At 37.1% G+C, this 144,179-nt stretch overlaps 2 protein-coding genes across 2 annotated transcripts; both read left to right on the top strand.

Annotated features, from left to right (window-relative positions):
- Positions 1–36,238: 36,238 nt before the first annotated feature.
- On the top strand, positions 36,239–37,662 carry LOC122747868. The gene is made up of 3 exons (XM_043993674.1): positions 36,239–36,406; positions 36,885–37,219; positions 37,407–37,662. Exons 1-3 carry the CDS (start codon positions 36,371–36,373, stop codon positions 37,660–37,662), a joined length of 627 nt encoding a protein of 208 aa, XP_043849609.1. The 5' UTR covers positions 36,239–36,370.
- SESN3 (sestrin 3) lies at positions 37,364–126,075 on the top strand. Its single transcript, XM_043997508.1, has 10 exons — positions 37,364–37,836; positions 83,353–83,418; positions 92,924–93,121; positions 94,718–94,900; positions 101,105–101,338; positions 102,054–102,201; positions 110,412–110,530; positions 111,303–111,493; positions 113,346–113,490; positions 118,061–126,075. The coding sequence occupies exons 1-10, from the start codon at positions 37,750–37,752 to the stop codon at positions 118,145–118,147; spliced, it is 1,458 nt and encodes a 485-aa protein (XP_043853443.1). The 5' UTR covers positions 37,364–37,749; the 3' UTR covers positions 118,148–126,075.
- The last annotated feature ends 18,104 nt before the right edge of the window (positions 126,076–144,179 follow it).

Here is a 144,179-nt window from a genome sequence, read left to right as displayed (position 1 = left end):
AGTGTCTCAGGTCACATTTGAACTCAGGTCCTCTGGAATCCAGGGCCGGTGCTTTATCCACTGCTCCACCTAGCTGCCCCACCCCAAGTAGTTTTTTAAAGACACAGAACTGGTCCTAACTGGATTCCAGTCCCCTTTTCTCAGGCCTGGTGCAGCTTTACACTGGCCCCTTGTCCCAGATTCCTCCCTACTTTTGTTCTCCAGCTGGACTCGGTCCATATCTGCTGATTTTTGCAGGCTTTGGGGAGGGTGGAGTGGGTATTTTGAAAAGGGTTTCTACAGCTTTGGGGTTCCTTAACCTTCCCAAAGATAAAATGAAAATATGATCTCCACCTCCCCCCACACCCCAACACTTTTCCCTTCCTAACATGTGGTTGAGCAGAACTGAGGTCTGCTACTTGTTGTAACAGGATGCTGGGGGAAGGGAAGGGCTTGTGTGTACTGGCAGAGACTGCAGAAGGAGGGAAATCCCTGAATAACTCCCAAAACACAAGCCAGTGCATGGGTTTGTGCACCTGTGGAAGTGTAGAAACTTGTGGGGGTGGCTATTGAGTGAGTACAGTGCGGATTAGCTCTCCCACTGTTAATTCTTAAGGTTGTTAACTTCGTTGGCTTTTCTTATCCAAAGGATATCACCCTAAATTCTTTACCTCTGGCCTCTAATTTGTCTTTGGATTTTTAAACTTTTTTTTTTTTTTAGGTATAACAGGTACTATACAAAAGTCTAGTCCTCCACTCTGTTGGTTACATGTCCCAAAGTTCCCCTAATTTCTTTCAAAGTTTAGCTTAAGTATATCTTCTACTGGAAGCATTTCCTACAAGCTGCCAGTACCTCAATTCATTACCTTGTATTTATTTCACATATATTTAGCTGCATAGTGGCTAAAGAGCCAATCTCAAGAGTCAGTAAGACCTAGGACCAAGTTCTGCTGCAGACATCTATGGGCTTTCTACCTCTGGGGCAAGTCGCTTAACCTCTCAGTGTCCCCAGACAATTCTCTAAGTGTCAGAGCAAATGTTAATTGGCATTGATGGGAGTTTTTTTCATTGTGAGTTTCCATATACAATGAAATCAAAGATCAGGTGTATGTGCATTTGTATATATGTTTGTGTGTATATATACACAGATACACACACACACATATATATGTATATGCATACAGATGTGTATATGTGTGCATATACTCATATGCATATAAAATGTTCATATATATAGATATACATAAACACACATATTTAGGTATATGTTTGTATATCTTTATATATGTATATAAATACATACATGTGTATATGCATGCATCTTGTATCCCCAGTAGAATGTAATCTTCTGGAAAGGGATGATTTCATTTTTGTCTTTGTATTTCTAGCACCTGGCACAATGTCATACATTTGGCATTTAATAAATGCTTGTTAATTGATTAATGGTATCACAGGGTTTACTCCAAGTACCTAAAGTCCTTCTGTAATGTTTCATTTTTGTGTGGAACTGAAGAGCTCCAGTAGGTTATACCCAGCTAGAAAAGCTTCAACTATAGGCCTAGCTACACATTTTTTTTTGTTTTATTTGGTTTTTTGTGAGGCAATGAGGGTTAAATGACTTGCCCAAGGTCACACAGCTATAAATGTCAAGTGTCTGAGGCCAGATTTGAACTCAGGTCCTCCTGAATCCAGGGCAGGTGCTTTATCCACTGTGCCACCTAGCTTCTCCCCTAGCTACACATTTTTAATGGAGGACCATCTTAGCTCAATTTGGAAAGGTATGTCATTGAAAGGTTGGTCTGAGGTGATGAATCCCTCAGTACTTAAAATATTTGTTATAATGCGATATTTCATGAGTGAAGGAAACTTGTTGAATATCAGTGATAGTCAGGGGTTTGTAGCTCTGGAGAATGAATCATTACATTTTCAGTGTGAACATTCGCACCTCAAAAATCTGTAAAGACTACAAATCAGCAAATGATTTATTATCTTGTTAATTGTCTAGACTTATGAAAGTGATGAAGAAAATGCTAATGATACAGATTACACTTAAAAGTGTCCTGTGTTTTGGAGAACTGGTTATTAAACATTTCCTGGAATCCCCCTAGATGAAATAATTGTTTGCTTTCTGATTGCTCTATCAGGCAAAAAGAACATTAGGTTTATAGCTGGCCTTTGGAAATATAAGACTGCATAGAGAGAATGACCATAAAATAAAGTCTCTTTCTTATTTCTATCTCCAAGTGCCTCTTGTTCAGTCATTTTTCAGTTGTGTCTGACTCTTCATGATGCCATTTGGGGTTTTCATGGCAAAGATTCTGGAGTGGTTTGCCATTTCCTTCTCCAGCTCATTTTACAGACGAGGAACTGAGGCAAACAGGGTTAACTGACTTGCCCAGAGTCACACAGCTAGGAAGTGTCTGAATCCAGATTTGAACTCAGGTCTTCCTGACTCCAGGTCCAGCACTCTATCCACTGTATCAATCAAGTGCCTTAAGAGGCTACTAATGTAGCTTCAGTGTTGGCTAAGTCTGAGGATGGAGATGCTAAGTATTTCAGTCACTTCACTAAAACTTTGACTGAAATGGAGCCATATGCTTCATTATCCTCTGTACTCCTGTACTCCTGACTCTCTTCCCAGTCTATAAAGCCTACAAACCTCTCTGCCCTGGAAAATCACTCTAGCCCTAGACTTCACATGTTGGAAATGCCCTCTGCTCTCCTTTGGCCCCTCCCTCCAATGACCGGACTCCTCTTACAACCTCTGTTTTAAGGAGGATGCCTAGGCTACCCATGCCTTCATTCCTCTTCCGGCTGCAATTCCTGACTCTCCTCCTAGATTATCTTTATAATGCCCCAGTATCTGGTTCCTTTTTTCCCACTACCACCTCCTACCCCCATTTCAAGTATTTTTTGTTTGTTTGTTTGTTTTTTAATGTATCATTTTCCCTAATAAAATCGAAGCTGCTTGAGGACAGGTACTTTCTGCTTACATTTGTTAGCACCATGCTTAACACAGTGCCTGGAAATAAAATAAGCAACTAATAAATGCTTATTGACTTGATTCTTAATATGAAATTGAATAGACATAAATCACATGATCATAATTTAGCACTAAAAATAAAACCTTAGAGGTTATCTAACACAACTTCCTCATTTTATAGACTCAGAAGCCCAGGCTCAAACAGGTTAGAAGGTTTGTCAAAAATTCTAATGCAAAATGTAGAATACTACCGTTGGGTTTTTAAAAAACAGTTTCACCTTGTATAAATTGATACATATTGAAAAAAGGCAGAACTGGGACAATGGTGCACATAGTGGCTACAATTACATAAGGAAAGACAATGTGGAAAAAGGACCTGAATTTTGGGTCACTGCGATGACCAATTTTGGTCAGGGAGAACTGATGAAGGAGCATATTTCCTTCCTTTCACTAGAAAGGTGGGGGAATATATGGGAGGGCCATCTTCTGTCATCCTGATGTATATCTTGCTACTGGACCCAGATGGCTGGAGAGGAGAAAGTGAGGCTGGTGACCTTGCACAGCCCTGCTTCACTTAAATCCAGTTCACTGCAAGTCATGACATTACCTTCCTGATATTATGGTCCTCTTTGAGAACAAAGGACAAAGAACAAATGGGGGGGAGTGGAAAGAAAAAAAAAGAACAAATGGAGGAATATGGGTGCAGGATGATGTAAAGCATTGTCAGACATGGTTGTTTTGTTGTAGGTTTTGCCCAGTTGTTTTTCTTTGTTATCAGGGAGGGTGTTATATGTGATATGATTACTTCATTGTCTCCTTCATTTCTTTAAGGAGCTTAAAATTTGGGGGGGGGGGGTCGGGGTAATGAGGGTTAAGTGACTTGCCCAGGGTCACACAGCTAGTAAGTGTAAAGTGTCTGAGGACAGATTTGAACTCAGGCCCTCCTAAATCCAGGGCTGGTGCTTTATCCACTGTGCCACCTAGCTGCCCCCCTCCTTCATTTCTTTACCAAAAAGTTCTAAATATTTCAAACCTCCACAAACTCCTGTTTGACTTTTTAAGCTCTTCAGAATCTGTCACCAGCTCCCATTTCAGACTTATTAAACATTAATAACCTTGAGACACTCTATGCTCAAGTCAAGGCAACAGATCAACCAGCATTTATTAAGCACTTGCTCTGTGTCAGGAAGGGCATTTACGTGGCTCAGCAGATAGAGTGCTAAGTTTTCAATCACGGAGACTCATGTTCATGAGTTCAAATCCAGACTCAGATACTTACTAGTTGTGGGACCCTAAGCAAGTCATTTAACCCTGTTTACCTGTTCCCTGTGTATAAAATGAGCTGTGAAAGGAAGTGGCAAACCACTCCAGTATCTTTACCAAAAAAAGCCCAAATGAGGTCACAGAGAGTCAGACATGACTGAAATGACCCAACAACAATGTGTCAGGTTTATTATGTTAAGCTCTAGGAATATAAAGAAGGCAAAACCAACCCTAATTCTCAAGGATCTCATTGTCTCATAGAGGACTCAACTGGAGAACAACTAAATAAATCAAAATATATGTCTGTGTGTAGGTATGTGTGTATATACATTGTGTGTATACATATACTTATACACATTTGCATACATACATATATATGTGTATATATATATATATATATACATATGAAGATTATCTCATATAAAAAGTACTTGCAAAGAAGTCAAATTAGTTTGCTTGCCATTCTTCATATAAATTCTTTGTATCTTCTATCTCTTATTTCTATGATTTTTCCTAGGCTTTCCATCAGGAGAAAACCTATCCTAATCCTTCAGTTGCCACTGACCTATCCCTGAAAATTACTTTGTATATATTTCATATTTATTTATATATGATACTATAGAATTAAATATGAAATATATGCAAAGTAATTTCCATCTAACACAAAGTTTGGAACATGGGAGTTATGAACTGATCCAAATATTTAGGAGAGCAATTTGGAATTATGTTCAAAGGGCTATGAAACTGCATATCCTCTGATAGAGCAATACCACTACTAGACCTGTATCCCAAAGAGATCCAAAAAAGAGAAAAGGACCTATTTGTACAAAAATATTTATAGTAGCTCTTTTTGTGGTGGCTAAGAATTGGAAATTGAGGGGATGTCCATCAATTAGGGTATGTTAGAATAAATTATGATATATGGTTGTAATGGAATTCTGTCATGCAATAAAAAATGATGAACAGGATGGTTTCAGAAAACCCTGGAAAGACTTATATGAACTGATACAAAGTGAAGTGAACAGAACCAGGGTAACATTATACATAGTAACAGCAATATTGTACAATGATCAACTGTGAATAACTTAACTATTTGCAGCAACACAATGATCCAAAACAATTCTGAATAATGAAAAATGTAATCTGCCTCCAGAGAAAGAACTGGTATCATCTGAATACAGACTAAAGCATACTTTTTTTTCCTTCCTTCCTTCCTTCCTTCCTTCCTTCCTTCCTTCCTTTTTTCTTTCTTTCTTCCTTCCTTCCTTGCTTCCTTCCTTCCTGCCTTCCTGCCTTCCTTCTTTCCTTCCTTCCTTTCTTCCTTTCGGTTTTCTTGCACAGAATGACTAAAATGGAAATAATTTACATGATTGCACATATATAACCTAAATTTGATTGCTTACTGTCTTGGGATGGGGGGAAAAGGAAAGGAAGGGAAGAAAGGATAGAATTCAGAACTTAAAACAAAACCCAATAAATGTTAAAAATTGGTTTTATATATAATTGGGGGAGAAATAAAATATTATTTTTAAAAGGCACATAGTAGGTGATTAATAAATGTTTGTTGAATGAATAACAAATGGGAATTCAATAGCGAAAATATATACATACATATATGCATATATGCACATATATGTATATGTATACATATGTATTAGGGAATTTCTGTGATATAGAAACAAAGCATCAGTTAAAGGTAAAGTCAGAATCACAAATCTATGATGAGATCAGTTTAAATCCTACTTCAGACACTTACTAGCTGTGTGATCCTGGCAAGTCACTTACCTGCTCTCTTACCCTCAATTTCCTCATGTATAAAATTGCAATAATAATACCTCACGCCATTATTTTGAGGATATAATGTAAAGTTCTTTGCAAATCTTAAAGCACTATGTAAATGCTGGTGATGATTATGATGATGGTAACGACCTGTTCATATGAGGAAGATCCATGTGTTTTCCTAGTCTGAGTTCAATAGGAATAAACAAAATTGGTGGCTACAGCAGTCATTTCAACCCTTAATTGAAGCAACAATATTCTCACTGCACTCTATCCTGATTGACCCATGGCTAAAATATTGCATTAAGTTGTGGGTGTCACATTTTAGGAAGAATTTGGACAAGATGGAATGTTTTAAGAGGCAAACAAAATATTGACAGCACTGAAGACCACACCACAAGATAATGGTCAGTAGCAAGAACAGGGAATGTTTAGATTGGAGAAGAGAAGACTTACTAAGAGAGAGGATAGCAGTCCTGTGAAAGAGGATTAGTCTGCTTGACTCCAGAGGGTAGTACTTTTCAAGGATGCAAGTTACAGAGAGGCCAATTTAGGTTCAGTTTAAAGGAAAAAGAAATCCTAATCAGTAGAGCATCCCAACATGAAATGTACTGCCTTGGGAGGTAGTGAGATCCCACTCACTTAGAGGTCTTTAGGTTAAAGGGGGATGACGCCTTATTGAAATGTTATAAGGGGATTTTGGGGGGGGTATGGATTGTATAAGAGAGCCTCTGTAGTCTCTTAAAATGTGACATTCTATGATTCTACTTCTGCTTCTTCTTCCCTGAATTCACTCTTTCTGCCTAAGACTTTACTGATTTACACCTCAGGATTATCTTTGAAACTTGTCTCTCTTTCACATTCAATTATTTATCCTGATAATCCTACCTCTGAAATCACTTTAGTGACCACATTCTTCCTTTTCCTGCTGCTACCACTATAGGACAGACCTTCAATGACATCTGCTTGGACTATTAATAAGATCTCCCTGCAGGTTTTCCCACCTCAATCAACTCTCTTCTCTCTACAACCATTCTTAATTCTGCTACCAGAATATACAGCTCATATCAATTCCATGCCCCCAAATCCTCATTGTCTCCTGAATCAAATTCAGACACCTTTATCTGGCATTGAAGGCCTTCCACCACTGACATCATCCTACTTTTTTAGCTTTTTCTCACAACATTGTCTCCCATGCATTTAGTGCTCCAGCCAAACCTGATGACTCTCAGTCCTTTGAATTCACCATGTGCTTTAAAACCCCTGTATCTCAACTGTGCCTGGAAAGCCCTCATTCCCCACCTTTAAATTCTGAAATCTGTGATAAAATAATGGGATTTGGCAGATGCCCAGGGGCCCCACCTGAAGACTGATTTAGAATTGATTGAATTGGGTGAGACTGAGAAACTGACTGAGAACCTACTTAAGAATGAATAAATTGAGACCACACCTGGCTGGCCCTGAGTAGAGTGTTGTTCTCAGAAGTTGTACCTACTTAAGGCTGATTAAATCGAGACCATGTGTGGCCCAACCTGAGCAGGGTGCTGTTCTCAGAGGCTGTGGACTACTATGTCAACAAGAGACCACCTTCAACCAATCAGCTTGAAGGACCTCCCCTTTGGGGAGGGAGAGAGGAAGTAGGAAGCAGAGGCTGGCTTGCTGGATCTTCCTCTTTTTGTCTGGAACTGGCTTGGTGGCAGCAGACAGAGAAAAGGAGGGTCCCCCTTTTTGTCCAGGACTTTGACATGGTGGGGAACTTCATGTGGACTGCTAGGAAAAGCAAGGGTAAACTAGGGTTTTCCATTCTCTCTCTTTACTAACTTCTAACACACTTTAATATATCCTTAAAATCCTAAACTCTTGCTGAATTTGTCAGTAAATCTTAGCCAGTTTCCCCCAAAAAACTGGGGGGTCAGATTAGGACCCACATTATATTTTAGACACCACAAATCCTACCTATCCTTTAAAACCTAGCTCAAATACCACTCTACCTAAGGAGACTTCTTCACTCTCCCTATTTGATAATGACCTTCCTGCTCAGGCTTTGTAGAATATTTTGTTTTCAAACTCTCTGATGTACCCATTATGTGCTCTTGTGCATTATGGTTCTCTATACGCAGGTAGGTTGTGGATCAAGCTAGGAAGATCTGAGTTCAAAAACATCCCTGGGAGGTAGGTGCTATTATCATCCCTATTTTAAGTTCAGGGAAACTGAAGGAAAAAAAGATGTTAAGTGACTTGCCCAGGGTCACACAGCTAGTAAGTGTCTGAGACCATATTTAAACTCAGATTTTCCTAACCTGACCCACTATGCAAATCAAATGAGATACTATTTATAAAGTGTTTAACTCAGTGCCTGGCACCTAGTACTTTAATAAATGCTTGTTTCTTTCCTTCCTTCTATTTTGGTTTTATTTCTCTACCAGATTTTTTTAGTCTAATAAATTACTATTCCTTGAGGAAAGATGCTGTGTCTTATTTAAACTCTGTATTTCATCCAGGGCCTAATATAGTACTTTGCCCTAATATAGAACAGTAGGCCCTTAATAAGTGGTTGTTGTTGAACCTGATGGAAGAGGTGCATAGCATCAGAAGCCATGGTCAGCAGAAACTGTTTTCACAGTGAATGGGGAAGGAAAACTAGACCTAAATGAGGTGACTTATCAGCTCAAAACAACAGTATCTTCAAGTCCTGAAATGGTCTTTTTTTGCATGTGCTGACGATACTCAATATTTTTGGCAGATGAATTGCTTGTCTCATCTCTCAGGGAGGGCTTTGCCTGTAGAAAATATAAATATCCTGCAGTAGGGCAACCTGGCTTTCATAAACCCACTGGGAAATAAACATGCAGTTTTGCTTGATGACCAACATGGACACAAATAAGCTTCTATAAACAGAAAAGGGAGGAAGGAAAGCACCAGACTTATAAGTTCATTTTAGACTTTCTCCTCCTGGAATTTAGAATCTGTATACACAAAAAGCATTATTCAGTTATAGCCAAGATTAGTCTTAACAGAGGAAGAAAAGGGCAAGTGCTTTCTTCCCTGTGCTCCAGCAAAATTTGAGAAGCATTTAAAAAATGTCTATTGTAAATGCCTCTAACCAGATATTATGCTAGCATGAAGGACTCATCAGACAAGACCCAGTGCTTACCCTCAAGGAGCATACAGTCTTCTAGAAGATTATGGCAGGTAAACAGATGAGAACAGATGTGACTATAGGAGGAAAAAGAGAGCATTAACAATTGGGGAAGAGAAGGAATGTCAGGAAAGGTTTCCTGTGTGAGTGATGGTACGTGAGGCGACACTTAAAGGAAGCTGAGGCTTTCAGGAGGTAGAGTTGAGGAAGTTGTACCTTCCAGACATAGGAAACATCCCCATTCGAAGGCACGAAAGTGGGAGATAGAATATAAAGTTCAGGGAAGTCCAAATAAGCCATTTTGGCTAGAATTTAGAAGATGCAAAATTGGGTAATGTGAAATCAGCCTGAATATAGGTAACCCAGAGTCAGATTGTCAAGGTTCTTCCTCCTTAACAGAGGAGTTTCTATTTTATCTTAGAAGCCACTGAAGAACCTTAGTGAGGAGGGTAGGGAAAGGATCTCTGTATTTTAAGATTATTTTGGCAACTCTGTGAAGGATGTATTAAAGAACAGAAACTCAGGGCCTAGAATCCAATTAGAAGATCTTTTCCATGGTCTAGGTCAAAGATGGTAAGGGTCTGAACAAGGTTGGTGGCCATGATAATGCAAAAAAAGGGAATGGATGTAAAATCTTATGGAGGTAGACTTGTCAGCCGAGGGAATATGTGGGAAAAGAGAGAAGAAAAAGAGGATGACTCTGGGGTTTCAAACTTGTGTAACTATGTAACAGATAGTAAAGTTTGACAGTGGGATGGTTGGTTGGGGTGGTAGTGGAGTTAATGAGTTCCATCTTGGAAATGTTGAGTTTTAGTGTCTATAAGATATTTAGTTGGATATATCTAAAAGGCAAATGATGATGTGAGATATTGAACTCAAGGAAAGATTGGTACTGTATATAGAGATTTGGGAGTCATTTGTATAGAGGTAATCATTGAACCCATGGACATTGATGAGTTTCAATATTCATTCATTCATCCAACAAGCTTTTATTTAGTGCCTATTATTTGCACTGAAGATAGAAAGAAGGAGAGGAAAGGAGGAATAGGAAGAGAGGAAAGACACAGAGGAAAAGGGAGGACAGAGAGAAAACCAGGACAGAGCATTAGGGGACTCTCCTCTTCAGGAGTCAGTACATAGATGATGATTCTGTAAAGTGAACTGAGAAGTGGTACCTACAACAATATGGAGCCCTTTATAAACCCATATTTGTTTCCTTTTCATAGTCGAGTAACCCCGCTATGACAAGGGATTGGCAGGAACAAAGGAAGTGAGTGCCCCAGCCGTGTATCCATGTTCAATAGAGCTATGCCAAGGTTATAGCCATATTGGGCACAGTCACCAGGGATTGCCTAAAAGGTAGATATCTGGGAAGAAAAGAAATTTATAACAACACCCCTGAACTAAATCCTAAAATAAAGGGATTTTTAATGTCTCTAGTGCCTCAGGTGGGAATTGCACAGAAACATAGAATCTCAGATTTGGAAAGGGTCTCTCAGTGGACATCTAGTTCATCCTGTACTTGAACAATGGTCTCCTCTATAGCAAACTTCCTTCTGGAATCAAACCAAAAAAATACAACATAGAAATGATGGAGGCAAGATAGGATGAAAAGACTGTTAAAGGTTGGGGGTGGGGGATAAGTTCAGAAAGTCCTTCTGTGTTCTCAGGAACAACTAAGCATGATTCTATTTGTCAAACACAATTTACACCTTTGTTAGGTAGAAATCTGGGACCTAATGGAAGAGTTTATGCTTGGAAATACCTAGAATAGTAAGTAGAATCATTGTATTCTTTCATCCCATCACTCCCATTCTCTGATACCACTTAAGTGAGTAACACTTAGTCTATTAGGGGAGAGAGTTATAGGGATCACCTATTCCCCTTATAATTTGGCAGCATAATTCATAGAAGACAATCAAGATGTCATTAGAGATTTTCATACTAGTTACAAATTTGAACAGTTGGGGCAAATAGAGACTCATATTATTTGGAGACCCCTTATCAGCCCCCTGCTTCTCTTAAGGCTACTTAGTAGTTACTTGCCATTTCCCATAGACTAAGGAGGTAGAGTAGCACATCTATACTGGAGGTTCTTGGTACTAGAAGGGCCTCTTTTTCATATCTGTGAGACTACTTCTCAGCCCATTACTTACCACCATCTTCCTTGAAACTTCCAGAAGGCCCTTGAAGTACCCTTTCTTGGAATGGGGTAAAGTGAGATCCAGAGAATTACACATGCTTCCTGAAGAAGCATACATGAAAGGCCCTTGCATGGAAAAGTATCCAAGGAATTGTACCTTTGCCCACCCTTTATTCCTGAGCTACCTAGGAGTTTCACTGTCCATCTAAGAACAGTAGTTTTCCAGCACTCTTCCTCCCTTCTGCTTATCCTGGGATTAACCCACCAGGAAATTAGAGTCTCCCTCCCTTCTTTATCCTAAGTCAGAAGATCACTGCAGAAAGGAAGCACAGGCACAACCATCATCTGCCTCTTCCCCTACCATCAACCCCTCACCCCATCAGCATCAACACTATGTTGTCACCCTGGGACAAAGCCCTGAGGGCCCTGCTATATTCTTTCAGTACTTTACAAAATAAATGTTAAAATGTCGCTTAATAAGAAACTTTGCATGCTAACAGGCTTTAGGACCCTTTTAAAATCAAAGAGTAGCATGTTTGTAAATAATTCCATGAAGATAAATAGCATTAAAATGCAGATGAATTTTTACCATCAGTTGAAGAAAAGTTATCATTTTTTGTGATTTATATGTACCTTATCTAAAAGAAAGCCAAGTGTCAAGAGTTACTCACCTCTAGCCAGAATGAAGCCACAATATGATTTATCAAATTATGCCTTGCCAGGGTAGAAAAAAATAGCAAAATTCTTCAGATGTGAGCTGACTCTTGGAATGCCAGGGTATTATATAATACGTTTCAGGTCACAGATATCATTACAGTGGAATGATGTAAGAGAATTGCCATTCACTTCTCTCCCCATATATTCTGTGTCCCCAAAGTCGCATGAATCTTCAGGCTTTCAAATCTTAGCTGAGTGATAAGAAATGCAAAATGACAGCCAGGTCATTTATGGGCAGAAATAGCAGCAACTTCACCTCATCTAGAACCAGTCTGGGATAATCACAACCTAGCTATTATCTCTATTCAGGGAGAAGAAGTAGAGTCTTTTCCAAAGCAGAATTTCTCCCCTTTTCCAGCAAAGAAGATTTCTAAAGGTGAGCCAAGTCAAACCTGACAGCCCCATTTGGCAAGGTCACTTTGTTTTCCAAGGGGTTAGGTAATGCTGAAGGGGAATTCCCCAAGGAGCAGATCCATGGGGAAACTGACATCAGGCCTACTAGAAGGTTTTAGGATTAAAAACTTAATGTGGAGCCATATGTTTAAGTGAACATACATCCACACACACAGAAGAGGAGCTGGCTGTTGTGGGTCCTTAGAAGGAAGAGGAAGGAGCTATTGTGGCAGCAGCTTTTTTTTATTCTATTAAAGTACCAGATGGCCTTTCCTCCATCCTCTTTTCTTTATTTTGTATACCAGGGTAGGCAGTGCCTGACTCCACAAAAGAGGAACATGGAGTGATGGAAATGTGAGTATAATACTGGCTCTGGGGAAGACAGAGCAGTTGTTTACACACTGTCCATTTCTGGCAAGATTAGCCAATTTGAAGTACACATAAACACACATACATCCACATGAGAAACAGTGAGACATAGAGGATAGAGGGCTGGCCTTGAAATCAATATCTGATTTCAAGTCTCTAAACAAACTGGATGTGTGATCAGAGGCAAGCCATAACCTCACGGATAATTCACTAAAACTCCAAATTATAGATGAGTTACTACTGATCTGCTTTGATGGAAAAAGTTTCCTTAAAAAGTTTTCTCTACACTGATCAAGTTATAGGTTTAAGCCATATACATGCAAATATCTGCATGTATGTATACATATATGTGTGCACATGTATGGTTGTATGGATATACACTTACATATATACATACCTATTGTGTGGTCCAGACACATAAACATGTGCATACATATGGATAAATAATAAATGCATACATACATACAAAGAGAGATCTATTAGGTACTATATATAGAAAGTTCTAAACATTACTGTCACTAAGAGTCTGACTGACCTCCTAATATAAACCCAATAAAGATAGCCAGGACTGATCTTTAACCTGTATCCTGACATGATGCTCCCCTTAAGTTATCTTCTCTCTATCTCAGTTCTTGAGACTTTGGGGGAAATTTAACCCTAGTCTCTGGATGGCTTTTGTTTTTACCCTGCTGGTTGATAAACTTTGGGAAATCATTAAGCTGTTCCAATAACTGTTAGGTACAAATGGAACCCAAAAGGTATAGTGGGAACAAGCCTCTCTATTCTGGAGTTGTCACCTCACAAAGATTACGGGTCTGTTCATGCTATAATAATTTTGTGATTCAATCTGATGGAGAAAAGTAACTCAGGTGATATTTCTGAGGGAAAACTTCAATAAAGTTTGATCCTATGAAGAACTCATAGAAGGGGATTGAACAAAGAAGAACATTAGTTCCTGAAGCAGCCTGGTGTGGTAAAAACAAACACTGGGACACAAATCAGGAAACCTGGGCTCGAGTTGCAGTTCTCCTATTACCTATCTGTGAGTGTTTGGGTATATCTTTTCATCTTACTAGGCCTCAGTTTCTTCATTTGTAAAATGAATGTGTTAAACCAGATGGTTTCTCTGATTCCAGTTCCAAAATGCATGACTCCATACATAAAAAAAAAACAACAAAAATTAAATGAGACTTCCCATTCCAGTTATGATAGGAACAACTATTCCACGTAGGAGAGACTTATTTTTCCCTGAAAGGAAATAGACTTTCCCCCCGTCTTTGAGAGTTAGTTGGTTCAGGGAACTTAAGCCCTAACCATTGATGGTTTCTGGTTCCTTAAGTATAAAAGCCCCGAAGATTGGCAGTTCCTCAGGCAGGACACATCCCACTAACTGAGCACACCACTGTGGTGAATATGAGGCAGAAGTACTGCTCCCCCAAAAATCAATACTCTTCCCTATTGAATGGCCTTCTCATGCTGTGGTCAAGTAACCCTGCTTTTGTTAAAAATTAGGTGGTCTATAAGTATCCCATTTCATTCTAATCCTGAACCCAAACACTAGACCAGCCTAAGTCAAGCTCAGTCTATAGCATCAGTGAATTCAGTTCCCTAGGATGTTAAGTCTGGAAGGGTCTTTAAAGACCTATTCCAGCCAGCTCTGTTACTTTACAGATGAAGAAACTGAGGCACAGAGGTTCTCAGTGAGATTCACTTTCCAATGGATTCACCAATAGTAACTGAGAATCTTGCTCCCTGATTGTAACTAGACATTAAGGAGGTGCCTTATTCTCCAAGAGGAAAAGAGTTTATACAGAGAGAGTTTAGTTTACAGGTTACATGAAAATCCTGCTGCTCCCTTTCCTCTCAGCAGCTGCATTTAGTCACAGCAAGTACTTTCCTTTGTGGTACATCCTGGGGGAGTATTAAGAGCACTCTCTCTTGCATTCAGTGCTTAGACTTAGACTGCAAAATTTCTTGAAATTTAACTTATCCCAAAAATGTCCGCCTGGATGGATACTGATTAGTTAACATTCGGATGGAAAATAATATTGAAAGACTTTTTATTCTCCAAAAGCAGCCATTGTTTTTTTCTTTTTAAAAAAATTTATCCAGTCAGATTTAGTTTATTCAATACTAATAGAGTTGTTGTTGCTGCTGCTGTTGTTGTTGATTTATTTTGTGGTTTTCTTTCAATGTTATTTTCTAGAATAGCACAATTATTGGTAGATAATAAAACACTACAGACTACAGATTCAGCTGGAATGTAATGATTATCATAGTTAAAAGACCAGAGTGGCATAGTGGAATGGGCCTAGACCAGAAATCAGAAGACCTGAATTAGCGTCCTACAAAGGCCACTTACCAGCCCTGTGACTGTAAGTAAATCATTTCACCCTTTAGTGCCTTAGGTTTCTCCTCAGCTTACCTCCTGTAGGGTTGGTGAAAATATGAAATTTAAAAAAAAATAGGTGAGATTTGTCAGCTGTAAAGTGTCATACAATATTTTTGTTGTCATATTATTACTATTATTATTATTGTTGAGTTTGGAACTGTGAGTTCATTATTACAGGAACTCCTTGGTGAGATAAACCTACCCATGTAGGCTGTCAGCTTCTCTACAGCTTTTAGCCTTAAAGGGTTGACTACAGCTGAGGTTCTCAAAGTAAGGTCACTTAATCCCTGAGAGTCCCCAACACCCTTTTGGGAGGTTCTTGAGGGTAAAACTTTTCATAATAATATTAATATGTTATTTTCTTATTAAAATGCTCTTCCCATTTCCCACTACATATTTATATAGGACCAGATTTCTTCATAAGCTTCAAACAAAACAATAGATTACGATAGATTAAATGTAGAAGTGGATAGAAGAATTGGTCTTCCGTTAAGCTAGATATTAAAGAGGTTTGCAAAAATATGTAAAACAATAGCATTCTTTTCAATAAATGTTTTTGTTTGGGAAAATAGAATTATTTTCATAAAATATTAATTTATGTTAACATGTAATCATTGCATTATTTCTATTTAAAATGAATGAATAAATATTTTAAAATTTTATCAGTTTTCATTTCTAATATGGTAAATATTGATAGATATAATCCACAGGGCAATTGTAGGTATACCTTCAATATTCTGTTTCATTCTTTAATGATATCCTCTGGACCAGATGGAGGAATGTTGCCTGGGTGTTAGCACAGTTCAGAAACTTTCTAGTTTATTTAACAATAAAACCAAAAGGATATTGATTAATGAATCAGTGTCAATTTGAAGGGAGGCCTCTAGTGGTGTGTCAGGGCTTGGACAAGGTTCAGGTGAATCCTGATATACTAAGCCATTGAAGTCCTTGACCTTGTCCTTTTCAACATTTTTATCAATAAGATGAATGAAGACAGGGAAGCCCACCTATCAGATCTGGGGATAACACAGAGTTTTGATGGATAGCTAACTTGTTGCAAAAGAACATTAGAGGGGGAGCAGCTAGGTGGGGCAGTGGATAAAGCACTGGTCCTGGATTCAGGAGGGCCTGAGTTCAAATTCGACTTCAGACACTCAACATTTACTAGCTGTGCGAAACTGGACATTAGTATCCCGAATGATGAGCCAAATAAAAGATAAAATTTAAGGGGAATAAATACATAAAGTTCTGAACTTAGAGTTCTCTTAAAAATCAATACATGCTTGCCTATTTTCCATTTTGTAGTAAAGTTTATTAAACCCCATTTAAAAAATATTAACAGCACAAGTATAGGTTTGGAGAAATGTGGTTAGACAGCAATTCACAGTAAAAAACAAAAAACACAAAACCTTAGGGGTTTTAGTTGACTACAAACTCAGTATGAGTCAGCATTGTATGATGTGGCTGCCACAAAAGCTTATTTGGAGCTTAGGTTGCATTAAAGAGAGTGTAGTGTCCACAAAATGGAAGGATTCCCCTATACTCATTGCGGTTCAGGCCACATGTGAACTGTTTTGTTCATTTCTGGGTCACATTTTTTTCTTTCTTTTTTCATTCTTCCTTTTGTTTTTTATCACACTAATTTATGAATATATCCTCACCTCTACTCACTGAGCCTTCCTTTGAGATTAAGGGGAGAAAAAACCTATTTAGCAAAACCAATCAAAAAAGCTATCGTGTTTAAACATTTATTTTCCCCTCTCACTCCTCCCTAACGATTTACAATTAAAGGGGAAAAATTTTAAATCTTCAGGGCAGCTAGGTAGATAAAGCATAGGCCTTGGAGTAAGGAGGACCTGAGTTCAAATCCAACCTCAGACACTTGATACTTACTAGCTGAATGGCCCTGGGCAAGTCACTTAACCCCAATTGCCCTGCAGAAAAGAAAAAAGAGAAAAATTTAAAATTTCAAAACATATATATGTATGTGTGTATATGTATATGTGTATATATCTATATCTATATCTATATCTATATCTATATCTATATCTATATCTATATCTATATCTATATCTATATCTATATCTATATCTATATCTATCTATCAAAGCAAAACAAATTCTCACATTGGCTTTGTCCAAAAATATATGTCTTATTTCACATTTTAAGCCCATCACCTCTCAAACTCTTCTGTGGTGTGCTTCATCTTTGGTCCTTTGAATTCATAGTTTGTCACTGTATTGATCAGAGTTCTAAACTCTTTTTTTTTTTTTTTTTTGCGGGGCAATTGGGGTTAAATGATTTGCCCAGGGTCACACAGCTAGTAAGTGTTAAGTGTCTGAGGTCGGATTTGAACTCAGGTCCTCCTGAATCCAGGGCTGGTGCTCTATCCACTACACCACCTAGCTGCACCAGAGGTCTAAAGTCTTTCAAAAATAGTTTTAATAATATTTTATTATATATATTGTTCTCACTTTACCCTGCTTCACCTTATAGAGGTATTCCCAGTTTCTTCTGAAATTGTATATTTCATCATTTTTTATGGTGAGATGATAATTCCATTCCATTAATATGCCATCATTTTTAGCTTTTCCCTAACAGGTAGGCACTCCTTTAGTTTTCAAAATTTTGTTTTGTTTTGTTTTTTGCTACTACTAAAATATTTTTTAACATATGGCTCCTTTTCTCTTTCTTACATCTCTTTAGGGTACAACCTGAGGAATGGTATTGATGGGTCAAAGTGTAAGCACTGTTGGGTGAGATTGGAGGTATAATTCCAACTTGCTTTTTGCTATACTTATTCACAGCTTCATCAATAGAAATTTAGTTGTGTCTATTTTCCCTAAACTCCTTCCAACATTTTTTATTTTCCTCTTTTGCCAACATTGACAATCCAAAGAGTGTGAGGTGGGACTTTGGAGTTGTTTTAATTTGTTGTGTTATTACTTATATGAAATATTTTTATGTGATTGTTGATAACTTGGATTTCTTCCTTTATAAATTGCCTGTTAATAACCTTTAACTCATTAATCTATGTCTTATAAATTTGAATCAGTTCCTTATATGTCTTGGATATGAGACTTTAATCAATAAATTTTAGATCTTTCCCTCATTCCTTAATTTCAAGGGTATTCATTTTATTTGTTCAAAAATGTTTAAATTTCATATAATCAAAATTATTTGCTTCCTTTCTATGATCTTCTTTATCCCTTATTTAACCACGAACTCTTCTTCTATATCCTCTAATTTGCTTATGCACATAAATTACTTTTGATAATATATATATATATAATTAATATTCCACATCCACAGTCCTCCACCTCTATAGTGAAGGGTAGAAGTTACATTTTCTCAGTTCTTTTCCAGAATCAAGTTTAGTCATTACAATTTATGTAGTGTTCAGTTTAGTTTTATTATCTTTTCCATTTATATCACTGTACTCATTGTATATGTATATATTTTCTTCCTTTCACTAATTACTTCATTCTATATCATAGAATGTACTCTTTATTTATAGCATACTGCTCAATACAGTCATCCCATAGACCTTCCCATATTTCTTCATATTCTTCATATTTGTCATTTCTTACATCGCAGCAATCTTCCTTTATATTTGTATACCACAATTTGTTTAGTTATTCCACAACCAATAGGCAACTTAGATGCCGAATTTTAAGAGGGATGTAGATAATGTACTATGAATACAGGGGAGGGAATCAAGGATGATGAAAGACCTAGAGAGCACAAAAGTGAGGTATAGTTGAAGGATCTGCCAGAGATGACTTAGACCAGATGTGATAATTGTCCTCAAATATTTGAAGTGCCATCTACTCTCTGTGGCTCTAGAAAGCAGAACTACAGCAGGAACTTTCTAATACTTAATGAGAAAAGAGTGAATTCTGTCATAGACTTGAGGAGAACTCAAGAATTTTAGATCATTTAGTTATATCTCTTCATTTTTTTTATGGCAGGGCAATGAGGGTTAAGTGACACACAGCTAGTAAGTGTTGTGTCTGAGGCCGGATTTGAACTCAGGTCCTCCTGAATCCAGGGCCGGAGCTCTATCCACTGTGCCACCTAGCTGCCCCCCATATCTCTTCATTTTACAGGTGGGAGAAACTGAGATCCAGAAAGATTAGGTAATTTGTCCAAAGTCACATGGCTAGTTACTAGTAAAGCTAGGATAAGAATCTACATTCATTCTTCTGTTCTTCCTTAAGTTTTCATCCCACCACCCAATGGCTCTCTCTGAGGCTCTCTGTCATTAAAGTAGGCAAGCAGAAAGTAGATGACAATACAAGAGTTACTATAAAAGGGATTCCAGCATCTTGAAGGGGCTTGAGTTAGATGGGTGATTATGCGTAATTTGAACGTAACCTTTGAAGTGAAAGTAGTTTTGGGTTGGAATCTAGAGTCTGTCCCTAACTCTCCGTGGGGCCGTGGGTAAGCTACCTCTCTGTAACTCATTTTTCTAATTTATGACATGAAAGTGTTGGACTAGATATTTCTCATCTTGAGATAGCGGGGTAGAATGGAATGAAGGATGGATTTGGGTCAGAGAATCTGGACTCAAAACCCAGTTCTGCCTCTTACTCCCTGTATGACCTTTGGCAAATCACTTAACTTCTCTGGGCTTGAGTCCTTATCTGTAAAATGAGGGGATTAGACTAGATGGTCCTTAAAGTTCCTTCCAGTTTTGAACCTATGATCCTATGATTCTTCAATGCTATGATTCTAAGATCCCACACTTAGGGCACTCATCCATTATAAGTATAGTATTATCAGCCAAGTGGAAGAGAATGATACAAGGGGATTTTTGTTAGGAAATGGAGGTAAGGCTTTGATACAATAGATTGAATTGGGGGGGGGGGGTCATCTGACTCCACTGACAGAGTTCACCTTGTGACAGGAATAGAACAACCAAAAATGAATAACTGGAGAATTAAAGCAGTAAGCTGAGTGTTCAGAATGGAAAATGTCAGAGAATTGAAGCCATAGAAATTGAAGACATAGAAGCCATTGCCAGTCTATAGCTTTCATATTGTATCAGATTTCCTTCAGAGGGAATGCTTATGTATCACAGGATTTGGGGACAATCCTTTCAATGGGAAGTCAAGTTCTCAGAGGGCAAATACAACTTCTACCTTCTGTGTTCTGGGGGTCCCTGAGGGGCTGAGAACATTATGGTTTTTCTAATCCTATAGATCATGAGCCCCAGGCCAATATACTTCCTCCCCATGATTATCAATTGATATCAATTAGTTGGATTTAAGAAAAGAATATTTACTATGATTATGTAATAAGAATGATTAGTTCAAAATATCCCCCTCTCCCTGTGACATGAGTCTGAGGGAAAGTGGATTCAATATGAGAGAGCATATGTGGCAAATGGGCAACTCGAGGTGCTAGAAGTCATTTTATCTTCTTTGTGGCTACTCATGGAGTTCCCCATAGCCACGGGATAGCATTATGTTGTGATCCTTGTAGAGGCCTAAAGCTGTCTTTCCTTATTTTGTCTAGCCTATTTGGGGTTCCTAATGTGGCTACTGATGTGACTTACTGCTATCTTGAGGAAACTGCTTGGATGCAAAGACTAAGTCCTTTGTCCTTTCAATATTCACAAGTTCCAGAAAGACATCTTCTCCCCCTCTTCCCTACATCTTTCCAGTGATTCTCTTTCACTGCTTAGTTGGAACTATTGGCCTGCTGATCCTAACTCATCACTGGATAGCAATTTTGGGTTCCAAACTGGCTTGTTATTTAACAAAAAAGCCACAGGATAGGACAAGAGTACATTGTTTTAATGCCCCCAAATGATCGATCGATAGTGATTTAAAAATCGAGGCTTTGTTTATACCTAATTCATACCTTTAATTAAGTCCATCATGAATTCTTGGTGATAGTAAACCCATACACTTAGAACTCTTACAGTATATACCCACAGTTTAATTTTTAATTCTGAGTTTCTAATTTTTCATGTCCAAGTTTTTTCTTTCCATTGTAAGCCTCCTAAGTGGGTAAAGTCCATATCATTGTTTATTTGGTACTCACTGAAAAGGTAAAATCACAAAGCAAAATTGGGCACATGATAGGAACTTGCCCCAAAGTGCTACTTTGGATTTTGATCTTATTCTTTATTCTTGTATTGTTTGATTCTTTTTTTTAGGAAAATGAACCCTGGAAGCATCTGTTTGGGGAACCCATACAAATGAAGGGATGAGTTACAAAGAGAATGTTTTTCTTAACTTGCCAAAATCCATCATCTCACAGGTTGACATGGTATTTCCACCTTTTCCGTCATTGTGGAATACATGTAAGAATTCAACATTTAGATAAAATCTTATTTCTGAAATTGCTGTTACATTAAATTTCAAAGTTCCTATTTGCCTACTCATTTAAAGTCCCTCTGAAACCAGTTGTTTTATCATTACCTCAGGAGGCTCTAGTTGGGGAAAATGATTTTGTGGCTTTCCTTCCTACTTTTACAGTCAGCTGGCAGAATAGTGTACACTGATACTCCTTTCCTGGGGTTCCCTTTAGATTCACCCCCATTCCAGATATTTCTTCCTTTTAAGCACCCCAGAAATAATTATACTCCTAACCTCATTCCCTTTTTGATAAGGTTATTAAGGGGAATACTATAGATATAGTTTTCTTCGATTTTAGAAAAGTTCTTTTTTTTTTGTTTTTGTTTTTGTTTTTGTTTTTGTTTTTGCAGGGCAATGAGGGTTAAGTGACTTGCCCAGGGTCACACAGCTAGTAAGTGTCAAGTGTCTGAGGCCGGATCTGAACTCAGATACTTCTGAATCCAGGGCCAGTGCTTTACCACTGTGCCATCTAGCTGCCCCTAGAAAAGTTCTTAATAAGCTATCTCAAGATATTCTTATGGAAATGATGGAACAATGTGGACCAGTTCATAGTATAATTTGATGAAAGACTAATTGATAATGGTTCACTGAAAAGTTGGAAGTTTCTACTGGGGCACCCCAGAGATTCTGTTTGGATTAGTGCTATTTAATATTTTAAGGAATGATTTGGCTAAAGACATAGTGGTTGTCCTTATCCAACTTACAGATAACACAAAGATCATAGTGATAGGGGACACACTTGATGATAGTTCAGAATCCAAAATAAGATCTTGACAAGCTTGAATGCCAAATCTATTAGAAATGAAATGTAGAGGGTATAAAGATAAAGTTTTATGCTTAGGTTAAAAAAAATCATCTTTACAAGTACATGATAGAGGAAATATGGCTAGACAGCAATTTTAAAAAGATCAGAGGGTTTCAGTGGACTGTAAGCTAAATGAGTCAAATGTTGGCAGCCAAAAACACTAATACCATCTTAGAATACATTAGGGAGGCATAGCTTACAAGAACAAGGAGGTGATAGTGCCATTGTACTTACTGTCCTGGTACCCAGAACATATGTAAAATATTCTGTTCAGTTCTGTGTACCACATTTAAGAAAGACATGGATAAAATAGCAAAAATCCAGAGGAGAGCAATCAGATTGGTGAAGGACCTAGAGTTCATTCTGTATGGGGACCAGTTGAAGGAAGTGGAGGTGTTTAGTCAAAGGAAGAGAAGACTTAGGGCAACATGACAGCTGTGTTCAAGTATTTGAAGAGCTATCATATGGAAGAAGGATTAGAATTTTTTTTTTCTATTTGATCTCAGATAGCAGAACCAGGAACAATGAGGAGAAATTTCAATTTCCCAGTAATTAAAATCTTCAATAATAGAATGAACTTCATTCATAAATGGGAATTTCCTCTCATTGAAAGTCTTCCAGCAAAAACTACATGAGCAGGGGCAGCTAGGTGGCGCAGTGGATAGAGCACCGGCCCTGGATTCAGGAGTACCTGAGTTCGGGTCTGGCCTCAGACACTTGACACTTACTAGCTGTGTGACCCTGGGCAAGTCACTTAACCCCCATTGCCCCACCAAAAACAAAACAAAACCAAAAAACCCTACATAACCACTTGGTAGATATAAAATAGTAAAGATTCTTTAGTTCAGTCATGGTCTGAAGTATAATGATTTCGCACTGACTTCTCATCATAAAATAAGGTGACCCTGGATTCACAAAGGTTACACCAATGTATTGAAAGCTTTGGCAGGTCCCACTAAGTGAGAAAGTCTTTAATTACAGGTCTAGGAATGGACTATATATCTTTCCCTTGAGAGACTGCCTAGGTAAATTCTGGGGGCTCTTCACTAAGTTGGCTGAAGTTAGGAGAATGAGGTTGAAGTTCTTCCTTTGAAATTTATTAATGGTGGGAAAGTTACTCAAAAACTTCAAATACTCTGTTTCTTTATCTATAAAAGAGTAATAATAATAATAATTAATAATAATAATACTCCACCTAATTCATAGGAAGAACTTTTCTAAATGTGGGAGAGAAATTATGTAGATTTGTTCTATTTGGCCCCAAGGGGCAGTTAGGAGCAGTGGGTGGAAGTTTCAAAGATTCAGATTTAAGTTTGATGTTAGGAAAAACTGCTGGACAATCAGAGCTACCCCAAAATATAATAAATTTCCTTAAAAGGTGGTGGGGGAAGATTTGTTAGGTATGTGATAGTGGAAATTTCTTTTTGGTACTGGTTGGATGAGATGGTTTCTGAGATCTCCTCTTAGAAGAGTTAGAGTTAGTCTGAAATTCTATGATTCTAAGATATAGTTATTAAGCAGATGAAGGATATGATTTTATTTTCTGGGGGGCAGGGGGAAAGAAAAGTCACTTAACTATAACATTGCTCTCAGATCCAACTCCTATTCCCTTAGACAGGAAGGACTCCTACCTGTAAGAGCAACACAATTGCTTTCATAATTAGATGCTATTTTGGTTATAATTTCCTTGGATTGATTTTCTTTTTAAATTCATGGGTCTGTCAGTGTCTCATTTGGTTGATTTTTAAATTCAAATCAAAGTCCAAAACAAGTTACAGGATATCAAACTAAGCCCAGGAAGAAAACAGACAAAAAGCTACATGATCATGTAACTAAACAATTCCACTTTAAACCAACTCACAATGACAGCTTTATTTTGGACCCTTTTTTTCCCCCTCCATGCCATTAGAATAAAATACCTCCCTCACCCCTCTCCTCCCAAAAGGTGGTGAAAAAATATTTGGAAAATACTATATTTTACAGGTTCATTTTATATCTATGGATTGAAGGCTGTCCCAAAATTATACTGGAAGCACTCCTCAACATGTGTTTAAGTCCTGGACAGTTTGACAGTTTATCATCATATCTCACTTTTCATTCTAAAATACCTACCTGAAGATTTCATAACCTTCAGATCAACAGTCCTAGGAAACAGAAACAAAATCACCCATCTCTGGCTGTGGCCACTTTAAATTTTAAAGAGAAGTATCCTGGAACTGAACCCAGATTTTTCCGACTCCCAGGCACAAATCCTTCCTCAGATATAAACTAGCTGTCATTTAACCCAGGCAAATTATTTAACCTCTTGAGTGTCCTAGGCAACTCCCAGTACGAAAAAGCTAGAGATATGTACTGGTCTGAATGAATAAATGAATGAATGAGGATTTATTATCAATTACTATATTCAAAGCACTCTGCTGAAGGATACAAGTATAAATGTAAGCTAGTCCCTGATCTCAAGGAGTTCACATCCTACCATGAGAGACAACATATATGGAAGGTTTCAGCTACGTGTTAGATGGAAAAGTCCCATGGTCCTTAGGGTTCAGCAGCGAAGCAAATGGTAATGCCTCTTCCTTAATTGTGTTTCCACTTATGAAATCATATCTATTGCTGATGTTGAACTAATTGATAGTGCTGAAGACTTTCGTGATGAGAACTTTCTTTTCCCTGCCTTTCATAGCTGTGGCCATAACCACCAGCTTTCCTCAGGGATTGCCTCTCTAGATGATGCCTGGAGGTGAATGTGGATGTGGAGGTGGAGGTGAGGAGGGGCTGGGCAGGGTAGGCAGCAAACACTGCTATCCCAAAGGCTCTTGGGTTCAGAATACTAGGTTCTCTTTTCTCACTAAGAGTTTCTTGCAGCAAGGATATCACGTCAGGGCAAAACAGAACAAAACAAAAAACAGGACTGTTAGACATAATTATAAGCTTAGAAAAAATATCTACTCAACTACATGCCCTTCTCCTTAAATATGATTGCATATAATTTGGGGAAATGTGTTTGTTTGTCCTTCATTTTCAAAGAGGACCATGACATCGAGAGGTGATGTCATGACTTGCAGTGAATTGGATTTAGGTGAAGGAGGGCTGTAGAAGGTCACCAGCCTTACTCTCTCCTCCAGAGCCATTTCGGTCCAGTAGCAAGATATACATCAGGATAACTGGAAATGACCCCAGATGTTTAAGGCAATTGGGGTTAAGTGACTTGTCCAGGGTAACACAGCTAGTAAGTGTCTGAGGTGAGATTTGAACTCAGGTCCTCTCAATTTGAGGGCCACTGTACCACCTAGCTGCCTCCTAATTTGGAGAAATAGACCTTAGAAGCAAGTAAGTGTGAACCCAAAGGAGATGAAGTGTGAAAATCATCAGTTCTCAGGTATTCAAGATTCCTTAGAAAAGGGGAAATCCCCAAAGTACCATTGACTTTTTTTTTTTGGTGAGGCAATTGGGGTTAAGTGTCTGAGGTAGGGTTTGAACTCAGGTCCTCCTGAATCCAAGGCCAGTGCTCTATCCACTGTGCCACCTAGTGCCCCACCACTGACTTTTATAGAACTGGAACAACACAGGTGAGGGACAGGTAGGTGACACGGTGGTTAGAGTGCTGCCCCCGCAGTCAAGGTCACCCAAATTTAAATCCAGCCTCAGGACACTTACTAACTGTGTCACTCTGAGGAAGTCATTTAACCCTGACTACCTCCAGAAAATAGAAAAAAAGATCCACAGGTGGCCTTTCTTCTGTGTACCCAGAGTATTTTCATGAAAGGGAAAGGGAGAATGTACTCTAATATTTACCTCGGAAAAATCTGGTGAAAAAACATGATAAAATATATGCTTTTTAGAAATGGAAGTTAGGGAGCATAAATACTTTCCCATAATTTTCTGCCCATAACAACCCAGTGAAAGTGGAAAATAATCCATTATTTTGAGGAAATTAAGGTAGACCGAATTTCCTTTTTTGAGCAAATGGCATCTCTCAGGGAGTAACAGTCTTATCTACAGACATTTATGAAAATTACCAGTAGGGGAGTTTTAGCTCGAATGTGTGTTTTGCACCAATAAGATAAAATTGGAGCTTGTGGGTCTACAGCAGCAATGGTGGGCAAAATTTTAAAAAATAGATATTACTTTTAGGTCAGGAAAACAATCATATTACCCTGAGAATAAAACAATATTGCAATAAAACAAATTAAAAACCCAACATGAAAATTTTAAGCTATCCATCCTGAATGGGGTTATAAGGTTCCAGAGAAGATTTCTGTTGTTTAAAAGGCCTGGAAAAATGCATATGTGACATCATTTCATTATCATATATAACCAGTATTGGGTAGTCGAAGGATTTGGGGTTTCAGGAGTGGGATAAAAAAAAAAGCAAAACGCAACCCAACTTTCTCAATGTATCCATTCCTCCTTTTTTTCTTTCTCAGAGTCTCCTTTGTTCTATCACTTCTAGGTCTCCCCCCTATTCCTCATTAATGTTCTTCTCTACTCCCCCAACATAAAGTATTAGATGATCCAGGAACTACTAGAAAAACAGGGCATTCCTAAAATCATAGCAATTTGATGTTACAGGGTAGAGGTCTAGTCAGTCCCTCTTTTTCTGCTCTTCAGATTTTGTTAACAGGGACAGGGAAGATAATTCTTCCACTCGCCCCATTCTACATAGAGTATTTGTATTTGTCCAAGTTTTAATAAAAAGGCCTACCTAGTAGTGGACTCTTGCTTTTGGCCTCCCTTCCCAGAAGATAAAAAGTTAGTTTCTAAACCATTGTGCTCTACCCAAATTGAGCCCAATGTCCCCCAATGAATGAACCAGTAGCTTCAGTGTTGGAGTGAGTTTCACAAGGACAAGATAGAAAGGCACTGCAGAAGTCTGAAGCTCTAAGTAAGCATCTTCCTCCTGGAAGAGTACAGTAACCTTAAGGGGTTACTGTATCACACATTATGTATTGGCCAATGTGAATTTATTTCTTTTGTGGTGAAGGAAATATGTTATTCTATTCCTGAAAGGGGGAAAAAGATATCTCTGGTGTTGTAGATAGGACTTAGAAGCTTGTCAAGGATATAGCAAAGTGTAGTCAGTGAGAATGGTATCAAAATAATAACAGTGGCTCACATTTCTATAGCCCTTTTTATTAGCTTTGTATTTATGCTCTCTATATTCACATGCATTTGTTGTCTTGCCCATTAAAATGTAAACTCCTTGCAAAGAGGGATCATTTCATTCTTTGTATTTGTATCCTGGAACATAGCTGGAATTTAATAAATACTTGACCGATTGCTTTTACAGATGAAGAAAGTGGAACTATTTAGAGGTTAAGTGGGTTACCCACACTTCCATGGGTAGTGAGTCTTAGAAACTGGACTGGAATTCAGGGCCTTCTCACTTGAATTCCAGGGCTCTCAGACCCTAATATCATGCTGCCTATTCAGTAAATTCACTTTCCTTCAAGCTTCAGCCTTCAATAGGTCATGTGGATATCCTGCTCAAGGAGCCAGCCACAACTTTACAACTCATTCATGCCTTCTCTCCCCTTGGGACTGTCACTTGTGTTTTCCTCAGATCCTTCATGGGGCATATTGGAAGCTTTCTTCTAGATCATGGGTTCTTAACCTTTTTTTGTGTCAAGGATCCCTTGGACATTCTGGTGACTCTTCAGAATAATGTTTCTAAATGCATAAAATAAAATACGTAGGATTATAAAGGAAACCAGTTATATCAATATGAAGATGTCATTTGTTTTTCTCATCCAAGGTCACAGATCTACTGATTTGTATCCAACTGTAATCCCTCACTCTCACTTCCACTGCCATGAACTAAAAAATGAGAACTTTATAGAATATATATATATATATATGTATGTGTGTGTGTGTATGTATGTACATATATACATATATATAGGGAAAAGATATGAATCATAACAATGATTAGAATTCATAATCTTTTGACAGTATTTTAAAAAATACAACTAGAACATTGGTTCTTTCCTGATTATATACTCTCTCTCTTTTCCAGTGAGATGTGTATAAGGATGGAGAAAGCAGTGGCTAGGGAAAAAATACCAAGAACCCAATTAGCAGCTCAAAGGGAGTAATCAATTTGCAACTGTGTGAAGTGGAAATTCCTTTGTGTAAGAGACAAATTACTGCATTTGCAAACTGGTAAATAATACAGCAATTTCTTTAGGATCCAAGTGGGGGGGGGGAGGTGGGAGAGGTGAAGTTCTGCTAAAGAGACTGAAAAATGATGTATCTTCCTGGAGAAAAGGAGTTTTTAAAAAAGTCTTTATATTGTTTAATGGAATGCACATTTAGTAATACACAAGAGGACCTAGGTTCTTGGGTCAATATCCAGAGCACCAAGCATGAGGCCTTGCAGAGAGTAGGTAGATCCTGAATAAATGTTTGTTAAATTATTGTTGACAAGAATGCAGGTGTTCTAGTTAGAGAAACTAAGAATCACCAGTTTTGAAGTTAAAACATGCCTTATTTACATAGCTCTATCTTTCAAAAGTGCTATGTGTAACTTTATCCCTATTAATTCTCTCCCCATCCTTGCTTTGTGGCAAGTATAAACAAAAGTAGTAAATAAACTACTAGAGGCAAAGTATTTTGTTGAAGGGGGGGAAGAGCCAGAGCCAGAGAGATAGAGAGACAGAGATAGGGAAAGACAGGAGTAGAAAGAGACACAGAGAGACAGAAAGGGAGAGAGAGGAAGAGATAACACAGAGACAGAGACAGAGAGAGACAGAGACAAACATAAAGATACATACAGAGGGAGAAATCAAGAGACAGAGAGAGAGAGGTAGACAAGAATGAAGCCATGTCTTCTGACTCCCAGCTGATTGCTTATTTAAGAAATCATTTTTCAGTCAACAAATATTCATTAAGTCTACCACAGGCAAAGGGCTTTTCTAGACTCTATATTCATGGGACTACCAGGACATATCACACAGGATATATAGAACTTTAAGCTTTAAGATAAGTAATTTATTTATCCATGTCTCTGCATCTGTTGTATCTCCCTACTACTATGTAAGCTTCTATAGTGTTGAATATTCTTTTCCTCTGGTCCTTGAAGGGGAATCAGAATCTTGTGTTACACTGTCACTTCCAGATTCTCCCTTTCTCAAATCAGTCAGCAAACCTTCATCCCACTCAATCAAAATCAAAAGTTTACTTAATCCAAATTTTCTACCCCATCCAAATTAGGGGTGGCTATACCATACTGACTTTTCCAAGTGATTCTCTCTTCTTTCTTAAGAAATTGAGTAGGGGGCAGCTAGGTGGCACAGTGGATAAAGCACTGGCCCTGGATTCAGGAGGACCTGAGTTCAAATCCAGCTTCAGACACTTGATACTTACTAGCTGTGTGACCTTGGGCAAGTCATTTAACCCTAATTGCCTCACTAAAAAAAAAAGAAAAAGAAAAAAAAGAAAGAAAGAAATGAGCCCCTTGAATGGGAATAGAAAGGAATATACCTTCTTCTCAACAGTACATGGCACCTACACAAAAATTGACCATGTATTAGGACATAAAAACCTCACAACCAAATGCAGAAAAACAAAAGTAAACAGATCCTTTTCAGATCATAATACAATACAATTATATTAGATAATGGACAATTTAAAGAGATATTTATTGGAAATTAAATAACCTGATCATAAAAAAAAAACAAGCGAGTCAAAGAAATTGAGGACCTGCTTCACCATTTTTCCTCTCTTTCCCAACTTCTGACCTTCCTAAGTCCTTACCAATATCCACTTAAATTCTTCCTCAAACACTTTAACTCTGACATTATCCTATCTTGCTTTATAACCTTTCCCTATGCCACATCTTTCCTAAATCCATTTTTCGCCCTCATTCAGAACTCCATTCCCTCAACCCTGGGTATTTTCTTAATATTAATCCCAACTCTGACTTCACTTTACAATTTTAACCCAATAGTTAGGCATTTCAACTCTACATTGTCCTTTCTTGTTGCTGAAGCCCTTGTTGTTTTGTCTTATGCTTGCCCTTCTCTTGCTAAACTTTACCTCTGGATTACTCCTACCACCTACCAACTCTGTTCCTACTCTTTTACTGTTAAACAAAGCTGGAGGAAGTCTCACAACTATACTGACTGGATATATTACACATTTATGTTATCCAATCTGAACTGGGCCCACTGCAACAAGGCATTACTTTTATGCCTCACTAAATGATTCCCTATCTCACTCCCATAGAAGTTTCTCCAAACCTCAAGCTTCTCACATACTTCTCTCCCTCTCTTGGTAGTTTCTTACTTTACTAAGAAAATTGAGATATGATGAAAGTTCTCTCTTCTTCCATTCTCTTAATCTCAAAACCCCTTGACATCATTCAACAAGCATTTATCAAGTACTTACATGTATCAGGCACTGTGCTAGGGAATGGGATATGAAGATCCCTCAAGAAGCTTACACTCTATCAGTGAGACAAGATGTAGAGATAGAAGTATATATTAAATAGATACAGGGTGATTTGAGGGGAGAGGGCACTAACAGTTGGGGGTAGGATCAGGAAAGGCTTCTTGTAGAAGGTGGCAGTTGAACTGTCTTGAAGGAAATAAGATTCTTGGTGCTTTAAAATGTTTATTAAAATAAAATGGCTAAATCCTAGAGATCATTTAATATACCTCTGCCCCTCCCCCCAGGTAACAGGTGAGGAAATTGAGGCCCAAAGAGATCAAACAGGACTCAAGATCACACAAATAGAAAGGCTGAGAGCTGGGACTAGAATACCAGTATGTTGCTCTTGTCACTACACCCAGCATCCTTGCCTTCAAGGAACTTATAATTGAGGAGATAAAACATAAATAATGTGAAAAGTTAAAGAATAAGAGTTCAACATGATATAAGAAAAGTCACAAAGAGGTCTATTGTTAGGTCCCATATGGCTCATATTTAAGTTCCGAGGAAGAAGGGATCATTATAGGCGCTCGTGGTCTGGGAAGTATTTGTGAGGAGTTGGCTTTAAAAAATGGGTAAGATTTTGATAGAGAAGAGACGGTGGGGCATTCCAGGTAGGGGGAAAATTAATGATTTTTCTTTTAAATGGCCTTTTCTATTCAATAATGCTTCTAAGACACATCTATATTCTCCTTCAGCTGACTCCTATTTTTTAAAAACAGCCTGCAGTCCATGCTAGTAAAGGTAAAAGCCAGTAGATTTTCTATATGGCACTACTTTTAAGCACTATATACTTTTTGCTTTGCACTTGACAAGATAACGTAAACATAATTTCAGAAGTATTTCTTACTTGGTTACTATGTAAGACTGACAGATATTTAGACTCAATTCAATTCTCCAAGCATTTTTTAAATGTTTGCTATATGCCAGACATTGCACTGAGGCCAGGAAGACAAAAATGAAAGCAGACTATCTCTTATGGAGCTCGGATTCTACTAAACAAACCCATGAACTCACAGCCACTACTAGTTTAGAACACAACCTTTCTAATCGTTTACCATTGTTGGTCATGCCTTTCTATAATTCCCACAAGGGATATCCACCAATGTACCAGGACTCTCTCTCTCTGCTTCTTTTAATATTGTTTGGATATAACAATATATAACCAAATCAATTGATTATTCCTAGCCCTAAATATAAGACAGAGCTATCCCTTTCCCTATTATACTTAGGGTCATGACTGGGAATCAGATCCAAATCCTCTACATTCAAACCCATCATACTTAGCACTGTACAATGGCTGTGTCTCATGTTCCTAATGATGTTTTGGAAACCATTTTTCCATTGCAAGTCATTCTTTGGCATATGCTGCAACCCTTTAGGCATCTTCCATTGACCTTGGGCTTATATATATTTATGATTCTTCTGAGATCTTAGTGTTCCATTATGTTTAGTCATGTAGCATCAGCAGACAGAATATCAGTTTTAAAGCGATAGGCTTTTGCAATAGCTAGCAGTTTAAGGTAATTTTAAGCACTACATGATTTCCCCAAATACATTCAACCCAATATCTCCCTGCTCAATTCTGAGCCCATCTCAGTGTCTACCTAAAGCAATTAGCATGTGCATATGCACAAATACAGATTTAACTATAGTTATAACTGGACTAACTCAATGTGCTGCCCATTCATTTTCATGCTACAATCTGCATGTACTTCCAGCATGACTGGCTATATATCTCTTGGATTTAACTAAGGAGGCTTTTCTAGGGCTTAACAATTTAGTAGAATGTTAACTGTAAGTAGGAACATTTAGAGAACTTTTGCATTATATGTCATGCATAACTGAAATCCACAAATAATATGAAACTTCTTTTTATACAAGAACTTCAACTCTATTCTTCCACCAAAGTCTTTTATCAGAATGACTACTGGGATCCAAGGCCCCAGGTCAGAATGCCAGCTCTGGTACATATTCCTTTTGTTATCTTGGGCAAGTCATATAACTTCTCCAGACTTCAGTTTCCTTGTCTATAAAATAAAGAGGTTGGACGAGATAACCTCTAAGGTCCCATCTACTTCTAAATCCCTTCTTCTCCCCTTCTAAATCTATGATCCTAAATATTTAAATTGATTGCTTGGTTTCAATGCTTTTAATTTCCTTAGGAAGAAGTAAAAGATCTTGAATTCATTCGTTCATTCAACAAACACTTGTGAAGTACCTTCTGTATGTACAACTTTTAAATTATTTCTATCTAAACTGGATAAAAGTAGACAGAAAGTTGTCTAAATTTCGCCCTTTTTGAAGTCTAAAAGCAGGTAGGGTGGGAAGGTGACCCCAGGAACGAAAGGGAAAGAACAGCATTTGGAATGGTTTCCAAAGCCAATAGCTAAAACCTTGAATTAAAGTCACACACCAGGAGACTGCAGATGAAGTGGAGTTTGGCTGCTCCCTGAAATTAGACACTTTTCTTCATCAGCAGCATGATGGAATTGTTGGGACCAGCCAACGTTGACCTTGGACTTTTAAACTAGTATATTTTAAAAATACAGATAGCTGGAGAAATTTCAAACTTTACTAATATTGACAATCATCATCATTAATGAAGACCCTTATCTGTTTTACCAATCTGACCAGGTGTCTAAGAATGTGGAAGCTCTGTACATTGAAATTCTCATATATATATATATATATATATATATATATATATATATATATATATATATATATATATATATATTTAGTGAGGCAATTGGGGTTAAGTGACTTGCCCAGGGTCACACAGCTAGTAAGTGTTAAGTGTCTGAGGCCGGATTTGAACTCAGGTACTCCTGACTCCAGGGTCGGTGCTCTATCCACTGCGCCACCTAGCTGCCCCTCATATATATATTCTTGCATGAACATTCACATTGCCTTAAAGGGTAGAAATGTGGTGCAATGTTAAGGGCATTGGACTAGGAAGTCAGAAGATCTGAGTTCTAGTACTCTGCCATTAACTAAGCATATGCTCTTGGGCAAATCACTTAATACTTCTGGTTCTCTTTTTTATTTCTAAAATGTTGCTGCTAGACCAGAACTAGATTATCTTCAAATAAGTCTAAACTTGAAAATTCCATGATTTGAAATATGGGCACATTGCTGCGCCTCAATAATATGAAGGCCCTAGCAGTAAAAGACACATTGATTCCATGGGTAGGAACATTGTTGGGTTTTCTTTTTGTTTTTTTTTTATTAAAGCATATGTTGGCTTGCCAGGCATGGAGTATGGCTTAATCTAAGTAAGCCATGGGTATGGTGACCATATGTCCCAGAGTTAGGATTGGGGGGAAGGGGAGGAAGGTCAGTTCCAATTTCAAGAAAATAAAGTTTACTTTTAACTAGGCTTTGCAATAGGCATATTCTTTGCCAGATCAAGTATTCTCATTTGGAATCCAGAAAAAGTGGGCATATAACCTATTGGTGAACTATGGGATACAGTTAAAGTGATGTAGTGGAAGGAACACTAAATTGGAAGTCAGGAGACCTGGCTTTTAGTCCAAACTATGGCATTCGTTGTATAACTTTGGCCAAGTCATTTAAAAACTTCTCTGAACCTTCTCCTATAAAAAAAAAAAAAAAGGGAGATTAGACTATGGTCACAAATTTAGAGATAGAAGGGATATCTGAAGTCACACAGTTCTTCCAACCTCTTCATCTTACAAGTCCTAGAGAGGGCAAATGTCTTCACCAAGGTCACACACCAATGCAGTAAGCGATAGGATTAGGATTCAAACCTAGGCCTCTGGCTCTATAGCCAGTACTCTTTCTATTAAACCACACAGATGGTCTCTAAGATTCTTTTCGCTTCCACCATTCATAGTTCTAAATTAAAAGATAAGACTGGACTTCAGTTCCTTTGCCTTCCCCCCAAAAGAAGCTATGGACCCTGGGGGTAGTCTGATTTTGTCCTGGGTTTATAGAAGAATGATTCCATGGGTTCTTAGAACTTCTGAATCTCAGGCCTTAGCCAACTGTATGTGGATGGTAGAAGGTTGCAGGAAGGCTGGATTTCTCACTAAAATACTACACAGTACTGCTACAACAGTATTTGCTACAGAGAAATTCAGTGAAAGGCTAGATAATCTTGGACTCCATCCAGGGGAATTTAGTTACTGAACTACCTAAAGGACCTCATTAAGAAAATGGTTTCACCTATAAAGCCAAAAACAGCAACATAAGGAGGCTCCAATGTAATAGTAAACACAACTGAAAAGTTAAAATACCATTTGAGGATATTCAATGCTATGTACCAAATTCATTTAATCTTCATAGCTCTTCTCTTTTAAAACACTAATTCACACAAAAACTGAATTACAAGAAGGAGCCAGCCAGGATATAGCCCAAGAAATTTAGAACTAAAGGAGGAAACATATGTGCTCCAGTTCCTAGGAAAACTGCCTTTCTGACTTTCTCACCATGTCCCCTATTTCTCTGCACTGAAGGACATATGTTATATTTCTTCCTTTATGGAATTTCCTTGCTTTTACACTTTGATCTAGTTGAATGTATATATATATATATATATATATATATTTTTTTTCCTTTTCCAAATCCTATTACTGGTTATGTCTACACAGTACCAAGTGAAGTGGCATTTAGTAGTTATCCAGGTAATCTCATTAAGCCAGTGAGCCAAGCCAGATAAAACAAACCTTTGGGTTTGCCTTATCCATTTGATGAAATTAATTTTTTTTTTAATCGCCACATTTCCATTCCCTTTGTCCGGCGTATAGAGCTGCCTATGTATGTATAGCTTTCACAAAGGGTCACAGTGGAGGCAGAAGCTAGGAAAAGGAGAAAGAGATGGTTATACCCATAAATTTTTGTATAACAGCTTTGATATGCAAACTTGCTAGCTCTTCCAAGTGTACCTTTCTGATTTTGCATCACAACAAAACACTACACTGGGGAAACCAACCTGTGTGGCTCTATTAAAAATGCAGGCAAACTGAAACAGTAGATTTAAATCATCCCTACGGATTCCGTCAACTGCAGTATCTCACCAATTCTGGATATGCTAGAGACCTTTAAAGCGGAAGAAGCTGAGAATACTGTTCCTGTCCTAGAGGCAGAAAATAGGTGATGTCATAAGGTACTGCCATATGTGCTCACAGCCCAGAAGAGCACCTAGCAATGATTCGAATGAAGGCTGCTCTCTCCAGAATCCCGAGCCATAGGTTTCGAAGTCATCATCTGCAGACCTCCTTATATTCGTGTGGAGGAGTTCATTTGCGTTAGTTCATAACAACTGTCTTTGTTCTCACTGGATTTCAATTTTCTCAGGTCACGGACTGTAGGAGTATTATATCCACCCAGTCGAACCGGGGCGTGGGGGGTTGCTGGCAACACTAGAGAGACCCGGTTCCACCCATCCTGAGCTTAGAACACTTTCCACTGGACTCCTTGTCCTAATTATATATTGTCTCTTCTTTGCATTAGCATGGACGCGAAAAATCCTGACTCACCATTTGTTAAAAGCCCTGGGGAAGAAGGCATTAACAGCCCAACTACTCTCAAAGGCTCTGCAGACAATTTAGAACGCGTCTTCCTAGACAGTGTTCTGGTCTCGGCATGTGTGCGATCAACTTGTCTCTAAGAAGAGTTCTGGTAAGAAGACAGATGTGTCTCTTGTGGCCCCTTCCAGTCCCCAAATAAATGCACTCTCTTCTTTTTTCTCATTAGTGAGAATGGAAGAATGAATGATCTAAGAACGAGGAGGAAGCCGCTAAACTAAGTGCTGGCTCTTGCTTTGACTGGTCACCGTTCACTTAAAATGTTACCCCTCTACCCCATGCCTCATTTGGTCCTTCGTAGAACAAGGTTAATGATAAATGATGCATAAAGTTCTTTGGGATCCTCAGATGCAAGGTGTGATGGGGCTGCAAAGTCTTTATAAGGCTTTGCTTTTTCTTGGCTCAGCTAAGATAAACCCTAACCACTGAACCGTGGGCAGCTAAGGTTTAACCCCGCCCCCCTTACCCCCCGCCCTCCAAACACAGAAAACATTTAGCTCAATCTCAGACCCGCTCCAGTTCTCTCGCCTCCAGCTATTTATCTCACTCTCCTCTTCTCTCCTTGTCTGCAGGGGAAGAGAAAAGGGGGCGGAGCCGGCCTCGAAGAAGGGGGCAAGGCTACCTGGAAGCTAATTTGCATACATAACACCCTCCCTCTCCTATTGGCTGAAAAGCGCACGCTGCGCTCATTCCCTTCCACTAACCCGCCATCTCTTTACAGCTCGGGCCTCAGAGATAAACTCAACTTGCCCGGAGATTCAAGGCGACTTCGGCCCCGGCGATTGGCCCGTGGTTCCCCCAGCCACGGGCGGCGGTCATTGGTTGAGGGCGAAAGCCGAGGGGGCGTGGCCGGGGCCCTCGGATTGGCCGGAGGGGGCGGTTCCGGGAGAGAGTGGAGGCGGCGAAGGTGGTGGGGAGAAGGGGGGCGGGGCCGTTCGGAGTTGCTGCGGCGGCGGCGGCGGCAGCGGCGGCGGCAGCAGCAGCGGCGGCGGCGGCGGCGGCGGCGGCGGTTCGTCTTTAGCCTGGTAGGGGGGAGGGGGCGGGGGGCTGGAGGAGAATGGGGGCGGGTGGAACCTCGGGCCGGTGAGGAGCAGCAGCCGCCGCCGCCGTAGTTGTCCGTCGTTGCTGCCGCTGCTGCTGCTGCCGCTGCCGCTGTCGTCTCCTCCTCCTCGGTCACCGGCTGCAGCCGCTGCCTCCCTTCCCTGCTCCGGGTCCCCCGTCCTCCCGTACCCGTCCCGTCCAGTGCCCGACGATCCCGCCCTCTTCCCCCCCACCCCCGGGAGAGTAGGAGTCGGAGGCCGGGGGTGGGTGGTGTGCAGCCGCGGGTCCTGCGGTGGTGGTGACAGTTAGACCGCTTCGCCGGGCTCTTCCCCTCCGCGCCCCCAGATATCCCGGTCCCGGCCCCCGCCCTCTCCCTCCCGGTGCCCCTCGGCCAGGATGAACCGGAGCAGCAGCAGCAGCACCCCTGCCACCGCCGCCGCCGACTACCTGCTCTGCACCAACTGCCGGAAAGTGCTGCGGAAGGTACGGGACCCCCGTACCCCCGACATCGTCCTCCCACTTCCCCTGGGGAAAGGCCACCTTGTAACATGGTTAGAGGGACCAGATCCTATAGAGTCCCCAGGCTCCGGGGGGCGCCCGTCTGCTTCAGGGACTTCTTAGGGAGCTGAGGGAAGGGGGGGGGGCTTTTATCGGCACCGTGTGTGCGTGTGCGTGTGTGTGTGTGTGTGTGTGTGTGTGTATGTATGTATGTATTTGGCTGATTTTGCTTTCTTTCCTACTGTTCCCATTCCCATTCTTTGTGTGTGTGTGTGTGTGTGTGTGTGTGTGTGTGTGTGTGTGTGTGTGTGGTGGGAGAATGAAGGGGAGTACCTGTTTCTGTTGGCCATTGCAACTTAATCCACCTCCCTCTGCAGTTGGTTTTTTTTTTTTGGTTGATATCCATATCGGTCTGTATAATCTGAAGGAAAAAAAACAAAACAAAAACAAAAACAAAAAAACCTGTCTGTTTTTCCTAAAGGACCTGGTGAGCTTCTCTATGTGGGTTGGTTCCATCTTTTGCACACTGCCACCATCCATCTCCTCCGCCCCCCCCCAAAAAATCTTTTCCCTTCCTTGTCCTTGTGTGCATCTATGCCTGGCTGTGACTAAAATAACTGAAAAAAGCAACTCGAACTTTATGCCTATGGGAAAATGCTAATCAATATTTCGATGCTTTAGTCTCCCTTGGGAGACTGAGGTAGGGATGCCTGCCCTCCCCCATTTTATCGAGCCCCACTTCTTTCAAAAGTGTTTTCCTGGTCTTCCTGGATTAATCAACCTGCACCCTCCTTGAGTGATTGATAGAAAGTTTGCTCTAGTATTGTTTAGTATATCTGGCTTAATCTATTTTTTACTTAAAAGAAGGAAAGAAAAAAAAATCTTTTGGTGGTGGTGGGGGGAAGTGCTCCTTTGGAATGAAAGGGCTTTTAATCAGACTTCAGCTTTAAAAAACCCCACTGGGTAATATTATAATCAGTTTATACTTCTTCCTCTCAACCAATTTCTACATTTGATTAAGTAGAAACATTAGTTGAGCTGCTTCTGTTTGTCCAGTGTAAATGAATTAAAATTGCTGAGCTGTGCAAATGAATCGGGACCGAAAGACCAAGTAGGAGGAATGCAGAACCGTTTTTAGTCAATTTCTCAAAATGCATTTTGCGCTGGAATTGTTCTTGTAAATATTAAAAAACCATGTAAGTAAGCAAGCTCAAATATTTGCGCTCTTTGTCCAAAAACTGTTTTTCTTCCTCTGTGGGTCAGGCCAAGTGCCAATCAAAGTTGTTTTTCAAGCCTCTTTTCCCTGCAGTAGGGCTGCTGGCTTTTTTTTTTTTTTTTGGTCTTGTTTTATTAGACGGGGTGAGGGAAGCAAAGGAATTGTAGATTTAAAGTTAAACCAAAAGTGAAATATGCCTTAAATTGTGTTTATCGGTTATGTTTCTATTAAAAAAAGATTTTATTAAATGTGCATGCTTGGTATGTGCAGTTATTTTTTCCATAAACTCTGGGATCATATTACAGTTGATACTTGTTCAGCTCATTGTAGCGCAGCTTGTGAGAAATGTAATGGATCAGAAGTGCAGATCAGCGCAGTTGAATGTTAACTGTTTCACTGCAGGGCCAGATGTCATCCCACTGTTAGCTTTAGCTTATTTTTATTTTATTTCCTACCAAAGTAAGTGGAGTTATGAAAATAAAAGTTTATCTCAGACGATTGCTCAAATTGATGATGTACATTATAAAAAAGTATGGATAATGAGTGCTTTAAGGAAAGAATTAAAAATTATCTTTTAATGGCTTTTCTATAAATTATAATATCATCCACTTTATTTTTCTTTTAAAGCAACCATGTTTGGGAATAATCTAACATTTGCTTTAAAAATATTCCTTTTATATTTTTAACATAATCTCTCCTAGTTGTTGATTAAATAAGGCATTTTTTAAAGCAAAAGTGAATGTTCTGAATTTTCATGTAATTATATTAGCTCCTTGCAGATCTGTGCCATTGCTGCTATTTTTAGTAACTTCAGGTATATGATGTTCATATATGCAGTAGCATAAACTAACTTTAGGTGGAAATAGAATTGTTTAAGCCAGTTGTGGTATGACATTGCAGCATCTGTGGCTATGGGGGAGTTGCCATTGTTGATTACTCTGAAAGAAAGATTGCCAGCTTTGTCTAAATATTGACTTTTGCAGATTGATGTTTTCTAACAGTTAAGATTATTTTTGCTAGTGAGAATAAATTTAAGTAAAATTCAATTTCTCAGTGTTTTCTTGAAAAATACTTTCCCCCTTATCAATAATTGGTGATTATGTTTTTCCCTCTCAGTCATATTCGAGTGACTCCCTAAATATTTTTAATTTAATGTGGTCTGGGAAGGACTGTGGAAAGGATGTCACTCATACCTTCTGTTTTGTTTTGTTTGTTTTTTTCAAATTATTGCTACAGGTGGGAGAATGGATCAACTCTGGAAATTGCCCTTGTGGGTGTGGTGGTTGCATGGTTTATGTTTTATAACTTAAAAGAATTCAGAATTCACCTTTAAATAAATCATTGGCTTTTGCCCCAGGGACATACAGATAAAACCAGAATTTTGTACTTAATCTGAATTTGTTTCTCAGAAGTATAGAATAAATTTAGGTTGCTTCTATTTTTTAATATGAACAATTCTTCAGTCAGTATAGGCCAACAAAAATAGATATACAGGTAGGGTCAAAAGTCACAAATATTTAATAACTCCTTTTTTTGTTTTTAACTTATAATACCATAGCATCATATTCAATATACATAGGAAATTATATTAAGTGTGAAAAATCAAATCTCATAAATGTCAAAAAATAAAGAAGAAATAATTTTCAAAAAGTTATTAAACATCAGACCTCCTCTTGACTTTTGACCCACCCTGTATATAATAGACTTGGGTTAAAGACAATAACAGCAGCAACTACAACAACAAAACGGACTACCAAACCAAAATTGCTAACCTATGAAACTATAATCCTATCTCTGGTTCTTCATATATGATTGCATTGGTTCTAAACCAATGTTGGTCACAACTGATGTTGTGGTAAAGGTGGGAATTTTGTTATTAGGTTTTTGAAAGTTGTAATACTTTTTTGGAGTGAAATCTAGCCTGGCCAAAGCCAGCAGAATTTGTCCCTTTTTTTTTTTTTTTTTTTTTTGGTGAGGCAATTGGGGTTAAGTGACTTGCCCAGGGTCACACAGCTGTTAAGTGTCTGAGGTCGGATTTGAACTCAGGTCCTCCTGAATCCAGGGCCGGTGCTCTATCCACTGTGCCACCCAGCTGCCCCCTTGTCCCTTCTTTTTAATTCCAAATTAGTAGGCTAAGCAATTAAAGAAAGGTAACCAAAGCATCTTTTCCTACCCATAAGGATTAATAGCTAGGTGGTACAGTGTATAGAATCTGGGCCTAGAATGAGGAAGACCTGAGTTCAAATCCAGCTTCATAGACAAAAGTTATGTTAACCATTTGCCTCAGTTTCCTCACCTATAAAATGAGCTGGAGAAGGAAGTAGCAAACCTCTCTAGTGTTTTTTACCCAAAAAACCCTGTGAGATTATAAAGAGTTACACACTAGTGAACAATAACTATCACAGTGCAATCACCTATAGGGATTCTGTAGTGAGTGCCTCTTATGAAATGAATGAGACTACTTACTGACCCATGAAAATTGAACATTAATAATTTCTCATATGTCTCTCTATACCTTTAGCAGTACTCATAGCTTTGAAATGACTACTATACTTTGCCACAAAAATCAGATGTTTTTACAACTTTGTCATAAAAGATAATTTAAAAATTAATGTGGTGACCACCTTAAATTTCCACATAGTATTATTTTGGATTGTACCCTTGTTTGAGAGTATGAATTAACAGTTATAGCTTGGAGGGATAAAATTTGGAACTCAAAACTTTAAATAAAAATGTTTATTCTCTTAAAATAAATAAATATTTTTAAAAACTTATAGCTTGCTTTTTTTAGTCAAACTTCTTGTGAACTTACTTAATTTTGCCAAAGCAGTTTTTTATGCTCAGTGTCCTTTTCCTTTGAGAAATGTTCAAACGTGGTGAAATACAAGGTTTTCTCAATAATGGTAGAGGCAAAAGTAATCTTTTTTTTTTCCCCTAAAAAGTTCTTCATAGTGTGACTATGGCTTTTCAGACTTGGAACTTTTGGTAATTGTAGCTTTTCTGATGTGTATAATTATGCTGTTCAGCAGAGACAAAGCTATTATGTTCTCTGCTAGAACTATTTATACATTGATTTTGAATTTGCATTTCTCTATTGGTGTTCTACCTACTTTTAAAAAAAACCAAGTTTTTATAAGATACTTTAATTATTTCAACTTTAAATTGATTGAAACAAAATTTTAAAACTTTAACAGAAGGAGGAAATCTACTAACTAGAAATAAAGAATGAAAGCAGGGATTGATGGGAGATTAGTTTCAGAGATAGTGTTGAAACAGATAAATCAGAGGGTTGGCAGTAATTCCCTAGAATCTCCTTAAGTTTTAAGGGGAGAAGAGGGAGCTTCCCTCCTTCCCTATTTCTCTTTAAATATGTATTTCTTCATTCGCCTGTTTTGTAAAATCAAGCAGTAAAGCATTTTAAAAGCATTAATATGTGCCAAGGCTAAGAGTAAAATGCACACATTAAGCTGCTATTCACTGGGACAACAAGGCTACAAGTGACTATTAGGTCTTTTTAAGGTTAACTGAAACAGGGTTGACCATATGGCTCTCCTTAGACTTTCTGATATTTTCTTGAGTTAATATTTATAAACATAGAGAAAGAGGCAGTGTGGTATGTGATAGCATGCTGAACTTGGGTTTAGGTAGACTTTGGACCACAGGGGGGTAAGTCACTTAGCTTCTTTTTACCCCAGGTAACTATTCTAGGTGGGTTGTTCCTGCTACACTTAGGAATTATTGCTATGATATTTACAGAATAGCCATAAGCTTCTGATTCTTGAATAGGTACTATGGAATAGGACCATGTAACTAAGAGGGGTATGCAATTTAAAAGACTTGGTCAAGGATTGACCCCCCCAACACTTAAATATTCCTCCAAATTTACCCCTTCTCCACATATCAAGCATGTGCCCTCTGTTATCTAACCCTGTGGTGTCAAACTCAGATAGAAACTGATCCCTATGTCCTTCATATGGTCTTAGGAAATCACATTATCTATGTTGTGTTTCATCTTTACTTATTTTGATAAACATTTGGAAGCTCTGGTCTAACCTAACCTTAAATAGCATCTGAGCTACCTACTGAAGTATCCACAGAATACCTTATCTTGAACAGAATCCCATATTTTACCAACCTTTCATGTCACTGAAATTTACCTATCCTTTATCACAGAATCACTTGAGTGGAAGTGGACCTAGGATTCCCCCCTCTCTCTGCCCTGCTGACAGGTGACATCCAGCCTTTGCTTATAGATTTCCATTGATAAGGATCCCATGATCTACCGATCAGACCCACTTCACCTACCTCATACCTTCTGTGCTTCAAACCTGGCTTTCTGCACATTCCAAAGTGATAATGACCTGATTTAATACTTTAATCTGATAAACTGATCATAAGCTCATAAATGGAAGGGACACTGGTCTTGAGTCTTTTTCCTCTGTCATGGGTCATATATTTTCATCTCAGATAGATGAGAATAACACAGCATCTACATCTACTTTAGATGACTTTGGCTTTGTCTAATATATTCTAGGCAAATGCTGGAAGCTGACAGATGTGACTTCAGTTTTCTAAAACCAAAAAAGGGAGATTCTGGAAACTAGTTCCTGAGCTTGATATTAATGCCAGAAAATTTCTAATTATCTAGGATAATTAGATGGATGTACCTTAGAAAAGGAAGACCATAGAATTATAGTTGGAAGAGACCTTAGAGGTCATCGATTTCAGCCACCTTATTTTACAAATGAGAAAAGTGAGACCCAGAGAGTTTAAGTGACTTGCCCAAGGACATACATATGGTAAGTGACAAATGGAGAAGTCAAACCTGGATCCTCTCACTAAATCCAACATTCTTTCTATTCTACCATGTATTATTACTAACTTCCTAAACCATGTCAAACCATACTGATATTATTTTGTGTAGGGGGTGATGGGAATGGGATGGGGAGGAAGGGGAGAGGCTTTACTAGCATGGTAGATCAAAGGAATGCTGTAGGCACACCTTATATTTCAATAAGGTGCAGACCCTCTAATCATGTGTGTTACAATTAGAGACGGGATGGGTTGGTAGACCCATACCTTGTTAAAAGTGTTGATTTTCAGGGGGCAGCTAGGTGGCGCAGTGGATAAAGCACTGGCTCTGGATTCAGGGGACCTGAGTTCAAATTTGGCCTCAGACACTTGACACTTACTAGCTGTGTGATCCTGGACTAGTCACTTAATTCTCATTGCTCTGCAGCAAAAAAAAGAAAAAAAAAAGAAAAAGAAAGAAAGAAAGAAAGAAAGAAAGAAAGAAAGAAAGAAAGAAAGAAAGAAAGAAAGAAAGAAAGAAAGAAAAGAAAAGAAAAACAAAGTGTTGATTTTCAGCCAGGAAGGAGGTATATCAACCCAAGGACCATATGCCTCAGACCTCAGCAATGTCCTGTTTGGTAATATGTTTAATCAATAATTTCTAGATATATAAGTTATATAAATGCTGCATTAATATTTCTAGATAACAAAGCTAAGAGTAATAACTGATATGTTGAGTAACAACAGCATCAGGATTTAAATAATACCTTGATAGGTGGAACGTGAACTGAAACAATCAAGATGAAATTTGATAAGTGATTATCTAAAATGTTGCACTTTCAAGAAACTGTTTCATCCGTTATAGCTTGGAAGTGACCTAACTTAATAGACATTTATGTGGAAAAGACTTAAAGATTTTAAGCAATTGCAAGCTGTGAGTTTCAATTATGGTATGACTGCTCAAGAAACTGATACAATCTTCGTTTGCTTCAATGTAAATATATTATCCAGAAAAGGAGCTTATAGTCTTATTGTATGCCGTGCTAGTCAAGCCTTTCTAGAGTTTGTGTTAAGCTCCAAGTGTGCCCATTATTAAGAGAGAAATTGATAACAACTGACATTTATATAACGTGTTTAAATTTTGCAAAGAATTTTTTATACCTTATTTCATTTAAGTATCACACCAGTGCTTTACAGTAGGTATCATTAAGGGGATCATGAAGTCCAGCACTATAGGGTAGGCTGCATAGTCTTTGTGATTTATACCAGAAAAGGGTACTCAGAAGGAGATTACAGAAGTAGAGATTTTATTTTGTTTTCCTCATGTTTTGATATTGAGTATGAAGTCCTAATTTCATCTCTGACTCCATGAACCAATTACACTGCTTTATTATTTGAAGGTAGAAATAGAGATTTTTACTTTGATAGTCATATTTTTATGTTTCTAGCTCCGTCGTTAGATTGAACAGTTATGAGGCATGGGGTCTTTGTTAGAAATCATGTAATCATTTATAGAATCACAACTTCTTAGTCATGGTTCTAACAGGTCATCTGGATGTCTTCCAAGGCAGTGGAGACTTCATTGGACTTGGCATCAGGAGAGACTTGGGTATAAAACCTTACCATGACACTTATTAGCTAGATAATAGAAAAGTCATTTAATTTTTCTGAGCCTCTCTTTGCCTGACTTGAAAAATGGATCAACAATCCACACAGAATTAGTCTAATTTTCCTTCAATGTGATTGCTCTTCAGATAACTAAAGATAGTTCTTCTGGGCCTAAGCCTTCTCTTTTCCTGGCCAAACACCCTTAATTCCACAGCCCTGCCTTTGACAACATGATTCTGAATTCTGACACCATCCTGGTTAGACTGGCCTGAATACATTCCATTTTGGAGAAGCAACATAGTAAACTGTAGTGTTAGGTTCAAGTAAGATTACATATGATTTACATACATACACACATATTTGTAACTCAATAATATATGTGTGTATATATGTATATATTGTCCTAACGAAGCATTATTAGTAGCTTATGTTTATCTAGCATTTTATCCAGTCTGACAAGATGTGTATCCACTATGGGATGCAGTGTTCTGACAAATAACCATCCAGTCTCTGCCCAGTTCCAAGAAGAGGTAACTCATCCATTTTTCAATGGCTTTTGTTATTGGGGAGTCCTTCTTATTTATTCATTTAGATGAAAAATACCTCCTTCTAGCTTTGAACCCTTGATCTAGTCCTTTGCTCTTTTGCTACATTGGACAAGTATAATCTGTTTTCAAGATGCCTCCAGATATTTTTTTGGGGTGGGGCATTGAGGGTTAAGTAACTTGCCCAAGGTCACACAGCTAGTAAGCATCAAGTATCTGAGTCCAAATTTGATATTTGTCAGTGTCCATCCATGGATCCTTCACAGAGCTTCACATAGAGTGCTAGTGGCTTCCTGTAAAACTTTGATGTTATAGAGGTATCACTGGAACACACAGGCTTCCTGCAGCTGGATATGTGCCTATTTATCATTTACATCTAAATTCATTTGATAGTGCTTAATAAATCCACAGAAGGAAATGGTATTCAGGTTTTACCAAACATGATGGGGTTACTATGTTATATAATGGGTTCAAAACTTTTCTGCAATTCAGTTCAACTTTTATTTTAACACAGAAGAGCACTGGCTGTCCAGAGATCAGTCTTGTGGAACAACTCTGGATCTTAGAAGTAACAAGGAAGAAAACTTCTTGGGGCTGGAAATAAGTGATTCCTGAGTACCCAGCAAAAAATGGACACAACCAAAAAGAGTTGAATAGAAGACTGGAAGATTATACCATTAGTTTTCTGGTTGAGTTAATGGTACAGAATTAAGATTGGTGGAATATAAACAAACTAGCCTTTTCACTAGAGAGCAAAAAGAAACACAAAACACAAGAAAAGTGGCAAGATGAAGAGGTGCTGTTAGTCATTAAAGTTGTGATGGGGGCAGCAAATCATAGGGTACTCTATCTGTGAAGAGTTAATAACAAAGTGGTGGATTTTTATCCATTATTTGTTCTGTTGGACGATTGTGTGGTCTGGAGGAGCAAACATTCACCAGTACTGCTATATGTATAAAACTTGGAGTCCATTAACTTGTTTTTAAAATAAATTTGGATGTTTATTTCAATATAATTGGCTTCTTTTGTAATCCAGTATATTTTATACATTTAAAAACATACCGAGAAAAGTCCATGGGTTTTATCTGGCTGCTAAAGGGCTCAACATAAAAAAGGTTAAGAATCTTTGTGATAGCTTTTTCTGGGACAATGAGGGTTAAGTGACTTGTTCAGGGTCACACAGTGAGTGTCAAGCATCTGAGGCTGGATTTGAACTCAGATCCTCCTGAATCCAGGGCCACTGTACCACCTAGCTGCCCCCTGTGATAGTTTTTAAAGAGATAAGATATGCTCAAGATTTTTGGGATATTTTTCTAGATAGTATTTGTATCTCATTAGCCCCTATGACCAAGATTGAACAGCCAGTACAATTTAGCAGTCAGGGGAAGAGAGCATTTAAAAAACAAGGAAAAGGACATTTGCCATATGAAGTATTAGCAAAAACAAGCCAAGACAATGTCTCATGCACCCATTTGCATTTACCACTTTATCACTTTAGTATAGTAAAATAATGGTGGCCTATGTTAGTAAGCACAGTTTAAATTATGTTTAGCATATTTTGTTTGAAAAGGTAAAGAAATACTTAGAAATTTTATAAAGCTTTCCATAAAAGAATATAGGTACTGGAATTTAAAAGGTTAACCCTCAGTTATCTAGAAAACTACTTTAGATATTGATTATCCCTGAATCATTCCCTGAATATTCTAGATTATCTAGGATTTTACTATATATGATTTCTTTTAAAAATCAGGTAAAAAGGGGCAGCTAGATGGCGCAGTGGATAGAGCACCGGCCCTGGAGTCAGGAGTACCTGAGTTCAAATCCGGCCTCAGACACTTAATACTTACTAGCTGTGTGACTCTGGGCAAGTCACTTAACCCCAATTGCCTCACTAAAAAAAAAAAAAAATCAGGTAAAAGTGATGTTTCCTAGTAAAACTCCACTGAGAGTCAGAAAAAATATATTTTGGTTTACTAAAGATTAAACAAAAATCTTTTCTGTTGCAGTAAAAGAGTTGGGTGATTAAATTTTCTTGCAACAAAGGAGTTTGGTGATTTTAAAAAGTATTGATCTTTCCATCAAATCATAGATTTAGAGCTAGAAAGGGTATTAGAAATCATACATTCCACTGCCTTATTTTACAGATGAAGAAGCAATTCTATAAAGGTAAAGTGACTTGTTACACAGGGTTGTAAGTGGCACAATTGGGATTTGAACTCAGGTCATCGGATTCTAAATCTAGCAGTGTTTCTATTTTACTTCATATACCCATAAATATGCAGTTTTATGTTGTTGTTCAGGTGTTCAGACTCTTCCTGACCCTGCAGACCATGTTGTTCTTGGGGTTTTCTTGACAAAGATACTGAAGTGGTTTGGCATTTTCTTCTCAAGGGCATTTAGGCAAATAGAGGAGGTTAAATGACCTGCCCAGGGTCACACAGCTATTAAGTGTCTGAGTTCAAATTTGAACTCAGGTCTTCCTGACTCAAAGTATTAGCTATAATTTAATAGAATGGAAGGGTTGGTTTGGGATCTTCTTTATAGAAAGTATACTTAATTAAATTGAATGCTTATTGACTCCAACACATACTTTGCAGAATTTTATTATAAAATTCTTAGTATGAAATGAGCAATTTTTTTCTCCTAAAAGTGGGATTTAGGAACTGGTAAAATACTAATCGAAGATTTCTGTATTTCTGTTACTTGGGTTCTATTTAATAGAGTTTTTACTGTAGGAAACAGTGGTTTGAATTTTTTTAAATGACAACTGGAGGCAAAGTACCACATTTTATTAGTGGTGGTGCTCTCTTGACAATAGATGTATACTACAGAATATATGCCCGAAAAAGTTACCGTGTTGTTCAGTCATTTCAGTTGTTTTTGACTCTTTGCTTTTCTTGGCAAATATATTGAAGGGGTTTGCCATTTCCTTCTCCAGCTCATTTTGCAGATGAGGAAACTGAGGCAGAGTTCAGTGACTTGCCCAGGGTCACACGGGTATCTGAGGCCATATTTGAACTTAGGAAGATGAGTCTTCCAAACTCTAGGGCCAGAACTTTATCCACTCTGCCACTTAACTGCCCCAAGCTAAAACAATAGCTTGTTTTGTTTTGAAGGAATATTTAAAATGAACAAATCAACAACAACAACAACAGCAACAAAGCCTGGGAAAATTAGTGTTAATAAAGGTGAGAGAGTTCTTAGTTTTGTGTTTTTCTTATATCCCTATTCTTATCTAATGAAAGGTAGAAACAAATCAGCTGAATGGTAAGGTCTCAATTTAGAGATATAAAGAGGTAATAATTACATAAGGAAGCACTTCTGTAGGTTCCCTTTGTTATCCATTTTGTGGCTTCTTTGGGTGGTCATCAGAGCATTTCAGATGAATTCTCATACTACCTCATTCAGAATCCCCTCAAAATTAGGTTGTAACAGGAAGTATTCCTCTTGGGATTCCCAGATGGTCTGTGTTGGCACAGAGAGTCTGAGCAATTGCATTGGCTGCTAGATCATTGCTATTTGCAGTTTGGACCACTGAATTCCAGCCTGCCTCAAGATTTGTTCCCCCTGCTTTTCCTAAGCGGGAATCTGGTTCAGGGTATTGTTGGGGTTGTATGGCAGTTAAGGACATAACTAAACCAATCTAATTAGCATTTATTAAGCAACCTCTATGTGATACTCTTTAAATTTGGGGCATACAAAGAAAAAAATAGGGTCTTTGGAGCTTACATTCTATTAGGAGATACAACATGTAAAACATGTTTGAGAGATTAATTGAGGAGGGACAGAGTTAACAAGAAAGCTTAGGGAAAGCTTCATGTCATAGGAAACTCTGGAGCTGAGCTTTGGAGTAGGCCAGGGATTCTTGAGGCAAAAATGAGGAGGCAACTCCTGAGTCCTTATAGTAAGTTTCCCAAAATTTCAGTGAGGAACTATGGTAATAGATCCTCTCCTAGTTGGGGGACACCCAGACCAAACCTGTCTTTCTTTGTTTTTTGTTTTTTGTTGTTATTGTTGGTTTTTGCAGGGCAGTGAAGGTTAAGTGACTTGACCAGGGTCACACAGCTAGTAAGTGTCAAGTATCTGAGGCTGGATTTGAACTCAGGTCCTCCTAAATCCAGGGCTGATGCTTTATCCACTGTGCCACCTAGCTGCCCCCCAAACCTGTCTTACTAATATCTATAGGCAGTTCGAGTAAGAAGTAGGCTTCTCTTAACTGTTGACCATGCAAAATGTTTGACCTTAGTGAAATGTTTGTGGTTCCTTGAACATAGCACTCCATCTCCCTCCTCCATGCCTTTGCCTTTTCATGGCAGTCCCTCATGCTTGGTGGGTCCTTCAACTTTGTCTCTTAGAATCCTTCATTTCCTCCAAGATTTTGCTCAAGTATCACCTTCTTTGGGAGATTTCCCCAATCCCTTTAGAGGAGCTAGAAATGACCTCTCTCAGATTAACTTCTTTTTAATTTCTATTTTATCTTCTATATACCTATTTAGACACATGGTGTCTTCTCTATTAGTATGTAAACCCCTCGAAGGAAGTGATTGTTTTTGTCTCTGTATTCATGCACTTTATACAGTTTAAGTTCTTAATAAAACACTACTTACTAACTGACCTTAGGTGCTTTGGTTACAAAGAACCCTTTAAAAAAATGTGCTTTTTTAAATTCTGAATTTAACAAATACTAAATAAAATGAGCATGTTCATCTACAATATAAAATAGGAGATGATTGTACATAAAACTCCAAATTTCTATTGTACAGATTTTGTATTTCTTTTTTTACTATGTAATTCAACATATAACTTTAAAACCATCCTGCTTTATTTCTGATTCCTTCTGACCTATAAAGAATCCCATCATCCAACATCCAGAAAACATGACTGTTATGAAATTAGGTGCTACCTGGGGGATATATAACATGTTATATACCCATTTGCTATTTAGTCTTAGGTTCTAACATCTTACATTTTGTTGCTCTTAATTTTCTGGTAGGGTGTGATGGACATTTCAATTTATCCATGGCATTAAAATTTTTATGATAATATTGTATATAAACAATTATGACTAAGTACAAAGATTCTTACTCTTTGGTCATCTTATACTACACTAGAGCTTCCTTAAATTACTCAGGTAAAAACATTTGTCTGAGACTTTTTTTTGGCCACATATAGTTAGTTCACTGGGTGATGAATTCTTTACAAGCATAGGATTTGTTTTTCTCTGGTATGGTTAAAAAAAAAAAGAGGCTAAAGAAACTAAAATTTGAATTGCATGTTATTAAAAATACAGCCGACTAAAATTTAGGTTAAGTTTACCACACATAGGGGCAGCTAGGTGGCGCAGTGGATAGAGCACCGGCCCTGGATTCAGGAGGACCTGAGTTCAAATCTGGCCTCAGACACTTAACACTTACTAGCTGTGTGACCCTGGGCAAATCACTTAATTCCAATTGCCTCACCAAAAAAAAAAAAAGAAAAGAAAAGAAAAAAGAAAATTACCACACATACAAGATTAAAGTTTCATTTATTTGTTGAAGACTTCTGTACTAAGTGTCAATTATATATGCATATTGCTCACTGTCAGTTTCATAGTAGATGTTTCTGTATTGAGAAATTTTGTAAAATGTTGGGTTGATAAAAGTTGATATGACCTAATTCCTCAAGAAATTAATATTATCTAAATTTCCATGTTCAAATGTTTTCTATTGTTACTTTTCTTTGTATCTCATTCAGTACAGAGTAATAGTGCTGGGCATATTAACAAAAAGTAAACTTAAAAAAATTTTTTTGACTTTGAAAATTCCTAGTAATTGATTAAAAAATACAAAGGAGCCACTGTGTGGAAACTGTCTTGTTCAGGTTGTATGTGCCAGCATCCTTAAATAAAATCTGGTTTCTCAGTTTTTCATATATATTTGCCATTTTGCAGTTTCTCCCTATAGAAAACATTTTTAAGATGTGATCTAAAATTTTATTGAACGCTTTCATTATATAGTCATCTATGACTTATCTGTTTGTAGATTCTGTGGCCAGTTTTTAATCCCATGCTTTATCCTTCCAATGGCATAGGATGCTCTTGGGCAATCTTCCCCTATGTATGTTTTCAGGAAATAGAAAGTAATTTTAATCTTAGCTCAGCCAAAATATTAATACAGAAATAAGCTGCCAAGAAATCATATACCATATTCCACAGCAAAATGCAATTTGCTTTTCAATTACTTTGTTTTAAATAATCTATGGTGACACTGTCATTATACATTAAAAAATAACCACTTATTTATATACCACATGAAGATTTGGGAAAGGCTTTATGTATATTTACACTTGACTGTCAAACAGCCCTCTGAGGTGGGCAGGAAAAGTATTTTTATTCCCTTTTTCTTAATTTAGATGAAAAAAGTAAGATAAAGTGACTAGAATAGGATCACAGAGGTAATAAGGATCATAGCTTGGATTCAGACTCCGGATTTCTCTTGACTCCAAGTCCAGAGCTCTTTCCACTTATATCATTGGGCTAAACAAAGGTGACTGCACTTATTTTTGTTCATATAGTAAGTTTTCTTTTGACTAAATTTTTGCTTCTGTAGCCTTTCTTTGTAATAAGCTCCAGTCTCTCTATTGGCTGAAGACCCCATAGAGCTATTTATTTTTATCCATGCTAAACAAACTTGTGGTAAAGTGGACTTTTCCTTATACATTTCTAAAATGATGGTAGTATACTGACACAAAAGAGAACCTAAAAATGTATTTGTTGGGAAGATTCCTTATTCCAAGTGGCTTCTTTATTTAATGACAGGCCTGAGCTTACAAAGTATCTTTGTTGCTAGAATTCCCAAGATAAAGGGCCAAGTGTGGAAATTTGAACCTTAGAATTGTATTCCAGTGTTACTTGATTGGGTCTCTTGACAAAAGCAACTAAGTAATTCTTTCCAGAAAGTAGGGGGATTTGAGATTGTTAGGGACCTGAAGAAGGACTTTATTTTTTTCTTTTTGGAGGAGGGAAAACAAAGTTATAGATGAAAATAAGAAAAAACCACAAATATTTTGTTTTAATGTTTAGATTAGATTAGATTAGAAATATTAAATCTTAAATTGTATTTTGCACACCATACCCAGAAGTCATCATTATTAGCTCCTAGACCTTTATCTTTCTCTGCAAGGTTTAAGGAAAAAAAGAATGAAAAAGGAGAGCTTATAGGAGGGAAACTATACCTTCAGTCACTACTATTTCTTTATCATTTCTAGCAGTAAAATCCCCTAAAATACCTGAGAAGGACTTTGGGCCTCTTTCTTGCTTTAGACTTGGGGTTAGGGATAAAGCTGTTCAATTATTGTGCCTATAGTGGCACGCTCAGAGGAAAGAAAATGGAAATTGACACAGGTGGTAATGGGCCAATCTAAGACCCTCAACAGAAAGGAAAGGTAAATCTTGTGAAGGTAGAAGACTCACTTCTAACCCTTTTGCCTCCTTTATTGTGCTTGTTCCCTGTATAGTTTCTAGCACTGGCCATAGTAGAAACCACTTGTTCTAGGGGGTTGGATGGGGTGAGGTGGGAAATATGAGGAGGAAGTAATAATTCCAAATCCCAGTGCTAGAGTTTTGCAGTAGGAGAAATCTTCCTAGCAAACTAAATGGGAGACTTTAGTGCATTTTCTCATTGAAACATTGTTTTGCAGTGCTTATAATCTACCTTGTGTTACATACTAGGTTTTGTGGCCTGACCTGAAAAAACATGTATAACATTGTTTCTGTAAAAAATAGGGTCTGAGTTCCAAACAATTGATCTTTTTGTAAATTGAGGCCTGCCTGTACTAAGGGCCTAAAGACCGGTTTTCTTTAGCACTAAAATTTCTTCTGATACTTTTTCGTGTGTTTACTCTGAATAATAGGTTTGTGTTTTACTATTGGTTGTTTCATTTTCTGGGTAAGGTGGAACAATTACTAGACTAGGGTTAGGGAACCAGAATTTGACTCCTAATGCTCAGCTTATTAAGTAATATGACTATAGGTTAGTCACTTAACCTCTCATACTCAGGAGTTTCTTCTACAACACGGGGCTAATATTTTCATTACCCTAGAGGGTTATGAAAAAAATGTTTTATAAACCACTACAGAAATGTCTGCTATTGTTATTAGAAATTGCTCAAATGTGATTCTTTCATATATTTAGATAGGTGCTGAGATTAAAACTGAGAAGTCTTTGGAGGAAAGAGAAGGTGTTAGGTGCCAAGCTGGCCTAGTTTATCCATAACAAGAGATTTATGTCAGTTCATCTTGTAAGAGGCCTTTAATTTCTAATATTCTGATCCTAACACTCTAGCTGAGAACCATTACATTAGCAATAAATGAATAACTTGTTTACCTTTGGCTTCTGTCAGGGTAAGCATAGTAGAATTTTGTAAATGGAAGGGATATTAAAGATAATTTGGTCCAAGACCTTTACTTTTATAGTTGGAAGAAATAAATCTCAGGAATGTTGTAATTTATCAAGGAAGTGGTGAATGTGGGACTAGAACCAAGCCCTCTGGGCTTGCAGTTCATCATTCTTTTTAATTTACTGGTTAATGACACTGTGTCAGTAAAATCTTATTTTAGTTATGTATTGAAAGTTTTTACTTCATATTTCACTTAGACTTATATATAGACCTGTATTATTTTAGCTTAAGTTGCTTGAGAATGGTTCTTTTTAGTTAACTCTGCTAGATAGATTTAAATGGGTATTGAAAGTGGGCAGTGAAGAAAGAAAGTGGGAATTCACTAACAACAAACAGGGTAAACTTTGTTTTAGTGACCACTGTGAGAATTGGAATGACATCCCCTGCTGGGAGGAACATTGTGAACTCTGGCCTGAAAAGAAACCATGTGACTTTAGCATCCAGAAGTGACCTTTTCTGAGGTTTTGCAGGTCAGATTGGTGTCAGGAAGTGATGTTTGCTGCCTATGTGTCCTGTCAATCAGAGCTACCAACTAATTAGCTTGGAGCTGTGTGTGTGTGTGTGTGTGTGTGTGTGTGTGTGTGTGTGTGTGTGTGTGTGTGTGTGTGTGGATGGCCCTGTTTCCTGTTTCACAGGAGGCTTCTAGGAGGAGCGAGGCCTTTTTGTTTCCAGATGGGGGCTTGGTGGGAGAGACAGGCAGGATAGGGAGAGCAGGCAAATCTCATACTTTATCCAGTTGTTTCTCTTTACTAACCCCTAATATACTTTAATAAATATTTGATGCCCAAAGATTGGTGCTATACGTTTTCTAATTTAAGGTGACCACTCATTAGATTTTATACATCATAGATAGAATTTTGGGACCTTATACCTAGCAAGTGCCAGAATCTTCTGACATATAATAATATTATTTAAGATTGCATGAAATAAGTGAATGATCAGCTGGGACTTGAGAATCGTTTTGAAATGCTGTGATTTGTAGAGTTGGCATATTTTCTTATCCTCATAGAGCCATAAAACACGTATTTTTAGAAAAATGTAAAGTTTGCCCTGATGGAATTGAAAGGAAGCTTACCATTGGTTGGCAAAATATTGACCATACCATGGTCTTTAAAAACTAGCTGGCCAGGCCTGCAAACAATCCAAGGAAGGAAGCAGATGTGCAGTGCAACACTGGCAGTAGAGGAGAGAATCAGCTATGGAGGAAAAACTCATTTCCTAAGAGAGAATCACTCTTCTTTCTCTTGGGAAAGGAAGGAGTTTCTCTCCCCCTCTCAGTCATAGAGCATTGCCCAGAGCTACTTGCCAAGAGAGCAACTCCAAACCTATCCAGAAGACAAGGAGATGAGATATTCAGAGGAGATGAGTAAAAATTGTGACTCCTGGCAGCAAAGAAGAGAGCCAACTATGGATTCATGAGAGAGCTATTCTTTGAAATTAGAAATCAAACTGAGGTGAAGAATAGTTCCAGGCAGGCCAGATGACCTTTTCCTTCAGAGACATGGGACCCAGAAGAAGCAACTCGAAGACACTGGAAAAGAGAGAGAACATTAGGGCCCTGAATTTCTGGAGGTGTGAGTTGCCTTGACCATATCTACTTGTGTACCCTCTATGTGTGTGCCTGCTACTGGCTGTGTATATTTTTGGGAAAGAGAGAGCCACAGATTTTATGGGGGAGATATTCTGTATACTGTCTTTGTAAGTGTCTTTGCTTTGAGCTAATTGTGTCTGCTGGCTAACTGTTAAAGCTTACACATTGGTGATACATTTTGTGGGGGGCCATGAGCTATAACTAAGGAGGTGTTATGTAGGTATATGGGGTGTTATAGCAGGCATTTTTTATAAAGTTCAGTATAATTGACACTGCATAGGAATTAAACAATTGTTTCTCATTATATTCTATGAATATTTATTGAGTACCTTCTATATGTGACATTGTGCTAATCAATCAATCAAACATTTGTTAGTATATACTGTTTATTAGGCACTATACTAAATGCTAGGGATACAAAAGACAATCCCTGCTCTCAAGTTGCTCACAAACTAATGAGGGAGATAACAACAACAACAAAATATATAAAAACACTATGTACCGGACAAATATGAAATAATTAACAGAGAGGTGAGGCACTAGGATTGAGAGGTTGGGAAAGTTTTACTCTAGAAGATGGGGTTTTTGTTGGGAATTAAAGGAAGCCAGAGAAGACAGTGGGCACAGATGAGGAGGGAGAACATTGCAAGCATGGAGGACCCCCAGAGAAAATGCCCAGAGCCAAGAGATGGAGAGTCTTGTTAGTGGAACAGCCAGGATGCCAGCATCACTAGAGCAAAGACTATGGGGGGGAGGCGGTAAAGAGTGAGAGCAGTTAGGTATTATGCTACAAAGGTAGGAGTGGATTAGGTAATGTATGGATTTGAGTGGCAAAAAGAGGTTTTTGTATTTGATCCTGGAGGTGATTGAGAGCTACTAGAGATTTTGGGTTTTTTGGGGGGTGTGGCAAGGTAACCTGTATTTCAGGAGAATTACATTAGTGGCTGAATGGAGGATGGATTGGATTAGGGAGAGTCTTGAGGCAGACAGATTCACCATCAGGCAGTTTCAGTGCTGCTAACTTAGAGGAGAAAAGATGTACACATTCACAATGGAAGGCAGTTAATCAAAAAATGGTTTAGCAAAACCATGCTGAAAGAGGTGGATTTTGTTATGAAGGAAGCCCTGTATATCCTGAGTAATAAACTTATGGAATTTGATCCTTTCCATCTGTATAACCTCCTAAGGGAACAAGTTCAAGAAGAGTTTAGATAAATTACTAAGGGAAACTAATGAAGTATATCTTGAAACCCACTGGAATTGATGATGTAGAGGAGAACTCCATTCTTAGAGCCAGAGTTCTTAATCAGTGTTCCATGGACCACCCCTCCCCCAAGGACTTGGTTTTGTGGATAGATTTCAGGAGGCTATAGATTTGGATAGGGAAAAAAATTACATCTCTATTTTTACTGACCTCAAGTTGAAATTTAGCATTTTCCCTTTTTCTAAATGTAGGCATAAGCTATAACAGTATTAGACTTCACCAGAATAACTAAGGATTCTGTGCCAAATAGAAAGGTTAGGAACCCTGCCTTAGAGTAATTTTTCATTAGTTCTGAGAGAGAACACCTGGGTCCACAAGTCTGACCCTATATAAAAATTATGTTCCTAAGTGCCCTTTGGGGGGGGGGAATAGCTGTAAATATGGTATAAATAGCTCTACCTTTGTAGATTCTTTTTACTTTGCAACTAATGAAAGGTAAGGAGACTGTTTCTGAATTTTGGGCTTGGAGGTCAAAATAGAAATTTAGACCAGCATTTGGAAATATAGGCTCTAATATAATTCTTGTCTAGGTAAGACTGCCTCTTGAATAACTGATTTTTAGAGGCAGTCTTCTGAAGTGTTCATTGTTCAGAGTATCTTGAGCTTCTTCTCAAGCAGACATGGATAAAGAACCTATAATGATATTTTCAGAGAGAGAGAGAGAGAGAGAGAGAGAGAGAGAGAGAGAGGGAGAGATTGCTTTATTTATAGTTTAATCTGGGAAAAACCATAATCACTTTATTCAAAGCTTACAGAATGCTTTATACCCTAATTAATTAGTTAATTTCCCTCTAATTATACTTTTCCACTATTTGCAATGCTTTGTTCTCAGAAAAGTATAAAAAACGCCTTTTTTGTTTCTTCTAGAATATGCATGCTTTCAGTGAAATGATTAAGGTGAGGAGGTAGTTTTACCCCTTAAAGACAATCTAAAAAATGTTTATAGGTTTTTTTGGGAAATATGATAGCATAATCATTTATTTTTTAAATTATAAAAGCATTTCATTATTCTCCAACTACATGCAAAGACAGTTTTCAACACTTCTTTTCACAAGACCTCTAGTTCCAAATTTTTCTCCCTCCCAACCCTTCCTCTCTCCCCTCCCCAAGATAGAAAGCAATCCAATACAGGTCATACATGCACAATCACCCCAAACATATCTCTGCATTAGTCATGTTATAAAAGAAGAACCAGAACAAAAGGGAAAACCCCCCAAAACAAAAAAACAAAAAACAAAAGTAAAAACAGTGTGGCTCAATCTGCACTCAGAATCCACAGTTCCCCCCTCTGGATGTGGAGAACATCCTCCATCGTGAGTTCCCTGGAACTGTCCCAGATCACTGCACTGCTGAGAAGAGCCAAGTCTACCACAGTTGACCACCACACAGTGCCGCTACCACTGTACACAATCTTCTCCTGGTTCTGCTCACCTCACTCAGCATCAGTCCCACCCAGGTTCCTCCAGGCCTCTCTGAAATCTGTCTGCTCACCACCTCCTAAAACACAACAGCATAATCATTTAATTTTTTCAGCTATTCTTTGAGTCAAGAAAGCAAAAATCCTTCTAAGCTGTTATGCTAAAATTTAAATTTGTGGTGATGGAGAAGGGATTTCATCTGGAAATAGTTTATGTAGGCCTGGGTACCAGTGTTTTGGCTGCCATGATGAAGGCTATCTTTGAAATAAAAAAGACTTGGGTCTACAAAAGGCAGAAAACTCCCTGCAAATTTCTCAAATCCATAATTTTCCATTGCTTCTGCATGTAATGTGCACAATAACCTGCCTAAACTACTTTGGGAACCTTTGGCAGCAATTGTTTTTACATAATTTATAGCCACATAGTCTTGTAATTAATTGTATTAAAATAGTGCTTAAAACTTGTGGGAATATTGGCAGGTAGAAGACATGCTGAGGCAGGTACCAAAAAGCAGAAGTCTTTTATATTAGTCTTGGAAGTTTGATAGCCCAAAGTATAACTGTACAGTCAGCTCTTTATCTAGGGAATGGATCATCTGTTTTTCCATGATACCTAGATCTCACTGAATCTCTGAGTTTGAAGGGACCTCAGAAGTCATCTAGCCCAACTCCTACTTGAACAATAATGCCATCATCAATATACCTGAAAATGTATCTTTTAAATATCTTTTAGACTTCTAGTGAGAAGGAAGCTCAAACTCCCTTGAAGCAATTGATTTGACTATTGGATAGCTCTATTTTTTTTAAGTTTTACCTTGGGTGAGTTATTTTTCCTTACTTGTATTGATATATTTTATATCACATTATTTCTGAACACTTCACTCCTCCTTCATCCAGTAAATCATCTCTTGTAACAAAGACCTTTTAAAAAGAAAAAAAATTTTACTGACACAATATCCTAAACCCATAATCTCCCACAAATGCAAAGAAGGAGATGGGGTACATTTTTCAACTCTTTTCTGAGGCCAAATTGCTCATTATAATTGCTTGACATTTAATTTGGGTTTTGTTTGTTTTTCTTTCCATTTATAGCAGTCAGGGTGAATATTATTTTCCTCTTTGTGTTTCCTTTTTATTTATCTTCGTAAGAATATTGGATGTGTTGGGGCTGAGTGAGAATGAGGAGTCTAGGATGACTGTGAGGTTGTGACCCTGGGTGACTGGGAGGGATAGTGGTGCTCTCAACAGTCCTCAAAAAATTGATGAGGAGAGGGTTTGGTGGGCAAGATAATGAGTTCTTGTTTTGATAATCTTGAGTTTGAGATGTTTGAGGGATATGGGACATCCAGTTTGAAATGTTTAAAAGGCAGTTTGGTAATGTGGAATCATAGCTCAGGAGAAAGACCAGAGTTGGAGATGTAGATCTGAGAATCATATAACATAGAAAAGATAACTAAATCCATTGGAACTGATGCAGTCAGCAGGCAAGATGATGCACATGATATGGATAAGGCTATCCAGCCAAGGAAACTGGAGAGTAGACAAGCAAGGGAAAACAAATAGAGAATAGTCACAAAAACCCCAAAAGAGATAGTGATTCACAATGTTAAAGACTACAGAAAAGCCAAGAAGAATGAAAATTGAAAAACTAGCATTCATTAAATCAACAATTAAGATGGGCATTGAAAAGGACAGGGCAGTTTTAGTTTAATGAGGAAGTCCAAAGTCAGATTGCAGAGAGTTTGTAAGAGAGTGAGAAGAGTAAACATAAAGATTACCTAAAGTTGACAGAGGATGCCAGATAGCTAGAGGGATTGGTTGATCTAATAGATTTTTTAAGTAGTTCAGGAAAGGTTGAAGAGTACATAGAATGGGGTGATAGCAGGGTAAATTGTGACTTGTGGAGGTCCGTACAGATAGTAAGTGTCAGAGGCAGAACTTGAACCCAGGTCTGCCTTGTGCTAAAGTTAGCCTTCTTCTATACACCAAGCCATGCTCTCCTGTCTTTATTTTATTTTATTTATTCATTTATTTGTTTATCTGTTTATCTATTTAATTGTTCATTTCTTTGTTTGTTTATTCTTTCAGTCATCTATTTATTTAGCTGGCCAATGAGGGTTAAGTGACTTGCCCAGGGTCACACAGCTAGTGTCAAGTGTCTGAGGCTGGATTTGAACTCAGGTCCTCCTTAATCCAGGGCCGGTGCTTTATCCACTGCGCCGCCTAGCTGCCCCGATAAACCTAGTTGTTTACCTTGCATTTTTGGTAAACTAATCTATGTAGTATATCGGCAACTACTGAAGGATAATGCTGAACTTTTAACTGCTAGCAAAGTTTAAAAATATTGGCTATGTGATGCCTGTGTGTTTACAATGAAGAATATGTCATAAAGAATTTATCTGCTTTGGTAGTAAATCAACTCATTGTGAATCTTTGAAAAGTAGCTAAGAAACTAATTCAAATTTAATGTCCCCCCCTCCCAACCCCATGTCAATTACATGTTTTAATTCAGTATTAATTACACTTGAGAGATGGTGTGATAAAAAAGAACACTGTATTTGGAGTCAAAAGATCTTGGTTTAAATACTGGCTTTGGAACTTAATGTATTAACTTTCTAACTTTCAGTAACTAAATCACTTAACCTTAATCCAAGACCCAGTTTCTTCACTTTAAAAAGGTGAATGGTGAGGGTAATTTCATTATCTCCTTCTTAAGGTTATTATGTAGAAAATGCTTTGTAAACTAGAAAATGCCGTATAATTGAGCTACTTTTATTCTGCCATTTGGACCTTTAAAGAATTCAAAACTTAATCAACTATGTAGACTCAGAAATGTTAAAAATCATCCTGCTCTCCAAAGTGCCTAACTTATCTAATTTTACTAACAAGTATGGCTTTTTAAGGTGAGGAAGCTATTATTTTCATTGCATGAAGACATTTCCTCTATACTTCTTTTTTTGTTTTGCTTTTGTGAAGCAATTGGGGTTGTGACTTGCCCAGGGCCACACAGCTAGTAAGTCTTAAGTGTCTGAGTCTGGATTTGAACTCAGGTCCTCCTGAATCCAGGGCTGGTGCTCTATTGACTGTGCCACCTAGCTGCCCCCTCTACACTTCTTTTAAATTCAAGATTCCTGATTTGCGCGCGCGCGCGTGTGTGTGTGTGTGTGTGTGTGTGTGTGTGTGTGTGTGTGTGTGTGTGATGGAAGCCCTTTGTCAGCCCGGATCCCTTCTCAGAATAATGTTTTTAAATGCACAAAATAAAAGCTATGAGATTACAAAGAAAACTCATATAGAGTAATAGTTACCAAATCTAAAACAAAAAACAAGTTTGTGGCCCCCAGGGTAAGAATCCTTCATTAAAGCTGTTATATATCATATCATGTTAATATTTGTAGATGATGAACCCTTTGACAGAAGATATTATTTTTAAGTTTAAAATTAAAATATTAGGAAAATACAAGCTGAAAATAAGTAATACAATGAAAAGGTTTCTAAAATATCATCAGTTAATAGGAAAACAATTTAAAATACTAAATTTCATTTATGTATCTTTGGTGGACCACATCTAATGCAGAACTGGTTTATAGTTATTTTTAAATAGTGTTTAATTTTTTTTTTTTTTGGTGAGGCAGTTGGGGTTAAGTGACTTGCCCAGGGTCACACAGCTAGTAAGTGTTAAGTTTCTGAGGCCGGATTTGAACTCAGGTACTCCTGAATCCAGGGCCGGTGCTTTATCCACTGTGCCACCTAGCTGCCCTTAAATAGTGTTTAAATTCAATGAATGGGCTAGGTTATGCTTTATTCCTTTATAGTTGATATTTATTGTTCTCTGGTAGAGGTGATTTCCAGTGATTGGTAATAGAATACAGAGCTATTTTACTCCAGATCAACATTCTATTGCCCTGAAAGCTAATATGGCCAGAGATAGGTAACGTAGCTACTTAATAGAAGTCTTATGAATTAAGGTGGTCTTGATTGAATTCATTTTCCCTTTTTAAATTGCCATAACTGAGAGTCTCCATTTTAAAAGGACTAATAGAGAATAGAGACTGAACTACTACTTACTGTATCATGTGGAAGGAGAACATTTTAAAAAGATTGAGTTATATTAGTAAAAATGGTATTTTGAATGACAGCTGGTTAGATCAGAGTTGTTTAGAGCCTAGAGAGTAATCAAGTGGGCATTTTTATAAGAGATAATTTATTTTTCAATTCCATTTTTATCATATCCTATATAGTACAATTTATTTATTTGGATAAAAGATGATGAAAAAAGGTAATTGGGTTTTATAAACCACTGGTAGAAAATCTCTAAAGATATAATATTGATTGTACCAGTCCCAGATTTAAGTAGTCTCTGTTGCATGTGCTAAAGTATACTGAATCCTGGTTTTTCCATTACTTTTTTTTACATTTTTAAATAAAGAAAAATGAACACAGATCTTATGATTTATTGTTAATCAGGTTAATTGAGGAGATAACCTGAACTTTGGCATGTTGCCTCTAACTAAAATACTTAAATAGATCTATGATCTTATCAGTTTAGATTTTTTTCTCTAGTGATACAAATTTCAACCCATCTTGTGTCTGTGATCACCTACAAGTTCATCATGGGATCCACACACATTACTAGGGGCCTTTCTTGATTTCTGCTAACATCTCCAGGATAATAATGGAGCACTGAGGCTTTTCATCTCTTATTCCTTGTCTCTGTCATGTGACCAGCCCATCTTCTCTTTTGATTATATCTTTTCTCATTGACATCCTTTGCTTCTGGTCTTCAGAATCCCCTATTTCATATATGTGCATGTATATGTGTATTGTGTGTGTATATATATATAATATATAGTACATGTATGTATACATACCTACACATATATGAGCATATATTTTATATCCCTTATTTCATGCATACACTTGTACATATATGTTTTATGTATACATATGTATATACATATCTTGCTTATACCTATTATTAGCCTCCCAGTTGCACTCTTTTGTGATACTCATTTTCAATTCATTAGAGATTATTATGCTCTTGTATCTTAAATCAAGTGAAAACAGCTTATAGAATTACCACTTATAGTGAAGAATAGTCTATCAGCATTAACATTTGGTTAATTATGATACATCCTATCTTCTTAAAGTATTTTGCCCTTAAGTAAATGCTGTGTTATTTATATGACAGCAGCTCAGAGTTGTTGTTTTCTTATTTCTAAAGTGAAAAAATACTATCAATTTCACAGCCTGAATTAGTATTAACAAATTCTTTCAAACTCTTTTGGGGGAGATTCAGTCTATTCAAATTGTTAGAAATTCTTTTAAATTGACTATTAAACTTGTTGCTTCAGTTACAGATAGTGAATTTAATGTTAGATATTTTATATGAGACCTATAATTTCTTTTTAAAAGTTCGATTAAGGTGAAGTAACATAAGCTCTGAAAGACTGCTTTTCTGCAAGACAAGCACATTCTTTTCAAGTTTGATCTAGGGCATTGATTGTCACTTAAACTTATTCTCATTATACAGTTGTGAGATGATATGTGTTTGGCCCTTATTATTTTCTTCTAACTAAATAATTCTACTTTTATTGATCTAGTTTAAAACAATTAGGGGAAGTCTATCCTTACTCTTTTCCCTTCACTGTCTTGAGTGTGTTAGCTTAACCAGAAACACCCATTATTACTTAATACAAAAGTATGGAGATTAAAAGCTTTTCTATTAGTCGATTTCTTTCCTGGCTTTGGATAGGGCTTGGGACTTGAAGTCAGGAAGATCTGAGGTAAAATCTTGCCTTAGACACTAGGTGTGTGACCCTGGGCAACTCACTGTTTGCTTCCCTTTCCTCAGCTGTTAATTGAGGATGGCAATAATAGCACCTACTTCACAGGATTGTTGTAAAGATCAAATGAGTTAATATAACATAAAGCACTTTGCAAACCTTAAAATTCTGTGTAAATGCTAGCTAATATCTTTCTCATGGCATCAATGTGGTGCAGTAGATAGCACTTTGGGCATGGAGTTAGAAAGACCTGAGTTCACAACCAGTCTCAGACAATTAATAGCTGTGTGACCCTGGGCAAGTAACTTAATCCTGTTTGCCTCAGTTTCCTCACCTGTAAAATGAGCTGGAGAAGGAAATAACAAACCACTCCAGTTTCTTTCCCAAATGGGGTCATGAAGAGTCAAGACATGACTGAAGCAACTGAACAACCAAATATCTTTATCCTTATTATTATTTGTCTTCTGTTATGAGGAGACTATAACAAAGTAGACTTGTCTCCATGGCAATGGGCAGTTCAGCTTTTGATTGAGGTATATAAAGAAAGTCTTTTTTTAAAAAGGATTTTGATGCTTTAAAATATCAGCTTCAAATTTAAAGTGTATTTCCTGTCACTTGTTGCTTAACTAATGAGATTAATGAATTTTTTCATGAAATACTTTTTCTGAAACTTTCAAATTGCTGTCATAATACTCTTTGTGTTTAATAAATTTGATGCAAATATTGCCTATCATCTTAGAGAAAAACTGAGAAACATGGGTATGAAGCCTAAGAGTGGAAGTGGTAGAGAAAGAGGGAGGATATCTCCTGGGCTTTAGAGGCATAAGTCACTGAGCTCATGTTGCATCCCTTTCCTGTGAAGGAAAAATAACTAAGGCACAATTGAATGTTTTGCTTCTGAAAATATTTATGGAAAGTTACAGAAATTCATGCAGCAGAAATATAATTCATTTGATCCCACATTTCTCTTCTTTCCTCCCCCAACATAGTGATTCTCAGAGTATTTTTTATTTGTAGAATACTTTAGTTGAGAAAAAAAGATACTGTGTACCACTAATTTCACCTTATTTCTGTTGCCACTACTACCATTACCTCCCCCCCAAATAAAACAAAACAAAACCCCAAGTACTCCTTTAATGAACATGTCTCTGGATAGATAGATCTTTTGGGAATTAACAAATAAGAGGGAGGAGGAAGACCAAAATATCATATTTGTTCTTCTTACTGCTTCTTCCCTTCTTTATTTCCTTTCTCTGTGCCTGTAGGTGGTCTTCACATCAGTGATCAGAGGCAGAATCTAGCTCTGTCATCTCTTAAATTGAGATTGCCTCAGCAACTCAGCTTAATACTTTCAAGCTGTATATAGTTGGTGAACTTCCCACAGTAAAGTCACTTAGAGTAAACATCCCTTTCATTTTCTGTAAGCTAACTGGGAACCTCGCACTTCCTGCCCTTTGAGGCCAACCCTTGTGATATTTGAATGCATACTCTCTGAGAACACTGCTAGGTACAGGACCTAATAAAAATGTTTTTAAAATATGGTTGGTTATTCCTGTCCAAGAGGTATCTACATTGACATGTCTCTAGGAAAAGAGACCGTGTTTTCTGGATTTTGGACCATCAATCTAGAGTTGGAAAGGAACTTGGGAGCCACTTAATCCAGTCCCTTCCTTTTAAAGATAAGGAAACAGGCCTAGGGGAAAAGGAAACAAGAAGAAAGGAATATGTTATGTAGCTCCTACTATGTTTCAGGCACCATGGTAAGCATTTTTTTTTTACAAATATTATCTCATTTGATAATTAAGCTGGGGAAATTTAATAACTTGCCAAAGTAACAGAGATGATGAACATCAAAGGCAGGATTTGAACTCAGGTGTACTGATTGCAGAGCCAGGACTTCTTCCACTGTGGCATCTTGCCAACTCCCCATCTTCTCTTTTACTTATATGTTTCCCCAGTGACATCCTTTGCTCCTGGTCTTCAGAATCTCTTATTTCATATCTCTGTATGTATTTGTATGTATGTAAAATGGCATTGGTTCAGGATTCAGAGGATCCCAGCTTTGAGCAAATTTCTTAACTTTCCTGGACTTTAGTTCCCTCATCTTCCAAATGAGGGCTTTAGACAAGATAGCCTTTGATGTAATTGTTAGCCCTGGATGTGAGAACCCGTGAATAGTGTTGGCTGTAGTTAATTCCTCGAACCATAGTTTTCAAAGGTTGTTTTTAAGAGTAAAGTAAAATATAGTGGTTTACCTCACCAGTAAAATTATTTCAACTCTTTGTGTGACAGAAGCTATAGAAACCAAGAGTTATCTGGAAGTGCCTTTTTTACTTGGGTATTTCTGTGTCACCCCTTTCTACATCTTGATTACAGTACAGAAGAGTGATTTTTAGAGGTTTGAGTCCAAACTATTCCTTGTTATTCTCCTTTTCTATTCCTCTAATCCTAGTCCAGTCGCACCCAACCAGCATCATATACCTCAGTTACTGGAACAACAAAAAAGATTTTTTTGCCAACTTTTTTCCCAATCCAAAACTTTCTATTCACTGCAAAATAACATTCTTCAGGTGTTTTTTTGATCTTTTCACACCATTTCTCTTTTTTTATGAGGCCTACAGTAACTCTGTTGCTTTGTATATCAAATTAAAATTCCTAAGCAATGAATTTAAAGGACCCACCACAGTTGGCATGCCATTAACTAAACGTTTTTATCTTCAGCTTAATCCTTATTGATTTCCATTATAAAATGTTTCCTGTCTGTTCTATAACTTGCCTATTTTTGCTTCTAAATCACTTTAAATATTATTCCCAAGTACAACTCCCCTCTGAATTGTCCTTTCTTTCCTTTCAAACAAAGTCCTTTCCTTACCAAAAAATTCTATGCAAAACCCACCTTTACTATTAGCCTTTTCAGACTAGCTGTTCTAGCTCCCATTACTCTTGTTTTTTGTTTTTTTGTGGGGGGCAGGGCAATGAGGGTTAAGGGACTTGCCCAGGGTCACACAGCTAGTAAGTATCAAGTGTCTGAGGTCGGATTTGAACTCAGGTCTTCCTGAATCCAGGGCCAGTGTTTTATCCACTGTACCACCTAGCTGCCCCCATCCCATTACTCTTTTTTTTTTTGGTGAGGCAATTGGGGTTAAGTGACTTGCCCAGGGTCACACAGCTAGTAAGTGTTAAATGTCTGAGGCCGGATTTGAACTCAGGTACTCCTGAATCCAGGGCCGGTGCTTTATCCACTGCACCACCTAGCTGCCCCCCATTATTCTTAAAGGCAGATTCACTAACAACTATCATAGCACTTACTCCTATTTGCTCATGGGCAGATTCCTAAATGATGGCAGGATGACACTTGTCAAAATGTAGTGTAAAGTTTGACTATCATCTTAAGAAGCATTAATAAACATATTGAGGGGGCAGCTAGGTGGCTCAGTGGAAAAGCACCGGCCCTGGATTCAGGAGGAACTGAGTTCAAATCTGGCCTCAGACACTTCACACTTACTAGCTGTGTGACACTGGGCAAGTCGTTTAACCCTCATTGCCCTGCAAAAAAATAAATACAATAAAATAAAAACCACATATTGAGTTCAGAGGTTTGATGTTAGAAAAGTTTTCAACATTTTTTTCTATATTGAAGTGGTAACATTCAGACTTGAAATCTTCCCTCCATTGTCTCATTTTATTTCTTAATCTGCCAGTGAGACTATCATTCCAAAGCAACCTTTCACCAACCCTTCTCCTTTATGCATGCTACATGATCTTTATCTTCCATGTGTTGGGTGTGTGTGTGTGTGTGTGTGTGTGTGTGTGTGTGTGTGTGTGTGTGTGTGTGTGTGTGTGTTGATAATCATCTATTTTAGTATTTAGTTGACTTTTTGGTTTCTCTGTGGCTTTAAGTTAGTTTAGCTGTTCCTGCTGAGAGGAAGCCTTGCTTCAGACACGTACTGGCTCTGTAGCAGTCCTTTTATCTTTTAGTACTCTGAAACTCTTTAAAACTCTAAACTTGCCAAAAAGTTGCTGATATCCATTGGGCAGAAGTTTTCAAAGTGAGAATTCCTGACACCAGTGAAGTCACCAATGTGGTAAAAATAAAATTCCTGTTTTTGGTTCCTCTGGAAAATTCCATTCTGGCTACATTCTGATGAATGTATAGTCATAGCTAAAACTTAAAAGGGGCATTGCCTTTCTCTTAGAGGTTTGTTGAAGAGCCAGACCTATTCTTATGCTGCAAATTTCTTGAAGAAGGGACTTTATCTTTTAAAATGTTTATAACTTTTAGTATACTAGAGAATTTAAAGTGCTCAATGAATATACTGGACTAATGAAGCAGAATAGACTTTTAAAACATAGCCAAAGGTGCTTTATACACGTCTCTTTTGTTTTTATGTTACTTCTTTTCCAGGGTAGCTTTACTTTCTCCCTATGCCACTGAGTCCTCTATTATAAAGAAGAATAAAGAAGAGGGGTTAAAGTTCAGCAAAACTAACCAGCGTATTGATAAAGGCTGACATTCTATGCAGGGTTCCATATCCGTAATACCTCACCTTTGCAAAGAGATGGTGTAGGGAAAGATCTCCTCCCATATTCCATCTTTGAGGCCAAGCATCATAATTTTGCCACAGTCTTGTTTGATTACTTTGTTCTTGGTCATTGCATATATTATTTTTCTGCTACTTACTTTGCTTTATATAAATCTTCCTGAGTTTCTCTCATTCATTATTTCTCACAGCACAGTAAGATTCCATTACATTCATTTACCACAATTTATGTAGCTATTCCCCAGTTGTTGATCACTGAATTTGTTTCCAATTCTTTGGTGCAACCAAAATATGCTACTGAAATTAGTTTGGTATATATGACACTATTTTTTTTCCATTAACCTCCTTGGTGTGTATTTCCAGCAGTAAGGTCAAAAGATATGAGTATTTAAGTTATTTTTTAAAAAATATATTTATTGGGGCAGATAGGTGGTACAGTGCATAGAGCACCCATCCTGGAGTCAGAAGGATCTGAGTTCAAATCTGGCCTTAGACACTTGACACTTACTAGTTAGGTGACCCTGGGCAAGTCATTTAACCCCAATTGCCTCACATAAAATAAAATAAAACATAGTTACAAACTATTTTCCAGAAGAGTTGGACCTTCTGTTCATGTCCCTCAGGGTTCTGTCCTGGGTCTTCTTCTCTTCTCCCTTTATACCATTTCACTTAATGATCTCAGTTCTCATGGATTGAATTACCATCTCTATGCTAATGATCAAATCTACTCATCTTTCCCCAAGTTCTCTGCTGACTCCAGTCTCATCTCTGACTGCCTTTCAGACATCTCAAACTCAATATACCCCAAATAGGACTCATTATCTTTCCTCCTAAATCTTCTCTCCCTCCTTCCTTCCATGTTATTATAGAGGGCAATAATATTAGATTTCCAGTATCTCGGGTTCACAATCATTCTGGATTCCTCACTCACTGTCTCTCACTCTCCACATCCAATCTGTTGATTTCACCTATGAAACAGCTCTCTTATATGCTCCCTTCTCTCCTCTGACACTGCCACTTCTCTGGTGCAGGCCCTCATCACTTCACACTTGGATCATTGCAGTAGCCTGCTAGTGAGTCAGCTTACCTCAAATCTGTCCCCACTCCAATCCATCTTCTATTCAGCCACCAAAGTGATTTCCCAAAAATGCAGCTTGAATCACATCACCTCCCCTCCCCCAGTAAACTTCAGTGGTTCCCTGTTGCTTCTAGGAACAAGTACAAAATCCTATTTGGCATTCAAAGCCCCTCATAACCTAGCCTCCTCCTGCCTCCAATCTTCTTACACCTATACTGTTCGATCCAGTGACACTGGTTTGTTTCCTGGCTGTTTGATGAACAAAATACTCTGTCTCAACTCTGGGTATTTTCTCTAGCATGAGAGACAGCCAATTACTGTGACCTCCTTGACTTCCTTTAATTTCTAATAAATCCTACCTTCTACAGGAAGCCATTCCCAGCCCCTCTTAATTCTAGTGCCTTCCCTCTTAATTACTTCCTATTCATTCTGTATATAACTTGCTTTGCATATATTTGTTTGCATAATGTCTCCCCATTAGAGTGTAAGCTCCTCCGGGGCAAGGATTGGTACTATGTACAGAAATGAAAGCAAACATAAACATGTTTATTGATTGATTCTTTAGAGGCAGTAATGTTCCATATCTCAATGGCATAGGGCAGAATTGATAAACTGTTAATATTGAAAAGATAGACCTTTGCTTTCATGGGAAACTTGATGGTGGTAGATAGAGTACAGGGTTTGGAGTCAAAAGGACCTGGGTTTAAGTCCCTCCTCAAACACTTGCTTAGCTGGATTTCTCTGTCTACCTCAGTTTCCTTAGCTGTACAATGGGGATCATGACAGCACCCACCTTCCAGAGTTGTGGTGAGGATCAGAAGAGATGGCACACTGCTGGCACACAGCAGGAACTGTATGTGTCAGCTGTTACTGGTGCTGTTGTTATGATAATTCACAATATCCTGAAAGCAGCCCAGCCGGTTTTCTTCTTTTTAAGCTCTGGCCACAGCTTGTTGGCCAACTGTATTTGCTGTCCTAGGTAGACTTCCTTTTGGACCAACGCAGTCGTGTCTGTGCAAATACATGTGGGAATCTGGGCAATAGTTATCATTTGCTTTGCCGGTCCCGTGTTGGTGAACAGGCCAAAATCCTTGGAATGATGACAAATCCCTTTCAGGAGCTCTTCAGTGCCTTGGCGCTCCATGCACTCAGGACAATGTCATCTGCTAACAGGAGTCATTGTAGGACAAGCTGGGGGGAATCCCTCTTCCATTAGGACACAGTGCTGGATGCTCAGGCTTCCCCACAGTGACTGATACTCACATAGATATTGGTTTTATACCTTGACCAATATTTATTATCAGAGGGTCATGGGACAGAGTTATTGTATTGTTATATCTTCCAAACACTCCTTAGCAATCTTAATGTTTGGATGTGAGATACCTTGCTAGAAAAGGGCCTATAAGATGGCATTCTGTTCTACCATCAAATGCTTATTTTGTCACCAACAACTAATAAGCACAATGGGATTTTATATTCTCTACACATTTCAGTTAATTGTAGTATCACTTTTGAAAGCCTGCTTGTTTCCTACTAATGCCTACAGTGAGAATAACCTTGATCTGTGTAGTTTGGAGAGTAGGCTTATATATAGGTCAGTAATTATTGATGTTTTCTCAGTCATCTTTTAAAAATATTAATAAGACCTGAGATTTTTTTCCACATTTTTAATATATTCCTCTCCTTCAGATAACTGATATATCAGTCCCTCAATGACCTCACAATTGTATTGTCTCAGGCAAGGATCTTCTTACCTTACCAGAAATCCACAATGAAAGAGGTAAGAGGAGAGACCACTCATACTTGTTTCAATCCAGCTGCTTTTTCCATCTTTTAAGCACCATTTCTACCTCTTATGAGCACCTCAAGAACTGTGGGGGACATAAATCTTTTGAATGATTACAAATAAAAAATATTCTATGTTTAAAAAATATTCTAAGTTTCCTTGATGGAGAAAATAGGTTGGTGAAATGGTTTTTTCAAACCTTTTTAAAAAATTTTTTCTTTTTTTCATATTTCTCCTTTCATTTTAATCCTTGAATGTCGTTGGGATGACTTTAAATAAAGCTTGACAAGATATCCAACTAAACAAACTGATTTTATCTTCTGCTTCTCTCTATTTTATGGTACAAAAATGTGTATAATTGTTTATCTCCTTTTTTTTGCAATATTGAGGTCATATCTGACTCTTTGTGACCCTTGGCAAAGATACTGGAGTGGTTTGCCATTTCCTTCTCCAGCTCATTTTACAGATAAGGAAACTGAAGCAAGCAGGGTTAAGTGACTTGCCCAGGGTCACACAGCTATTAAGTGTCTGAGGTCAGATTTGAACTCAGGAAGATGAGTCTTCCCGATTGTAGGCCTGATACTCCATCCACTGCGCCACATAGCTGCCCTAAGATTTTAATTTAATTAAACTGGTTTAATTAAATTTTGAGATTTTCCAGATGAGTTCATGTTCTATCTGGGAGCTGGCTTTGTTAGGTATCTTTCTCCATTTCACAAGTAATATGTTGGTTGACTAAGGTCCTTTCTGGACTCTTGATTTCTTTATTGTGACAATTTAACTTCTGGTTTAAATTATTATACTTGTTGCCAGTGTCCTTTTTGTTGTCTATTTCCCACTTTTTATTTTCAATAACCTGTTTAAATAATTCCAGGTTAAATTATTTTAATGTTACATCACACATTTTTCTCATTCTCAACCATGTTTTCTATTTTTATTTTTTAAAAAAATTTTTTATGGGGCAATGCTGGTTAAGTGACTTACCCAGGGTCACACAGCTAGGAAGTGTAAAGTATCTGAGGCCAGATTTGAAGTCAGGTCCTCCTGAATCTAGGGCTGGTGCTTAATCCACTGTGCCACCTAGCTGCCCCCTCATCCATGTTTTCTAAACAAATTTTGTTGAACTGTTGATCAGACTCTACATACACACAGATGACCAAGGGATAACCTCTATATCAAAAACAAGTATTTTCCTATATGCATCATTTTTGTTAGTATTAAGATAAAATAATATTGCAATCTGTAAGATATGATGAAATTACAGGAAAGTTTCAGACTTTATATACATTTAATTTTACCCTTCATGTATCAGTGATTTTGTGCTTCCAAATATGTAGATGCTGTGTCATCAGTTTCTATATCCTCTGATCCTCTGTTGTTCTTGACTATGTTTTTGTATATCCTCCATACAAGAATCACTCAGTGTGTTTGGAAGTCTTTGTGGTTCTTATGTGACGTTTATCCTCTTTTTTCACCATCATTCAGATTCTTTTCTGTTTATGTTTTGTGTTTTATGTCTCTGGAATTATGTCTTCCCATTCAATCTGGTCTTAAGTTTCTTGGTGTTGCAGATCACTGAGTTCATGTTTTATGCTTCATGCCATTATTTGACTTCTGTTATGCAGTGCCCTCCAGCTTTCTCACGGTTCCCTTCGCTCTTTGGGTGACCTGTGATTCTTCTAAGATCAAGATTCTGTGATTCACAGCAATATACATATCCAGGAGAATATTGGTGTCAAAAAGATGAACTTTTTATGTTAAGAAATATTATAGAGTTGAAATCTTCTCGTGTGCTTGGATTGATTTTTTTAAAAATAAACTTTTAAAAATGTGATACCTGGCTTTCCTATTTCTTTTATTTTTCATAGGTCCTCAAGGGCATTTTTCTACTCATTAATAGAAGGTCTCTGTATATCCTGCTTAAATCATTTATACAAGATGTTATAGGTACTTGAAGTGCCATTCTCTCGTTTTTCCAATGGCTTTTTGTTGGTTTTTGTCAATCTTTAAATATTAATCTTCACAATCTTATGGTTCCAGCTTTATCTAAGATATCATCTACAATTTTTCCAAAGTGCCATTGATGCTATAAATATCTCTTCCTTTGTTTGTTTACATTCAGGTTAAAATATTTTTCCAGCTGACCTTTTATTTGTTGTCCCCTCTGCACACTTATGTTTTTAAATTTATTTTTAACTTTCTTTTAAAATTTTGAGTTCCAGATTCTCTCCCTTCTTCCTATCCCTCCCCCACTCACACTGAGAAGGCAAACAATATACCAGCTATACATTTGAAATCATGCAAAACATTTCCATATTATCCATATTGCAAAAAAGAAGCTAAAAAGCAAAAGTAAACAAGAAAATTAAACTTCTGTTTGCACTCAGGATTTATCAGTTCTCACTCTGGAGGTGCATAGCACTTTTTTTTATCATGAGTCCTTTGGGATTGTCTTGGATCACTGTATTGATCAGAGTAGCCAATCTTACACCATTGATCATCATGACAACATTGCTGTTACTGTGCACAATGATCTCCCTGTTCTCTCTTCAGCACGCATCAGTTCATATAGGTCTTGTCATATTTTTTTCTAAAACCACCTCTCCCTTTCCATGTCTTATAGCATAATAGTACTCCATTATAGTCATATGCCCCAATTTGTTCAGCCATTCCCCAACAAATGAGTTCAGCTTCCAATTCTTTGCCACTACAAAAAGAGCTGATATAAATATTTTTGTGTGTAGAAGTCCTTTTCCTTTTCCTTAGATGTCTTTGGTGTACAGACCTAGTAGTGGTATTGCTGGGTAAACGGGTTTGCACAGTTTTATAGCCTTCTGGGCAGAGTCCTGATTTTTCTCCATGATGTTTGGACCAGTTCACTACTCCACCAGTAGTTAATTAAATATACCTATTTTTCCTCATCCCCTCTAGCATTTGTTCTTTCTAATAGGTATGAGGTGGTACTCAGAGTTATTTTAATTTTTCTTTCTCTAATCAATAATGAATTAGAGCATTTTTCATATTACTATAGTTTTGATTTCTTCTGGAAACTCAATAACCTTTTAAGATATTAAGGCATACTTCTTCTCTCCCATTATTACAGCACCATCATGCAGCTCCTTCTAAATTGCTCAAATAAATCGACCTTTCTGGATTTCTCTGGACTTTTGTTTTTGTATTTCAAAGTTTCTACTGAACTGTAGACTTTTCATCAGAAAGTCCTGTACCATTTCTCTCCTTATGGCATTATATCCAACTTGGTTGTAAGACTATATTATACCAATACATATCTGCCAGTGTCAGAGATTTGCCTGAAGTAAAAAGATGTTGGCTTGTCAGTGAGCATCAAATATATTTTACCTTTTAGAATATCATATTCCAAGATCTTCTCTCATTTATAGAAGAAGCTTCTGTAGTTCCTTGGTACATGAACTGCTTTTTTATGGGTGCTTATGGATTTTTTTCTTTGATATGGGAGCTCTCATTTTTAGCTGATAGTCCTTAGATTTTCCTTTTGAGGTTCCTTTCAGGATATGATCAGTAGATTCCAGGATTTTGATTTTTAATACAGTTTTCAGAGAGTCTGATGATTCTTAAATTAGCTCTCCTTAGGAAGGAATAGTTTCCCTCTCAGATTTATGGAAAGGAGAATAGTTTATGACCAAACAAGATATAGAGAATATTATGAAATACAAAATGGATGATTTTGATTACATTAAGTTAAAAGGGTTTTGTACAAACAGAAGCAATGCATCCAAAATTAGAAGGGAGGCAGAAATCTAGGAAACAATTTTTATAGCCAGTATTTCTGATAAAGGCCTCATTTCTAAAATATATGAGGAACTAAATCAAATTTATAAGAAACCAAGTCTTTCTCCAATTGAGAAATGGTCAAAGCATATGAACAGGTAGCTTTCTGATGAAGAAGTCAAAGCTATCTATTGCCATCTGAAAAAATGCTCTTAATCACTATTGATTAAAGAAATACAAATTAAAACAACACTGAGCCACCACCTGGACACCTATCAGATTGGCTAATATGACAAAAAAGGAAAATAATAAATGTTGGAGAAGCTGTGGAAAAATTGGAACACTAATGCATTGTTGGTGGAGCTGTGAACTGATCCAACCATTCTGGAGAGCAATTTGGAACTATGCCCAAATTGCTATCAAGGTGTGCATACCCTTTGACCCAGCAATACCACCATTAGGTCTTTTTCCCAAAGAGATCATAAAAAAGGGAAAAGAACCCACATGTACAAAAATATTTATATCTGTTCTTTTTGTGGTAGCAAGGAATTGGAGATTGAGGGGATGTCCATCAGTTGGGGAATGGCTGAACAAGTTGTGGTATATGAATGTAATGGAATACTATTTGCTGTAAGAAACAATGAGCAGGCAGATTTCAGAGAAACCTGGAAGGATTTGCATGAACTGATGATGAGTGAGATGAGCAGAACCAAGAGAACATTATACACAGTTATCAGCAACAGTTTTTGTAGATCAATTGTGATAGACTTGATTCTTCTCAGCAGCGAAATGGTCCAAGATAGTTCCAAAGGACTCATGATGGAAAATGCTCTCCAAATCCAGAATAAAAGAACTATGGAATCTAAATGCAGATTGAACCATGCTATTTCTATTGTTTTTTGTTTTTCTTTTTTGAGGTTTTTTCCTTTTTGCTCTGATTCTTCTTTCACAGCATGACTAATGCAGAAATATGTTTAATATGATTGTACACATATAACCTATATCAGATTGCTTGCTGTCTTGGCGGGGGGGGGGGAGGAGAAAAATTTGAAACTAGAAATCTTATAAAAACAAGTCTTGAAAACTATCTCTACATGTAACTGGAAAATAATAAAATACTTTTATGGAAAAAAATAGCTCTCCTTGATCTGTTTTTAGGTCTTTTAAAAATATCAAATATCTTATATTTTCTTCTATTTATTGTCTTTGATTTCATTCTAATATTTTGTTTGCTCTCATGAAGTTACTGACTAGTATTTGACTAGTTTTCATGGAATTCATTTTCTTGCATAAGGTATTCTACTCTCCTAAACTGCTTGTTTTCCTTCCAGTTCTTTCCTCAAGAGCTTTAATTTCATTTGCTATCACTTACTTAATTTCTTAATGGAAAGACTCTGCTGGATTTGGAGTCAAAAGACTTGGGCTTCAGTCCCAGCTGTATCATTCACTAACTTTATAGCTATCACTTAACCTGTTTTCTGTTAAATGAGGGTGCTGGAGGACTTGAGGAAGAACCTGACCAGGCTGGAACTCTAGGTTAGACAGGCCTTTTCTTAACTTTCTGAACTCCATGTGAATACCTGGTATGCTTTAATAAATGCTTAGTGCCCAAAGACTGGTGCTTAAGCTTCTAATTTAAGGCGACCACACATTAGATTTTTTAGATATCACATTTAGATTTTAAATCTATGATCCTATGAAGGGCAGGATATTGGGGATTCATATAGAGGATTTAGGTGTTATCTATGTAGAAATGACCAAACTTGTGAGGACTAATGAGATTATCTCAAGAATATTGAGAGAAGAGAACCCAGGACTGAGCCATAGTGTTCTAATGGTTCTTAAAAAATGTTAAAAGATTTACAGTAAGGAGTCACATGTATAGGACAGGTTCTCCTTAGGAAGATTTATGATGACACAGATAAGAGTCTCACAGGAGAAGGCACAAAGAAATAGGAGCTTCCACAGCAGAAGAAGTACCAACATCAATGAGATCATCATGTCCATTATTTCAGGAGGTCAGTGCAATGGATAATCCAAAATAATTTTTAAATAATGAATATTTGCTTGGTTATGATATATAGTATATTTATCTTCCTGATCTGTTTTATTTACATAGATTAAAAATTGTTTCTTTTTCCCAATCACACATTTACTAGATAGTGGTGGGAGACAATGGAAAATGTGTTAGAAAGAAAGGGAAGACCAAAATGCTATTAAATTCATTTTGGATTATTTACATACAGATAAATGAGTTTATGTTATTAATATAAATGTGACTACTGCCCTGTGGGATAATTATGGTTCTTTTAGTCATAGAGAAAAACAAAAATTCTGTTTCTAAGCAATTTATTTTGATAAGATAAACTAATTTCTTTACAAATAACTAAAACAGTCTATAAAAGTATGTAACTAAAGGAATAGAAAAGAGGGAATATGGGAAACATCTCTTTAAAACAATAAAAAAGTCATGTTTTAATAATAACTATTATTATTGCATAACTTTAAAAACAGTGGAACTTTATGAATATTGCAAGAGGTTTTTCTGTAGTATAAACTAACAGTGGTCAGTAAACTGTGCCTACTGTGTGCTAACCACTATATTAAGTGCTAGGGTTACAAGGAATGGCAGAAAGTAGTCCCCGTTCTCAACAAGTTCACTTTCTAATGGCAGAGATGGCATGCAAATATTTATGTACAAACAAGGATATACAGGGAAAATTGGAGGTAATCAATAGGAGGGAAGTGTCACTAGCATTAAGAGTTATTAGGAAAGGCTTCTTGGGGAAGGTAGAGCTTTAGCAGAGACTTTAGCTGAGACTCTTTCATGTTTATCTTTTTATGCTTCTCTTGAGTCTTATGTTTGAATGTCAGATTTTCTATTTGGCTCTGGTCTTGTCATCAGGAATACTTAAACATCCTTTATTTCATTAAATGTCTATTTTTTCCCCTGAAGGATTATACTCAGTTTTGTTGGGTAGGTGATTCTTGGTTGTAATCCTAGCTCCTTTGCCCTCTGGAAGGGGCCTTATTCCGTATTCCAAGCCCATCTGCTTCTTTATCATGAAAGCTGTTAAATCTTGTATGATCCTGACTGTGGCTCCATGATATTTGAATTGTTTCTTGTTGGATGCTTGAAATATTTTCTCGTTAACCTGCAAGCTCTGGAATTTGGTTTTACTATTCCTGAGAGTTTCAATTTGGGATTTCTTTCAGGAGGTGATCAGTGGATTCTTTCTATTTTACCAACTAGATCTAAGATACAGGTCACTTTTCCTTGATAATTTCTTGAAATATGATATCTAAGGTCTTTTTTGATCCTGGCTTTCAGGAAGTCTAATAATTCTTAAATTCTCTCTCCTTGATCAGTTTTCTAGGTCAGTTGTTTTACTAATGAGATATTTCACATTTTCTTCTATTTTTCATTCTTTTGACTCTGCCCTTGAATGTGACCCAGAATGTTTCTGGACTGAGAGCTCCCGAAGCTGCTACAGCAGCTGCTATTGCTATCCCCATGTGCACTCTGGAAAGACCTCTCACCCTGGTGTCAAAATTGTTTCTTGCTGACTTCCTAACCTTTCTTAGGCCAGAAAAATGTCTCAGCCTGACCTTTTGTTGCCTTTGCCACTCCAAAATTTTATTTGAAGTGTTTTTTTCAAGTTGTTTGGAGGGGAATGTTGATAGTTCAACTGAACTCTCTGCTGCCTCTAATCTGCCATCTTCAATACTAATATATACTATTTTTTTTTTAGTGAGGCAATTGGGGTTAAGTGACTTGCCCAGGGTCACACAGCTAGTAAGTGTTAAGTGTCTGAGGCTGGATTTGAACTCAGGTACTCCTGATTCCAGGGCCGGTGCTCCATCCACTGCGCCACCTAGCTGCCCCTCTAATATATACTATTAAGAGCCATTCCAATAATTCCACTGCAGTAAGAAGAAATACAAGTTATTAGCCAAGTAAAATAAATTCTAAACCACTTATAATAAGGGAAATGCACATTAAAACTGAGATTTGGGGGCAGCTAGGTGGCGCAGTGGATACAGCACTGGCCCTGGAGTCAGGAGGACCTGAGTTCAAATCCAGCCTCAGGCACTTAACACTTACTAGCTGTGTGACACTGGGCAAGTCACTTAACCCCAATTGCCTCACTTAAAAAAAAAAAAAAAAGAAAAACTGAGATTTTAACAGCCACCCATAATACTGGCAAAGATAATTAAAAAGAACAGTAAAATACACCAAAATCCAGATTATGTAAAATGTGCAATGTCAGTTTCAGAGAGAACTGATGAAGAAATATAACTAACCCTTTCCTCTTGCTAGTGAACTATAAGTGAAGATTGTTCTATATATTGTCAGAGGCTGCATTGGGATTTTTTTTATACTATGTATCTTTATTAACCAATTTTTAAAAACCATTTCTTAAACAATTACTATATTCCAGGTACTCTGGGGATACAAAAACTGGTTTTTTTGAAAAGTAGGCTTTACTCTCAAGGAGTTCACATTCTAGTGAGATAGTATGTCAATGTGGGCAAGTCACTAGTAGCTTGGGGGATTGGGAAAGGTCTGCTGAGTAAAGTTAGCTTTAAGCTGAGATTTCAAGGAAACCTGGGAAACTAAGAGGCAGAAGTAAGGATGAAAAACGTTCCAGACACATGGGACAGCCAGTACAAAGGTACAGGGTTGGGAGATGGAATTGTGTTCAAGGCAGAGCAAGCAGGCTGGTGTAACTGGATTCTAGAATGTGTGGAAGAGAGGGTAATTTAAGAAGATTGAAAAGGTAGGAAGGGGCCAACCTATGAATAGTGTGAATGTGTTATGTATGATCAGGAAGTGGAGAGTACAATGCTGCTTTACTTACTGTTCCTATTGTTTAAGTCAAACTATCAACTGAGAGTTCTTTTTGACAGTCTGTATTTTTGGTTTGGCATAATTTACAATCTTGTGGTTCAAAGAGTGTTGATATCTTGGAGACTATAAGCAAATCTTCCTAATGGAGGAATTAATTATGAATTCTGTCATAAAACTGCTATAAAATATTTCTGTTTTGGCAGAACACTTTATATATTGAACAGATTGTTTAAAAGAACTCTTTAAAAGTATCCCTTGTATAAAATTATAAATAAAAGTGAAATTCCACTTTTATATTTTCATTTGCTCATTAGAGAGCTATGCGTAAAGAAACTATTACCTCTTAGAGAACAGCCTTTTGCGTATTTTTTATTTTTCTTTTTAGCTGAAAATAAGCCAAAGAAAGAATGAGTGAAAATTGAATGTAAGAGCTTAATAATCAAGTACTTAATAACCTACAAAATAGCAGGACTTGCTATTTTCATTGGCAGTACCTTTTGAGAGACTAATGACTTCTCATTTTTATGCAAAGCTCATAATTTGAGGAATTGCTAGCCTTAATTCTCTGATAAGACTGACTAGTAAATTGATTAATCTTATCAATTTTCCAAATATGGTTCATTTTGGTATTTTTACAGTTTGGTTTCTGTTCAACAAGCATTTATTAAGTTTTATTATATTTTAGGCACTGTGATAGATGCTTTTGATAATAAGCCAAAAGATACAACCTAAACATTTCTCACTATTAGGGAGATTACATTCTATTGAGGGAAATAATCTATATACAAAGAAAATTAAATTAAAAATAAAGGTATTGAGAAGTGGGCACAGATCTAATATGAACGGCAGTTTTAAACCAATAGAATGGAGCTCCAGAATTCAAAATGCAAAGTTCTGGTAAAATGACATAAGGACATAATAGGGAAGGAGTGACTGTGAGCAGGTAGGAGGAGTGTATGGAATGGTGGCAAGGAAGAGAATCTCTGGTTTGGGCATCTGCTATTTAGAATCACAAGGTTTCCTGAGTGGAACTATAGTCAGTCAGTCAACATGCATTTATAAATTGCTTTCATGTTGCACATTGTGCCAAGTGCTGGGGATACAAAGACATACAAAAATGTTGTTCCTGCCCTCAAGAACTTTACATTTCATTGAGGGAGACAACTAGGTTTGTACAATATATATTTAGAGGGGTAGCTGTAGCAGTTAAGTGGGCTCAGGAACACCTGCCAACAGTAGATGTGATTTGGCCTGAATCTTGAAAGAAACCAGGGAAGCTCAGGTGAGGGAGTAGAGTGTTCTAGTCCTGGAGGACAGCCAGAACAAATGCACAGAACGTGGATTGTAGAGTGTGTAGATGGGAGTAAAAATGTAAGACTAGAAAGGTGGGAGGGGACCAGGTTGTAAAGAACTTGGCATTATCAAACAAAAGACTTCATAGTGGAACCTGGAGGTAATGGGGGAGTGTTTCGAGTGTGTTGAGTAGGGGAAGAGGGGAAGGGGGATGTTGTGTAACATGAGCAGGCCTCCACTTAAGGAAAATCACCTTGACAGCCTTAGGAAAGATGAGTTAGAATGGACATCAATTAGAAAAGACTACTGCAGGGGCAGCTAGGTGGTGCAGTAGATAAAGCACTGGCCCTGGATTCAGGAGGACCTGAATTCAAATCTGGCCTCAGACACTTGACACTTACTAGCTGTGTGACCCTGGCAAGTCACTTAACCGTCATTGCCCCACCAAAAAAAAAAAAAAAAGACTACTGCAGTGATCCAGGCAAGAAATGAGTGCCTGTATTAGGCCATGTGAGTAGAGAGGAGATATGGGAAATTTGAAGGTAAAAAAGACAACAGATGAGAACCAGATCTAAAGGGCTTGAGGATTTTATTAAGATTTCAAGAGACGGGGCAGCTATGTGGCGCAGTGGATAAAGTACTGGCCCTGGAGTCAGGAGTACCTGAGTTCAAATCTGGCCTCAGACACTTACTTAACACTTGCTTAACTGTGTGACCCTGGGCAAGTCACTTAACCCCAATTGCCTCACTAAAAAAAAAAAAAAGATTTCAAGAGACACAGAAATCATAACCGGTGATAGGCTGTGACTTTCTTTCATTCACCATTGTTTTTCATGTAACTTAAAATTTAGTTTTCCTGCGATTGTGGTGTTCTGTAGTTTGAAGTAGTACATCATCACTGGGAGAACATTGATTGTTCATAAGATGGACCTTTTGGGGAGCAAACAGCTTCAGATTGTCTAAAAGTTTGCCTTAGTTTCCTATGTATTACATAACTTACTCTTGCCCTGATTGATTGCGAACTTCACTCGCTGTTCATCTGTGGTACTTGAAGGAATATGTGGTGGTAGACTTGGCCATCTCACTGAATCGGACAGTCTGGGTAATATGCATTCCTCATCCATTATGGTTTTTCCTGCTAGGCTTTGTATCATTGTAGAGATACAATGTAGGTTCTAGGACTGGATACAGTCAGCATAATATCATCCACAAACAGAAGTAGCGCCTGGAGACAATCACCATTAATTAGGGAAAATCAGCTTTCTATTTGAATTTTGTGCCAGGATATCCTCTGGCACACTGGCAAACACCTTTGACAAACAACTTATGTGCTATTGATAATCAGAGGATGAGTGAATAAACTTAGCTCTCTGGTTTCATCTGTCAGGGAATTTATATTATCTTAGTATATATGTAGGAGACACCTTGTTAGAGAATTGCAGGCTGCACTTGTATAAATGCACATGTTAAAACTTCCTGCAGTGACTGTATAAAACAAATCAAACTTCTAGGAAGTCATCAGTAATGGTGCATAACTCTTTTTTTAATAGGAGAAAAGAATCAGAGTATCCCAGCCTTCGACAAGAGGACCAAGTGCCTTTATACCAGAGAAGGAGGTAAGTTACACTATCTTGAAAAATTACAGTAAGACATTATTGCCTGGACCAGCAACCAAATTCTCTCTTTGAAAAGTTGAAGTACAAGTGTTTTCCTGTTTGTAAGTAGGCAGCCTGACTTAAAGTGCATAATTCTAACAGTCTCACTCTTGGGACAGTAAAACGTCTGTAATGTGAATAATCTCAATTATGATATGGTACAATTAGGTTTGAAAATATGAAAATGTACTGTATTACTTGGAGCAGCTAGAGGGTTCAATGAATAGAGCACAGTAAGAAAGACCTGAGTTTAAATCCAACCTCAGACACTTACTGAGTGGCCCTGGGCAAGTCACTTAGGCTCTGTCTCCCTCAATTTCCTCATGTGCAAAATGAGGATAAGAGTAGTACCTACTTCCTAAAGTGGTTGTGAGAATAAAAAAATAACATTAGTAAGGTATTCTGTATCCCTTTATGTACTTTAAAAATGCTAGCTATTATTGTAATTATTATTGTTGCTATTATTATGTCAGTAATTTAATAGGTAATTTTTCTGAAAAGGACACCAAAAGTATTAAATGCTTTGATAATTTGATGGTTTTGCTTTCCTTTTAAATGGTCAGTTTCCTAGTATTTATAAGATCATCTGAATTTGAAGAAGAGATATTTTTGAAATGGAACAATCAGTTATTCCCTTCCTTATCAAGCTTTTAAAGAGCATGAAATAAGTAGGGAATGTTACCTCACCAATTGTTATGTCTCATCATCTGATTGGTTCTTATCATAGAATCCTTTACTATCTTTTTCTGGATCTAAGAAAAGCAGACTGAATAATGGTATGAAATGTTTATTCTCTGCAATTACCTTTTCTCTTTTTAATCTGTTTTAATCCTGCTTATCCCTAAGATTAATATATCAAATAAATAAACTGAATTCTTTCATCTGAAAATGTGGATAATAAAAATAATATCTATATTATCTACCTCACTGGGTTGTGAGAGACTCAAGATAATATATGTAAAGTACCTTAGAAGCTTTAAAGGACTATATTAAACTGCACAAGTTATTACTATGATGTATAATGAAGACCGAACTAATTGATTTCAAGAGACAATTGTGTCACCAATTTCTTTCCATGTTACATTCAGAGATTTCACAAACACACCCCCACTCCCTTTTAAATAATTATGTTTGTTTACATATATGTTTATATGTGTCTATGTAAATTAAAGTAACTATTTTCCACCAAAAAAAAAAAGGTTGAGAACCCTTGCTCAAAAGGCTATGGGGGCAGCAAAGTGGTACAGTGGATAGAGCACCGGCCCTGGATTCAGGAGGACCTGAGTTCAAATCTGGCCTCAGACACTTGACACTTACTAGCTGTGTGACCCTGGGCAAGTCACTTAACCCTCATTGCCCTGCAAAAAGCCAAACAAACAAACAAAACAAAAGGCTATGCCTATGTGTATCCTTTTCTTAGTAACAAAAACGTTGCCATAAGAGAAGGCTGCCTTATCATAAAGTCAAGAAGAGGATCAGATAACTTTAGGGAGGAAAACCATGCTAGAAATGAGGATGGGGTGTTAGACTTAAAGAGAACCATGGAAGTCAACTTTGATAAGTCCTATGCCAGGAAGTCTGCTGCCAATTTAGCATGTTGATTAGAAGAACCAGGTATAAAAATCCAGTTGATCATATTTCTTTCAAACAGGAATAGAGAATACCATCTGAGGCCAAAGAAAGGCTTCCAGTGGGTTCTGAGAGGAAACCACATTTCTCATCTGTTGGTCATGGGTGTCTCTAGCTGTATAACCAGGAATCTTGGATGATGTATTCTTTGGAAAGGTAGAGCTGAGAGTTCCTAGGTTCCAGTTTTCTTAGTTAAATATTAGGGAGACAGATTCTGGAAATCTAAGAGACCTGTAAACCTTCTAAGTCAAAATCAAGAAGGAAAATTAAGTGAACATTGAGTCAAGCCTAATCAATCAGTTTTTAGAAAAGAGAGAAAAAGGACGTGGGAAGATAAGCCTAATAGCTGGTAGTTGTTGAAGTCTTTGTCTTGAAAGCATAAGTTTTGGTAATTTCTGCAGTGCTGCTGGAAGGGCTTTCATTGTGGGCTAGCAATCAAGTGTCTACTTACCAAGGACCAGACTTGCTAAATATGGAGAAGCACATCATTAATTAGCTGATAATGATATGGTGATAAATTTATTGGCAGTAGCAACCCACAAAACAAAGGAAAGTACTGAACTTCAGCCCTTGGTCTTGTGAAACTCTTATGCTTCTGCAGTGCCATTGGCAAAAAAGAAAAAGGGGAAAGAAAGAGGGCCTGTCAGATCAGAGTTTAATCACCCAAGGGAAAGACATTCCATAAGGAATCTTTTAAGGGATCCATTTTATTCTGCCAAATTTAACAGCTTTTTAGGGAGAATAGGATTTTCTATTCCATGAACCCCGTGGTAAATTGTGTAACAGTAAATATGTAAAATATTCTTATGACAAGATGCCCGCTCACTTTCTCATATAGGATAGGACAGACTCCTGCTTGGGGAGGGTAGGACAAAAAGATAATAGACGACACAGAGAAGACAGCATGAATCACTTAATTTTTCCCTTTTGTCTGCCATGGTGAAGAACCTTTGTACTAGAAATGATAGAACAAAAATGGCTAACAGGGAATTGATACCCCAAATAAGTAAGGAGAGAGTGAGAGTGCGAGAACATCTAGTTGGCCTTAATGAATTCAAGTCACCTGGCTATCCTGTGTCCTGGGCTGCTGAGAGAATTGGCCCGTGAGATTGTCATGCTACTCTCTGTGATAGTTGTAAGATATTGGAAAAAAGAAGAGGCACTGCATTACTGGGGAAGGGCAAACGTGCCAATTTTCACAATAGGGAAGAGAATAGAGAATGCAAACTATAGACCAGTGAGCTTAACTTTGATTTCTGGCAAAACTCTAGTCTGGATCATCAGAGAGGTGCTGAGTAGAAGGAAAAGCCAGTATAACTTCATCAACAACAAGTCCTGCCACTCCAACCTTGTTTCCTTTATTGACAGGATTATTAGATGAAGGAGTATCCTATAGATAATAGTTTACCAAGAGTAAGTCTTGTGATAAAGTATCTCATAAGATTTTTGTAGAAAAAGTAGGTAATAGTTTATTCAAGGCTGGTTAAATGGTTAAATGATTCCAAAAGAAGCTATTAATTGTTCAATGTCACTGTGACAGGAGGTTCCAAGTAGAGTACCCCAGGAATCTGTCATTATACCTGTGCTAGTCCACGTTTTTACTAATGAGTTAGAGGCAGCTAGGTGATTCAGTGGTTAGAGCACTAGACTTAAAGTCAGGAAGACCTGAATTCAAATCCAGACCCAGATAGTTCCTATCTATGTGACCAAGTCCCTTTACTGTATGCCTCAGTTTCATTTTCTATAAATACCACCCAGTGTTGATATAAGGATAAAGAATGAGCTAATATTTGTAAAGTGCTTTGTAATCCTTAAAGTCCTTTATAAATGCTAGTTATTGTTGTTACTGTTATTATAAAGACATAGATGGTATTCTTATCAAATTTGCAGATGGTATAAAGCTTGGAAGAATAATAACAGACTGGATGGTAGGATCCAGAAAGAAGTAGACAATCCAGAGCAGTGGGTAGAATATAATTAGAAGAAGTTAAATGAAGGGAAAAGTGTTAAGCTTTATACTTGAGTAAAAAAAAAAAATGAGCTTCCCGAGGATAGTATGAGAGTTAGATAGCAATCTGTGTACAAAAGATCTGGGAGGTTTGGTGGCCAGCATGTCCAATATGAGCCAGCAGTGTGGTGACAGCTAAAAACCTAATACAATCTGGGACCACAGGAAAAAGAGACATGGCTTTACAGAAAAAGTGGGTCATGACAGTCGACCTTTGTCAGGCCCTGTTTTGTGTTTGGTTCTGGACACAGTTTGGGAAGGACATTGTTAAATTGAATAGTGCTCAGAGAAAGTACCAAAACGATGAAAGATCTCCATGGGCTTCATGTGTTATGTGAGCATCGTTTGAAGGAACTGGGAATAGCCTGGAGAAGATAAGGTTGAAGGCATATATGATAGCTATGTTTAAATATTTAAAGAGCTGTCAAATGGAAGGTGAGCTTAGTCTTGTTCCATTTGTCCTCAGAGAAGAGAACTGGGATCATTCCATGGAAGATGAAAAGGGGCTCATTTGACTTGATTTCACTAAAAAACACACACACACACAAAACAAAAGAAAAACAACAACAACAAAACCACCTTCCTAACAAATAATTCTATGCAGAAGTGGAATGGAATGCCTTAGGAAGTGATGGGTTCCTCTCATCCAAGCACAGTCTGGATGTAACTACTTGTCAAAAATGTTATAGCAGAAGTTCCTTACTAGTACAGATTGAAGTATCCTTCCAACTCTCAAATTCTATGATTGTAGTATTTTTGAATAAAATTGTATTTATTCTCTTCTTTAGTTATGTTACTGGGACTAGAGGTAAATGTGTCCAAACCACACAGAAACATGCTAAATAATTTAAATTTTATGTCATTTCCCCCAATATATCACAAATAAGGTTTCTTAAAGTTTAAAGAATAAACTTTGGTTAGTCAGCATTTGAGTTTCCATTGGATATAGAGAAAGAATGTACGTATTATAAAATAGTTGTGTCTCTTGTTGGCCAAACCAAAGATTTTTAATTTAGATTTTTGTGGCATACAAGTGAGAATCTCCTGTTTTCCCCTGATCCTTTTGTACTTTTGGGGAAATTAACTCTTCACTGTTTCATTATGATAAATTCCTTTATATATTTATTTATTTGGCATCATTAGAGAATAGAGTGTTCAACTAAAGCAAACTTTGCTGATTTATTCATTTCTCTTTAAGCAACAAATCCCTAAATTTCTAGTAATTTTTATGGGAAATAGGTTACTACTGGATGTTTTAAATAGAGCACACTAAAATTAATAAAAATTTTTGTTAACATTCATTTTACTGTGTTGTAAGCATGTTGTGATTGGATGCTCTCAATGATTTATGTGCAACTTTCACCTCCTATGCTAAATCATTCTGGTTTACCGCTTTTTAGAAAAGTTTTTATAACTACTTAGTTTCTCTGATTCTTTTTTCACACTCCAACTTTGTGGTCATTTCTTGCTTATATCCATGGGTCTACTGCAATCTACATGTCCTCCCCACCCTCAACCTTTTATTTATTTATTTGTTTGTTTGTTTATTTATTTGTTTGTTTGTTTATTCATTCATTCATTTGTTTGTTTGTTTATTTATTTATTTGTGGGGCAATGAAGATTAAGTGACTTGCTCAGGGTCACACAGCTAGTAAGTGTCAAGTGTCTGAGGTCAGATTTGAACTCAGGTCCTCCTGAATCCAGGGCTGGTGCTTTATCTGCATCACCTAGCTGCCCCACACCATCAGCTTTTTAAATCAATACTCATACTTTATATTCTTTTACTTATCTCTTATCTTCTGGCAAACAATATAAACTTATTAAAACTTGATTAGGCAGATAAGGCCTGAAGGATTCATAGTATCTGGGTTAGAAAGAACATCAGTAATCTGTTCTAATCCCTAGCTGAATAAAATTTTCTCCAACAGTATCAGCAACCTTTAGTCACCAATTTTCTGCTGAAAACCTCTAATGAGGGAGAATACACTACTCTCAAGTTGGCATAGTCCACTTCTGCATTATTCTGATTATTAGGAAATTTCCCCTGAATTCTTAACTAATTAGCCTCTCTACAGCTTTTTCCTATTCCCCCTAGTTTTGGTCCTCTGGGGTCAAGGAAAATAAGTCTAATGTTTCTAATACATGACAGTATAATATTTGAAGCTGACTATTGTGCCACCCCAAATCTTCTCTTATTTAAGCTAAAAATCCCTGATGTTCTTAACTTTTCCTTATATGATATGACCCAAAGGCTTTTCTCAATTCTGTTCTCTCTCTTATCAAAACTTAGCTTATTGATGTCCTTTCTAAACTGTGGCATCTAGAACTGAACATGATACTCCAGATGTTGTCCGATCAAGTCAGGGTATACCTGGTCTTGGACACAATGTTTCTCTCTCTCTTTTTTTTTTGGTGAGGCAGTGAGGGTTAAGTGACTTGCCCAGGGTCACACAGCCAGTAAGTGTCAAGTTTCTGAGGCTGGATTTGAACTCAGGTCCTCCTGAATCCAGGGCCGGTGCTCTATCCACTGCGCCACCTAGCTGCCCCTCACAATGTTTCTCGTAAGACAGTCTAAGATTACATTAGCTATTTTGACAGTCATATCATATCATTTATTCATTGAGCTTTTTCAAATGAATTTATCTGGACATATTCCCTGCTCCCCCCTGCATATTTGTGAAGGTGATTTTTAAATTTTAAAACAAGTGTAAGATTTTACATCTGAATCTGCTAAATTTATCTGATTGGTTTCTGGTCAACATTCTAGTTTATCAGTATTTCTTTGGATTCTGACTTTGTCATCTAATGCTTTATCTGTTCCCCTTAGATTTGTCAAATGGCATCATTTGTACATTTGATATACATGCCACCTATACCTTTGTCAAAGTCATCCATAAAAGTATTAAATGACACAAGGCCATGCGCAGATTCTGGAGAGTGCTCCACTGGAAAGCTCCTCCAAAGCTGACATTGGACCAATATTGATGACTCTTTGGGTCTAGCTAACCAGTTCTGGATTTACCTACCATCTGTGCCAAATCCTTTGAGCTTATTCATAAGAATAATAGGAGAGACTTTGTTAAGTCCTATATGAAAATCCCTAAAAATGATATCTTTGGCATTCTCCTAATTTAACAGTCTATTAAGAATAAAGAAATGAAATTATTCTGTCATTTATGGAGAGGGACAATGAAAACATATTGGCTATTTGTGATCACCACTTCATTTTTCTAGACACTCACAAAATATCCCTTTTATAATGTGCTCTGGAGTTTCTCAGGAATCTAAGATAAGCTTATTTAGGCAGATAAATTGGAATGCACACACACACACACACACACACACACACAGATCTATGATTGCAAACATATAGTTTTAATCCAGTTTAATTTTTACATAATTTAATCCTCGCAGCAGTTTTATGAGTTGAACTATACCATTTTAATTTTTTTTTAATATTAAAGGAAACTGAGGCTCAGGGAATTTAAGTGACTTGGATGAGTAAATGCAGTTAGTAACAGTCAAGACATGAACACTGTTCTTTTGATTCACAGTTGAGTGCTTGCTACTATATTATGTTGCCATCCCCCAGAGAGCCTTACTAATCCCTATTGTTTGGGGTTGTCTGTATATACTATGTTCATGATGTCCTCCTTTGGAATATATTTTATTCAGAATTCTATCTCTATATGGAAAGGTATGTGTGTGCATGTGTGGGAAGTGAAGCATGAAGTAGTTCAACAGCCTGTTGTTGGTATGATTGGTTTATATACCATCATTGATCATCTTCTTACTCTTTTATTCAGCTTGGGGAAAATGGCCAAATTGGGCAATGTTTATAAATTTTTTAAAAGGAAAATTCTGTTTTACATTCTTGCAATTTACATGTCATCACAATTCACACCTTCTTTGCATAATGTCCCTAATTTGTCATTTCTCAAAATTTGCATTATAGTCTCTATAATTTGTGTTCATTGATCAAAATCATCTCAAGTGCTATCCTTTAGATGAAATCTTTCTTGACCCTCCCCCTCCATTTCACTTGTATTTATCCATTTCTTTTGTCTATGTTTTGCATATTTATCTGTGTACTTGTCTCTTGTGATAAAACATAAGCACCTTGAGGACAAGAACTATTTCACTTTTGTCTTTTTATTACTAGCACAATGCTTGGCACATATTAGGTGCTTAATAAATGCTTGTGAGGGCAGCTAAGTGGTGCAGTGAGTCAGGAGAACCTGAGTTCAAATCTCACCTCAGACACTTCTTAGCTGTGTGACCCTGGCCAAGTCACTTAACCCTGTTTGCCTCAGTTCCTCATTTGTAAAACGAGCTGGAGAAGGAAATGGCTAATTACTCTAGTAATCTTTGCTGAGAAAACTCCAAATGGGATCAAGAAGAGTCACACACACCTGAAATGACTGAACAATAACAAATGCCTGTTTGGTAAAAATCCCCATTATTTATGGTGTGTAACTCTGAAAAGTAAGAATTTTTTTTTCTTTTTTATTTGTGGGGCAATGAGGGTTAAGTGACTTGCCCAGAGTCACACAGAAGAATTTCTTTATTAGCCACTTATCAAAGGTACCAAAAAGAATAACTCACATTTTATATCAATTTATTTCACTAAAGTCTGAATCTGATGCTGTGTCATGATGTGTACCAGTATCACACAAACTCAGGGAAGTTTTAGCCAAGTTAGAAAGGCTTCATGTGTAGCCCCAGTAACAATCTGTGTGTTTGTCATCTGAGAAAAGCTTTAGAGAGATTCAGTCCAAGATTGCCTGGAGAGGGATGTAGTTTTTAACTTCAGCATTTTGTCTATTAAATTTTAGAATGATCATACCCATTCTGAATGACATTCTTTAAGTGTAGAAATATTTTATAGCTTTATGGTTTATAAAGTACTTTCCTCATAACACCTTTGAGGAAGATAGTACAAATATAATACCCATTTTATTGATGAGGAAGCCAGTTTAATTGGATTTGTGATGTGCCAAGGGTCAGTGGCTAATAAGGGGCAGAGCTGGATTTTAAAGTAAGTGTTCTGAATGTAAGCACAACTGCTTGATATAGTGTGCCTCGCTGGCTCTCATAGCTTTTCTCTGTAGTAATCCTATAGCCAGGGGTGCCTTGAAGCCCTATAACATTATTATCGCTTCTTTGGGAAGTCTCTTTTGATTAGCAGCTCCTAAAGAAGTCCAGAATGACTGCTGGACTCAGTGATTTCAGTCGTTATCATTATTATTATTACCCTTAAAATACATATCATTTCCCTTCAGTAAAAGCTCTCCCACTCTTTACAACATTTCTCTTGGTCTCTATTTTTTTTACTCATGGTTATGTTACATATAAGGGGGAGTCAAACTGAAGATGCATGATCTAAGACATTGTAACTATTCAACTTCATAGGTGGCTAAGATGAACTTGTAAATTTATATTACCAAATGCTGTGTTTAGGCACAAGTTCCATCAGCTAGGCAAGTAAGCTCTCAAAATGTTTCAATGGGCCCAACCAAGCAGATGGAATTGTTTTTTTCTCTGATTTTGCAGTTAAACAGCAAATGTCAATTATCAAACAAACATTGTCTTTGCAATAAATTGTGGTATAACATCCAAAAATGAGAATGGCATTTCCTTTTTTATTTTTATGTTCAAAGTAGAAACAACTTCCAGAATTTTCAGGGTTTATTAATGGAAAACTCATTTGCTATAATTATTCCATAATTTATCAATTTGTACTCTGCTTGGCTTAACAAAGGATATATTTATTTATTAATAACTGCCTTTTCTCCTCACCCCCCCCCCATTTGCTTTTTTGGCTCCCAGGTTGTCCAAGCAAATACAGTGGATGAACGTACTAACCTCCTTGTGGAAGAATATTCTACTTCTGGGCGCCTGGACAACATTACTCAGGTCATGAGTTTACATGCTCAGTACCTAGAGTCTTTTTTGCGCAGCCAATTTTATATGCTGCGTATGGATGGTCCCCTTCCTTTACCATATCGACACTACATTGCTATAATGGTATGTGTTCATGACCTGTACCTCAAGCTTGTTTGTTTGTTAAGTTGTGATTAACAGATTGTCCCTTAACCATCTTTTCTCCTTGTTCTCGCAAAAGAATACTGCTATGTAGAGCAAATGAGTGTTCCATAGTTATTTTTAGTGTGACCAGTTAAACATCTGTGGAAATGTTATGAATTAATGTATCAGAATCATGTAATCCATACATAAAGCAATATAAAAAAATACATGGAATCTCCTATGCTTAATGACAAATGTTTTTTTTTCTGATAATGTCTTGTTCCATTTTGAGAAAATTATTTCTTTTAGGTATCTATAAAGAATCTTCTTATATACATGAGGAAATTCAGTAATTTGCAGTTATTTGGGGAAATCTATTTGAATTAGTGAAAAATCTGAATGATAGTATTTTAAAATTAATTTTTATCATCCAATTATAGCACAGATTTATAAACTAAACTAATATAGATTGAGAGAAAATTATAAGTTTGGCAAGAATGAAGAATATCCAAGAATTTTGCAATTTGACTGGTACTTAAGAAGTCATTGAGAGAATTATCTGTGTGAGTACAAGAATAATTGACCTGGGAGGCAATACCAGGAGGTCAGGTGTACATTTGTCACAAATTTGACCTGATTATCTTTCCAGTGCTCCAGCAATGGGTAAAATTGCTCTGAGTTGTAGCCAGTATCTTAGTGCAACATAAAATTCAGGAGGGCCTCAGTTCAGGGGGGTTTTTTGAGTATGACAAAAATTTAAAGTCATAATGATTAGAAGATAAAGAAGAAAATCAATAGAAGGAATAAAATCAGATACATTATTTAAGAAGTAGCCATATAGAAACAAGAGATCTCAATTCTACTTTGCAAGGAATTGGCAAGCTATCAATAGCAAATCTGTTTCAGAAAGAGAAAGGTAGCTACCAGAAGGTATTTGGTGAATGGATTAGACTTGTAGCTGCTGTAATCAGGGAAATAAAAGCTGTCCTCTCATCATAATTTCTAATTTAGAAGAATATAAATTAATGATGTTTTAATGATATATTTATATTTTAAAATTAATAGTCAGAATGAGGAAAATGGATCTATATTTCCTCTTGTACATATGGATACAGGGCTTTAGATCAATTGATGCCGACTTTGGATGTGGCAATCACTGATTTGGTGCTGCAGCTATTTGCTTGTCTTTCTACCTACCTATTATTGAATGAAGATTTTAGGAAAACAAAGGCCTTGGGTGGCGGGGGTGGGGGGGGTGGGGAGGAATAGGCTATAAAAAGTATTTACCCTACTCTACACTGCTTGATTCGATGAAAATTTATTGACCACTTAATAGCATAGGGTATTGAGGTGAATGGCATGGTCCCTGCCTTCTAGGAATTTGTAGTCTAGTAAATTATAAGTTGGGCAATATGGAAATATCTGTAGTTTGAATTAGAAGATTAGCATGATGGAGAATATTGAGTTATTTAGATTTTTGAGATTTCTGAGGAGAGATTATATATGGCAATAGGGTGTTTACTTCATAAAGACAGTAAAAATGAGAATAAACACTTTTTCCTGAGCTGTTTTCTTTCCCTTTTACTCCCACTTAAGGCTGCAGCTAGACACCAGTGTTCTTACCTAATAAACATGCATGTGGATGAGTTTCTGAAGACTGGAGGTATTGCAGAGTGGTTAAATGGTTTGGAATATGTGCCACAAAGACTGAAAAATCTCAATGAAATAAATAAGCTGCTAGCACACCGACCCTGGCTGATCACAAAAGACCACATTCAGGTAGCACTTTGACTGGATTTACTATTATGGAAACATTCTTTTTGATCAATATTTGATTCTTCAGTTTAGTATTTTGCTTAAGCATTTCAATTTAAATGTTTGTATAAATGTTTAGAATTTGAGAAATATCAGTAGGATTGAATATTGAGGAAAGCATCTTTATTCTTATTACCTGAAATAGAAGTTTATAATAGAAATAATTAAACTGATATTAGGTGATTTGTTTTGAAGAATTTTGATTGTTTGAGGCAGTATATGTAGTAATAGAAGTAATGAAATAGGAGTGAGGAATTCTGGGTTCTAGTCCCATCTTTATCACTGCTGTCCCTGAGTCTATATCTATAAATAAATTGGCTAAATGGTTTCTAAGGATTCTATCAGCTCTAGAATTCTGTAATTCTATTCTATTTATTTTAATTGGCAGAAATGTCTCACAAGTATGAGATGATTTACCAACTGTTATGTGAATGTTTAATGATAAATAAAAATCCCTCCAGGAAGATCAGCTGGAGCATTCAAATTAAAATGTATAATTTTATTATTTCCATTGAAAGCCTTAATCCAAGAAAGCCCTTTTTATGGGCCAGAAAAATCTTCACGGTTTTTTTTCCAGACAATCTTCAAGATGAGTATTTCTTTTTGTGAGAATGATTGCTACCCTGAAAATCTATTTCTCTGAACTTTTACTTTTTTAAACATATTGGTATGGTCAGCTGCTTATTTGTCAGTCTTGCAGACTAACCATAATGTTCTCTGGGAGTGGGGCAGTATGGCATAGAGGTAAGACTAAGTTGCAAAGAAGTGTCCACCTGCCTTGGTAATGGGAGTTTCCTCACCAGAGAGTTCTCTCTTCTGGTGAAATCACAGGTCCTGTTCCTACCGTATGATCTTAGAAACTCTCAGTATATGTGGAACTTGGAGAAATACAGTTTTCTTCTACCTGAATAAGTAGTTATTCATCCATTGAGGAGGTAATCAAAAATGGATCTTCATTCTCATTACATTTATTGGTTCCATCCCTTGCCTATAATCACAACTAAGGCTTTTCTATCCTTAAAAAAATCCTCACTAGCTTCTTCCCTTTCCACTTTCTTTTGTCCTATATCTCCTCCTCTTCTCAGCTCAATTCCTTGACAAAGTCCTCCGCACTCAGTGCTTCCACTTTTCTCATCTCACCCTCTTCTGAACTAGTGGCATTTTGGCTTCCCACCTCATCACTCAATTGAAAGTGTTCTGTTCAAAGTTGCCAGGGTCCCTTCTTCATTTCATTTTTAATTTTTTAAATTCAGGTTTTATTTCTTTAACACCAAACAAAATTACCATTCCATATACATATATGAAAAATGAGAATTATATATTAAACCATGAATCTCCATTATATACAGCTTACTTTTTCATTTTAAACATATAACAAATTCAGCCTGTAACCTTCATAGCCATTCTCCTTCATTCTGTTCCTTTCCGGCCTCCCCTCTATTCTCCTCTGTATGTTTTTTTTTTAATTTTATTGATGTCTTTTTTAACATCATCATAATTTGCCTCAGTATCTTTCTTTCCTGCCTTCCCAGGATACCATCCCAAATAAGAAATAGCAATTCTTAAAGACAAGAAAAAGGGAAAAATAAGCATAACTGACTAATATATTGAAAAAGTCTAAAAATATGGTCAGTGTTCAATATTTATGGACCTTCTACCTCTGATGAGGGGTGGGTATGTGGGATTAACAGGGATTTGAGGATGGTTCAACATTAGTAACACAATCAACATAATTATATGAAAAACCAAAGGCATCCAAAATCATATAAGTATTTCAATAGATGCAGAAAAAGCCTTTGAGAAAGTACATCATTTGTGCTAAAAACAAATGAACAAAACAAACACAAAAACCCCACCACCCTACAAAGTATAGAACTAGAAGGACCTTTTTAATACCATAAAAGTATCTACCTAAAATTACAAGCAAGTACCATATGCAAGGAAGATACATTAGAACCTTTTCTGGTAAATATAGGAGTGAAGCAAAGATGTCTTTTGTTTCAAGCCATGCTTGTTCTTTATAATTTTGCAACCCTCACTTTTTTGGTTCTTTCCATTTATATTATTGCAATCATTTTGTATACTGTTTCCTTGCCTCTGCTTACTTAAGTCTACATCAAAGCTTCTTAAACTGTGACCCCATATGGGGTTATGTCACTGAATATGGAGGGAGAAAAATTTGGCAACAATAAAAGGTTACATGTACCTATTTTATATACCTATATATACCTGGGGTTGTGTAAAAATTTCTTGGGTGAAAAGGGGTCATGAGTGAAAAAAGTTTAAGAAGCCCTGGTCTATATCACTTCATTGAGATCTTTCTATGCTTCTTTATATTCATCATGTTCATCATTTTTTATACTATAGTAATCCTCTTTTACATTCATGTAGCACAGTTTGGTTTTTTGGTTGTGTTTCAATCATGTCCAACTCTTCGTGACCCCATTTTGGGTTTGTTTGGGGTTTTTTGGCAAAGATATTGGCATTGTTTACCATTTTCTTCTTATATTCACATAACAAAACAGATCAAGAAACTGATACAAACAATATTAAGTGACTTGTCACACAGCTAGTAAGAATATGAGGTCAAATTTGAACTCGGGTTTTTTTGACTCCATGCCCAGCATTCTATCCACTGTTCTATTACCTAGTCATTGGTCATGTAACTTTTTTTCCAGTTTTTTTATAAGTATTTTGGTGTATATGGGAACATTTATTTTTTTCCACATAGAGAGGTGTAAAAACATACATACATAAATACATATGTTCATTGTTTATATATTTTGACTACCAAACTTTTAACAGAGACATTTGATAAAATTTTTTCCCCCAATTTAATCCCTTCCCTTCTTATCCTAGATGCATTAATTTTGTCTGTATAGGAACTGTTTAGTTTCATGTAATCAAAGTTGTCTCTTTTATCTTTTGTAATTGCCATTATCCTTTATTTGGTTAAAAATACATCTCTGATCCCTAGCTGTGAGAGGTATATCTATTTTTCTTCAGATTATTCCACAGTATGAGCTTTAATATTAAGGTTATATATTCATTTATTATAGATTATGATATATTGATCAAAGCTTAATTTCTGCCATAATAGTTTCCCAGAAGTTTTTATCAAATAGTTCTTTCCTAAGTAATTTATGTTTTGTAGATATCAAATACTGGGTTATAGAATTCCATTGTTTCTGATTCTCCCTTATCCTGACTGTTCCATTGATTTATCTCTTTTTCAAAACTAATGCCAGATGGTTTCAATGACTTCTGCTTTACAATAATATAGTTTGAGGTCTGTATATACTATTCTTCCTTTATCCCTATCTCTTTTCATTATTTATCTTGGTATAGTCTAAGTATTTTTCTCCAAATGAATTTGTATTCAATTCTCTAAAAATTGATAATTTAATTGGTATAGCATTAAATCTGTAGGTTAGCTTTGGAAGCATTGTCACTTTTATTATGTTGTCATGGTCCGTCCCTAAAGACTGTATATTCTGCCAGTTATTTCAGTTCTTTATATCTTTAGAGAGAACTTTGTAGTTGAATCTTTATAAGTATTTTGGGTGCTTTGGTAAATTGATCCCCAGATGACATTTTATATATTTTGTAGTCATTTAGAATGATTTCCCTTTCCATTATCATCTCTTGGATTTTGTTGTTATTATATAGATAGAAATAATGTTGATTTTTGAGGCTTTATTTTGTAGCTTCTGACTTTGCCAAAGCTATTAATGTCTCAATTAGTATCTTTACCAATTCACTAGGATATTTTAAGTAAACCATTATATCATCAGCAAATAGAGACATTTAGCTCATCTTTGCCTATTATTAATCCTTAAATTTCTTTCTCATCTATTTGCTATTGGTAGACAGACTGTATCAAATAGTACTTCGGAGAGCCGACATCCAGATAGTCTTGCTTTACCCTTTTATTTATTGGGAAAGATTCTAGTGTATCTCCATTGCTTGTGATACTTGCTTATGGTTTTAGGTAGATACTTTTTATATTATAGGTCCCTCTGCCTATACTTTGTAGATTTTTTTGTTTTGGTTTTCTAGCTTAAATGAGTGCTATTTTGTCAGAGGCTTTTTTCTGCATCTATTGAGATAATCACATGGTTTGGGATGTTTTTATTTTTCACATGATGCATTGTGTTGATCATTTTAGTAATGTTGAACCATCCATATATCTCTTTGTCATAATGACTGATTTCTTAGATAAATTGCTGTAGTCTGATAAAATTTTATTTAAAATATTTCAATCAATATTCAATAATGGCATTGGTCTATAGTTTTCATTCTGTATTTTATCTTCCCCTAGTTTAGGTATTATGACTGTGTTTATCCCATAAAAGGATCCTGGTAAGGGCCTTACTCAATTTTTGGAAATTCTCCTGTGAATCCATCAGAACCTTCTGTGCCTTTTAAAAATGCTTCAATTACTCTACTTTCCTTTTTCCTTTTTTTATTCAATTTGTGTCCAGTTCTTCATGACCCTTAATGGGGTTTTCTTGGCAAAGATACTGGTGATTTGCCATTTCCTTCTCTGCCTCATTTTATAGATGGGGAAACTAAGACAAACAGGGTTAAGTGACTTGCTCAGTATCAAACAACTTGCCAAATCCAGTGGACTTTTCTCAACCTGTACCCTTTTTGACTTCTCTGTAACACCTGACACTCTTGACCAGTCTCTTCATTCGGGGTTTTTTGTCTGACATTGTTCTCTCTTGGCTTACATCTTACCTGTCTAATGGCTCCTTATTGTTCTTCATTGGTTTTTAATCCATGTTATACCACTTATATGAGGATATATTTCAAGGCTTTGTCTTGGATCCACTTTTCTTTTTTTCTTTATATATCCTCACTTGGTGCTCTCATCAGATCCCTCAAGTTCAGTGATTCTTTCTGTGTTGATCTGTATCCAACCCTACTTTCCCGAACATCAGTTGGACATTTCCAACTGGGTGTCCTTTAGGCATATCAAACTCAGCATGTCCAAAACAAAATTCCTTATCATTTTCACCTGAGCCCAGCCATCTTTTAGACTCCCCCATTTTTGTAGTCAAACAGGATCACAACTTTCAGTGTTATACTAAATTCTTCATTCTCCCTCATCCCACATATTCCAGTCAGTTTATACATCCTCTCATTTCTAACTCCAAAACGTTTCTCATATATACCCTCCTCTCTATTCACATTACCATAACCCTAGTTCAGGACCTCATTACCTCTTACCTGTGCTATTTCAATAGCCTTTCCCTACTCCAATTAATCTGCCACATCACAAAGAGATTTTCCTAAAGTGCAGGTTTAACCATGTTACCTCCCTACTCAGTAAACTGTAGTGGCCCCCATTACCTCTAGGATCAAACACTAACTCTTCTGTTTGGCATTAAAAGCTCTGTTTAGCTTGTTGCTTACTACCTTAAAAGTCTTCTCAATCCTTATTCTCCTACATGTGATCCATGGTGCAGGCATACTGGCTGATTTGTTTCTTATTCATGACTCTTCATCTCCTGTCTCCATGCCTTTGCACTGACAGTCCTTGAAGGTTTTTAATGTTTTCCCCCTTTCCCCATTGGCTTTTGAAATTTCTAGTTTCTTTTTAAGACCAGATCAAATGAATCTCCTACAGAAGGACTCTTCTGACTATTCTACCTCAAAGGTTAACTTGGATTTTTTTATGTTTTATACATGCACACACATTCATTCTCTCTCTTCCCTCTCTCTCTCTCCATCCCCCTCTCTCTTTCTCTCTCTTTTCTTCCCCCTTCACTTCTTTATGGCAGGCACTTTCATGTTTGACTTTGAATCCCTTAGAAGTTCCTAGAACATAGTAAGTGCTTGTTCCATTCAGTTGTATCATTTTAAAACTTATTTCAATAACCACAAAATACTTAAAACTGAGATTACATGAAAAATACTTCAAAGATAAAAGTTCCACTTGAGTCATTAACAAAAAGAAGCCCTAAAAGAATATTGTTGAGGTGTTTCTTTGGGCGGGGAGGAATCAGTATCTTTAATGTACTGATGAACATACATTTTTTGGTTGTTTTATGGTTTTCAGAATAAAAGAGGATAAATGGAATTGAAGCATTTTTGTCTTGATTTGTAAAATGGCCTCATAAAACTAAGATGTTTGCTTTTTTCCTTTCATATTAATTTCAGAAACTCGTCAAAACTGGAGAGAATAATTGGTCTTTGCCTGAACTAGTACATGCTGTGGTCCTGTTGGCACATTATCATGCCTTGGCTAGCTTTGTTTTTGGTAGTGGCATTAATCCAGAGAGAGATCCAGATACTTCCAATGGATTCAGACTAATATCAGTCAACAACTTCTGTGTCTGTGATCTTGCCAATGACAACAACATAGAAAATGCATCCCTCAGCAGCAACTTTGGGGTCAGTGTTTAAAAAAAAAATTCTAGGTTTTTTTTGCTATTTTTGCTTTAGAAATTGCATGCTATTTTGCTTACATTTTCTGGACTATTAATTTCAAATATGAAAGAATTTTCTTATTTATAAATTCTTCTACAAATAGCCCCTTACATATGAAACATTTTCAACCCAATTTTATGACTACTTATAAATTGCTAATACCTGACTACCACTTTGTCTAAATTATACCTTTTCAAGTCTTGATAGCAGATATAGATGGATCTTTTTCACTAATCATAAGAAAAATTTAAATGCAGCTATTTCCTGAATCACAGAGACTTTTAGCCAGAGCCTGGGAGAGTATTCTTGTCCACATGATACCAATATAATCAAATAGAGAGTTTAGAATACTTTTTGGATGGTGTTTATCTTTATAAACATCAAATATTGAAAGTGGCAAATTTGTGGCACCCATATATTTACATAGAATATAATGTAGTCCACACTCACTTTGGAATAATGCTTCTACATTTGTTAGAGATTTTCTATTTTTGAACTCAATTGCAAAACAAAAATAATATACTTTTAAATATTTGAATCAGCCACATAATTTTCTTTGGTGATAACAATAAACTAATCAGATGGGTATTACTACTACTACTTGGGGAGCATAATGAGCCATACTAGATTGATTGTCTTTAATGGTACTAATTCTCAAAATTGTCTTCTCTGAATATAGATTGTGGATTCTCTAAGTGAGCTAGAGGCCCTAATGGAAAGAATGAAGAGGCTTCAAGAAGATAGGGAAGATGAGGAAGCTTCCCAAGAAGAAATGACTACTCGTTTTGAGAAGGAGAAGAAAGAAAGTCTTTTTGTTGTTTCTAGAGGTAATTCCCCTTCATCTTGTCATATAGGTGCTTTAAAAACTTTCATTAAAATTTTTTTTAGGGGCAGCTAGATGGCACAGTGGATAAGGCACTGGCCCTGGATTCAGGAGGACCTGAATTCAAATCCGGCCTCAGACACTTGACACTTATTAGCTGTGTGGCCCTGGGCAAGTCACTTAACCGTCATTGCCCTGAAAAAAAAATTAAAACATGGATTTTTCTGAGATTTCAATTTACTCTTATATTTATGTTCTCTACCCCCAGAACTCCTAAGATTATTTGCCATATTTATTTTCATAAATATCTTAAATATTTTACTTAAGGACATTTTAGTATTTTGGATTCAATATGGAAATGCCTTTAACTAAAGTTGATCACATCCTATGACCCAATTTTTGTCTGTCTTGCCCTTACAGATTATATTAAATATGCTTGAGACCTTTTTCTGATTCTTTTAATATCTCTAAGCCACCAATATAGTATTAGCCTGCCTACGTTACCTCTTTCTTACTAGATAACTGGTATAGCCTCTTTTCAGGTCTTAACAATGCCTTTTGCATTACTTTTTCCACAAAAATCTTCACTGATAACAAGTTGAGGCCTATTTATACCCACCATAAAGCTTTCCACTGACCTTTTAAAATATTTATTAAGCTGATTCCTTCAAGCTGATTCTTATAGGCCCAGAAATATATTGTTGGCTGAGGACCAGTTTAGTTAAGTAGACTAATCCATAATCAGAAAGGTAGACACAAGGTAAAAAAAAATGTTTAGCCATATTGACCCATTAAACAATTATTTTGATGCTTTCCAAATATTGAATCTCCCTAATTTTTCCTGATTCTTTATTGCATGCAGAAAAATTATAATAAACCAAATGGATTTAGGAAATCTTAATAGAGTTGTATGAGTCATATAGGCATATGTGTACATATGGAACCATACATGTGTGATATTAAATTTTAAGTAGAAATTCATTCACACTGCTGGGGTTTTTTTTGTTTTTAACAATAGTTTCTGAAGTTACATGACTATCCATCAAAAAGTACTGGGGTTTGGTCAAACTTTTCATCTTAGAATATCAACTTCTCACACTATAAGGGAATCCTAACAGGCTTTCTTTATAAAACAACCTATTGGAGATTTTTTTAATGCTATAAGGGATTTTGGAATACAAAGGAAACTTTTCAGTACTGATTTTTTTCTTTTTTTTTTTTAACAAAAGACTTTTCTTTCAATCAAGATAAACAGTTCAGTGATATTAAGGGGCAAAGCAAAGATACTGGTTCCTTTCCTTATGCCCTTGTCATTATAATTGAAATAAAACTTCTTCAGCATTAACTTTTTTTGCATATTGGTAGTAAGCTTCTGCAACCTTTTTTTTAGTATAAATTCCAGTTTTTCTATATTCTTCTATTTCTGTCATTTTCAAGTCCTCTATTTTTCATAAAAAGCTATGGTTTCATAGTAGGCAGTTAAGGAAATTATTCAATATTGAATTTTTTGTTTGTTTTTGTTGTTGTTGTTGTTATTGTTGTTGAGGCAATTGGGGTTAAGTGACTTCCCCAGGTTCACACAGCTAGTAAATGTCCAGTGTCTGAGGCTGGGTTTGAACTCAGGTCCTCCTGACTCCAGGACCAGTGCTCTATCCGCTGCACCACCTAGCTGCCCCCAATGTTGAATTTTAAATGACATTTAGACATTATAAGAAAGACAGATGGCCTGAAGCATTTGGTATGATGCTGTACTTTATCAGAAGTGATTCTCCTTGGCTACCTTCATAATTTGGGGAATTAAAACATCTTTGTCTTTATGTCTGAGATGAAGTTCTTTTGTTTGGTCTAGCTCCATCCCCTTATACTTCAACAGCTGCAGTGCCACAATATAGAGAAGGAATTTCGACTTCTTCCTATGAGTCTGACAAGAATATTGAACCATATAAATTGACTTTGTGATGAAGTCAGTCAGTCGATAAGTATTTATTAAGAACTTCTATGTTTGGCTTCAAAGAGCTCATGTTCTAATGAGGAGACAACATGCAGATAGCCATGAGCATCTAAGATCTATATCCAGTGTAAATGGCAAGAACAAGGAAGAGGGAGATGTCCTTCAGAAGGCAGATTGTGAGCTGAGACTGAGAAAGTCAGGGAAGCTAGAAGTCCCAGGAGACAAGGGCAGTGTAGGACTGGACTGCAGCTGGTGCAAACACATGGGACTGGGGGATGAGCATCATTTGTAAGGACAACTGAGGAGACTGGTGCATCTGCATTGTCGAGGTGAAAGTATAAGACTGGAAAGGCAGGAAGAGCTTTAAGTGCCACAAAGAGGACTTAATACTTGATCCTGAAGCTAATATGGAACCACTGGAGTTTATTGAATTAAAGTAGGAGCAGCATGGTTGGAGGATTGGATATTTGATCCTGGAGGTGAAAGGGAGCCACTAGAGTTTATTGAATAGAGGAGTAATGTGGTTTCACATATAATAAATCATATAAACTTTAGTCTCTGTAGAATCCGTTTGTTCCTTTTTAAATTATAGGAATAATAGATTGATCCATTGAGGATTTGTTTAGTTTGAGAATGATGCCCCAAAGAATCTTGATAAACAGTTTCTGGGACCTAGCCAAAAAGCTTTTCCATTTCTAGCAGAAGATGATTTGGTTTTTAGGAAAATGTTTTGTGTAAAAATTCCAGGAAAAAATTTAGGTTTTTGTTTGTCTTATACTTTTTAAAAACTATCCCATGCTCCAGTGATTTAATGGCTAAATTTATAGATACAAAAAAATAACATAAAAAATTAAATGCATTTTTGAAATTGGCCATTTGACTAAATTTCCTATTTTTTAAAGTGGAAATTTGATATGCTAGATCTCTGGAGATACTTGAATCAAAATACAAAGAAGTATACATGATTTGTCAGCTATGCATTGCACTTGGTTGTTTTTGTTGTTGTTGTTGTTGTGTTTTGGTGGGGCAGGGCAATGAGGGTTAAGTGACTTGCCCAGGGTCACACAGATAGTACATGTCAATTGTCTGAGGCTGGATTTGAATCCAGGTCCTCCTGAATCCAGGGCAGCTGCTTTATCCACTGTGCCACCAAGCTGCCCCCTATGCATTGCACTTGTACAAAAATGATTCATTTTTAAGACATAAAAACCTCACAAACAAATGCAGAAAAGTAAAAATATACCTGTACTTTACTGACCATAATGCCATAAAAATAGTATTAAGTAAAGGGCTACTGACAAAAATTTTAAAAATAGTCTTTTTACTACTAAACACTGAATATATAAAGAGACAAAAGACAATGCTTGCCTACAGATAGCTCACAATCTGTTGGAAGAGAGAGAAAGCAAATAAATATGTACAAATAAGATATACAAGATAAACAGGAAATGATTAAAAGAGGGAAGTGATTAGTATCAAGAGAAGTTGAGAAAGGCTTCCTTTCCCATATGTTTAAGGTATAAAATGAAATTTTTGTAAGGATTTAAAGGAAGTCAGGGAAGGTAGTAGGCAGAGATGAAAAAAGAGAACATTCCAGGGATGATGGACAGCCAGAGAAAATGGATATGTGACCTTGATAGAAAAGGAAATGTGGAAAAAAATTACCTAATAGATCTATGGATGAAAAAAAAAAGTTCATGACCAAACAAATAAAAGATAACTTGGATAACTTCTTTACATTATAAAGAGTTTTTGCACACCTAATAAAGCTAAGATTAAAGGGGAAACAATTGGAGAAAGTCTTTGTAACAGATTTCTTTGACAAAAATTTCCAAGATATATAAAGAAATGATTAAAATTTATAAGAATAAGAATCATTCCCCAAATGACAAATGGTAAGGAGATGAATAGATGTTTTTCCATGATAGAAATAATTGGAGGCTTAAGTAACAAACCTAAAGAATTGGCAGGTCAAAGAACAAATAGAAACTACTAATTGTTCCATTGAAGATAATGACAATAAGGAACAGCTAGGTGGCACAGTGAATAAAGCACCGGCCCTGGATTCAGGAGGACCTGAGCTCAAATCTGGCATCAGATACTTGACACTTATGAGCTGTGTGACCCTGGGCAAGTCACTTAACCCCAATTGCCTCATCAAAACAAAAAAAAAACAAAGACAAAAACAAATATGTGAAGATAATGACAATAGTTGAGACAATATAAAGAAATTTGGGGGATGCAGCCAAAATAGTCCTTAAGGGGAAATGTTATATCTTTAAAGACTTATATTAACAACAACAAAATTAGGGGGCAGCTGGGTGGCACAGTGGATAAAGCACCAGCCCTGGATTCAGGAGGACCTGAGTTCAAATCCGGCCTCAGACACTTGACACTTACTAGCTGTGTGACCCTGAGCAAGTCACTTAACCCCCATTGCCCCACAAAATAAATAAACACCAAAATAGAAATCTTGACCATCAAAGAAGAGATTAACAGAAAAAAAATGAATTTATACAAATGGGAGTTAGAAAAATAATAAAATAAGCTATTAGCTAATTTGGTTAAAAAGAAGATAGAAAACCAAATCAAGGGGCAGCTAGATGGCGCAGCAGATAGAGCACCGGCCCTGGAGTCAGGAGTTCCTGAGTTCAAATCCGGCCTCAGACACTTAACACTTACTAGCTGTGTGACCCTGGGCAAGTCACTTAACCCCAATTGCCTCACTAAAAACAAAAACAAAAAACAAAACAAACAAAAAAAGAAAATCAAATCAAGCAGCAACAATGAAGAACAAATAAAATCATCAGCTTAAATTAAATGAATATTCTAAAATACATATAAAATACCCAAAGAAGATAGTAAAGTGGTTTGCCATTTCTCTTTCCAGCTCATTTTACAGATGAGGAACTGCAGCAAACAGGGTTAAATGACTTGCCTGGTATCACACAGCTAGAAAGTGTCAAGTGTCTGAGGCAGGACTTGAACTCAGGTCCTCCTGAATCCAGGGCAGGCGCTTTATCCACTGCACCACCCAGATTCCCAAAGATGATTTTGTTTAAAAAAAAAAAAAAGAGGAAAATTCTCCATTTTGGAGAGTATTTGGGAAAACAGGCACATACATCAGTATTCTCTTGGTAGACCTGTGAATGAGTTCAGCCATCTTGAAAAGAAATTGGAATTATACACAAAAAGTTCCTAAACATTGCATGCTCTTTGACTTATCTTTACTATGATTGCTGTACTTCCACCCAAAAGAGATTTTAAAAAATAGGAAAAGGTTCTTTATGACCAAAAATATTTATAGCAACTTTTTTGTGGTGGCAAAAAATTGGAAACTAAGGGAATGCCTATCAACTGATGGATGGTTAAATAAATTGTGGTATATGAATGAGATGGAATACTATTGTGCTATAAGAAATTAAAAAATTTTATATACATATACATATATATATATATATAAAACCTATATCGCATTGCCTGCTGTCTGGGGTAGGGGGGGGAGTGGAGGGAGGGGGAAAGATTTAAAATTGAAAATCTTAGGTAAACAGGTGCTGAGAGCTATCTCTGCATGTAGCTGGAAAATAATAAATTGCTTTTATTAGAAAAAAAGAAATAAATAGATGATTTTAAAAAGACACAGAAAGATTTGTATGAACTAATGCAGAATGAGGTGATTGGAACCATAAGAAAAATTTAGAAGATAATATTTATAAAAAATGAACAATTTTGAGGGCTTTATAAACATGAAGAATGACATGAGCAGAAGCAGGAGAATCATTTATATAAAAACAGCTAACTCTGTAAAAATAAACAACTTTGAAAGTTCTAAGAACTATGATCAATACATTCATCATCCCCAGTTTCAAAGGATCAATTATGAAATATTGCTTCCTGACAGTGAGGTGACAGACTTAGGGTGCAAAATGAGATACCTTATTTTTTTTTAATAGTCAGTTAATAAGTATTATAAAGTACTTCCTATTTACCAGTCACTGTACTGGCAAAACAAAGAAAAGTAAAACACAGTCCCTGCCTTCAAGAAGCTCACAACCTACATCCAGTGGGGGAATTTGTTTTCTTGACTGCATATTTGTTACAAAGAATTGGTTGTTCTTTTCTCTCTTTTCCTTTGGTATGTGAAGATGGAAGAAAGCAAAAAATAGATTTCTATTTAGTAATTTTTTAAATATAGAGGTTGGGGATACTGCACATGCAGAATGTTAAATGCATTTTCAGATGAGGTTAATTTATTGTTAGTTTTGCTTAATTGTTTTACTTTGTTATAAAGTACCTCAAGGAGTAGGGGTAATCCAAATGTTTGTGATGCAAAACCAGAAACACATCAATAAAATATTTTTAAAATGCCTATTGAAGGTAGCCACAAACTAACATCAAGGTCAAAGGCAGTCCCTGTATAGGGAACTGAATAATGTAAAAGATGGCAGTTGAACTAAAAAACATATATTGGGTATATTGTAAATACTTAGTTCTTTTTGTATGATTTCAGTTTGTGTCTTTCAAGAAGTTCTAGTTGTTATATTAGCCATAGTATCGCTATGTTTAAGCTATAATTAATATGTTTAAACAATTATAAACTTAATATCCATAAATAAAACATAATTGAATGAATACAAGAGAGAAAATCTTATGCAAACCCTTATTTAACAAGATAAAACAACATAACAAATGAAATGCTTTTGTTCTATGTCCCATTCTAGATCTGCCTCGAATTCTTTATAAGCTACATTTTTATACTTCTGGTTTAGTTTCCATTATTATATAACCAAATAGGTCAAGAAAAGAATAATAATAGACTTTAAGAGAGAGTACATTGGAATGTTATTCCTATAATCCTAATAGAACAAGTGTTATTAAAGTTATCATGTACTCTATCATCCTCCTCATTATGTCATCTTTCTTTGAAAGTTGTTAACAATAAGAGATCTTGGTATTAGTTACTTGTGATATTTTTGATCGTGAAAGCATGGCCTGATTTAAAATGATATATGCATAAGAATTTAGAGTTCCACAGAAACTGTCAAAATGTCAGAATATTTCCCCATTTTGAGGAAGGCAAAGTTCATCACCCTGAAGAATAACATTAATCACTCAAAGAGTGATTATCTCTCTGTACTTTATTGGAGGATGGGAGCAAATGGGAAACAAAATTAGTAAGATATATTTATGAAAATATCTAGCAACACAATAAAATCTAATATAAATTGAAGTTCATAGTTTTAATAGTATGCAATTGATGAAGAATCTGAGACTTTTAAGAAACTAAAATCGTCTTAAAGTATCACCATTTAGCTTTTAGAAGTAAACCACTCCATCATCTTTGCCAAGAAAACCCCAAATGGCATCACAAAGAGTCAGACACAGCTGAACAACAACAGCCTATTAATAATAAATTTCGTCTTTTTGGTATCCTATTGATACCTAAGTAGTGCAGCTAATTCTTCTTTTAGTGTTTAGAGACTGGACGCTGGACAAATCTTATAATCTCTGTGTCCAACTATAACATGCAGGACAGATAATCTGCGTTGGTAAAAGGAGTTTCCTCACCAGGAATTCACAATAGGCCCATATATGTGTTTAATTAAAAAATATATTACTTGTGCCTAAAGGGACTCTCCCCTACCCCCATCCCCAAGTTTTCTTTTGGTTAGAGCAGTCTACTCTCATTTCCTAGAATATTTGGAAGTGAGGGGGAAAAACCCCCCAAACCTACATCTAAAGACGGTCTTTCATTATCTAATTAGTCCAAAGAATCTTTGTTCGAAGGTACTCAGAGGTCATCTAATCCAAGTTCTACCTGAAGAATAGGACCTCTTTCAAATACCCTGACAAGTAGCTATCCAGCTTTTTCTTAGAGACTTTACTCAAGTTTAACTGAATGTTCTGTGACCAAGCAGAATAAGTATAAATGAGACATGTGTGCCTTATAAACGGATGTATTTTCCTTTAAAAGATAATTGTCTTCTTTTCCCCATCAGTAGGTTTGCCTGTAACCTTTCTTATTTCAACTTTTCAATTAAGTTAATATCTTTGGTCTAGATACGTGGTTGTTAAATATTGTGGCATTTATTAGGGAAACTGAACCCAGAAATTCTTAACGGTAGATGTTTCCTATAAATTTAAGTACTGAAGTCAGGAGCTCAATCTCTGAAATGACATTAAAAGGTTGAAGTGAGGAAAATGGAGTTCAGGTCTTGGCTATTTTCAGTTCTTTTAATACTCTATGTTATTATTGTCCTCAGCTTTTGATGACGATATAGTTTCAACATCTGATGTCTCCAGATATATTGAAGACCCTGGTTTTGGATACAAAGACTTTGCTAGACGAGGAGAAGAGCATTTGCCAACATTCCGAGCTCAGGTATATTTAGAGTAAATCAGAATACTGTGGTTTTAACTGTTTTAATTAATGTTGGAAAATAAATTGAAATATAACAGAATTAAGTAAATTAAATAAATATTCCTACTCAATAAGAATTTATTAAGTACCAACAATGACAGTTGGGCATATCATATAAGTCCCATTCTTTATTTCTTTTAGTATAGTCTTGGGCTAGGCTGCTTTCAAGTACCAAAGCATAGCATTTGACTTGTTATTTCCTTTGCTAGGAACCTAATGGAAAGTAAACCTTTTTGTATCTTTGCTTATTTATACCTTTATGGATAAAACATAAATGAGATAGTGCCAACAAGTAGAATTTGCAAATATTCAAGGCATTTGTGATCATTGAAAGAAATGACATTGCCCATGTATACAATAAAAAGGTATTTTAAATAAATGTATGTCCCTCTCCTAGGGTAGTGGGAGAGGAAGAAAGAAAACATTTTAGTCTACTGTAATACATGCAGTTAGGTGTAGACTCAATAAGTACCCCATGAACCAAATATTTATAACCGTGGTGCTAGTCTGGCTAAGGAAGGCCCAGAGAATACAAGTTGGGACCAGGACTAGTGCAGGGAACTTATTAGATGGTCCCAATGGATCAGAAAATACACTAATGGTGAAACTTAGAGAGTAAAACTAAATTATCTCATTTGTTGGTTTTAAGAAACTGACTAAATTATTGCTACTTGCGAGGAAACATAATATGGAAACTGCATAAATTTTTAATCTGAGCTTTTAATTCTTTTAGGACTATACCTGGGAAAATCATGGGTTCTCCCTGGTTAACAGGCTTTACTCTGATATTGGTCATCTTCTTGATGAAAAGTTCAGGATGGTCTACAATCTCACTTACAATACTATGGCCACACATGAGGATGTGGATACAACCATGCTGCGAAGAGCTTTATTTAACTATGTTCATTGTATGTTTGGAATCAGGTAGGTGAATGATGGCAAATGCGTTTGAAATTAGTTTTACAAATATGTGATTTAATATTCAGACATAAAGAGTAAATTTCTGTCAAAATGTTTATTTATGGGTTCCTGACAATAGCAACTTAATGCTGAAAATGTAAGATAGATTTTCTATTTCAAATAAATGTTTGTATTTTAATGTAGATATATACATAAAGGAAGTATTTTAAGTATGCTGTGGGGAGAAAATGGATCCATAATTTTTGTTCTATTGGAAGGGAATGGATGAAATTTGGAAAAACTTCCTGGAAGAATGAATCTATTAGTGACACCCAGTGCTTATTGAACATTGTCAACTATATCCTATTTGAGAGATTATAAAAGAGGTAGAAGAGACATTCCCTACTCTCAGAGCTTATAGCTTATAGACTCTATCCATAGGAACAAATTAATTTAGTACCAAGTGCTAAGGAGACTTCAAAGCAATGAACTGATAAGTGTTGAAAACTATTGATCAGGGAAACTCCTGGACAATATGATTTGTCAGCTGGGCTTTGAAGTATTTTATGGAGAAATGTAGTTCATTCCAGTCAGCAACATATATAATGTGTTGGCACTCCATAAATCATGTTGTGGCTTTTCTTAACTTTTCCAAAAATTTTTGAGAATGGAATTAGAAATCAAATGGTTGGTGGGGCAGCTAGGTGGCACAGTGGATAGACCTGAGTTCAAATCTGGCCTCAGACACTTGACATTTACTAGCTGTGTGACCCTGGGCAAGTCACTTAACCCCAATTGCCTCACCAGAAAAAAAAAATTCAAATGGTTGGAAGTTATTTTCTTTCTTTCTTTTTCTTTTTCTTTTCTTTTCTTTTCTTTTTTTTTTTTTTTTTTGGTGAGGCAATTGGGGTTAAGTGACTTACCCAGGGTCACACAGCTAGTAAGTATCAATCGTCTGAGGCCGGATTTGAACTCAGGTACTCCTGACTCCACAGCTGGTGCTCTATCCACTGTGCCACCTAGCTGTCCCAGAAGTTATTTTCTATAATAAATAGTAGATTTCTAAACTAAAATCTAAATTCTAGAAGATTTCTAACTAAAAAATCTGAGTATCTGTCAGATTAAAATGTAGAAAGAAAATACATTTCCTTTGCAGAAAAAGTAGAATTGTAATAATGTTATCTCTGGAAGGAATAATAGAGATGAACTAATCCAACCATTTCATTTTATAAATGAGGCACAGAGTGCCAGAAAAATTAAATGGCTTAATTGCCCATTCATTGTCACTTAGGTAGTAAATTGTTAGAGTGCTCTTAGATTGTGCAATGAATAGGGTACTGGATGTGGTATCAGGAAAACATGAATTCTAATCCTGCTGCAGACACTTAACTAGCTCTATGACTGTGAGCTAGTCACTTAACTATTGTCTGTTTCAGTTTCCTCAACTGTAAAATGGGATGATAATAGCACCTAACCTCACAGAATTGTTGTGAAGATCAAATGAGATGATATGTGTAAAACACTTAGCACAGTGCCTGGCACATAGTAGGTTCTTAATAAATGCTTTTCTTGGGCAACTAGGTGGTGCAGTGGGTAAAGCACTGGCCCTGGATTCAGGAGGACCTGAGTTCAAATCCGGCCTCAGACACTTGATACTTACTAGCTGTGTGACCCTGGGCAAGTCACTTAACCTCAACTGCCTCACCAAAAAATAAATAAATAAATAAATAAACACTATTTAAAAATAACTATGAGAGCCTTGTAAGCTCTGTCTAAGAGAAATAAAGACAAATGAATGGAACTTCTAGAAACTTTAGGCAATTAATTATTAATAGAGAATTGTGTCATAAAGCTGTTTTGTTGCTTTTGTGCTTAGGTATGATGATTATGATTATGGAGAAGTTAATCAGCTACTTGAACGAAGCCTGAAGGTTTACATTAAGACAGTGACCTGCTATCCTGAGAGAACTACCAAGCGCATGTATGATAGTTATTGGCGTCAGTTCAAACATTCAGAAAAGGTAAGGGTTTGTAAGAAAATCTATCATGCCAGATCTTAAGATCCTAGGTCTAGAGTTAGAAGCAACCTCAAAGACCATCTAGTCTAACTTTATTTTACAGATGAGAAGACTGAGGCTCAGGAAGATTAAGTGAATGATAGATCTGTGTACTATACAAGATTTGAAAAAAAAAAGATGGCATGTGAAAATGGTAATAGGAGTTAGCCATTTCAGTAAAGGAAATGGATTTAATTTTCTTTTTTTCTTTTTTTGAAAAGACAAATAAAACTCTACACATGTAAAGAGAAAAGTTTTGTAAGATTATTGCCTACTAAATTCTAATTGTATCTGATTCACTATTTAGCTTCTTGATGATATTTTCTGCCACATGTGGATGCACAAAAAGTAAAATTAAAATTGCTTTAGGAAGTTTTCCCTGAAGTACAGTCTTCAAAATAGACATCTGAAGAAACCAACATTTCTAACAAAATTAAAGCTAGTAAGATATTTTGTTCAGTGAGTGTCAATAACTTTCCACTCTAGCATCTCCACTTTAGGTATTCCATTAACTGTCTAGCCACTAGACACAATTCATTGGATCTGAGGTAAACCAGTTCTGATTATAGTTACTTTTGGCTAAGTTCATCCTAAAACATAGATAAAATGCACTTAATGAAAGAAATATGGTCCTGAAAGAAACTGTTTGTAAAAGGAATCATATTCTAGCTTTGATTTCCATTATGCTTTTAAATTATACATTAGTGAGGGAAATCGTTTGGCTATAAATAGAATAATTTAATTGATACCAAAATATCAGGAGTATTATCTGTAATGATTAAAAAATTCTGGGAGATAGGGTTTCTGGATAATTTAATCATTTCATTAAAAATTCTGGTATCTTAACAAAACGGTGTTCATGGTGGTCATTTGGAAATCCCTTTTAGTCAAAAGGCCCCTAATGGCAGTGGGTTCACAGTTTATATGTCCTTTGAAGAGTTCCTGAGAGGTGGCAATCAACTCTGATTGGTTAGCACAATGGAGGGTGGACTATATTAAAATGAATATTTTGGGGTATGTGACCTTTGTCATCCAAATCTTGGTCAAAGAGACATCAGTTTTTGTTAAGACAAAGAAGGGTTCCACATTTCCCAGACCTGTCAGAGCAAACACAGTGAACAAGAATATAACCATTAGCCCAAACAAAATGTCTTTTACTGTCTTTTTAGATCTTGACCTGGGTAAATCTTTAAATTTCCCACATTGATTGGTTTCTGGATAAGGAAGTAGGAAAGTGGGAAAACCTTGGTCCTAATAGAATAATTAGTTATTAAATATATCCTGGGTCTGAGGGTTCTTAAGCTAGCATTTATTGTTTATTAGAAGCTAGGTTCTGTTTAAAGTACTGGGCTACAAAGAAAGAAACAAAACAGTTCCTTGCCCTCAGAGAGCTATCATTCTAATGTAATTAGATATATACAAGAACTATATGAAGTAATTGGAAGGTAATCTGTGAGGGTAAAACTAGGGGAACCAGAAAAGGTCTTCTCCAAATGGTGAGATGTGAGCTGAGGCTTAAAGGAAGCCAGAAAAATTAAGAAGCAGTGCCACATATGAGAATTTCTCTGTGATAATGCTTGGTATTGGTAGCTGATCTAGCATTTCATACTTTATCCTTTTGTATAATATACCTTTTCTGGGCTAAATGTGTTTTTAGATAAGAGCATTACCTCTTTTTTTCCCCATATTTTACCTTTTTATGCTTCTCTTGAGTCTTGTATTTGTAGACTTAATTTTCTGTTCAGTTCTGAGCTTTTCATTAGGAAGGTTTTAATGCCCCTATTTAATTGAATGGTCCATCATTTCCTCTGAAAGATTATGCTAAATTTTTCTGGGTAGTACATTCTTGGTTGTAATCTAAGGGTTTTTTTGCCCTCCAGAATATCATATTTTAAGTCCTCTGATCCATTAATGTTGAAGCTGCCAGGTCCTGTGTGATCCTAATTGTTGCTCCTTGATATGTTAATGGTTCTTTTTGGCTGCCTGCAATATTTTCTCCTTTATCTGATAATTCTGGAATTTTGGCCATGATATTCCTTGGAGTTTTCCTTTAGGGTCATTTCAGGAGGTGATCAGTGGATTTTTTTCATTCATTTTTTTTCCCTCTGATTCTAAGACACTGGGGGCAATTCTCCTTGATAATGTCATGAAATATGTTGTCCAGGCTCTTTTTTTGATCATGGCCCTCAGTCCAATTATTCTTAAAATTGCCCCTCCTGGATCTATTTTCCAGGTCTGTTATTTTTCTGAGAGGTATTTTATAGTTTCTTCTACTTTTATATTCTTTGATTCTGCTTTTGCTTCTTCCTGTTGTCCAATTCTGATTCTTAAGGAATTATTTCCCCAGTCAGCTTTTTGCACCTCCTTTTCCATTTGTCCAATTGTATTTTTTTTTTAGTGAGGCAACTGGGGTTAAGTGACTTGCCCAGGATCACCCAGCTAGTAAGTGTTAAGTGTCTGAGAACTGGATCTGAACTCAGGGTACTCCTGACTCCAGGACCGGTGCTCTATCCACTGTGCCACCTAGCTGCCTCCAATTGTATTTTTAAGGTGTTATTTTCTTTTCTCAAGCCATTGAGTCTCTCTTGCATAACTCATTTCTTTCCCCAGTTTTTCTTGGACCTCTCTTATTTGGTTTATAAAAACCTTTTTGAGCTCTACCAAGAGGGCTTTTTGGTCTTGAGACCAATTCTTCTTCCCCCGTAAGGCTTCATATGTAGGTATTTTGACATTGTTGTACTCCTCTCAGTTCATGTTTTGGTCTTCCCTGTCGTTAAAGTAATTTTCTATAGTGAGGGTGCTTTTCTGTTTTTATTCATATTTTTAGCCTATTTTGTGCCTTTTAAAGTTGAGCTCTGCTCCTGGGATATAGCATGCATTGTCCCAAGCTTCTTTTGCTAGAGGCCAGGGGCCCAGTCACTGGCTTTCTGCTCTGAGGTCTCAGCAGCTTACAGCTTGCTCACTGCACTGGAGTGGCTCAGTCTAGTTGTGCCTTTTGGGCAGTGGATACCCCAGTTGACAGATTTCCTTCTGTGTTGAAACTGGAGGTCTCACAACTGGCCTGCTGTGTCACTAGCTTGCTGGGCTAGGACCAAGGGTCTTCAGCTGCTGATCTGTCCTGTGACTAAGAGCTTTTTGCTGTCTTGCCCAGACACCATCTGCACTTAAGCTACACTCCCTTTTTACCTAGGTGAGACAGACCTTTCCTAAAGGACCTTCTAGATTATCTTAAGCCAGAAGATTGTTTCACTCTGTCTTTTTGTAGGTTCTGCAGCTCCAGAATCTGTTTAGCGTCTTAGTTTAACTTTTTTCTGAGGAAAATTTGGGAGAGCCTCAGGCAACTTCTGGCTTCCTTCTGCCCTCTTGGCTCCCAGAACTGGATCTCAGAGCATTACCTCTTAGTTAGATAAACATCCTTTTGCTAGCAAAGAAAATGATTTTAATACAGTTAGAACTCATTGATTTGGAGTGATTAAGAAGACCAGTCAGAATAAATAAGAATTATAATGTAAAAAATATTTTAAAGAATATAGTCATTTATTTTAGTTACATGAAACCTTTTGTTTGTTTTTAGCACTTTTAGATTCAAAGAATTTTCATTTTAATATATGACAACTGCTATAAAAGACTTAAGCACTTACTAAAAACCTACTCTAAGAATTCTTGCATATAACCATGACTAAAGGAAGTCCTAGACTCTCATTAGCAGCCTTAGATAAATACCTGTCTTGAACTTTCAGAGAAATGTGGAGTGGTGTGTGGCAAAAAATCAGGTATTTCTAAGGAAGTACACAATGAAAAGTTCAAATCCAAAAAGAAAACCTGTTCCTGCAACTCAGTACATTAGTAAGAATAGGAAATTATATGGTTTATTGTAAAAATGAATTGTGGGGAAAAATATTTTATGTAAATTAATTACATAAAATTAGAAGTATCACTTTGTGTATGTAAATATGGTCCATTTGCCAGTAGACAAAGCTATCTGTAATCAGCAGCAGCTCTTACTTAAATTGGTTCAACCCAAATTCTGAAATGATATGGGGCTGATAAAACCATTAAGATTATAGCCTTATAATTGAGAAAAGTAACATAAAGAACGCTCTATTCAAGTGAAAATTAATTCTGCTCTTTCTCTGACTAATCAAAACCAAATACTTAAAGCCTTAATAATTCAGCACTATCTTTAATTGAGTTTTATCATTTAGTTTATTGTTTTTAACTGAAGTGTTAGTAGTTTGATGTTATTATGAGCAATAAGCTTTTGGAATCCATCAATAATTCATTTGAGTTTTTTTAATAAACCTTTTATGTTTCACTGTATTTAGGCAAGACTAATGTGACTCTTCTGAGAGAGGTATATCTTTATATAAATAAATTGGTTTCCACTTTAAAATTTGAAAATATACAAATACTTGTGTTTACATGTTTAGGGAACATCTTTCTATTAATAATAAAAAATCAGATTTATGGGAAATGAATGCAAAATTGCTTGACATGTTACTAACAGAAGAAAAAAACATGCTTTCCTCTTTAGGTTCATGTAAATCTGCTCTTAATGGAAGCCCGCATGCAAGCTGAACTTCTGTATGCTCTTCGTGCTATAACTCGTCACTTGACCTGAAGCATCATTGCAGAGAAAGCGCCACGTCATGGATGTGTGAAAGACCTTTTCACAGAAGATACGCACCAGAAGCTGCTTGTGATGTAGCATCAAAAAATGATTCAATTCTCTAGTGTCCAAGTTTAGCCGTGTTTTTTGTTTTGCGGCTGTCATGTGCAATGATGTGTTTTATTTTTCTTGATGCTTAACATTACTAACGATAGCAAACATAACACTGAGGAGCGCTACTTCACATTGTTTCTAGTTGGATTTTTTTTTTGATAATGGTTACAAATCATGAACCTGCTTTGTTAAAGCTTAACTTCAGTGCTTTGAGGTGTGTGTGTGTGTTGTGTTTTTGTTTTCTTCGAGTATAGGAGAAGCGCTTATGTTCTGTTGAAGCCATCATTGTTCAGGTTATTGGAATGAATCCAGCTAGGAATGTCCCCATCTGGCCATTCTCAGATCCTAATGCTGTGTCCTAAGGCTAGCAGAGGAAAAGCATGCGCTAGGGAGCCGAGCTGCTGCTCGCTGGGTGCTCCTTTGTCTCCAGGAGATTATTTGTCAGGCACTGGTTTTTCTACAGCTATTGGCGATATCGTGAAATGTGATGCAACCATTGTCCACAGTTTAATGTGAAATTAATCATGATGAATTCTCTAGCATGCTACTGAAATGCCAAATTCAGCCATTTTCCTTTCTTTTGTGCAACAGAAGTTTTAGTTCTCCATTTCAGATGTACATATTAAAATGGAATTATGCACAATCCTTTCTATCACTGACAGTGACCCTCAGTCTTCTGAAGGCAAGAGTGCTTGCTTACAGTGCTGCTTACAGTGCACTTAGTGGGCACCTGTAAACTTTCATACACACAAGACTGACCAAAAATTTTTTTCTTTGCACATTTTTCCTTTCTCATACTGCTTTTCTCTATTTTGAAAAGCAAAGGAAGGCTAATATATTTTCCTGTTAGGTCTTTAGGAATTATTTCCCATAATTTTCATTCATTTAATAAGTTGAACAGTTTATTCAAAGGTAAAAATTGTGTTTCTATGCATTAATGTGAGTGAACAAAAAAGAAAGTGCAATATTTTTTTTAATTGAAACCACCAACTTTCCCCCTATTATAATGTCACTGCAAAAGTGTCCTTCTAAGTATAGCCATAAAGAAATTTTTAGTCAAATTTCTTTATTGCACAAGGCTTAACTTTTCTGTTTTACTTTACTGGAGTTGAACAATCTGCTCTTTAAATGCCAAAGCATCCCCTTCCCCAGAAAAAAGCTCTTTAGACAACGGAGAATATCCAAGTGGGGGGAAGTTAGCTGCCAAAAAAGTCATCTTTTAGCATTTGGTTTTTGTTGCTTGACTAGACTATCTTCAGAGAGCACAAAATTTTCTGTGTTTATAGCTTTACTTTGTGTTGTGTTGATGAACCAGTGAAGTGCCTAAAGAGATGCTTACACCTATCCAGTAGGACACAACCACACTGCTTAAGTGTTTTTAGGTTAAAGGTGACTTAATTTTTTTCACATACAAACTTTCTAAAAGAATTTTCAGTTTTTCATGGAAAATATGTGGAAACCCAGATTATCCATGGAGATTTCATTTCAGATGATTTTCATTTTGGTCATCTTTAAGTAGGACTAATTTTTTTCCATGCAATAAACATTGATCCTAAAGTTACTAAAACCAGTTATCCCCCTTCCATTTCATTATCCCTTTGCTGTGACAAGATGTTAGATTGTTTTGTTTTGGTTTTTTTAGTTCCAGATAAGAAAATGAAAAAAATGATTGTAAATGTAATATAAGATCTGCATTTGGGGATTGCAGAATTTTGCTTGAAATCCTCCTTGTGAGGAAACAAATCATAAATTTTTATGAAGACAGGGTGGTTTATTTAAAGAGATTATTCAAAGAACTGCATACCAGAATCTCTTCTGTGTTTTTTTATTACATAGGCTATATTTTGACATTATTCATTATCACATACATAAATATACATACACATATACACAATTAACAACTACGTTATTCAGGAGAATGGCAAGAGGCAGATGACGACCACATAAATGTCAGTTTGACTTAGCAATGTAGATGCTTCAAAGTTGAGGATACCTAGTACTCTTGATATTTTTTTAAATGAAGTTCCTTCAGTTGGTAGCCCCACTTTTGTTGCAGATAAACTGTACTGTAGTATAAAAATATTTACTTCAAAGACGTGAAGGGAGGAGTTCTCACAGATCATCAGAGGAGCTTTTAGAAAACAAGGTGTGAAACAAGGTTTAGGTAACTAATATAACCACTTAAAGATAGTTTTCTTTCCTGAAACTGAAGCATCTGGAGTTTGGAATATGGAAATATTAGTGCCTTTATTGGATCTCTTATCTGGCAGAGTTTCCTTTGAGCTCAGCATTCATCTTGTCAGTGATGGGGAAAGTAGACGTGGAATTATTAATAGAAAATAAAACTATTTCTTTGTGAACCTCAAAGTGAATCAGCCTCGAGAAATTGATTTCTGAAGGTGCTGATGCACCTTCTACAATGCAACATGCACAGCATTCCAAGTGATGAATGCCATATTAAATTACGAGTTTGCTGTTACCTTTCTGCATATATTGCAAACTTGAAATTCTGATGCGGTTTTCCAGGGTGGTATTTTTTCAGAGTATTGAATTTACTATGTAATGATTTATAGTATAGCTTTTATACTCAAATGTAATATTTTTAAAATAGACATTTGTTCAGAATAGGTGTAAAGTTACGATTATACCATATGCTTACCTACACCTTGGGCTCACATTGTGCCAAACTTAAATGTGCAAATGTAAGTTTAAAAAAAAATACTCGTGTGAATGTGAATCCTTCAATTTTGTTGTTTATGTTCTGAAATTTCATTTTAACAGTCCCTTGCTCAGCTATCCCAGTTTGCCCCAATAAAATCTTAAGTCAAAGACCCTCAGCTGATAGGCAGACAGAGTGCTTAGATGAAGGAACTAGGCAGATACAAGAGAATCTTCCAATCAGACAGACCTTGAATTAATTAATAAAATAATTAGGAGAAAAGATGATGTCTTTAAGAGAGAACTACTTGTTAACTACACCTCTTTGAATTAAGTTCATAGCCATCACCCCTTAAAGGATCACAGCTACATCTTGTGATACTTTATGAGGCTCAAAGACAATTAGGATGGAATCTTGTGGGGGGGGGAAGCCATTTGCCTTTCATTATATCTTTAGAATGCCAAAGCATAATTGAACAACATAAGGTTGTAGCTTAGGCTTAGTTATATCCCCTCATTTTATTTTTAAAAATTGTTTCCTACAAGAGTTAACGTTTGAAATGTATTAAAAAGCCAATTAGCATTGTCCCATAACCACGTTTTTCTTTCACATGATAGGCAATTTTTCTCTGACAAAATCTTCTTTTTATCTGCCTCAGTAAAATAAAACTATTAATGAACGTAATTGAAAATGACAGAGTTGGTCACCATTTTGAGGCAGTCTGCATGCATATAAAATAGTAACATTTTATTAAAGCTTTAAGGACACATCAATAGGAAAAAAGATTAAATTTCAGTGCATGTTGTAGAAGTGATTTTGCACTCTGGTGGTAAGATGAGCTTATTTTGTTTAAAAGAAAAACTGTAAAGCATTATTTCTCTGGAAAAGCAAGACCTTAAACTCCTCTCTATCAAATAGGACTTTTTAATTTCTTATGCAAATGATATGGTCTTGCAAGAGTAAAAAGTATGCAACAGGAAAATAATGTAAATGATATAAATAGAGTACTTTTATAGATACAGTTTAAGCCACAAAAACTATTTTAAAAAAAGAGACACATGGTTCCTCTATTCAGATTAAGTTTTAAATTGTGTAATTTGTATGGTCAGAATCTTCTCTATTCTATTTCCCCTGTGGAATCTGGGATTCAAATTTAGCAGTCCCTTCCCCAAGCAGTACTGTAATGTGAATGTATTCATCTCAGTCAACAGAATGTGAGTGACTGTTAAATGTGGAGCTCATTTTAATATTCTTTTGGCTTACTTAGCAGAATGTGCTCAGTTGAAACGAAGACAGAGAATGAAACAAAACAGGTTATGGATATGGAAGCACTGTAGTAGAACCACATGAGAAAAGAATTCTATCCAGAATCTCCTGGACATGGAAATGTTTCAGGGAATGCTTGGAATATAATTCTCAGTCTATGTCTGTTCTGCAAGACAGAAATAAAATTTTCAGTGTGGGAACTCCTAGATGCATATAATCTTAAACTTTCCTGCCTGCTTTATCTTCTTCCAAGTGCCTCAGCCTTTCACCTGCTTCCCCCAGCCTATCTAGTCCCCAAACCATCACCAGCCATCTGCTTAGAGCCATCAGCTCCTACTTGTCTTCATCCTTCCAGAAAATGACTTTGTTCTATTAAAATTCTGAAATCCCCCCACCACCCAGATATCTTCTGTCTTCATATTTGTCCCACCAACCAGACTTTGTCCCAGACACCATGCCTTGTCTTAGGAAACACCAGAATAAACATTCTGGACATGTTAGTAATGTATCCTGACCCTACAGATCCCAACCTGCCAATATTTCTCTTCTCCTCTACCTCATCTCTGAAGAGAGTATTAACCATGAGTCTCCAGCATTTTTGTGGATTTACTTTTTAAAGAGGTAACCAGTTATTCAGGAGTACAAAATTTCAGGTTGAATATTTTTTTAAAAAAGATTTTTATCTTCTACTGAAGTAGGAATCTTATTCATATATAACACAGAACTTGAAATATTTCAACAGTGCAGAATTTTGAAGGGATTTGAAGTCACCATCCTACCTGGGGTCAATAGTTGGGCAAAAACACTGATATTTATACAAGTCATTAGAATAGGAAGATAAATTCTTTCCCCATTCATCCAGTTTACTATGTTATCTTTTGGAGATTCAAGAAATCCCCATCTTTAAAAATATTTCCAAAATTTGATTTATAACTTGTTTGTGTGGAAAGGAAAACACTTCTTCTCATAGAATTATGGTGCTTAAAATCTCAGGCTATTTCACAAAAGAATTCTTAACCCATAATGTAAAATGCACACATAGAATCAGCAACATATTGTGTTAAATGGATTCATTTGAGCTATCCTGAGAATTCATATTCTCCCTCTCTCTCTCTCTCTCTCCCTTCCTCCCTCCCTCATATTCTTTCTTCCTCTCCCTCTTCCTCCCTCCCTCATATTCTCCCTCTCCCTTCCCCCCTCACTCTCCCCTACAAAAAAATTAAATGATACCATTTTTCTATGTGAAAATGTGTTGTATAACAAGAATGTAGTGCTCTATGAAATGTTTCTTCTATACCTAGGGCTTCAGGTGTCTTCAGGTGATGTCATCAACAAAGATTCTGGCACTTAGGGCTCCTGAAGAGAGTCCTGCTGAAGTATAGACTGGCCATTTGTGTGTAAAGACATTCCTAAATGAGGTAGTCTCGGGAGTGCATGGACATTTAGTAAGCAGTGTGTTTACTAAGTGCCAGCCAGTATGCTAGGCACTAGGGGACACAAAGAGAGAAACAAAACAGCCCCTGCCCTCAAAGAACTTAGAGTCTATTTCATATGACTATGTCTCACTTGCAGATGAACAACACACAACTTTTTATAGTAGAGATAAAACATGATCCTGTGGTAATCTTTGGATGTTATTCATTCTCGGTAAGGAAGAACTCACTCTGACAAAAGTCAAATAAGTCAATCAGCAAACCTTTATTAAGCACCTACTATGTGCCCAGTACTGTACTAAGCATAGACTTCAAGAGGCCAGGAACAAATTGCTGGCCTATTTAGGGAGAAAGATTTAACAGTGACTAAGGAGCTTAGTTTTATTAAAGCAGGTCATAAGGTATTTTAAACCTATTACGGATGTCCCACCATGAAATACAGATTGAAGAAAACAAACAAAAGAGCCCATATTGTTGTGCTTTCAGTTCCTTTTCAGTGCCTGTGGAAATCCTGGAAATAGGACAGACTGTAAAATGAAATGGCCTTTAGAACAAATAACTGTTTTACAGCTCATAGGACACTTTGAGCATTTGAAAAATTTCCTGATGGTGGATTTAGTGCTGAAATTTGACTCAAACTTTGGAGTTTCTTGTCCTTGTCAACTTAATTCCTTGAAAGTGAATGCACGGCAGAGCATATGTAAACACTACTTTGAAGGAGAAAGATCTATTTTCTATATTTCTAACAGGAAGTTTTACTCGTGAAGCCTGACTGGCTTCCCTGCACATGTCATGAAGCTTGCTATTGAAGTTGGCTAGAGATCTTTTCCTGAATAAGGCTTCTTCATACACTTAGAATTGCACGTCAGATTAATTAGGCTATTTTCTCCATTTGGTTGAGATGCCACAGTCAGGGAGAAGCAGGAGGTAGGGTGGAGAAGGAATGACAGTTGGACAGCTAAGTGAACAATTTTCGTTTGTAATGTTGAGAAACAACTTCTTTGCTGAGTTTCACTGGTTCTGTCGATTGTGTAAGTTAAATGTTTAGTGATATTCTCAAATGAAAATAGGCTGGACTTTTGTACAAAATCATTTTGTGGTCACAAGAGAAAAATGTGATTTTTTTTTCCTCCTACCCGCCTCTGCTTTCTGTTGTTTCACATTTCCTTATTCCCTCTGCTACCCAAAATAGGACAGTCACAGAAAGCAAACTACATGGTGGTTAGGAATTTTCCTTATGCTAATAGGACAGGCAATCCACACACAGTCTCTACAAGGCAAAGAAACAAGTCTTGTAAACCTGGGCTGCTGCCTCAATACTTGGATTAACCTCTTAAAAACCTGATAATACTTTTCCTGATCATGGTAGAACTGGATGTATTCTGTAGCTTATGATAGGATTTGAACTTGAAATTCCTCTTGTTACTGATTTTGCTGGACCAGCTACAATAATGAATGTATATATTAAGACTTTGTAGCTGATATGCAAATCAAAATCAGATTGCCAACTTCTTGACTTTTGGTTTTAGACATGGTTTTATCCAGAAGTTGTGAGCAATAGATGTAGCATGCTGTGAACGTCTATTATCTTATATTCTTTAATTCATCAGTATTAATACAAATTATCTTTTGTGTTCCTTGGTACTTTTTATCCAATGTAATCAGAAGCTGTGATGTTTTGCCTTTGTAGTCCTGTGCTTTGTTACTGTAATGTTTAAATTTGTTTTTATGAAGCACGTGACTTTGGGCTAATGTGAGGCAGATGGTGTGATCTCTAAGACTGCCATATTGTACTACATAAGGTTTCAAATTAGAATAAGCTTTTAACAAATAGACCATTGATGCGATTTAGGACTCACACGTACAATGTCAAACATCAGTCATATTTATAGTTTCACTTCCAAAAGTAGCAAACTTGATAAACAGCCACTTTCAAATTGCCCTAGGTTAAAAAAAAAAAAAAAAAGCCCTGCTATACATAAAGTTTAATGTAGTAGTTAATGATATGCCTTTACAAATCCTGTGCCCACTACATGAGTCAGCGGTTAAGTCATTTTCTTAGGGGAACCATGAGAGGTTTTTGCATTACTAGTTGTTGCTTTTTTTTCTTATGTTGCTGTTTTTGTAACTGACTATAAACTGACATGAACAGATCAGTTGGAGTATAATATTCTAGTGCTTTTAGTCTGAATTTCTTTGGGGAAGAATGGTAATATTATTTGACCAGATGCAGAAGGAACTGTTAGTGAGAGTCAAGACAAACAACATTTTAAATAAAGGAATTGTGTATTAACATGTTAACAACAATTCATAAATCTGCACTTTTTATGACATTTTGAAATTCTATTTATAGGTACGGAACAATGGGGTTTGTTAAACTGTATCACATTTATACTTGCTGAAATTTCTTTCATTGTTATTAGTAGGAATTTTATTGGTTCAATAAAATTGGCAAAACTGACCCCTGACATTTGCCTTTTATTTGCTCAATGAACATTTGTAGGTGAAACCGGTTGCTGTGGCTCTATCTTGCATGATTGTTTGTGCTCCCAGAGATGTCATTATATGTCCTGGAGGCTTTTTCTTCCTCTCTTCTTCCTGGCCCATCCATATCGTGGAGACTTTTAAAATCACTTTTTGATATTTGTAGAATACATAAAATTTGCTGTGGTATAAATTTAAATGTATAGTCATTGCTGAAGTATTCCCATTTAGTGTGCCAATGGGTCCTTTGGTGGACCAGACCTGTAATTTCATTGGTAAGTAGAGGACTCCAGGTGAGGAAATTCCCTCTACCAAAGCAAGTCGATACCTGCTCTGCAGTTTGCAAGTTTAGAAAAGTGTCTAGGACACTGAAAGGTTAGATAAGTGCCCAGGGTCACTTATCCAGTGTGTCTATGAAAAGGTAGGACCTAAACCAGGTGACTTTTGAGTCTCCCTTTCTACTGACTTGAGACAGTTCAAATAAAACCACAGTCAATATCACACAAAACCTGATCATTTCTACTATAAACAAAATATTTTGGAACAATATTCCAAAAGGCGAAATATATGGGTTTGACAACTGAGAATAACCTGCCTTACAAGGTTGAATATAATCAAACAGGTTGGGAGCAGCTAGGTGGCGCAATGGATAGAGCACCAGCCCTGGAGTCAGGAGGACCTGAGTTCAAATCCAGCCTCAGACACTTGACACTTACTAGCTGTGTGACTCTGGGCAAGTCACTTAACCCTCATTGCTCCACAAAATAATAATAATAATCAAACAGGTGGAAAAATGAACTAATAAAAGTAGAACAGAGAATTTTCAACATTTGTAATGAGAAGACTAAAACTGAGTACAAACACAAGTAAAGAGAAACTTAGAAAAATTTGAGTAATTGGAAGGAGCTATATAATAATGTGGTGCTAACATTCTAATTCTAAACAAGAACCTTCCTCAGAATCTTAATATCTTTGTAGAGTGCTAAGGACATTAAATAAGAAATATAAGAGTCCCTATGGGTAGATAGATTCTATTCTGATGGTTTGAAGATAACACAGAAGGGAAGATAAAAGGAATGTTCTAAGAGTAGAAAGGAGGAAGGTGGTGAAACTTGCTATTTCTCCCAATTGGGGTACATGAGAAGAAGAGTACACATACATAAAGGAAGGGATGGAGTAGGCATTAGATGACTCTCTTGTTGAGAAGGCTGAACAAATTTGGTGTAGAAATTCAGGAGGCTAATTAGCATGAATAGCAATAATGATGCAAAAAAAGATCCATTGAAATAGTTTAAAATGCACAGAAGGGTTCATAAGGAGGTACAAACAAGCAAGACCATTTTGAAAGTAGTATGGAATTTGTGGGGACCAATTTTTAAGTGGGGAGTGCTAGCTAAGTGGCTCGTTGCAATATTGGGGCAAGGAAGGAAACCGGCAGCCTCCCTGAAAACAGAACAAGATTTATTTTAACAAGAATGAACTTAAAAAAAAAACAACACAAATAGGATCAGTAGGATCAAGGGAAAGGAAATAAAAATGGGGAAAGGGAAATTATAATACCTGAAAAATACCACCGCCCAGGAATCAGCTGAAAATACGCAGCAGAACACCTGTCACTTTCCAGCTTCCACCTAGAATGCCCAATTCTCCTCTCCCAAATCTAGAAACGCCCCACACAGTCCCAGCCAATGGGATGGCCATTCTGACAGTCACATGACGGCCCTCACTAGGCTTCCAATCATAATTTTGCCAGGCCCTTGTAGGAGTCAGCGAGTGGTGATGACGTGAGGTGCCAGAACCCTGGCAACGGCTACAACCAGTGGGTGGAGCACCGTGCAGTTTGCGGAGCCCTAGGCCAGTGCTCTCTGAGGCACAAAACCCCTCAAATAACAATTAATTATTTACAAATTAAATACTTTAAAGAAGTATAAAATGGAAATTCATAGTTTCATATGGAATCTTTTGTTGTTCTGAATCTATGCAAATGCTCCTCCCTCCCCCCCCCCCTCTGGTGTTCAGGAAAACATGTTTCATGTTCTAGAGAGAGGCCACAATGCTCAAACTGTTCACAGTCCCAGTGTTCCAAAAGCTAAAGGAGATGTGTGTGGTCAATTGGGCATGTTTCCTGAAGGAAGTCTTTTGCTTTGTCGTTTAATTACAATAACATCACATCTCTATGTGTGATTCCTCCATGGAGGTCTTCCTATGGAATGTACATGACTGTTTCCCTGACCCCTCCAGTGGGTCATGTGTTCTTTAGCCAAGACCCACAGCTTTTATGCCCCATTGAAAGGGGATAGAGTGCAGGCACAGACCCCTTCCCATCAGTGCTCTATGGGATGGTCTTCGCTATAGGTTAAAGACAAACTTTCCCATGATGTACATTGATTTCCTGGTCAACGGTCACTTGTATCATTAACATTTTCTGAAACTAGTATCCAACAAATATTTAACATTGTCCTACTGTGTATAAAGCATTGTACTAAGAGCTGTAAATGATTCAAAAACATAAGGCCATCTCTGTCCTCAAGATGCTTACAATCTAGTAGGCAAGAAAGGATAGACAAATAAGTTTAAATTGACAACATTGGAACGTAGAAGTTAACAAAGTGGAGAGGAGAGACCTCTTCATTTCTATCTTTGTAGCCTTCAATATCTAATATAATGGCTGGCTTATCATATTCATAAATACTTATTGATTTGGACCTAGGAGAGCTTCATTAAGGGGTGTAATTTAGATTTTGAAGAGTGGGTAGCATTTGAGAAGGCTGACATTGGGGGTAGATAATAACAGACATTTTATATAGAATGAATGTTCCTTCAGGACAAATTTTCCTTTTCAATGGGCTGGGGATGTCACCAGCAGTGAGTCCCCGGCTGCATCCAGAGTAATCACCAGTTGTCCTGACCTACATCTTACCACTGGAGTCTGATGCCTCAGGAGGAGGTGAGGGTGATAACTGCGGCTCTGTCTTACTTAAATCCTATTCACTTGCAAGTCAAGATATTGCCTTCTCGATGTCATTGGTCCTCTTTGAAAATGAAGGATCAACAACAACAATAACAACAGCTTCCCCCTTTTTTTAAATATTTTTTTTTGTTTTGACATCGCACAAAGCAGTTCACAATGAAATCTACAATGTATACTTCCCCACCAGTCAAGCAGAACAGCATAAAAGTGATCGTAACTAATGGGACTTGCAACCCTACACTTAGTTTAGTCTTTGTGAAAAGAAAGGAAGGGCATGGGCTTTTCTAATTACCACATTATCCATTTTTGAAATCTGAATACTTTTACCATTGCCTATTCATTTCTATAGTCATTGAGTCCATTTTTCTGCTCATTTTGCTTGCTTCACCCTGCATCGTGTCAAACGAATTTTCCCACATTTCTTTTAATTCTCTGTATCCATCATTCCTTGGAATATAATAATGTTTTATTACATGAATACACTGTAATTTGTTTAAGACCCCTCCCCCCAATCAGGAGGCAGACAGTTTATTTTAAACTTTTTAATCTCATTCTACAAACCATTTCTTCCTCAACAGCTATTTAAATCAGCTAAATAAAAAGCATACTGCCCTAAAAACCAAGCTCTCATTGGGATTTCTTAACTTAAAGTGGAACCTCTGACTATAGCAATCAGATAATATCTCCTGAAAGACTTGTGTTAATCACACTCATTCACTATGTTCATGACTCCCAAGGTTTTGGCTAGATTTCTGCCCCATCTAAATAAATCTGCTCTTTAATAGTTCACAATTGTCAGTGGCCTTTATAGAAAGCACTTATCCAATCCAGGAGGCCTTAACAGGGTCCAGTTATGTGTAAAGATCATCCACAGCACCAGAGATACATTGAAAAATGGGGCCTGTCCTCAAGGGGGTTATTCTTTATTGGCAGGAAATAAAGTTAAAAGCCTATTTAAGAGTGGGTGACAGACCATGAGAGTTTAAAAATAACTGCAAGCAAAGCTGGCACAGGAGAGCTCATCTTCCCTTTTGACTTGTTACTTCATTCTAAATAACTCTTTAGAGGGTGGAGGGTGGGGATCCCAACCTGGAAATTACTAAGCTCTGCCAGGGTTGCCCTTTATAAACCAGGAACAAGAAATCAGAGTCTGTTCTTTATCTTGAGAGCTCCCCCTTAAAATGCCATACATCTGTCTATGGGTCAATTTACTTGAAACCCACATAGCAGATGATGAAGGTGGTATTTACAAAAGCTGGGTAGAGCCAGCCTTAGCCAAAGACCACATAAAGCTCTAAAAAGTACCAAAGCCCTCTTCCCCAGAGAGTTTGGAACTGTTGTAAACAAGCAAAGCAGATCCCAGGAAGGAATGGTCACTGTAGCAGGCATCTTCTGACAGTGCTCCATGTTGACATCTCTCTTTTATTTTCCATTGTTTTGTCTTTAAGTAACCTTAGGTTTTTCTCTTGGTTAGAGTTAAATGCCTCCAAAGCCTTGTGACTCAGCAGAGGATTTGATGTGGTCATTTCAAACCACCACATGAAGCCAATAGGGTCTTTTTTTTCCTCTTCTCTTTATCAAGGTAGAGCTGGTTTTTAGGGTTTTGTTGATGCTTTTTGTTCTTATCATACTGTGACTTTCCAAAAGTCTCTCCATATCACCCCTCCAACAACAAAAAAGTTAAGCAAAACAAACCACTTCAACTTTATGTGATAGTGTATACAACATTCTTATTGTTGTTGTTTGTCCTTCATTCTCAAAAAGGATCATGACATTGGGAGGTGATGTCATGACTGAATTGGGGTTTTTTTAAGTGAGGGAGGGCTGTGCAAGCTTACCAACCTCACTCTCTTCTCCAGAGCCATCTGGGTCCAGTGGCAAGATAAATATCAGGATGACTGGAGATGTTCCCAGATGTGTAAGGCAATTGGGGTTAAGTGACTTGCCCAGGGTGACACAGCTAGCAAGTGTCTGAGGTAAGATTTGAACTTAGGTCCTCTCAACTTCATGGCCAGCGCTCTATCCACCTAGCTGCCCCATGCAACATTGTACCTCCCTACTGAGAGGAAAGGAAGACTTTTATTGTTGATCCTCTGAAGGAGCCTAAATTGGTCTTCACATTTAATCTGGAATATGGTTTTTAGTGCTGTTTTCACTTACATGACTAGGGTTGTTGATTAGCTTGGCATCTTGTTATAATTTCTTTGTTCTGCATCAGTTCATACCAATCTTTCCATGTTTCTTTGAATTCCTTATCTTGTATGGGCATTCTCTCCATTGGTCTATATTGGAAACTCACCAGTCCTCATCATCTAATTCATGCCCTTTGGTAAACCCTTTGAAGAGGACCTACTCAATACACTGATGTTGAATCCTTGGATTCTTTCTGTATCCTCTGCTAACTATCTACAAGCCCATTTATTTACAGAAAGAAGTTAAGAACTTTATGTTTTTAATTTAGTATGCTTATTAACATTCATTGAGCACTTCACTAAGTACCAGACAAATATAAGCAAAAAAAGAAAGATAATACCTACCTTCTAAGGAACTTGCATTCTAATGGGGAAAAACCCCCCAACATATGAAAGGGAGCTGAAAAGTAGATGGAGGTGGAGAGATTAAGGGCCACAACTTGGGAGGGGGGGTAAATTCTACAAGTCAGGAATAGGACTGGGAGTGACACTTACTAGCTGTGTGACCCTGGGCAAGTCACTTAACCCCCATTGCCCCCCCCAAAAAAAAGCAAAAAAAGCAAAGGTAGAAGATTACTGAAAAGACCTGTGAAATTTGGACAGAAGCATCACTGAAAAGGTGGGAAATTTTATATTGGGACACAAGTGAACACAGTTATTTATTGTATCATAGATTTAGAAATGGAAGGAATCTTAAAGGTCCTCCCCTTCATTTTATTATTATTATTTTTTTAGTGAGGCAATGGGGGTTAAGTGACTTGCCCAGGGTCACACAGCTCGTAAGTGTTAAGTGTCTGGGGCTGGATTTGAACTCAGGTCCTCCTGACTCCAGAGCCAGTGCTTTATCCACTGCACCACCTAACTGCCCCACCCTTTCATTTTAAAGATGAGAAAAAGAAAGCTGAGAGGGTTGAGTTGCTTGCCTAAAGTCACATGGATAGCAAATAGAATGAATTTCTTTCAAGCAATGTTATGGGCAGCAAATGGCGCAGTGGTAAAGCACTGGCCCTGAATTCAGGAGTACCTGAGTTCAAGTCTGGCCTCAGACACTTGAGACTTACTAGCTGTGTGACCCTGGGCAAGTCACTTAACCCCCATTGCCTACAAAAAAAAAAAAGAAATGTTATACATTCACTTTTTAAATTTTGAGTTCCAAATTTCACTCCCTCTCTCCCAGTCCTTCCTCCACCCACTGAGAAGGCTATATCATACATGTTGAAATCATATAAAACATTTCTATATTAGCCATGTTGCAAGAAAAATAAAGTAAACAAATATATGCTTCAATCTACACAATCTACTACATTCAGCAGTGCAGAACGGAGATTTGAACAAGTTCGTTCATACTGACTGTCTAGATTGTAGCAAAATGGTCATAAGACTTGGTTAGTGTGATTAAGTTTGAAACAAGGATATTAAGATGTGCATATGCAAACAAGACTTTTTTTCCCTCCAAAGATGCTACTTATTTGAAAATTTAATTTCCTCACCAGGTGGGATATAATGTTCTCAAGGATATACAATTGTATCGTTTTTTGTCTTTGTATGAATGTACTATGCCTGGCACATACTAGATGCTTAACAGATGTTTGTCACATTAAATTTTGTATAACTTGGAGCCATCTTTTGTCTTTTTCTTCTCTGTTATTCTCCAACCCCCATATTCACCACCTATGACATATCATCTTCTATCACATATCTGAACACTACCCGCCTGCATCCAGCTTTACTCTGTTCTCCATATACTTGCCAAATGAATCCGTCTGACCATGTCACAACCTTCCATGCCCCAAATTTTTCAGTAGCTCCCCATTGCCTCTTGGATAAAATGTAAAATTTTTGGCTTGGAATAAGCTCTCTAGAATATTACCAAAACCTATCTTTTCAGACTGATTTACCATTACTCACCTTCTTGCACTGTACTTCTCACCAAACTGCTAACTATTCCCTGATTTTTTTCTTTAACTATTCTGCCTTCATTCATTCACCACATTATCCCCCATACCTGGAGTATATTTCTACCGTACCAGCAGCCTGTTAAGTGTATCTTCCCTCAAGATCTATGCAAAATCCCCTCTTCCTCCATTAAGTTTTCCCTGTTCCTCCCAGATAAAAATGATTTCCCCCTCAAATATTCTTGGAGCACTTCCTCAGCACCCGAATAGAATGTAAGCCTTTTGAGGACAGAGGCCATTTTTCATTTTGTCTTTAAATTCCCAGTAACTAGTTCAGTGTCTTCTTCCTTGATCATTGTAGGTGCTTCTTGGATTAGAATGTTGGACCTTTCCTTTGCCTCTAGCAAATGGTCTGTGTTTATGCTTATTTTTCTACAAGACACATCTCTTGTAATTTACAATAAGCCCCTTGAAAGGCAGGGAGAGCATTTATTTTTAGTATCTAGTTCCTAGAATAGTTCTTACTCATAGTAAGCACTGAATACCTAAAAAACTCTGTATATCTGAAGATAATAATTGCAAGAGGGTTGTGTGTACTGTCTGTTTTGCTCATGTAGATTATGTGTGGTCCATGTGGGTCTATCTAGATGTAGTTCCAAGGAAAATAGATATGTCTAGAATCTTTATCCTTCATCCTCCTCCAACAGAGACTTTTGATTCCTGCAAGGAGGGAGGAATACCAGTTTGGGGGCCAAAGGTTAGATACTCTGCTCTCTTCAGAGGATACTGAGCATAGAATGATATCTATTCTCTATCTGCCCTCAAAAACCATTAGTCTAGATGATATAATTTTTAGGTTCAAGCTGAGCTCTCAAGTTCTATCATTTAAAGGGAAGGGAGTGCTCCAAGCTATATATCCAAGGCTTGACTCTTTCCCCACTAAATGCCAGTTCCATAATGAACACATGTAGCAAATAACAAATTAATCCATTTATCCAAGTTGATAGCAAAACAGAAATCAGGGAAAGTATACAGATAAGGATGTGTGGCAGATAATACACAGAGTGAATGGACTCTCCTACTAGAAATAGGAGAACAATTAGAGAGATGGAAAGAAATAAACTAGTTACTAGGGTTATTTGGTTTTATTTGTATTTTTTTTTTGCTGGGGCAACAGGGTTAAGTGACCTGCCCAGGGTCACACAGCTAGTAAATGTCAAGTGTCTGAGGCTGGATTTGAACTGAAGTCTTCCTGAATCCAGGGCAGGTGCTTTATCCACTGCACCACCTAGCTATCCCCAGCTATGTATTTTTGATACTGCAAATATTGTGAAAAACTTAGAAATGTGTTTGCCTGAAATTGTCTTACACTAGTATCAGTGAATTGAAGAAAAAAATTAAAAATGGTAATGGTGAATGATAGCTAGCTGAATCCCCAAAGACTGTTGACTTCAATGTGAAGGGAGGCTATGGGGGAAGAACCACTGTGTAACAGAAAGTATATTGACCTTGGTCATCCCAGGTTTCACATTCTAGTCTTCTAGATCTTGAAGAAGACACTACACTTATCTAGCTAATAAACTAATGTAGATGGATGGAGATGATCCCTACAATTCCATTTAGCTCTTAACATTGTATTATACTGGGATATGAGGCATGAATCAGTGGTTCCACTTGTTTGAACAAAAATAACTGCAAGCAAAGGCCTGGTGAGTCTGCGTTGTTATTCATTAAAGTAAAAATGGGTTTGAATTCATGGATCCCTTTTTAGGGATGAGAAAGTGAAGAAGAGAAAAGGAAGAAGATAAATCCTGCCCATCCTTGTAAGACCCCATTTTAATATAACCTGAGGGGGAAAGTCAGGGCTGAGTTCCTGAGACTTGAAGCAGTCTGGAAACCTGTTTTTCTCCCTTGTAACAAGGATGTGGTTTTCTTCCTTTAAATTGCCCAGAAAGGCAAAAAACCCCAAGCCATTGCTCACCAGACTGAATTTTTTAAATAAAACTATCAGAAAGCTACCCCCATGGACCTTCAAATGGGGAGAAGTGCCTGTGAATTTACACCCCAAGCCACTAAGAGCTGAAATGCTAGGCCATATCACAGGCTTCCTTCGGATAACAACTGGGTGCCTTATGGCCACAAGGCAATTGGGTTCCGTGGGATACCAGAACAACAAAGCTCTTCCTTGTTGGTTTGGGAAGAGAGCCTGACTCCTTAGCACTACCTAAAAAAACACTTTTGGAAACTCATTGGCCCATTAATAAGATGGGCTTTCCTGCTACAGACCCAGGTGTGGGTACTTGAAAAGATATGGTTTAGGGCAATGTCACAGGCCTTCTTTAAAACTAGAAGCCCCCTTTCCTTGTTCAATAGGCCAAGGCATATAACACAATGAGAGACTTAAGGGAACAAATGTCAGAGGAAGACTTTAAAAAAATTCTTTCTATTTCCTTTAAAACTTTAGAACTGCAGCCCCTCCCCACGTTAGCATAGGGGTTCTTCACTTTTTTTTCTTAATATCATGGACTCCTTGGCAGCCTTGGGAAGCTTCTGGACCACTTCTCATAAAAACACAAAATAAAATGCACAAAATCAATGATGGTGAAAGAAAATTATTAAAATATTGTTCACTGGCCCCAGGTTAAGAATCCCTATAAAGTTATGCCCTCCTCCAAAAAAGAAAAAAAAAGCATCACTTGACAATCACCCTTCCAATAATGCCCCTCTCCAAGCTCCACCAAGGGTGGTCTTTGGATAGGCCCACACTCAAAGCCACAGCTTGGAGGCTATAGGTTACTCTTTTGAGGAGTCTGCCCTCATGTACTCCTTCCACCAGAGCTAGGGTCCTGGGGATGGAGAGAGAAACTTGAATACTTCATAATATAAAAAATTTAAGTGTAGCTTATAATAATAACAGTTGGCATTTGCAAAGAGCTTCAAAATGTACAAAATCTCAAAATCCCCCCTCTATATTAGCTCCTATGATCCTCACAACAACTCTGCGAGATAGGAGTCACTGTTTCTATTTGATCTGGATTTGGGGGTGCGGGCGGGGAGTAACAGGGGTATGTGTCTGAACCAGGAGCAATCATTAGAAGTTACAAAGAAACAAATTTGCAGTTGATGTATGTATATATACCCATTATATGGGAAAACTTCCTAAGTATTTGTAGTTTATTGAAAAGTGGAATTGGCCACTTGAACAAGGATTTGGGTTCCATTTCATTGGTGGTCTTTAAGAAGAAGCAAGATGATTATGTGCCAGGTATATCGTATTAGGGATTTATTTTTTTGTTTTGGTTTGTTTTTTCTTTTTTCCTTTTTTCTTTTTTTTTTTGTGTGTGGGGGTCTAGTTTACATCAAATGACTGCTTGTCTCTTTTCTGAATTTGAAAGTTGGTGATTCCATGAAATGTGAAATCCAGGTCTTTCCTGACTCCATCCTCCATGTCCAGTGTTCTTTAAAACTCTCTCTCTCTCTCTCTCTCTCCCTCTTTCTCTCTCTCTCTCTCTCTCTCTCTCTCTCTCTCTCTCTCTCTCTCTCTCTCTCCATGCCTCCCTCTCCATTCCTCCCCCTCTCTCTCTCTCTCATTCATTCACACACACACACACACACACACACACACACACACCCTTTTTTTTTTTTGAGAGGTATCATAGTATAGTAAATAGAGAGCTGGCCTTAGTCAAGACAACTTGGGTTCAAGTCCTGTGTTTGACAAATACTGGTTGTGTGACCCTAGACAAGTAACTTAACCTATCTAAAAGCAGAAGTAGTAGAGAAGTGGCCTACCTACATGGGTAGAGGGAGTTTTCTTCATGGAAAGTTACCTCCCTCCCTCTAGGTCACTGATTCCTTTTGGTTCTGTATTAGTCATTTCCATAGATACTCCTCCCTCTCCCTCACTATCCCCACTCAAGCCTCCTCTGAGACAAAGAGAAAGGATTAAGCAAAATCTGTTGACGGTGACTATATCTACTGAGTACATGCAACATTCCATGCCCATTCACCAACTATTTGGTGGGGGGTGGGGCAACGAAGGTGGTAGAGTTGTAGGACACAGTATAGCTCAGTTCTTCACCCTCCCCATCCCTTGAGAAGAACTTGAAATTTGTGCTGGTTGACTAAAAACTCCTCCTTTATAAATAAATTTCATCCTGAGGACCTTATAAAGACCCCCACTGCCCGCAAACAGTAAATAAGATCCACATCCCATGATGGATGGCAGGAGGGGGTGGGGTGAGGAAAGTGGGGGTGGATCTTAGCCATGCCTTGTTATTTTTAGGGGGGGAAGAGCTGGTAGGGAATGAGGATAATAGATTAGCTGGTTTCAAAAGAAAAGAATCTCGGGGCAGCTAGATGGCGCAGTGGTTAAAGCACCAGCCCTGGATTCAGGAGTACCTGAGTTCAAATCCAGCCTCAGACACTTGACACTTACTAGCTGTGTGACCCTGGGCAAGGCACTTCACCCCCATTGCCTGCAAAAAAAAAAAAAAAGAAAAAAAGAAAAGGATCTCAATGTAGTGAGGTAAATTTTTTAAAAATCCTATGTGCCTGGAACATAGTAGGTGCTTAATAAAGGGTTTATTGATTGACTGATATAATAGTGTACTCAAAGAATCCATGAAAGTCAAATACAAAATTAATTAAAACAATAATTTCAGCAAAACTACAGAATACAAGTAAATCCTCACAAATCATCAATATTTCTGCATAATATCCATAACATATCAAAGAAGAGAAAGAGAAATTGCATTTAAAATAAGCCCAGAATACATCAAATATTTGGGAGTCTAACTACCAATATACCTACAAGGACTATATAAATACAACTACAAACTACTGTTTACAGAAATAAAAATGGATCTAAATCAAGGGGGACATATTAATAGCTCATGGGTATGATAAGTCAATACAATACAAAGGACAATACTACCTATTTTAATTTTCTTAGTGTCATTACAATTAAACACCAAAGGATTATTTGATAGAACTAGAAATAATAATAATAAAAACTTGATTGTGTAAAGGATCTTTGAAGCATAACTAGTTCACTGAACATGGAAGCACTGTTTCTGCTACCATATGGGTGGGTGGAGCCTCCTTTGATTGGCTAGGCTGAGATAAGTCTCTCTGACTCCTGTGTTTTCTTGGGCTCTCTTTTTTGGCTCACACTCTTTCCCAAAGTGCCCACAGGGTATAGATTTCAGTTCAGCCTCTACAGTTAAAGGGGAAGGACTTCCTTCCACTACTACCTCTTTTATTCTACCTCAGAGAAATGGGTCCGCGGGGATGTTTGTTTCTATTTAGTTTCATTTGTCTTTCTCTGTTTCGTGTGCCAGAGGTGATCCCTAATTGAACTCAGAAGGTCAAGTCATGGTGATCTTAGGGATGCCACCAGCTAGCCCAGCAGTAAAACCCAGAGAAGCCAGGGCATCTGGGACTTGAGCCCAGGGTGGGTTTTAGGACCATGAATAGGGAATGGGTGCTCTATAAAAGTGAGCAATGCTATGAACCTAATCCCCTTCCCCTCCCAATGGTAAATAAGGTGGTACAAGGAGAGAGAAAGATTAAGCCCTACATGTCATAGAGTACCTTTGTATATTTGTGATTATATCTTTTGAAGCAAGCATTGCTTTGTAAAAGCTAATCTGTCAGTGGTTAAATGGAACTGGGGATCAGGGGATTAACTTTTCAAATTGGGGGAACACCACTGGTGGGAGTTACAGCCAATGGCAGAAAAGCTAAAGCTCTCCCAATCCCTTTTAAGGATCCCAGAGAACCCTGGAAATGGGGTGAAATATAATATATCTGGCCTCAGGCAGTGAGAGACCAGAGTAACAGTGTTATATATAGAAACAAAAAGGGTCAAAAATCTCTAAGGAAATAATGGGGGAAAAAGCAGGATGGAAGGAAGCAGTACCAGATCCCCAACTATACTATGAAGCAGTAATTCTCAAAACAATTTGGTACTAGTTAAAATTTAGAGAGTTCTATCAGCTAATAGCTACACAAAATATAGAAGTTAAAGAAATCTTATAGCTTAGTGTTCAATAACACAAAACCCCTAGCTACTGAGATAAGAATTTACATTTGATTTTTAAAAGTGCTGGAAAAATTGGACAGCAGGATGGAAGAAATTAGATTCAGACCACCAGCTCACACCTAAAACCAAGATAAGTTCCAATGGATGTAAGACCCAAATTTAAAAGGTGCTATCATTTTTAAAAATAGAAAAGTGTGGAAAAATACCTATCAGATCTATGGATAGAAGTTCATTACCCAAACAAGAAGTAGAAAAGAAACAGAGGAGATAAAATGGATAATTTTGAACATAAATTTTTAAATTTTTTGTGTAAACAAATCCATAATGGATTAAAAGAGAAATTATACCGGGGGAAAAATCTTTGTAACAAATTTCTATGATATAGGAATCCTTTCCAAGATATATAAGGAAATTATTAAAATTTATAAAAAGAAGAGCCAAACTCCAATTGATAAATGGTCTAAGGATATGAACAGGTGGTTAAAAAAAATTTTTTTTTTTAATTTTCCTTCAGGGCACCTATGATTCAACTTCCTTGAAAAATGTAGTTCTTGGCCAATTAGCATCCAGTTATGCTACTTATCTCATATTGTTGTTGTTGTTCAGCCTTCCTTCTTGAATAGGACCAATGACATCATGAGGGTCGATGTCTTGACTTGTGAAAGGATATACTTTTGATTCAGCATCTAATAAAAATCTCCTATGTGTCCACTGGGCCCTAGTCCTTGTTCAGCCAAGCCAGGGTTGTCTCCACCCCGAATGATGCCTCAGAAGGGGATGGTGAAGAATAAATCTAGGGTTCTGATTTAGTCAGTAATGATGCCCCTAAAGTGGCCCCTATGTATTTGAATTCACATTATTTGAAATTATAAGTATGTAAAATATGATTAGTTCCAGCCCAGTGAAAAATATGCAATGTCAATTTTGAATAATATGACCCTTTGGGGGATCATTTGCACTAATCAGGCATAGCCATATCTCCTCAAAACACCAAAAATATCATTTTTCCTTTAGCAAATCAACTTGTTTTGATTGAATAGCATTCAGGACCACACATTAGGTTTTTGTTTCTGGATGTGGCACTGTTAGGGGCTAGGCATGCGTTATGTAGCCAAGTTAAATGGTTAAAATTGCTGCCCCCATGATCCAGGGCTGGCCAACACCCTATATAATTAGCAGAGCTAAGAGATACACAGACTAAGAAAATACAGCTTCTTAATCACAGTGATTAGACTGGAAGCAGCAAGATTATTATTTAAAGATAATGTTACTTCCTAGATAGTGGTGAGAATGGCTGAGATTTAAAATATTTCCATTAAATAGTACACAAGGAACAGAGTATTGGACCGGGATCTCGGAATTCTAAAGTTCTAGCTGTGTGATCTTGGGCAAGTCATTTAACCAAAGAAGTCCTCATTTTGCTTCTCTGGGAAATGTAAGGGTTATACTAGGCAATTTGAATTTTCTTTCTTGCCTCATCATTCTTTGGCACAAGGTGGCTCTTTGGATGGGAGGTTGCACTCTGTCTTCAAGTTTCTTATAATTCCGAGGTTCCCCAATCCCAAATAGTTTTATCCCATGGGTTAATGTGACATTCTGTTTAGCATTTGGCCTATTTCTTACAAAATGCCATGTTCACCCTCTCTATTTCTTGGCTCTTTCCCTCTATGGATATTTAACCAAAGAAATAAGAGAATGATGCTGCAATACTATTCCAGTTGGAGCTGGGGTTAATTATAGTGACGTTTCTCTCCAAGACAGAGGCACTAACCACTTGATAAGTACTGTTGGAACTAAGAACTGTTTTTTCTACCCATGCTGCCATGAGCTTAATTGAAGTTTTTGTTACCTTTCATCTGGAGCAGAGGTGTCAAACACGAGGCCTGTGGGCCCCATGCAGCCTACAACACTCCTGAGTCTGGCCCAAGTCAGATTAAAATATAAAGTGGGAAATCTTTTTTAAAATAAATAAAAATTAAACACAACATGGATAATGCTAGTATGTGGTTTTCTAAGTCCATATGTGACCAAAGGGATCCATTTGTATGGTTTGGTGGATTGGTCCCCATTTCTTGTCTAGTCTAACATCATAGATCTGTACTACCATGGTAACCTCCTTTGGTCATCCTAGCTTTATTCTTCCCTCCCTCCATGAAGCTTTCTTTCCTTGATCCCTCCAGAACTTATTATTTTTTTATTTTAATTTTAAAAATTTTTTGTGGGGCAATGAGGGTTAAGTGACTTGCCCAGGGTCACACAGCTAGTAAGTAAGCTAGTAAGTGTCTGAGGTTGGATTTGAATTCAGGTCTTCCTGAATCCAGGGCTGGTGCTTTATCCACTGTGCCACCTAGCTACCCCTCAGAACTTATTATTAAAGACATGGTTTGGGAAGAGCTACTCTAGATAAACCTTCTGTTCACTACAGCAATCACAGCTTTTCTTTCTAAATATTCACAAATCTTCTCTTTAGTAATAAGTTCTATACTTTTTCTAGGGACTTAAGTAAAGCTTATCAGTAGAAGAATTATTTATGCAAATTAAATCAACAGTAATTCATTTCCTTGGTTAAGATATCTACTTTACCTTATTTCCCATGTTCTGTGTATTTATACACGCAAAAATAAAGTGTATTTTTAATTTAATTTAATTTTTTCCCAATTATATGTAAAGAAAAATTTTTAATATTCACCTTTTAAAAATTTTGAGTTCTCTATTCTCTCCCTCCCCCTACCTTTCCTGAAAGGGTAAGCAATTTAATATAGATTATACGTGTGCAGGGGCGGCTAGGTGGCGCAGTGGATAAAGCACTGGCCCTGGATTCAGGAGTACCTGAGTTCAAATCCGGCCTCAGACACTTGACACTTACTAGCTGTGTGACCCTGGGCAAGTCACTTAACCCCCATTGCCCTGAAAAAAAAAAAAAAGATTATACGTGTGCAGTCATGCAAAACAGCTTTCCATGTTAACCATGTTGCAAAAGAAAACTCAGGCCAACACCCCTACCACCACCACCACACACACACACACACACACACACACACACACACACGCACAAGAATAATAAAGAAAATTAAAATAGTATGCTTCAATCTTCATTCAGATTCTATCAGTACTTTCTCCTTTGGTAGATATCATTTTTCATCATAAGTCCTTTGGAATTGTCTTAGATCATTGTATTACTGAGAATAGCTATCATTAACAGTTGATCAGCATACAATATTGTTGTTACTGTGTACAATATTCTCCTGGTTCTACTCCTTTCACTTTGCATCAGTTCATGTTAAGTCCAAGTTTTTCTGAAATCATCCTGCTCATTATTTCTTATTGTACAACAACATTCCATCACAATCATATACCACAATTTGTTTAGCCATTCCCCATGATGGGCATCCCCTCAATTTTCAATTCTGCCACCACAAGAAGAACTGCTATAAACATTTTTGTACATATAGGTCCTTTTCCTTTGATCTCTTTGGGGTACTGACCAAGTATAGCTGGATCAAAGGGTATGCAAAATTTTATAGCCCTTTGGGCAAAGTTCCAAATTGCTCTCAAGAATGGTTAGATCTAAACTGTATTAAGTATGAAGAAGACATCAAAGAAGACTTAGAGAGTAAAAAAAAAACAGGGGAAATTTCTGTCTGGAAGGATTAGGGAAGGCTTCATGTAGGAGGTTGCAACTGAGCCTTTGAGGGGGAAAGGATGACTAGTCCCTATGATTATATTCCTCCAATTTTAAGGATCTTCTGCACCCTAGTTACATTTAACCATTTAGCAGTCAGGTTAGCTTTTACAAAGAATATTTTCTTCAAAGGTATTGCTAGAACAAACATAGAAATATTCCCCCCACCAACTCCTTTTATACTATCCTTATGCCACCTCTGTCTCTAGGAGAGGGAGGGGGGTTGGATTTTAGAGCTTAACTTGGTTTCTATATAGCACAACCCCACCAATTGCCAAGTTAAAGCCTCCACACACACCCCTTGTGCATGCATCCCTGTCCACTGGCTTCTCAGGGTTTCTCTTCTGAGCTAACCCCTAGTCACCATAGCTCCAGCTTTGGGTCTGGGTACTCTACTGCCTAAAATGGCAAATGAAACAGATCAAAACTCCCAAATTTAATTTTCAGGGCCACAGGGTCAAAAGCAGGGGGAGGTGGACCTTCACCCCATACCCAATTTAGTGCACAGTGTCTATGTTTTGAGTGAACAGATTTTCACACCCCGGATGCAGCTGGAAAAGGAGGGCAAGATTGCCCCAGTCTTGTGATTTAAAAAATTCCACCTGTTCCAGCCACATAACCAATGGAAAGCAGCTGTTCTCACTCACTTGGTGTGGAAATGCTGAACCCCTTCTTCCAGAATCAGGTTCCTGCTGACTCTCACATGAGTGTCTCCATCTTGGGCAATGTGGGCATGCACAAACACCAATTCCGTCGGTATATACGAAATGGATAGAGAAGAATGGCCTCCATAGGAAGTAGCATTTGGGATGAGCTTTGAAGGAAATGAGAAATTCTAAGAGTCAGAAAGAAGATAGTGATTTCCAGATATGGGGGGAAGCCACTCAAAGGCATGGCAACAGGACGGAGAGAGCAGTGTGTGGGGGACAAGTCCTGTAACAGTTTGGCTGAACTACAGAATGAATGAAGGTGAGTAAAAGATAATTAGGCTGGAAAGGCAGGTTGGAGCCCAGTTGTAAAAGGCTTAAGTCAAGTCAAAAAGCATTTATTAAACACCTACTAAACACCAGGAACTTTCTGACTCCAAACAAACACAAGGCACAAAACAAAGAAAAAACAAACCTAATCCAAAAAGAGCCCACTGTCTAATGGGTGAGACATACAAAAACTACATACAGATAAGATGGACACAGGACCAGCAATGAGGCCAATGTCACTATTAGAGGTGTGTGTGTGGGGGGGTAAGGTATAAGAAGACTAAAAAGTGACCAGATTATAAAGGATTTTTAAGAGCCAGATAGA

Source organism: Dromiciops gliroides, chromosome 3 (assembly GCF_019393635.1).
Source record: "Dromiciops gliroides isolate mDroGli1 chromosome 3, mDroGli1.pri, whole genome shotgun sequence".
In the NCBI taxonomy this organism is placed as follows: Eukaryota; Metazoa; Chordata; class Mammalia; order Microbiotheria; family Microbiotheriidae; genus Dromiciops; species Dromiciops gliroides.
Note: the sequence above shows the minus strand (reverse complement) of the source record. Positions and strands in the feature narration are given on the sequence as shown.

What these genes read in the sequence shown, in the direction of transcription:
- LOC122747868 (XM_043993674.1), top strand. Translation starts at nt 36,371, where the DNA reads ATGTGTGCGATCAACTTGTCTCTAAGAAGAGTTCTG. An exon ending in TGTCTCTAAGAAGAGTTCTG is followed by an intron (nt 36,407 to 36,884) that starts GTAAGAAGACAG and finishes CCTTGTCTGCAG; the next exon opens with GGGAAGAGAAAAGGGGGCGG. An exon ending in AGAGAGTGGAGGCGGCGAAG is followed by an intron (nt 37,220 to 37,406) that starts GTGGTGGGGAGA and finishes GGTGAGGAGCAG; the next exon opens with CAGCCGCCGCCGCCGTAGTT.
- SESN3 (XM_043997508.1), top strand. Translation starts at nt 37,750, where the DNA reads ATGAACCGGAGCAGCAGCAGCAGCACCCCTGCCACCGCCGCCGCCGAC. An exon ending in GCCGGAAAGTGCTGCGGAAG is followed by an intron (nt 37,837 to 83,352) that starts GTACGGGACCCC and finishes TTTTTTTAATAG; the next exon opens with GAGAAAAGAATCAGAGTATC. An exon ending in CCCTCAGCAGCAACTTTGGG is followed by an intron (nt 101,339 to 102,053) that starts GTCAGTGTTTAA and finishes CTCTGAATATAG; the next exon opens with ATTGTGGATTCTCTAAGTGA.